The sequence below is a fragment of the Heterodontus francisci genome, chromosome 5, assembly GCF_036365525.1.
Source record: "Heterodontus francisci isolate sHetFra1 chromosome 5, sHetFra1.hap1, whole genome shotgun sequence".
NCBI classification, from domain to species: Eukaryota; Metazoa; Chordata; class Chondrichthyes; order Heterodontiformes; family Heterodontidae; genus Heterodontus; species Heterodontus francisci.
This window is the reverse complement of record NC_090375.1, coordinates 197,267,649-197,411,827: the sequence shown is the minus strand read 5'-3', so window position 1 is coordinate 197,411,827 and position 144,179 is coordinate 197,267,649. Positions and strand designations below refer to the sequence as shown.

General features: G+C 44.9%; 1 protein-coding gene across 2 annotated transcripts; it reads right to left on the bottom strand.

Moving 5' to 3' along the window:
- Positions 1-40,849: 40,849 nt before the first annotated feature.
- herpud2 (HERPUD family member 2) lies at positions 40,850-97,824 on the bottom strand. Of its 2 annotated transcripts, none has more exons than XM_068032592.1 (8): positions 97,384-97,824; positions 70,440-70,517; positions 65,806-65,916; positions 65,004-65,164; positions 59,334-59,459; positions 50,572-50,895; positions 43,293-43,410; positions 40,850-42,155 (listed from the first exon to the last, which is right to left on the bottom strand). In XM_068032592.1, the coding sequence occupies exons 1-8, from the start codon at positions 97,528-97,530 to the stop codon at positions 41,967-41,969; spliced, it is 1,254 nt and encodes a 417-aa protein (XP_067888693.1). In that variant the 5' UTR covers positions 97,531-97,824; the 3' UTR covers positions 40,850-41,966. The 2 variants fall into 2 exon arrangements, with proteins under 2 accessions (XP_067888693.1, XP_067888694.1); XM_068032593.1 differs by having other exon boundaries at positions 97,623-97,824.
- Between the last annotated feature and the right edge of the window lie 46,355 nt (positions 97,825-144,179).

Genomic DNA, 144,179 nt, shown 5'->3' with positions numbered 1-144,179 from the left:
TGGGGTGATTGGGGTGGGGTGATTGGGGTGGAGTGTTTGGGGTGGGGTGTTTGGGGTGATTGGGGTGGGGTGTTTGGGGTGGGGTGTTTGGGGTGATTGGGGTGGGGTGTTTGGGGTGGGGTGATTGGGGTGGGGTGATTGGGGTGGGGTGTTTGGGGTGATTGGGGTGGGGTGATTGGGGTGGGGTGATTGGGGCGGGGTGTTTGGGGTGGGGTGTTTGGGGTGATTGGGGTGGGGTGTTTGGGTGATTGGGGTGGGGTGATTGGGGTGGGGTGTTTGGGGTGATTGGGGTGGGGTGTTTGGGGTGGGGTGTTTTGGGTGATTGGGGTGGGGTGTTTGGGGTGGGGTGTTTGGGGTGATTGGGGTGGGGTGTTTGGGGTGGGGTGATTGGGGTGGGGTGATTGGGGTGGGGTGTTTGGGGTGATTGGGGTGGGGTGTTTGGGGTGGGGTGATTGGGGTGGGGTGTTTGGGGTGGGGTGTTTGGGGTGATTGAGGTCGGGTGTTTGGGGTGATTGGGGTGGGGTGATTGGGGTGGGGTGTTTGGGGTGATTGGGGTGGGGTGTTTGGGGTGGGGTGTTTGGGGTGATTGGGGTGGGGTGTTTGGGGTGGGGTGTTTGGGGTGATTGGGGTGGGGTGTTTGGGGTGGGGTGATTGGGGTGGGGTGATTGGGGTGGGGTGTTTGGGGTGATTGGGGTGGGGTGATTGGGGTGGGGTGATTGGGGCGGGGTGTTTGGGGTGGGGTGTTTGGGGTGATTGGGGTGGGGTGTTTGGGTGATTGGGGTGGGGTGATTGGGGTGGGGTGTTTGGGGTGATTGGGGTGGGGTGTTTGGGGTGGGGTGTTTTGGGTGATTGGGGTGGGGTGTTTGGGGTGGGGTGTTTGGGGTGATTGGGGTGGGGTGTTTGGGGTGGGGTGATTGGGGTGGGGTGATTGGGGTGGGGTGTTTGGGGTGATTGGGGTGGGGTGTTTGGGGTGGGGTGATTGGGGTGGGGTGTTTGGGGTGGGGTGTTTGGGGTGATTGAGGTCGGGTGTTTGGGGTGATTGGGGTGGGGTGATTGGGGTGGGGTGTTTGGGGTGATTGGGGTGGGGTGTTTGGGGTGGGGTGTTTGGGGTGATTGGGGTGGGGTGTTTGGGGTGGGGTGTTTGGGGTGATTGGGGTGGGGTGTTTGGGGTGGGGTGATTGGGGTGGGGTGATTGGGGTGGGGTGTTTGGGGTGATTGGGGTGGGGTGTTTGGGGTGGGGTGATTGGGGTGGGGTGATTGGGGTGGGGTGTTTGGGGTGATTGGGGTGGGGTGTTTGGGGTGGGGTGATTGGGGTGGGGTGATTGGGGTGGGGTGTTTGGGGTGATTGGGGTGGGGTGTTTGGGGTGGGGTGTTTGGGGTGATTGGGGTGGGGTGTTTGGGGTGATTGGGGTGGGGTGATTGGGGTGGGGTGATTGGGGTGGGGTGTTTGGGGTGATTGGGGTGGGGTGTTTGGGGTGATTGGGGTGGGGTGCGGTGATTGGGTTGGGTGTTTGGGGTGTTTGGGGTGATTGGGGTGGGGTGATTGGGGTGGGGTGTTTGGGGTGTTCGGGGTGGGGTGGGGTGATTGGGGTGCGGCGTTTGGGGTGGGGTGGTGTGATTGGGGTGGGGTGTTTGAGGTGGGGTGATTGGGGTGGGGTAATTGGGGTGGGGTGATTGGGGTGTTTGGGGTGGGGTGGGGTGATTGGGTTGGGTGTTTGGGGTGGGGTGGGGTGATTGGGGTGGGGTGATTGGGGTGGGGTGTTTGGGGTGGTGTGGGGTGATTGGTGTGGGGTGATTGGGGTGGGGTGTTTGGGGTGATCGGGGTGAGGTGTTTGGGGTGATTGGGGTGTGGTGTTTGGGGTGATTGGGGTGGGGTGTTTGGGGTGGGGTGATTGGGGTGATTGGGGTGATTGGGGTGGGGAGTTTGGGGTGATTGGGGTGGGGTGATTGGGGTAGGGTGATTGGTGTGGGGTGATTGGGAGGGGGTGTTTGGGGTGATTGAGGTTGGGGTGATTGGGGTGGTGTGATTGGGGTGGGGTGTTTGGGGTGGGGTGATTGGGGTGGGGTGTTTGGGGTGGGGTGATTGGGGTGGGGTGTTTGGGGTGATTGGGGTGGGGTGATTGGGGTAGGGTGATTGGGGTGGGGTGATTGGGGTGGGGTGTTTGGGGTGGGGTGATTGGGGTGGGGTGTTTGGGGTGATTGGGGTGGGCTGATTGGGGTGGGGTGTTTGGGGTGATTGGGGTGGGGTGTTTGGGGTGGGGTGTTTGGGGTGGGGTGATTGGGGTGGGGTGATTGGGGTGGGGTGTTTGGGGTGATTGGGGTGGGGTGTTTGGGGTGATTGGGGTGGGGAGTTTGGGGTGATTGGGGTGGGGTGATTGGGGTAGGGTGATTGGGGTGGGGTGATTGGTGTGGGGTGTTTGGGGTGGGGTGATTGGGGTGGGGAGTTTGGGGTGATTGGGGTGGGGTGATTGGGGTAGGGTGATTGGGGTGGGGTGATTGGGGTGGGGTGTTTGGGGTGGGGTGATTGGGGTGGGGTGTTTGGGGTGATTGGGGTGGGGTGATTGGGGTGGGGTGTTTGGGGTGGGGTGTTTGGGGTGTTTGGGGTGGGGTGATTGGGGTGGGGTGTTTGGGGTGGGGTGTTTGGGGTGATTGGGGTGGGGTGTTTGGGGTGATTGGGGTGGGGTGATTGGGGTGGGGTGTTTGGGGTGATTGGGGTGGGGTGATTGGGGTAGGGTGATTGGTGTGGGGTGATTGGGAGGGGGTGTTTGGGGTGATTGAGGTTGGGGTGATTGGGGTGGTGTGATTGGGGTGGGGTGTTTGGGGTGGGGTGATTGGGGTGGGGTGTTTGGGGTGGGGTGATTGGGGTGGGGTGTTTGGGGTGATTGGGGTGGGGTGATTGGGGTAGGGTGATTGGGGTGGGGTGATTGGGGTGGGGTGTTTGGGGTGGGGTGATTGGGGTGGGGTGTTTGGGGTGATTGGGGTGGGCTGATTGGGGTGGGGTGTTTGGGGTGATTGGGGTGGGGTGTTTGGGGTGGGGTGTTTGGGGTGGGGTGATTGGGGTGGGGTGATTGGGGTGGGGTGTTTGGGGTGATTGGGGTGGGGTGTTTGGGGTGATTGGGGTGGGGAGTTTGGGGTGATTGGGGTGGGGTGATTGGGGTAGGGTGATTGGGGTGGGGTGATTGGTGTGGGGTGTTTGGGGTGGGGTGATTGGGGTGGGGAGTTTGGGGTGATTGGGGTGGGGTGATTGGGGTAGGGTGATTGGGGTGGGGTGATTGGGGTGGGATGTTTGGGGTGGGGTGATTGGGGTGGGGTGTTTGGGGTGATTGGGGTGGGGTGATTGGGGTGGGGTGTTTGGGGTGGGGTGTTTGGGGTGTTTGGGGTGGGGTGATTGGGGTGGGGTGTTTGGGGTGGGGTGTTTGGGGTGATTGGGGTGGGGTGTTTGGGGTGATTGGGGTGGGGTGATTGGGGTGGGGTGTTTGGGGTGATTGGGGTGGGGTGTTTGGGGTGGGGTGTTTGGGGTGATTGTGGTGGGGTGTTTGGGGTGGGGTGTTTGGGGTGATTGGGGTGGGGTGTTTGGGGTGGGGTGATTGGGGTGGGGTGATTGGGGTGGGGTGTTTGGGGTGATTGGGGTGGGGTGTTTGGGGTGGGGTGATTGGGGTGGGGTGATTGGGGTGGGGTGTTTGGGGTGGGGTGTTTGGGGTGATTGGGGTGGGGTGTTTGGGGTGATTGGGGTGGGGTGATTGGGGTGGGGTGTTTGGGGTGATTGGGGTGGGGTGTTTGGGGTGGGGTGTTTGGGGTGATTGGGGTGGGGTGTTTGGGGTGGGGTGTTTGGGGTGATTGGGGTGGGGTGTTTGGGGTGGGGTGATTGGGGTGGGGTGATTGGGGTGGGGTGTTTGGGGTGATTGGGGTGGGGTGTTAGGGGTGGGGTGATTGGGGTGGGGTGATTGGGGTGGGGTGTTTGGGGTGATTGGGGTGGGGTGTTTGGGGTGGGGTGTTTGGGGTGGGGTGATTGGGGTGGGGTGTTTGGGGTGATTGGGGTGGGGTGTTTGGGGTGATTGGGGTGGGGTGTTTGGGGTGGGGTGATTGGGGTGGGGTGATTGGGGTGGGGTGTTTGGGGTGATTGGGGTGGGGTGTTTGGGGTGGGGTGTTTGGGGTGATTGGGGTGGGGTGATTGGGGTGGGGTGATTGGGGTGGGGTGTTTGGGGTGATTGGGGTGGGGTGTTTGGGGTGATTGGGGTGGGGTGTTTGGGGTGGGGTGTTTGGGGTGATTGGGGTGGGGTGTTTGGGGTGGGGTGTTTGGGGTGGGGTGATTGGGGTGGGGTGTTTGGGGTGGGGTGATTGGGGAGGGGTGTTTGGGGTGATTGGGGAGGGGTGATTGGGGTAGGGTGATTGGGGTGGGGTGATTGGGGTGGGGTGTTTGGGGTGGGGTGATTGGCGTGGGGTGTTTGGGGTGGGGTGATTGGGGTGGGGTGTTTGGGGTGATTGGGGTGGGCTGATTGGGGTGGGGTGTTTGGGGTGATTGGGGTGGGGTGTTTGGGGTGGGGTGTTTGGGGTGGGGTGATTGGGGTGGGGTGATTGGGTTGGGGTGTTTGGGGTGATTGGGGTGGGGTGTTTGGGGTGATTGGGGTGGGGAGTTTGGGGTGATTGGGGTGGGGTGATTGGGGTAGGGTGATTGGGGTGGGGTGATTGGTGTGGGGTGTTTGGGGTGGGGTGATTGGGGTGGGGGGTTTGGGGTGATTGGGGTGGGGTGATTGGGGTAGGGTGATTGGGGTGGGGTGATTGGGGTGGGGTGTTTGGGGTGGGGTGATTGGGGTGGGGTGTTTGGGGTGATTGGGGTGGGGTGATTGGGGTGGGGTGTTTGGGGTGGGGTGTTTGGGGTGATTGGGGTGGGGTGTTTGGGGTGGGGTGTTTGGGGTGATTGGGGTGGGGTGTTTGGGGTGGGGTGATTGGGGTGGGGTGATTGGGGTGGGGTGTTTGGGGTGATTGGGGTGGGGTGATTGGGGTGGGGTGTTTGGGGTGGGGTGTTGGGGGTGATTGGGGTGGGGTGTTTGGGGTGATTGGGGTGGGGTGATTGGGGTGATTGGGGTGGGGTGTTTGGGGTGGGGTGTTTGGGGTGATTGGGGTGGGGTGTTTGGGGTGGGGTGTTTGGGGTGATTGGGGTGGGGTGTTTGGGGTGGGGTGATTGGGGTGGGGTGATTGGGGTGGGGTGTTTGGGGTGGGGTGATTGGGGTGGGGTGATTGGGGTGGGGTGTTTGGGGTGGGGTGTTTGGGGTGATTGGGGTGGGGTGTTTGGGGTGATTGGGGTGGGGTGATTGGGGTGGGGTGTTTGGGGTGATTGGGGTGGGGTGTTTGGGGTGGGGTGTTTGGGGTGATTGGGGTGGGGTGTTTGGGATGATTGGGATGGGGTGTTTGGGGTGGGGTGATTGGGGTGGGGTGATTGGGGTGGGGTGTTTGGGGTGATTGGGGTGGGGTGTTTGGGGTGGGGTGATTGGGGTGGGGTGATTGGGGTGGGGTGTTTGGGGTGATTGGGGTGGGGTGTTTGGGGTGGGGTGTTTGGGGTGGGGTGATTGGGGTGGGGTGTTTGGGGTGATTGGGGTGGGGTGTTTGGGGTGATTGGGGTGGGGTGTTTGGGGTGGGGTGATTGGGGTGGGGTGATTGGGGTGGGGTGTTTGGGGTGATTGGGGTGGGGTGTTTGGGGTGATTGGGGTGGGGTGATTGGGGTGGGGTGATTGGGGTGGGGTGTTTGGGGTGATTGGGGTGGGGTGTTTGGGGTGGGGTGTTTGGGGTGATTGGGGTGGGGTGTTTGGGGTGATTGGGGTGGGGTGTTTGGGGTGGGGTGTTTGGGGTGATTGGGGTGGGGTGTTTGGGGTGATTGGGGTGGGGTGTTTGGGGTGGGGTGTTTGGGGTGATTGGGGTGGGGTGTTTGGGGTGGGGTGTTTGGGGTGATTGGGGTGGGGTGATAGGGGTGGGGTGTTTGGGGTGATTGGGGTGGGGTGTTTGGGGTGGGGTGTTTGGGGTGATTGGGGTGGGGTGATTGGGGTGGGGTGATAGGGGTGGGGTGTTTGGGGTGATTGGGGTGGGGTGTTTGGGGTGGGGTGTTTGGGGTGATTGGGGTGGGGTGTTTGGGGTGGGGTGATTGGGGTGGGGTGATTGGGGTCGGGTGATAGGGGTGGGGTGTTTGGGGTGATTGGGGTGGGGTGTTTGGGGTGGGGTGTTTGGGGTGATTGGGGTGGGGTGATAGGGGTGGGGTGTTTGGGGTGATTGGGGTGGGGTGTTTGGGGTGGGGTGTTTGGGGTGATTGGGGTGGGGTGTTTGGGGTGGGGTGATTGGGGTGGGGTGATTGGGGTCGGGTGATAGGGGTGGGGTGTTTGGGGTGATTGGGGTGGGGTGTTTGGGGTGGGGTGTTTGGGGTGATTGGGGTGGGGTGATAGGGGTGGGGTGTTTGGGGTGGGGTGTTTGGGGTGATTGGGGTGGGGTGATTGGGGTGGGGTGTTTGGGGTGATTGGGGTGGGGTGTTTGGGGTGATTGGGGTGGGGTGATAGGGGTGGGGTGTTTGGGGTGATTGGGGTGGGGTGTTTGGGGTGGGGTGTTTGGGGTGATTGGGGTGGGGTGTTTGGGGTGATTGGGGTGGGGTGTTTGGGGTGGGGTGTTTGGGGTGATTGGGGTGGGGTGTTTGGCGTGATTGGGGTGGGGTGTTTGGGGTGGGGTGTTTGGGGTGATTGGGGTGGGGTGTTTGGGGTGATTGGGGTGGGGTGTTTGGGGTGGGGTGGCAGTCCGCTCCCACTATTTAACTGAGCCGCTGCACATAATATTGCGGCCGCTCTTTGGCATGCGGTCTGTGCTGAGATCAGAGGCCAGCTCTTAAAATCCAGCCCAGTTGAGGCCAAAACAATGTTTTATGCAGGTTCTTTATAACATCCTAATGTCGAAATCTTCCTCAAAGAACAAACAAAGAACAAAGAACAGGACAGCACAGGAACAGGCAATTTGGCCCTCCAAGCCTGCGCCGATCTTGATGCCTGCCTAAACTAACACCTTCTGCACTTCCGGGGTCCGTATCCCTCTATTCCCTTCCTATTCATGTATTTGTCAAGGTGTCTCTTCAACGTTGCTATCGTACCTGCTTCCACCACCTCCCCTGGCAGCAAGTTCCAGGCACTCACCACCCTCTGTGTAAAGAACTTGCCTCACACATCCCCTCTAAACTTTGCCCCTCTCACCTTAAACCTATGTCCCCTAGTAACTGACTCTTCCACCCTGGGAAAAAGCTTCTGACTATCCACTCTGTCCATGCCACTCATAACTTTGTAAACCTCTATCATGTCACCCCTCCACCTCCGTCGTTCCAGTGAAAACAATCCGAGTTTATCCAACCTCTCCTCATAGCTAATGCCCTCCAGACCAGGCAACATCCTGGTAAACCTCTTCTGTACCCTCTCCAAAGCCTCCACGTCCTTCTGGTAGTGTGGCGACCAGAATTGCATGCAATATTCTAAGTGTGGCCTAACTAAAGTTCTGTACAGCTGCAGCATGACTTGCCTATTTTTATACTCTATGCCCCGACCGATGAAGGCAAGCATGCCATATGCCTTCTTGACTACCTTATCCACCTGCATTGCCACTTTCAGTGACCTGTGGACCTGTACGCCCAGATCTCTCTGCCTGTCAATACTCCTAAGGGGTCTACCATTTACTGTATACTTCCCACCTGCATTAGACCTTCCAAAATGCATTACCTCACATTTGTCCGGATTAAACTCCATCTGCCATTTCTCCTCCCAAGTCTCCAACCGATCAATATCCTGCTGTATCCTCAGACAATCCTCATCATTATCCGCAACTCCACCAACCTTTGTGTCGTCCACAAACTTACTAATCAGACCAGCTACATTTTCCTCCAAATCATTTATATATACTCCAAAGAGCGAAGGTCCCAGCACTGATCCCTGTGGAACAACACTAGTCACAGCCCTCCATTGAGAAAAGCACCCTTCCACTGCTACCCTCTGTGTTCTATGACTGAGCCAGTTCTGTATCCATCTTGCCAGCTCCCCGCTGATCCCGTGTGACTTCACCTTTTGTACCAGTCTGCCATGAGGGACCTTGTCAAAGGCTTTACTGAAGTCCATATAGATAACATCCACTGCCCTTCCTTCATCAATCATCTTTGTCACTTCCTCAAAAAACTCAATCAAATTAGTGAGACACGACCTCCCCTTCACAAAACCATACTGCCTCTCGCTAATAATTCCATTTGTTTCCAAATGGGAGTAAATCCTGTCCCAAAGAATCCTCTCTAATAGTTTCCCTACCACTGACATAAGACTCACCGGCCTATAATTTCCTGGATTATCCTTGCTACCCTTCTTAAACAAAGGAACAACATTGGCTATTCTCCTGTCCTCTGGGACCTCACCTGTAGCTAATGAGGATGCAAAGATTTCTGTCAAGGCCCCAGCAATTTCTTCCCTTGCCTCCTTCAGTATTCTGGGATAGATCCCATCAGGCCCTGGCGACTTATTTACCTTAATGCTTTGCAAGACACCCAACACCTCCTCTTTTTTGATAATGAGATGACTGAGACTATCTACACTCCCTTCCCTAGGCTCATCATCCACCAAGTCCTTCTCTTTGGTGAATACTGATGCAAAGTACTCATTTAGTACCTCACCCATTTCCTCTGGCTCCACACATAGATTCCCTTCTCTGTCCTTGAGTGGGCCAACCCTTACCCTGGTTACCCTCTTGCTCTTTATATACGTATAAAAAGCCTTGGGATCTTCCTTAATCCTGTTTGCCAATGACTTCTCATAACCCCTTTTAGCCCTCCTGACTCCTTGCTTAAGTTCCTTCCTACTGTCTTTATATTCCTCAAGGGATTCGTCTGTTCCTAGCCTTCCAGCCCTTATGAATGCTTCCTTTCTCTTTTTGACTAGGCTCACAATATCCCGCGTTATCCAAGGTTCCCGAAACTTGCCAACCTTATCCTTCTCCCTCACAGGAACATGCTGGTCCTGGATTCTAATCAACTGACGTTTGAAAGACTCCCACATGTCAGATTTTGATTTACCCTCAAACCAGCCGCCCCAATCTAAATTCTTCAGTTCCTGCCTAATATTGTTATAATTAGCCTTCCCCCAATTTAGCACCTTCACCCGAGGACTACTCTTATCCTTATCCACAAGTACCTTAAGACTTATGGAATTATGGTCACTGTTCCCGAAATGCTCCCCTACTGAAACTTCGACCACCTGGCCGGGCTCCTTCCCCAATACCAGGTCCAGTACGGCCCCATCCCTAGTTGGACTATCTACGTATTGTTTCAAGAAGCCCTCCTGGATGCTCCTTACTAATTCTGCCCCATCCAAGCCCCTAGCACTAAGTGAGTCCCAGTCAATATAGGGGAAGTTAAAATCACCCACCACTACAACCCTGTTACCTTTACATCTTTCCAAAATCTGTCTACATATCTGCTCCTCTACCTCCTGCTGGCTGTTGGAAGGCCTGTAGTAAACCCCCAACATCGTGACTGCACCCTTCCTATTCCTGAGCTCCACCCATATTGCCTCGCTGCATGACCCCTCTGAGGTGTCCCCCCGCAGTACAGCTGTGATATTCTCATTAACCAGTAATGCAACTCCCCCACCCCTTTTACATCCCCCTCTATCCCGCCTGAAGCTTCTAAATCCTGGAACATTTAGCTGCCAATCCTGTCCTTCCCTCAACCAAGTCTCTGTAATAGCAACAACATCATAGTTCCAAGTACTAATCCAAGCTCTAAGTTCATCTGCCTTACCTGTTATACTTCTTGCATTGAAACAAATGCACTTCAGACCACCAGTCCCGCTGTGCTCAGCAACATCTCCCTGCCTGCTCTTCCTCTTAGTCCTACTGGCCTTATTTACTAGTTCCCCCTCATTTAGTTCACTTGCTGTCCTCCTGCTCTGGTTCCCACCCCCCTGCCACACTAATTTAAACCCTCCCGAGTGATGCTAGCGAACCTTGCAGCCAGGATATTAGTGCCCTTCCAGTTTAGATGCAACCCGTCCTTCTTATACAGGTCCCATCTGTCCCTGAAGAGATCCCAATGGTCCAGATATCTGAAACCCTCCCTTCTACACCAGCTGTTCAGCTGCACTATCTTCCTATTTCTAGCCTCACTGGCATGTGGCACAGGGAGTAATCCCGAGATTACAACTCTAGAGGTCCTGTCTTTTAACTTTCTACCTAACTCCCTAAACTGCCCCTGCAGGACCTCATCACTCTTCCTGCCTATGTCGTTGGTACCGATGTGTACCACAACCTCTGGCTGTTCACCCAGTGTTAGCTATCCCTCTCAGTCTGGTGTCACCTGCAAATTTTGATATTGAGTTACTTGTTCTTAAGACCAAACCATTAGTGTAAATTCTGAATATCAGTGGTCCCAGTACAGATCCCTTTGGAACATCGTTTCTCCAATCTGAGTAACTACCTTTAACTCCTACTCTCCACTTTCTAACTTTAAGCTTATGCTAGGGAAGGGGTCTGTCTCTAACTAAGCTTCAGGAGTCCGACTATTTAATTTTCGCAAAAGAGACACCAAGGCGTATCTGTTCACACATGCCCACGCCTTTGTATTTGTGTCGGAGAACACAGTTGCTGGGCTGTCTGTGGGTCAGGACCAAACATGGGGGCGGGGAGGGGGTGAAAATGCATCAGCCTTTCCTCCCCGCATTGGAACCCCCTCTTTTCCTTTGCAAGGTCAGGACCACCACTGACAGGCCACTGGCAGCTAATGCTGAGCACTGTGGTTGTCCTCGAGGCTGGATACTGGAGCAGCAGGAACACTGCGGCTGTAGAGCTGCAGAGAAAGAGTCCTGCGTTACCAAAAAAACAAACAGAAAAGGAAAAAGAAGTTACAGACCTAGGAAGCAGAGAAAGAGAAATGTGCAAGTTTGGAATTCCAAAGGGACTGGATAATGTAGAGCATGACTCGCTGTTTCACCGTGTACAGAACAGCAGAACCAGGGGCTGCGGCTTGTGCTTGAAGAGGGTAAATTCAAATCTGTGGAAACAATATTCCAGTGAGTGAGTGAGTGGTCAATCTGTGGAACATGATCCCTAGGAGATGGTGGAAGCAGTTAGTATTGATTTATTGAAATGCAAATTAAAGAGATTTCTTTCAGTAATACCATTTTTTATTACAGTATCTGAGTAATTTAAGACATGATGGGCTGGATCTTGTTCTCAACCCGATGGTGGGTTTCATGGCGAGGGCGGGGTGCCAGAGAATCGGGGCACAATCGCCTGCCGTGGAATCTGATGCCGGGATTCCCGGTTCCGATTCTCCCAGGGGCGGGATAGGCCTACACGGCCTCCCTGCCCAGAGGCCAATTGAGGCCCTTAAGTGGCCTATTAAGGGCCTCTTCCCACCACTGCTGGGATCTTACCAGTGGTGGCGGGGGTGGGGTTCCTCTGTCACACGGGGAGGACGCTTTGAAAACGAGGTGCCCTCCCTGTGGGCTTGCAGGGGGGTCCCTCCTTCATGGGCAATTTGTGCTCATGGAAGACCCCCACCAGGAACCAATTCACTCCCCGGTACCCCCTTCCCCCTGGACCAAATGCTCACCCCCACCCCCCCTTGCCAGGGCCTTCCAGACTGGCCCTGGTGACCCCGTCTTATCTACCTCTTGTCCGGGGTTCCAGTGCTGGGCCTGGGTCCGAGGCCTCTGATGTACTGGCAGTAGCCACCACTCCTGGTGGCGCTGCTGAGCCGCTGGCCCTGTGATTGGCCCTGCCTTTTCGGCTCGGCGCCGGGAGCCCACCTCCTGCACAAAATCCAGCCCGACATGTGGTAAGTGGAGTGTGCTCAGGAGGAACTGGTGACTTTGGATCTATGGTTCCCAAAGCTCTCCACCACTGGGGGATTTTCCTCACCTCATGTCTGGGTGTGTTGTGAACTCATTGATACAGATTGATCGCTGTGATTGGTCAATAACTCCATTATCATTGTATCATGTGACCAGCAGGATGGGAGAGGTGAACTCGATGGACCCTGGTCTTTTATTATTCAGCTATTTCTATGTTGTTATTACAGCGAGCTGGAAACACAACTATTCGAAAAAATTGTCAATCCAGCTTTGAGAGGAACTTTTTTGTCAATCACAGTGACCACTTCTGCTCCTGTTTTAAATGGACCAACCAATGAACACAGAGATTTTATTGTAGATCACTGCCGAACCAAAGGTCAAACTCCACCTGCTGTATTAACCAAAGAACATTGTTTCCAAAGCAGACTTTTCTAGAATTCCTTTCTTTGGGAATTCTCTCCTGCCACCCAGCATTTCAACAAATTAATCTTTTATTTGTTCTGCTTGAGGAGCCTCTCATAGACTTTGGCAATGCATTAAATGCCCATCAGGAGCTCTTTGCTGTTGAATGTTTGTGTCTGTGTTACCTCCAATGAATAAAACACTCAGAAGTTAAAGAAGACCCACATTTGGTTCCCACCCTCACCTCAGTGAGTTACCTCTGAGCTACAAAAACATTCTTTAAGCAGCGCTAAGCAGGATTTTGAGGCATATAAATATTTAACTAGGAGCTTTGTTATAGTTGAAGCACTGTTGCCTTTGAGAGAGACGGTTGGTGGATCAAATTCCACTCCAGAACCTTGAGCACACCATCTCGGCTCAAGATGTTGTCTTTCGGATGAGACTTTAAACTGAAGCTCTATCTGCCCTCTCAGGTGGATGTGAAAGATCCCACCGCCACTATTTCAAAAAGCAGCAGCAGAGTTCTCCCCAGGGGCCTGGTCAACATTTATCTCTCAACCAGCAGTAACTGATTATCTCATTGCTGTTCGTGGGATCTTGTTGTGCACAAATTGGCTGCTGTGTTACCCCAAATTACAATAGTGATTACACTTCAAAAAGTACTTCATTGGCTATAAAGCACTTTAGGACATCCTCAGGATCTGAAAGGCGCTATAGAAATGCAAGTTCTTTCTCTTTACAGACAACATGTGCAACCAGTTCATATTAGGCAGAATGGAAAGTTACAAAGGGGTTTCTGTGACTACAATAGGTTTATCCTTTGCCTGAATTGTACTATTTTTGGGCACACTTTTTACAGCATGTCTTAACAAACTAAAGACTTCTGACAACACTTACATATTAATCCAATTTTCTAAGTTACTTACTGGCCCTAAAACAAAATGAAAGCCTATTGATGTTGCTGCCATGAATAATTAATTAGGTATGTAATGCAAAGGATCTATCCTCATTAGATTAGAGCATCTCTGGACTCTGAAGTTCATTATGGGCCTTTTAACATGCTCTCTGTCTCTCATGTTTCCTGATTTATCCTAGTTAGTATACAGGGAAAAAAACATTTCTAATCCCTTGTGGCAGCTGTTCCACAAAGGCTTTGTGGACCTGGTCAAAGTGACATAATAGATCATTCGTAACGTTCCTTAGTCATCTTTTACCATATTCTGGCATTGGCTGAGAGGACGATGAAGTATAGTTAAAGCACAGATAATTCTATGTGATTAACAACTTCCACTTTGTTTTCAGGTGGGCAAGTTTCACAACAGGAAAGGCGAGGGGCTGTGGTTGGGGGGATGGGGGTGGGTGGGGAGGAGAAAGGAACCCTAGTAATATTTGAAGTCTAGTGTTATCTGAATCAATACACGGAATAAGCAACGATTCCAGTAACACAGTGTGAGGCAGCAGATGGTGGAGCACCAACATTGCCAGCTCTTGTGAGTCGTGTGTTGGGGACACCAACAGGGTCCAAATTCCGGCAAAATATCATGGTTGCCCTCTAACCAGTAAGCAAACAAAGCCACAGATATCTTCAAATCTTCCTCTACCAGGCTCAGCTTTTCCAGCTGTGCGGAATTATTTTTGTTCAGAACATCCTGGTCAGGCCAGAAGCCCAGTGAATCATTCTGCACTCAGCAAATTTGCAGTAATTCACAAGAACGGGAAGACAGACTCTACTGAATTGGCCCAAAATTCTAAACCTTTAACCGCGTCGCTCAACTGCTGCTTGGTGCTCCTACGTCATGCTTTAGGGCTGCTGGTTAGTGAGAGGCTTTGTGCACATCTCCCATCCTTATCTCATTTCATGAACATCTGCTCCAGTGGCACTGTGATTGCAGACATTTAGAAATGAGTCACTCTGCACCTTTCACATCCTCAGGAAGAATTTCCCAGTCGATGAATTGCTTCTAAAGTTCACCGCTGTTATCATGCAGCTAAGTGTAGTGGTAGAGTTGTGCACAACAAGATCCCATTAACAGCAATGAGGTAGATGACTGGTCAAACTGTTTTCTGTATTGTTAGTTGAGGGAAGGCCTTAGGCCAGGACATCTGGATAATGCCTTCCTCTTGCTTGAAGACAAAAATACATCATGCCCTGATCAGAGAACTCCTCTACACTGATGATGTGAACTAGTCACTCACATGGAAACTCGATTACAAAGACTCATGGACTGTCTCTCCCGTGCCTGTAACTTGTTCTCCCTGACTGTAAGCATGAAGAAAATCATGGTCGTGGGACAAGGTGTTGCATCTCTGCCCCCGATCACACTAAATAACACCCCACTGGAAGTGGTCAGCAAATTCTGCTACCCTGGGTCCACAGTGACAATCTGTCCCTTGATGCAGAGCTCGATCCATGAATAGGGAACACATCTACCACCTTTGGCCAACTTGCAAAATGCGCATGGGATAATGCCAAGCTGACCTTCAGGACCAAGTGGATGGTTTATAAAGCCTGTGTTCTGAGCACCTTGCTGTATGGCTGTGAAACATGGGCGACTTACAACTATCAGGAAAAGAAGCTCAATAATTTCCATCTTCACTCTCTGCGGTGCATTATGGGTATATGCTGGCAGAACAAAATCACAAATGTGGCAGTCCTCTCAAAGGCAGAGCTCCCAAGTGTGTTGGCTTCGGTGGATCATCCACAGGATGGAAGACAGTCAAATACCCAAGGACTTTCTGCACGGTGAGGTAGCCAGGGCCAGACGGCCACAGGGGTACCCAAAGCTCCACTTCAAGGATGCTTACAAGTGTGACATGAAGGCCCTAAATGTCGACTATTGCATCTGGGAGTCACTAACTAGTGAAAGAGGGAAATGGTGACACATCTTGTGGACTGGTGTGCACTATCACCATGATCAGTTGCTACAGCAACTGAAACAGGCCACTCGGCCCAACCAGTCCATGCCGGCATTTATGCTTCATGAGCCTCCTCCCATCTTTCCTCATCTCAATCTATCATAGTAACCCTCTATTCCCATCTCCCTCATATGCCTGTCTAGCTTCCCATTAAATGTGAGATGCAGAGGGATCTGGGTGTCCTGGTGCAGGAATCGCAAAAGGTTAGTATGCAGGTACAGCACGTAATTAGGAAAGCTGATAGAATGTTATTGTTTATCGCAAGGGGAATTTAATACAGAAGTAGGGAAGTTATGCTTCAGCTATACAGGGCATTGGTGAGACCACATCTGGAGTACTGTGTATAGTATTGGTCTCCTTATTTAAGGAAGGATGTAAATGCATTGGAAGCTGTTCAGAGAATGTTTACTTGACTGATACTGGGAATGGGCGGGATAGCTTACGTGGAAAGATTGGACAGGCTAGGCTTGTATCCACTGGAATTTAGAAGAGTAAGAGGTGACTTGATTGAAACATATAAGATCCTGAGGGATCTTAACAGGGTGGTTGTGGAAAGGATGTTTCCCCTTGTGGGAGAATCACGAACCAGGGGTCACTGTTTAAAAATAAGGGGTCACCTATTTAAGACAGAGATGAGGAGACATTTTTTTCTCTCAGAGGGTCGTGAGTCTTTGGAATTCTCTTCCTCAAAAGGCAGTGGAAGCAGAGAATTTAAATATTTTTAAGGCAGAGGTAGATAAATTCTTAATAAGCAAGGGGGTGAAAGGTTATCAGGGGTAGGTGGGAATGTGGAGTAATCAGTTCAGCCATGAACTTATTGAATGGGGGAGCAGGCTCGAAGGGCCGAGTGGCCTACTCCTGCTCCTAATTCGTATGTTTGTATGTACCTATATTATTCACTTCAACCTTCAACCACTCCCTGTGGTAGCGAGTTCCACATTCTCACCACTCTCTGGGTAAAGAAGTTTCTCCTGAATTCCCTATTGGATTTCTTGATATTATATTGATGGCCTCTAGTTTTGTTGTTCCCCACACTGGAAACATTCTCTCTGTATTCACTCTATCAAAACCTTCCATAATTTTAAAGATCTCTATTAGGTTACCCCTCAGCCTTCTTTTTTCAAGGGAAAAGACACCCAGCCTGTTCATCCTTTCTGGTATCATCCTTGTAAATCTTCCCTGCACCTTCTCCAGTGCCTCTATATCCTATTTATAATATATTGACCAGAACTGTATGCCATACTCTTAAGTGTGGTCTAACCCAGGTTTGATACAGGTTTAGCATAATCACCTACAGATTTAATGAGATCAATAAATTGATTAAAATCATTACCTTTACCTCTCTCTCTCTCAATTACTTGTGTCTATGCATGGAGAAAGAAAAACTTGCATTTATATCGCACCTTTCATGACCTCAGGACATCCCAAAGCTCTATATAACCAAAGCTGCTGCTGCTGTAATGTAGGAAATGCAGCAGCCAATTTGCGCACAGCAAGCTCCCACAAACAGTAATATGATAATAACCAGATAGTTTGGGTTTTTTGTTTGTTGTTGATAGAGGGATAAATATTGGCCTCAGGACACTGGAGAGAACTCCCCTGCTCTTCTTCCAATAATATTGTGGCATATTTTACATCCACAGTGGCGCAGTGGTTAGCACCGCAGCCTCACAGCTCCAGCGACCCGGGTTCAATTCTGGGTACTGCCTGTGTGGAGTTTGCAAGTTCTCCCTGTGTTCTCCGGGTGCTCCGGTTTCCTCCCACATGCCAAAAGACTTGCAGGTCGGTAGGTAAATTGGCCATTATAAATTGTCCCTAGTATAGGTAGGTGGTAGGGAAATATAGGGACAGGTGGGGATGTGGTAGAAATATGGATTTAGTGCAGGATTAGTATAAATGGGTGGTTGATGGTCGGCACAGACTCGGCCGAAGGACCTGTTTCAGTGCTGTATCTCTAAAACTAAAACTAAACTAAAAACCTGAGGGGGCAGACAGGAGCTCAGTTTAACATCTTCTCCAAAAAGGGAGCATCTCTGACACCTTCAGTACTGCACACTGACACGGATTTTGAAGTGGTAATGAAAGCAAAGCTGTCAGCGCTCACCCTCGCTACTCCACTGAAACTGACAGCAAATTCTGGAGTCCGCACATGCTCAGAATAATCCAGAAATCCACAAGTTACTGTCAGTGATTCTAAACCTCTCCTCAGGGGGCACTGCTGAGCACCTCCCCCCCCCCCCCCACCCCCACCAACCCGCCAGACTGCAACCCATGGGAAATCAAACAAATTGACGAGAACTTCCAATCTTACATTGTTGCTTTAACTGTAAAAACCCTGGAAAAAGTTACACCTTGTTAAATGAGGTGGAACTGGATTTTTTACTGTGTCCTAACTTCATAATTCTTCATAACTGAGTTATCCCTGATCTAAGCAATAATAAGAGTTTGATGTTTTTAGCGCCTTTAACATAATAAAGCTTCCCAAAGGCGCTTCACAGGAGCATTGTCAAACAAAATAAGCCATCAAGCCACATAAGGAGATAGGTGACCAAAAGCTTAGTCAAAGTGGTAGGTTTTAAGGAGCGTCTTAAAGGAGGAGACAGAGGTGGAGAGGTTTAGGGTGGGAATTTCAGAGTGCTGGGCCGAGGCAGCTGAAAGCATGGCCGCCAATGGTGGAGCAATTAAAATTGGGATGCTCAAGCAATTAAAAGGATAAACTCCTCCATTGAGTTATCCCAATTATCTTTATTCATGGTTACAGCATCAAGGGAGTCTCCATAAGCAGCTCCATACCTCATATGAATTGATAATTAAATATATTTCATATAAAGGGTTGCCATGCTGTAAAATTAATATCCATTTCTCAAGTTTTCAGCTATATGGTCAACTGTACTCTCCAGGTCACTCTGATACATAGCGAAATGCCACACAGGCTGACCATATATTACAGGCTAAACAATAAAATAAATGTTTGGTAGATACATTTATACAGAAGCGAAACTAAAGAAGCTGGTAAACAGCCATAGAACACTTAACTGTCACCAGTACTTGAAATAGTTTTCTTAGAGAAAAATAATTAGGACCTGATATTCTGGGGGCCCCGCTCCGAATGGAACAAGAATAGAGCAGATCTCCAGATTTCTAATCCACACATCTTGCCTCTTCCTCTACAGGGATGTGCTCTGAGGATAGTGAAGGGATGCAGCTATATGGGGCTCTAAGGAGGAGGTTCAATTCTAGCCAAAATCCATACAGCCTGTGCTCTGACTGGTCCATTTCCTATGTGAGGTAGGCAGATACTTTAAGAAAACACTCCTCTTGAAGCAGTATGTTGCTGAATTTCCAGTCCTGTGATTTCAGTGATCCCAATATTGGAGTTTCCCAAATTACAGCCACGTTTCTGCAGCATGTTCTCTCACATTAATACAGTGCAGGCGATGAGAATTTATCCCGAACAAACCCTCAAGATATAATATCCAGTGTGTGCCTTGTCTAGTGTTTGTGTGTGGCTATGTCAGCTGCTCTTAATGCATCAATGATCCCAGTTCCTTCTTAATTACCCGGACTGTGCACATATAGAGGACATTGCTGAATGGGACTAATCCAAAATATAATGGAATTGCTTTGAGCAAAAAGCATGTTTTTAAAACCCGATCTGGCCTAAGTAACCTGGCCATAAATCCAACTCGGGTTAGAGATATAGAACCTCAAGTTATTTGTTCCTTCCTCTTCATAACTATCAGTCATAACCATGAAATGAGCTTTGAGTCTCAATCTCACCTTGAATCCAATCCATAGCTCTGCCCTCTGTGAGGACCGATCAACACTCCTTTATACCCTGAGCAAAGGGCGTCTTACTGACTTGAACTTGGAAGCTGCATGGTTTTAACCACCAGTTATGTAGCCTTTCTTTTTTTGGAATACTGAGAACAACATGTACACACGAGAGACCCCCAAGCTCAACAAACCACTAGCAAGTGTTTTTTGTCAGTTGTGGCTCAGTGGGTAGCACTCTCACCTCTGAGTCAGACAGTTGTGGGTTCAAACCCCACTCCAGAGACTTGAGCAAAAAAATAGCAAGGCTCCCAGTCCTGTACTGAGGGAGTGCTACACTGTTGGAGGTGCTATCCTTTTGGATGAGATGTTAAACCTGTTCTCTCAGGCGGATGTAAAAGATCCCATGGCACTATTTTGAAGAAGAGCAGGGGAGTTCTCCCCAGTGTCCTGGCCAATATTTATCCCTCAACCAACATCATGAAAAACAGATTATCTGGTCATTATCACATTGCTGTGTGCAAATTGGCTGTTGTGTTTCTGACAGTACAACAGTGACTACACTTCAAAAGTATTTCATTGACTGTAAAATACTTTGGGACATCCCGAAATCACGAAAGTCACGATTATAAATCAACTCTTGCTTCTTTTATTCCCTCCAACCCCTGCAGACTCTGACATTGTGTAGATAAGTCTCATGCTGGAGACTTCATTCATCCAGTGTAGGCTCTGTTCTGATACTTTCCTCATCATCCACTCTTATAACTTGGCCCACTCATCCTGGCAGCAACTAATCTATCAGAGGTGCATTCCAACTCCATATTTTAGTCTGGATAATTTGGTCAGAATCCGAGTTCTCTCTCCTTTTGTCCTGTTCCATTCCAACATTATTTTAATATTTGGAACATTAGATCAGATAAACAGTGTTGATGAATTCTTGTCCTCTTTCCCCCTCCACTCCTGTCCACCTTACCCCAGCCCTCACCACCCCATCCTTTCCTTGGCTGAGCAGCTATTTATTTTACATTCACCTCTCCTTTTCTTGGCCATGTCTACAGGCCTCAGACGTGTGGCTACATTTTCCATCTTCTTTCAGATGTAGAGTTGACCAAGATCTACATCTTGTTGTGGAGATGCTCAGATGGAAAAGGAAGACAAGGTAAAGAAAGGGGATAAAGGCACAGCAATTATTTCAAAATTCCCCTAAATCCTAAGGGTCTCAGAGGATACAGTGAAGGTCACTCATTAATTACTGTTTACATCTAATCTAGATGCTCAATTGGTTCAGTATCATTGGATCTCCCCCATAAGCAATCCTGTGTTCCTTATGATCAGGAGATTACGGTTACTGCTCAATAGCAGGGTCTTCACAATGAAAGCCCCCACGTTCTATCAAGTGGATCCTACTATCTCTTATTTACATTTCTCCAGTCTTCCCAAAGACAAATTCATTAACACTTTAGAGAAACAAAGCCACTTCGACTCATCAAAGTTGCTGCATTTCAGTCAGTAGGTGAATGCACAGAGTAACAGGCATAAAAAAGTTTACAAGAGAAAAATACTGTGCAAACCTGAAATAAAAACAGAAAACACTGGAAATACTCAGCAGGTCAGGCAGCATCTGTGGAGAGAGAAACAGAGTTAATGTTTCAGGATGATGAGCCTATCAATCTCAGTTTTGAAATTTTCAATTAACCTCCAGCCTCAAAAAGCTTTTTGGGGGGAGAGAGTTTGAGATTTCCACTCCCCTTTGTGTGAAGAAATGCTTCCTGACATCACTCCTGAACAGCCCAGCACTAATTTTAAGGTCTGCCCCCTTGTTCTGTCATACCCATTCTGTCATACCCACTCCATTATATCCACTCCCTTATACCCACTCTGTCATACCCACTCTGTCATACCCATTCTGTCATACCCACTCCACAGAGTGGATATAATGGAGTGGGTATGACAGAGTGGGTATGACAGAGTGGGTATAATGGAGTGGCTATGTCAGAGTGGGTATGGTGGAGTGGGTATAATGGAGTGGGTATGTTGGAGTGGGTATAACAGATGGGTATGACAGAGTGGGTATTGTGGAGTGGGTACAACAGATGGGTATGACAGAGTGGGTATGGTGGAGTGGGTATAACAGATGGGTATGACAGAGTGGGTTTGTGGAGTGGGTATAGTGGAGTGGATATGGTGGAGTGGGTATAACAGATGGGTATGACAGAGTGGGTATTGTGGAGTGGGTACAACAGATGGGTATGACAGAGTGGGTATGGTGGAGTGGGTATAACAGATGGGTATGACAGAGTGGGTATTGTGGAGTGGGTATAGTGGAGTGGATATGGTGGAGTGGGTATAACAGATGGGTATGACAGAGTGGGTATTGTGGAGTGGCTATAACAGATGGGTATGACAGAGTGGGTATGGTGGAGTGGGTATAACAGATGGGTATGACAGAGTGGGTATTGTGGAGTGGGTATAACAGATGGGTATGACAGAGTGGGTATGGTGGAGTGGGTATGGTGGAGTGGGTATAACAGATGGGTATGACAGAGTGGGTATAGTGGAGTGGATATGGTGGAGTGGGTATGACAAAGTGGGTATAATGGAGAGGGTATAACGGAATGGGTATGGTGGCGTGTGTATGACAGAGTAGATATAATGGAGTGGGTATAATGGTGTGGATATAATGGAGTGGGTATGACAGAATGGGTATGACAGAGTGGATATAATGGAGTGGGTATAACGGAGTGGGTATGACAGAGTGGATATAATGGAATGGGCATAACGGAGGGGAAATAATGGAGTAGGTATGACAGAATGGGTATGACAGTGTGGATATAATGGAGTGGGTATGACAGAATGGGTATGACAGTGTGGATATAATGGAATGGGCATAACGGAGGGGAAATAATGGAGTAGGTATGACAGAATGGGTATGACAGTGTGGATATAATGGAGTGGGTATGACAGAATGGGTATGACAGTGTGGATATAATGGAGTGGGTATGACAGAATGGGTATGACAGAGTGGATATAATGGAGTGGGTATGACAGAATGGGTATGACAGTGTGGATATAATGGAGTGGGTATGACAGAATGGGTATGACAGAGTGGATATAATGGAGTGGGTATGACAGAATGGGTATGACAGTGTGGATATAATGGAATGGGCATAACGGAGGGGAAATAATGGAGTAGGTATGACAGAATGGGTATGACAGTGTGGATATAATGGAGTGGGTATGACAGAATGGGTATGACAGAGTGGATATAATGGAGTGGGTATGACAGAATGGGTATGACAGAGTGGATATAATGGAGTGGGTATGACAGAATGGGTATGACAGTGTGGATATAATGGAGTGGGTATGACAGAATGGGTATGACAGAGTGGATATAATGGAGTGGGTATGACAGAATGGGTATGACAGTGTGGATATAATGGAATGGGCATAACGGAGGGGATATAATGGAGTAGGTATGACAGAATGGGTATGACAGTGTGGCTATAATGGAGTGGGTATGACAGAATGGGTATGACAGAGTGGATATAATGGATTGGGTATGACAGAATGGGTATGACAGTGTGGATATAATGGAGTGGGTATGACAGAATGGGTATGACAGAGTGGATATAATGGAGTGGGTATGACAGAATGGGTATGACAGTGTGGATATAATGGAATGGGCATAACGGAGGGGAAATAATGGAGTAGGTATGACAGAATGGGTATGACAGTGTGGATATAATGGAGTGGGTATGACAGAATGGGTATGACAGTGTGGATATAATGGAATGGGCATAACGGAGGGGATATAATGGAGTAGGTATGACAGAATGGGTATGACAGTGTGGCTATAATGGAGTGGGTATGACAGAATGGGTATGACAGAGTGGATATAATTGAGTGGGTATGACAGAATGGGTATGACAGAGTGGATATAATGCAGTAGGTATGACAGAATGGGTATGACAGAGTGGATATAATGGAGTGGGTATGACAGAATGGGTATAACGGAGTGGATATAATGGAGTGGGTATAACGGAGTGGGTATGACAGAATGGGTATGACAGAGTGGATATAATGGAGTGGGTATAACGGAGTGGATATAATGGAGTGGGTATAATGGAGTGGGTATGACAGAATGGGTATGACAGTGTGGATATAATGGAGTGGGTATGACAGAGTGGATATAATGGAGTGGGTATGACAGAATGGGTATGACAGAGTGGATATAATGGAGTGGGTATGACAGAATGGGTATGACAGAGTAGATATAATGGAGTGGGTATAACGGAGTGGGTATGACAGAATGGGTATGACAGAGTGGATATAATGGAGTGGGTATGACAGAATGGGTATGACAGAGTGGATATAATGGAGTGGGTATAACGGAGTGGGTATGACAGAATGGGTATGACAGAGTGGATATAATGGAGTGGGTATGACAGAGTGGATATAATGGAGTGGGTATGACAGAATGGGTATGACAGAGTGGATATAATGGAGTGGGTATGACAGAATGGGTATGACAGAATGGATATAATGGAGTGGGTATGACAGAATGGGTATGACAGAATGGGTATGACAGAGTGGATATAATGGAGTGGGTATGACAGAATGGGTATGACAGAGTGGATATAATGGAGTGGGTATGACAGAATGGGTATGACAGAGTGGATATAATGGAGTAGGTATGACAGAATGGGTATGACAGAGTGGATATAATGGAGTGGGTATGACAGAATGGGTATGACAGTGTGGATATAATGGAGTGGGTATGACAGAATGGGTATGACAGAGTGGATATAATTGAGTGGGTATGACAGAATGGGTATGACAGAGTGGATATAATGGAGTAGGTATGACAGAATGGGTATGACAGAGTGGATATAATGGAGTGGGTATGACAGAATGGGTATAACGGAGTGGATATAATGGAGTGGGTATGACAGAATGGGTATGACAGTGTGGATATAATGGAGTGGGTATAACGGAGTGGATATAATGGAGTGGGTATAATGGAGTGGGTATGACAGAATGGGTATGACAGTGTGGATATAATGGAGTGGGTATGACAGAGTGGATATAATGGAGTGGGTATGACAGAGTGGATATAATGGAGTGGGTATGACAGAATGGGTATGACAGAGTGGATATAATGGAGTGGGTATAACGGAGTGGGTATGACAGAATGGGTATGACAGAATGGATATAATGGAGTGGGTATGACAGAGTGGATATAATGGAGTGGGTATGACAGAATGGGTATGACAGAGTGGATATAATGGAGTGGGTATGACAGAATGGGTATGACAGAATGGATATAATGGAGTGGGTATGACAGAATGGGTATGACAGTGTGGATATAATGGAGTGGGTATGACAGAATGGGTATGACAGAGTGGATATAATGGAGTGGGTATGACAGAATGGGTATGACAGAGTGGATATAATGGAGTGGGTATAACAGAGTGGATATAATGGAGTGGGTATAACGGAGTGGATATAATGGAGTGGGTATGACAGAATGGGTATGACAGAGTGGATATAATGGAGTGGGTATAACGGAGTGGATATAATGGAGTGGGTATAATGGAGTGGGTATGACAGAATGGGTATGACAGTGTGGATATAATGGAGTGGGTATGACAGAGTGGATATAATGGAGTGGGTATGACAGAGTGGATATAATGGAGTGGGTATGACAGAATGGGTATGACAGAGTGGATATAATGGAGTGGGTATAACGGAGTGGGTATGACAGAATGGGTATGACAGAATGGATATAATGGAGTGGGTATGACAGAGTGGATATAATGGAGTGGGTATGACAGAATGGGTATGACAGAGTGGATATAATGGAGTGGGTATGACAGAATGGGTATGACAGAATGGATATAATGGAGTGGGTATGACAGAATGGGTATGACAGTGTGGATATAATGGAGTGGGTATGACAGAATGGGTATGACAGAGTGGATATAATGGAGTGGGTATGACAGAATGGGTATGACAGAGTGGATATAATGGAGTGGGTATAACAGAGTGGATATAATGGAGTGGGTATAACGGAGTGGATATAATGGAGTGGGTATGACAGAATGGGTATGACAGAGTGGATATAATGGAGTGGGTATAACGGAGTGGATATAATGGAGTGGCTATGACAGAATGGGTATGACAGAATGGATATAATGGAGTGGGTATGACAGAATGGGTATGACAGAGTGGATATAATGGAGTGGGTATGACAGAATGGGTATGACAGAGTGGATATAATGGAGTGGGTATGACAGAGTGGATATAATGGAGTGGGTATAACGGAGTGGATATAATGGAGTGGCTATGACAGAATGGGTATGACAGAGTGGATATAATGGAGTGGGTATGACAGAATGGGTATGACAGAGTGGATATAATGGAGTGGGTATAACGGAGTGGATATAATGGATTGGGTATGACAGAATGGGTATGACAGAGTGGATATAATGGAGTGGGTATGACAGAATGGGTATGACAGTGTGGATATAATGGAGTGGGTATGACAGAATGGGTATGACAGAGTGGATATAATGGAGTGGGTATGACAGAATGGGTATGACAGAGTGGATATAATGGAGTGGGTATAACGGAGTGGGTATGACAGAATGGGTATGACAGAGTGGATATAATGGAGTGGGTATGACAGAATGGGTATGACAGAGTGGATATAATGGAGTGGGTATGACAGAATGGGTATGACAGAGTGGATATAATGGAGTGGGTATAACAGAGTGGATATAATGGAGTGGGTATGACAGAATGGGTATGACAGAGTGGATATAATGGAGTGGGTATGACAGAATGGGTATGACAGAGTGGATATAATGGAGTGGGTATAACGGAGTGGATATAATGGAGTGGGTATGACAGAATGGGTATGACAGAGTGGATATAATGGAGTGGGTATAACAAAGTGGATATAATGGAGTGGGTATGACAGAATGGGTATGACAGAGTGGATATAATGGAGTGGGTATAACAGAGTGGATATAATGGAGTGGGTATGACAGAATGGGTATGACAGAGTGGATATAATGGAGTGGGTATGACAGAATGGGTATGACAGAGTGGATATAATGGAGTGGGTATAACAGAGTGGATATAATGGAGTGGGTATGACAGAATGGGTATGACATAGTGGATATAATGGAGTGGGTATAACGGAGTGGATATAATGGAGTGGGTATAATGGAGTGGGTATAATGGAGTGGATATAATGGAGTGGGTATAACGGAGTGGGTATGACAGAATGGGTATGACAGAGTGGGTATGCCAGAGTGGATATAATGGAGTGGGTATAACGGAGTGGGTATAATGGAGTGGGTATAATGGAGTGGATATAATGGAGTGGGTATAACGGAGTGGGTATGACAGAATGGGTATGCCAGAGTGGATATAATGGAGTGGGTATAACGGAGTGGGTATGACAGAGTGGGTATGACAGAGTGGATATAATGGAGTGGGTATGACAGAATGGGTATGACATAGTGGATATAATGGAGTGGGTATAACGGAGTGGATATAATGGAGTGGGTATAATGGAGTGGGTATGACAGAATGGGTATGACAGAATGGGTATGACAGAGTGGATATAATGGAGTGGGTATAATGGAGTGGGTATGACAGAATGGGTATGACAGAGTGGATATAATGGAGTGGGTATGACAGAATGGGTATGACAGAGTGGATATAATGGAGTGGGTATAACGGAGTGGATATAATGGAGTGGGTATGACAGAATGGGTATGACAGAGTGGATATAATGGAGTGGGTATAACGGAGTGGGTATGACAGAGTGGATATAATGGAGTGGGTATGACAGAATGGGTATGACAGAGTGGATAAAACGGAGTGGGTATAATGGTGTGGATATAATGGAGTGGGTATGTCAGAATGGGTATGACAGAGTGGATATAATGGAGTGGGTATGACAGAATGGGTATGACAGAGTGGATATAATGGAGTGGGTATAACGGAGTGGGTATGACAGAGTGGATATAATGGAGTGGGTATAACGGAGTGGGTATAATGGTGTGGATATAATGGAGTGGGTATGTCAGAATGGGTATGACAGAGTGGATATAATGGAGTGGGTATGACAGAATGGGTATGACAGAGTGGATATAATGGAGTGGGTATGACAGAATGGGTATGACAGAGTGGATATAATGGAGTGGGTGTGACAAAATGGGTATGACAGAGTGGATAAAACGGAGTGGGTATAATGGTGTGGATATAATGGAGTGGGTATGTCAGAATGGGTATGACAGAGTGGATATAATGGAGTGGGTATGACAGAATGGGTATGACAGAGTGGATATAATGGAGTGCGTATAAGGGAGTGGATATAATGGAGTGGGTATGACAGAATGGGTATGACAGTGTGGATATAACGGAGTGGGTATAAGGGAGTGGATATAATGGAGTGGGTATGTCAGAATGGGTATGACAGAGTGGATATAATGGAGTGGGTATGACAGAATGGGTATGACAGTGTGGATATAACGGAGTGGGTATAACGGAATGGATATAATGGAGTGGGTGTGACAGAATGGGTATGACAGAGTGGATATAATGGAGTGGATATGTCAGAGTGGGTATGGTAGAGTGGGTATAACAGATGGGTATGACAGAGCGGGTATTGTGGAGTGGGTATAACAGATGGGTATGACAGAGTGGGTATAGTGGAGTGGGTATAGTGGAGTGGATATAGTGGAGTGGGTATAACAGATGGGTATGACAGAGTGGGTATTGTGGAGTGGGTACAACAGATGGGTATGACAGAGTTGGTATTGTGGAGTGGGTATAGTGGAGTGGATATAGTGGAGTGGGTATAACAGATGGGTATGACAGAGTTGGTATTGTGGAGTGGGTATAGTGGAGTGGGTATAACGAAGTGGGTATTGTAGAGTGGGTATGGTGGAGTGGGTATAACGGAGTGGGTTTGACAGAGAGGGGCGTTTGGTGTGAAATGGACCTCCGGATTCCTATGACACAGCAGGTGGACAATGATTCAAGTGAGCTAATGGGGAACTTACAATATAATACATGAGATGTGCCTGTCAGCTGCAGCTCAGTGGGTAGCATCCTAGCCTCTGGGTCAGAAGCTAGTGGGTTCCACTACAGAGACAAAATCTAGCTTGACATGCAAAGTCAGTACTGAGGGGGTGCTGTCTTTCAGATGAGATGTTAAACTGAGCCCATGCCTGCCCTCAGGTGGATGTAAAAGATCCCATTGCACTATTTCAAAGAAAAGCAAGGGAGTTCTCCCCGGTGTCCTGGCCAATATTTATCCCTCAACCAACGTCACTGAAAACAGATTATCTGTTCATTATCACATTGCTGTTTGTGGGATCTTGCTGTGCATAAATTGGCTGCCGTGTTTCCTACACCAGAACGGTAACTCCACTTCAAAAGTATTTCATTGGCTAATGCACTGTGGGATGTCCTGCGGATGTCATAAAAGACGCTTTAGAAATGCAAGTCTTTGTTGTGGAGTCAGAGGAAGCTCCAATCACATGAAGGCACTGTATAAGAAAAGGGCAATTACAGGCATGGGAACACTCATCCGTGCCTTTGTTACCTCTAGACTTCACGATTCCAATGCATTCCTCGCTGGTCTCCCTCAGTCTACCTTCTGCAAACTTGAGATCATCCAAAACTCTGCTGCCCCCGTCTTAACACACATCAAGTCCAGTTCACCTGTCACCCCTCTACTCTGACCTACATTGGTTCCCGGTTAAACAACGCCTCGATTTAAAAATTTTCATCTTTGTTTTCAAATCCCTCCATGGTCTCTCCCCTCCCTATCTCTGTAATCTCCTCCAGCCCCACAACCCTCCGAGATCTCTGCACTCATCGAATTCTGGCCTCTTGCACATCCCTGATTTTAATCGCTCCACCATTGGCGGCTGTGCCTTCAGCTGCCTGGGCCCGAAGCTCTGGAATTCCCTCCCTAAACCTCTTCACCTCTCTCTCCTCCTTTAAGATGCATCTTAAAACCTATCTCTTTGACCAAGCTTTTTGATCACCTGTCCTAACATCTCCTTATGTGACTCGGTGTCAAATTTTGCTTTATAACACTCCTATGAAGTGCCTTGCAATGTTGTACTGTGTTAAAGCCACTATATAATTGCAAGTTGTTGTTGTTGTTTAAGAGAAGGGCACAGGGAAAAAATGCCCCACTTCAGTTATCAGGAAACAGGCCCAGGAGAAACACGGAGTCTGAATGTTGTCTCCATGAATAGGAGCACTTGATGGGACACCCAGGAAAGGGTTAATGTGGTCCAGAAGACAAGTAAAGATAATGAGGTAGAATTTCTGCAGTGCTTTTCCCGACCTCCCACTTTGATGGAGAGCTGAAGTTTACGTTGTTTTTGCCATTGGAATTACGAAGGAAGACGGTTAAAACTCCCTTGGAATATCTACCCCCATGGGTAGGGTTGCCAACCCTCCAGGATTGCCCTAGAGTTTAGAGGAATTAAAGTTTACTCTCCAGGGCACTGTCCAGGAGAAAATCCATTTGGGCAATTGTGTATTTTTCACTTTCTGTGACCACTTCTGTTTATTCGTCGTAAATATATTGCAGAGGGAAAAAAACAAGGCTGTTTGATTAGGTGGTGCAGTTGGCTGATGGAAGGTCATGCGATAAAAGCTCCAGTTATACCTTCAACCAGAGTTGACAACCCTACCTATGGGGGTAATTTTCTGAGTAGCTGCAGAACCTCATCCACTGGAGCCTCCTGATGTTCCTGGGTGAGGATTCCCATTGCCACAGGCACCAAGGAAATAACCCCTAATATTCAACTGGCACCCAGAGAGGCCCACACTGACTCCAAGAGGTTGCAGAGCTCAAGGATCTGTAACCAGATTGTTGGCCTTCGCCAGTCTGGAGGTTGTAACAGAAGCTGACATGGGATTAACTGCTCCTGAATCCAGGAAACATTTTCCCTGTTATCACACCTTAACTACTAAGAGATTCAGTGTGCAATTATTCTTGCAAAACATGAGTGACCACTGTGATTTAGATGGAACATTATCTGCTTTCACCACTTGCACAGGAAACTGTACTCTTGGCTATAGAATTAAAGGAGCATGCTGCCCGGCTAATATATAACACTTCACGACAAGCAGAATCCGAGTGGGTTGACAGGTACAAAAGAGCAGGTCACTTACCCGCTCTTCAATCTTTCACACCGTACCCAATGTTAACCTGCTGGGCCCTGCAGACAGACTGCCTAAAGCATGCAGGGTCTAATTTATGCAAATCAGGGTCCCATTGCATTAATGGTGTCCTGATGGTATTTGACCTGGCGTCTGGAACAGGAATTTCTGCCAGCCTGAATCTGGTCTGCAGACAGAACAGGTCTCCGAGTTGGGTGTTAAGCTTCCCTTTCTAGGGTCCGGAGAGGCTTTCAGAGTTGCAACATTAGAACTCAAACCAACATTGTAACCTCTGACACCTGTAGCTTCAGTGAGCTTCTCACAGCAGCTGTTGGAGGCTTCACACTCTCCGGGACTCACCCATTGGTGACCCCAGCACCACTCCTGCTCACCAGGTCTCAGCCCACTTCTGAATGAACCACTGTTCACCAGTGACCATGACACCAACAGAAAACTGCTACCTTCGTCATTTTCGGCTGAGGAGATTTACCGGAATGGTCCCGGGGGTGAGGGGCTTAAGTTACCATGGAAAGACTGGAGAAGCTGAGAGTGTTCTCCTTAAAACAGAGTTAAGGGGAGATTTAATAGAGGTGTTCCAAACTATGAAGTGTTTTGATAGAGTAAATAAGGAGAAACTGTTTCCACACACCAGAGAGTGGTGAGAATGTGGAACGCACTACCACAGGGAGTGGTTGAGGCAAACAATATAGATACATTTAAGGGGGAGCTGGATAAGTGCATGAGGGGGAAAGGAATGGAAGGATATGCTGATCGAGTTTGATGAAGAAGGGTGGGAGGCCTGGAGCTGCTGGGCCAATTGGCCTGATTGTGTGTTATAAATTTGATGTATTTCAATGTACAATTCGCTCAAATACCCAATTGGGTCAACACAAAGATATCAAAAACCAGTTCTCCATACTGGACACATAGGAAGCTCTCAAACAGCAGTGAGCAGCCACACAGCAAAGCTATTCGATATTTTCTTCAAACCAAGCAATCTAAAACCAATAACTACCAACAACAAGTTCTTCAAAATAATTTAACTCCATTTTTTGGCTGCCTTTATCTTTCTTTGCTCACTTCAATGTAACCAATAAAACTCAATGTTAAAAAAAAGACAAACATTAAGAAAAAAAGCACCAAATTTATTCATAAGGATTGTTCTCCTTAGAGCAGAAATAATTAAGGGAAGAGTTGATAGAGGTGTTAAAAATTATGAAGGGTTTTGGTAGAGAGAAACTTTTTCCACTGGCAGGAGGTTCGGTGACTAGAGGACACAGATTTAAGATAATTGGTAAAAGGGCCAGAGGGGGAATGAGAATTTTTTTTACCGAGCGGGTTGTTGTGATCTGGAAAGCACTGCCTGAAAGCTTGGTAGAAGCAGATTCAATAATAACTTTCAAAAGCGAATTGGATAAATACTTGAAGGGGAAAGATTTGCAGGGCTCTGGGGAAAGAGCAGGGCGGAGTGGGACTAATTGGATAGATCGTTCAGAGAGCTATCACAGGCACGATGGGCAAAATGGCCTCCTTCTGTGCTATGTGATTCTATAAAATTGGTGATTTAATGTTAAAATTGGCCACTATGAACTTTTGGGTTGTTGCTGAGAGGATTATTTGTTACACTCAGTCCAGAGGAGGACATTTGATGCAATCATATGCTGAAATACACTTGGGATTGGAGGATCTTCTAAAAGCATGTGAACAACTGAGAATAAAGAAGGGAAGGTTGCAGAGGACGGAGGGGTTAACGTGCAGCATGTTTGCAGTTTAAACAAACATTCTATGTCCAGACTACTGACAATAAGCATTTTAAAATATAAATATACTGGGACCAAGAGATTGTGACAAGGGATAAAGTGGCTTGCATCTTAAGCAGGTTTTGTAAAGTGGTAGATAAATAATTACATAAAAATGGTGTCTCAATTTTTCAGTATCAGTGAGCTGTGTAATATCTTTAACCTCGGTGACAGTCCTGTGACATTTTGCTTTAGTAAATTTTCTATATCACAGCTACATTAAACAGGGAAGCGGTGGCGTAGTGGTAATGTCACTGGACTAGTAATCCAGAGCCCAGGATAATGCTCTGGGGACATGGGTTCAAATCCCACCACGGCAGATGGTGAAATCTGAATTCAATTAATAAATCTGGAATTAAAAGCTAGTCTAATGGTCGATTGTTGTAAAAACCCATTTGGTTCACTAATTCCCTTTCGGGAAGGTCTTACCTGGTCTGGCCTACATGTGACTCCAGACCCACAGCAATGTGGTTGACTCTTAAATGCCCTCTGAAATAGTCTAGTAAGTCACTCAGTTCAAGGGCAATTAGGGATGGGCAATAAATGCTGACCTAGTCAGTGACGCCCACATCCCACTAACAAATAAAAAAAAAGCTGTCATGTTTAGATTGTGTGAACTGCAGTAAACATGAGAACTAAAATCCAGGCCCCAGCCTATCTGTGGGGTCAGTTAATTCTCGTGTATGCATATACAATCATTGGCTGGAATTCTACGTTGGGTGGAAAGTCGGGGGCGAGCCCGCCTCTGCCGGGGCTGGAGTACCACGTTGGGATTTTTTTGCTTAATTGGCCTTGAGGCAGGAAGGTCCACCTAATGGAGCTGCTGGCCAGTCAGCAGGCTGGCAGCTCTTAGTCCCGACAGCGCCACTGGGAGTGGTGGCTATTGCTGGGACTACACCCAGCCATTCGCAAGCAAGGCAGGGACAATCGGCCGGGTCCCGACGAAGCAAGGGGGTCGATTGGGAAGGAGGGGGTGGGAGTGTTGTGTGGTGGGGGCGGTTGGGGCTGGCCCTCCGTGAGGCACAGGGTGCCCGATCAGGGGGGCGCCCACAGCTCGCAAGAAGGCCACCAGGTTTGACAGCCCCAATCGCCTCCCACTCAATTTTACACCCCCCCTGCTGCCACCAGCTCGCTTGTTACGGGGCAGTAAAATTCCGGGCATTATTTAACAGAATTATCATTTGGTTTCCAATTTATACACATAAACTGGAAGACATTCAATTACCCACAAGATAAAAGGAACTGTTGCTTTTTTATTAACAATGGTCTCCCACTCTGGACAAGCAACCTTCCAACTAACTTGTACCCATGACACCAGTGTGGAGTTTCACTTTCCCAATGCAACACTGATCTAACCTTTTACTACTGATGTGATTTCTTAGGCATTTCAATAAAGAAATGTTTATGATTTTCAACATTCACAGCTTAATTTGTGTAGTCTGTGCTTTAGGAAATTAAGTGGAGTTTTCAGATAGTTCAACTGGTCAACTATAATTTATCCAAGGAATTACAAATGGATGATTGTATGATGCACACTGTATTAATGCATTGAAAACATCCATAAAAATCTTTGAAAATACTCCATTCATCACCCTAAGGCTCAAATATTAAAATATTACCTTCATTCTCGGTAGCAGAACACCTCCACCTATTTGTGGGCCTTGAAAAGAGCCAATATATTCTCTACAAATGATTCTGTAAATTAATTTCTTGCCATGTACTGTACTATCTGGGGAAATACCAGTGAGGTGGCCAGAGGCAAATAATATCTACATAAAAGAAGCTAGCATTAGCAAACCCATAATTTGCATTTATATAACACCTTTAACACAGTTGTTTAACTGGGAACCAATGTAAGTCAGTGAGCACAGAGGTGATGGGTGAACAAACAAAGAACAGAGAACAGTACAGCACAGGAACAGGCCATTCGGCCCTCCAAGCCTGCGCCGATCTTGATGCCTGCCTAAACTAACACCTTCTGCACTTCCGGGGCCCATATCCCTCAATTTCTTTCCTATTCATATATTTGTCAAGGTGTCTCTTAAACGTCGCTATCGTATCTGCTTCCACCACCTCCCCTGGCAGCAAGTTCCAGGCACTCACCACCCTCTGTGTAAAAAACTTGCCTCGCACATCCCCTCTAAACTTTGCCCCTCTCACCTTAAACCTATGTCCCCTAGTAACTGACTCTTCCACCCTGGGAAAAAACTTCTGACTATCCACTCTGTCCATGCCGCTCATAACTTTGTAAACCTCTATCATGTCGCCTCTCCACCTCCGTCGTTCCAGTGAAAACAATCCGAGTTTTTCCAACCTCTCCTCATAGCTAATGCCCTCCAGACCAGGCAACATCCTGGTAAACCTCCTCTGTACCCTCTCCAAAGCCTCCACGTCCTTCTGGTAGTGTGGCGACCAGAATTGCACGCAATATTCTAAGTGTGGCCTAACTAAGGTTCTGTACAGCTGCAACATGACTTGCCAATTTTTATACTCTATGCCCCGACCGATGAAGGCAAGCATGCCGTATGCCTTCTTGACTACTTTATCCTCCTGCGTTTCCATTTTCAGTGACTTGTGGACCTGTACGCCCAGATCTCTCTGCCTGTCAATACTCCTAAGGGTTCTGTCATTTACTGTATACCTCCCACCTGCATTAGACCTTCCAAAATGCATTACCTCACATTTGTCCGGATTAAACTCCATCTGCCATTTCTCCGCCCAAGTCTCCAACCAATCTATATCCATCTGTATCCTCTGACAATCCTCATCATTAGGAACGGAACTTGGTGTAGACACAGGCAGTAGAGCTTTGGATGCTAGAACTGCATCCATTTGATATTATCTAAAGAAATGTTGAGTCATGTTAAAGGACTGTGGCAGTTCTAAGGCAGCTTTTCTTTCAAGAAGGTTCGCACCTAATAGGATTATTGCTGAAAATAGAGACATTTGTCAAAGCTTTTCGTCTTGCACTCATCAGGACATTCCGCAAGAATAACCAATGTAAGGGAAAACAACAACTTACACTGCATGAGAAGAGACTGCTGATTGGTTGGCAAGTAAACTCTGATTGGTACAGGCATTGCCATGGAGAATGCACCAGTTTACGGTGACGGACAATTAACTGCCAAGCTTTTGTTTGAAATTTAAACTAGGCAGCTTGACTCTGGTCAAGGCATTGCCCTGAGGAATGAACCAGCGAATGGCTGTCACATATTTTGTTCAGCTGAAACAGGCACAATGTTTGTACATATTCTGTCTGCAAAGAACAGTATTAATATACGTAAATGCACCACACTGCAAGCCTGACTGACAACCTTAAATTGATTGTCAGTGTAATTGTTAGCACACTGAGGATTATTTGTCCAATCGCGGAATCACATCTAATGTTGGACACTGTGCTTTGAGTTTTGCAAGCACTGGCTAGCTGGGTACGGCCTGTACCTTGCCCATTGCAACAGCAGAAGGCCATGTTGTTTGATACGATCTGCCAGTCTTTGGGACGTACGGCCCATATACCTAGAATCACACTGGCACTGAAATTCATATAACACATTACTCATTTGTGTGATAGGCAGGACGTCTTTTTGGCTTGACGGCAGCATCCATTCCCTGGCTCATTCCTCAAGGCAATGCCTTGACCAGAGTCAAATTGCCTAGTTTAAATTTCAAACAAAAGCTTGACAGTTAACTCAGTCATCGTAAACTGGTGCATTTTCCACGCAACACCTCTACCAATCAGAGTTTACTTGTCAACCAATCAGCACTCTCTTCTCATGCAGTATAAGTTGTAGTTTTCCCTTACATTGGTTATTCTTGCGGAATGTCTGAATGAGTGCAAGATGAAAAGCTTCGACAACCTGTCTCTATTTTCAGCAACACTCAAGTTCTGTACTACTAAATGACTATTTAATAGGATTATGGTGAGAGGAACTTTGAAACAAAATTCCTTAGTTATAACCATAGCTTCTGGTGAAGATTTGGGGGAAAAGGTTGTTACAATTTATCTTTTTTAACCTACTGTCGTGATTTATTTATATTCCACAGCTATGTTAGTCTAATGGTGTTGTATTGTTGTAACTTGTACTTTTTTCACTAAAAGCAACTAGCACAGCTATAGTTCAGTGAACTGGATCATTCAAAAAGATTTGAGATCATGCAAGACAAGTGAATCATGAAATGAAGGAGTTATACAATGTGCCAATTCTGATGAAGAAACCACTTCTAAATCAGATATCGTTTATTTGATGGATGATACCACTTTCTGATTGTCCCGATTTCCACCACTTAATTTCCTCTCTTGCACAGATCCCAAATAATAGCCGACTCCAAATGTTGGGAAGGGACGCGAAGCCAGCTTCAAATAGAGAAATGAGGGACCAGGTGTTTCACATCAATGCCTAATCCAAGTACAGACGTCATTGCTAGATGCTGGAGATAATCTTTAATCTACGTTAAAGCAGAGGGATGCTAGCCAGGCTCCACAGTTGCATCTCTAACAAAGAAACAATTTACTCACAAATTAACTCTTGAAGAAAATCTTGTTAATTTCTGCCTGTGTTTTCCTTCTCCATGTTGACTCACAGAGAGGATGATTTGTGGCCCACTGGGAAGGGGGGGGGGGGGGGGGTGGTTGGGGTGAATTTCAGCTCTCGTGGGGAATTCCAATGCGGTGCGATGTGAAGGCCTGGTTAACCACGATGGGGTATTCTTCAGAACAAACAAACTTGCATTTATATAGTGCTTTTATACTCTCAGTATGTTCCAAGTGCTTCTCAATTTGCACACAACAAGCTCTCACAAACAGCAATGTGACAATGACCAGATAATCTGTTTTTAACATAATATAAAAACAAGAAATGCTGGAACCACTCAGCAGGTCTGACAGCATCTGTGGAAAGAGCAGAGTTAACGTTTCGGGTCAGTGACCCTTCTTCTCCGAAACGTTAACTCTGCTTCTCTTTCCACAGATGCTGCCAGACCTGCTGAGCGGTTCCAGCATTTCTTGTTTTTATTTCATATTTCCAGCATCCGCAGTATTTTGCTTTTATTAATCTGTTTTTAATGATGTTGGTTGGGGGTAAATATTGGCCAGGACACCACACCTCAGTTTAATAGCTCAGTTGAAAGATGGCACCTCTGACAGTACAGCACTCCCTCAGTATATTAAGTAACCCATGCACGCTGAACAAAGGTAAATACATTCTTGAATTCTTCTCATTCATGTGACAAGTATACTGGGATGTTCAGAGATTATGAAAGGTGCAATATAAATTCACGTCACTCTTCATTATACATTCTGGGATCCCCCATGGTTGCACGTGAATCGTTAACACAGTCCAAGTAATGGTCATGTTTAATTGACTTTTAGTCAACTGTTTCTTATTAATATATGTAAAACATAATTAGTACCACATGAAAACTGCAAGCTTCAAATGGCTTCTATTAAACACACAGAACATTCCTCTGGTGTCTACTCCAAGCATCGATTTATCTTTCCATCTACAACAGGAAAATAACTTTCAAATTGAATGTTTTAAACTGAGAGTCTGTGAGCAGCTTTAATTCACCAGATGATCCTGCCAGGCACCTCACTACCTCTAGAAGTTAATTACAACTCGCAGCAGACTAACTGGCCTCTAGTTCATTGGCTAATCCCCTTTCTGGCACAGGACTGTATTCTCTAGTACTTTACCACCATTCCCATTTCAAAAGATTTTTTGAAAACTATGGTCAATGCCACCAGTTTGCTCCCCAACTTTATTCTGTACTCCTCACCTACTTATCCATTCATTCATCTGACTCTTGTTTTTCTCTACCTCTCCCTCAGTCCCACTTCACCTCTCAGCCTCTCTTAATCCAACTCTTGCTGTCAGTCCAACACATTCCAGGCCCCCTCTCCCGTTCATCCCCATTTCTCATCCTCCTATTCACTCTCAGCCTCACCAATTTTCTCCTTCGTCGAGCCTTCTGAATCTGATGAAAACTGGACAATGTTTTCTCAATATCCTTTGTCATATACATTTCTCTGAGGCATTCTCTTGCTGTCAAGTCTCCATTATTACTATAATAAAAGCAAAATACTGCGGATGCTGGAAATCTGAAATAAAAACAAGAAATGTTGGAACCACTCAGCAGGTCTGGCAGCATCTGTGGAAAGAGAAGCAGAGTTAACGTTTCGGGTCAGTGATCCTTCTTCGGAACTGACAAATATTAGAAAAGTCACAGGTTATAAGCAAGTGAGGTGGGGGTGGGGCAAGAGATAACAAAGGAGGTCTAAATTGGACCAGGCCACATAGCTGACCAAAAGGTCACGCAGCAAAGGCAAACAATATGTTAATGGTGTGTTGAAAGACAAAGCATTAGTACAGATTAGGTGTTATTACACTGAATATTGAACAGCAGCAAGTGCAAACCTGAAAAAAAAACAGCGGGTAAGCAAACTGAACAAAGTTGAAATGAAATAAATGCAAAAAAAAATTGTAAAAAAGAAGAAAAAATAACTAAAAATGAAAGTAAAATGGGGGGGCTGTCATGCTCTGAAATTATGAATAACTCCATTATTACTATTTAGTAATCTCCAGTATTATTGTAGGTTTAATTCAGGCCTTATCCTCGTCCCTTATAGTTCAGTAACTTGGCTTTTTTTTAAAACTGATCTTGGTATTTCATCACAGTCATTGAAAACTATTGGGATCTTCAGGGGAAACTGATTCTTGTGGCCATGATGCCCTCTGCTGGTAAAGGTATCAATGCTTACAGATATTTCACACTGTGGCAGCAGCATGTTAATTGTCCCCTGCTCAGTTCACTGCCATGTAGGAAATTTCCCAGCCGGAGCTGCAACTTGGATATCTATGCAGCATATTTGTAAACACAGGTCCCCAACAGTCTGAACAAAGAACCAATGAGCCAAACTTCCTTCCCCAACCCCAAGCATCAGGGATTGTCGACAGCAGCTGTGTAATGGAAAACTGTCAACTTTTACATTCCCATTGCTACCATATTTACAGTAAAGACAAAAGCAGATAGATATGTACATTCTACCATTTAGTAACACGCTCACCTGAGGCAGAGGTCATAGGTTCAAATTCCACTCCAGAGACTGGACAGCATAATCTAGGCTGATACTTGTTTCCACCTTTCACACCACCCTTCTGTGCCCCTGCCTCAGTTCATCGGCCGCTGAAACCCTTAACCGTGCCTTTGTTACCTCTACACTTGATTATTCCACTATTCTCCTCTCCAGTCTCCCATGAAAACTCTGCTGAGCATACCCTAATGGTACCAAGCCCTATTCACCCATCACCATCTGTGCTTGCTGACCTACATTGGTTCCCATTCCAGCAATGCCTTGATTTTAAAATTATCATTCTCAAATCCCTCCATAGCCTCACCCCTCCTTATCTCTATAACCTGCTGCAGCCCTACAACCCTCAAATTTTGGCTTTCTGCACATCCCAACTTTTCATTGGTCCACCATTAGCAGTTATGCCTTCAGCTGCCTGGGGCCTATGCTCTGGAATTCCTTCTCTATACCTCTCCATCTCTCTTTTTTCCTTTAAAACATTCCTTAACACCTAAGTCTTTAAACAAGCCTTTGGCTACCTGCCTCAATACCTCCATATGTGACTTGTGTCAAATTTTGTTTGGGAATTTCGTAAAGGATCTTGAGACTATATAAATGCACATTGCTGACAGTTTCATATTTATGGAAGGACTGCTGGCCAATACGTACCCTCAATCAATATGTAAAACAGATTACCTCCTTGTTTTTTTCATTGCTGTTTGTGGCACTTGGTATGCAGAAATTAGCTGCCCCGCTTCCTACATTACAACATTGACTACACTTCAAAAGTACTTAATTGGCTGTGAAGCGCTTTGGGATGCCCCAAGGTTGTGAAAGTTGCGAGTTAAAGGCAAACCACTCCTCTTCAATATTGAGACTTGCATTAATATAGCACCTCAGGCCATCCAAAAGCACTTTACAGCCACTTTTGAAGTGTAGTCACAGCTGTAATGAAGGGAAATATTTAAAATGACATGCATATACTATCCCTGCATAAAATCATTCCTTCACCATAGCAGAGGTTAATGCATTAATGCCAAAGACCACATCAGGTCCAAGGCTTATAATCTAACATAGGGAACAAAATGATTTTGGTTTTCTTTCAACACTTCCAGTTTCCAATAAAGTGTCGCTGCCAAAAGCAGAGTGACATCTATGAATTAGAAATTATACCCCCACATATTGCATTAATGGAATAGCATGGTACGAAATTTAAAATTTAGTACAGTATAAAAACAAACCGTCGAATGCCCATCGTTCCCATTGCCAAAACAATACAGGTAAAATTAAGTCAAATTTATTTACAATTACAATAATCACCAGAAGCAAAAGAAATATAGCAAGCTCCTGATTATTGTTTAAGTAATTTTACAAAGATGGAGTCTGCCCATGGGGGCTTTAATATGTCTTTGTGCATTCCAATAATCAAACACATGGAAAGAAACCAGAAACTTCTGCCCACCACACATCAATTATAGAAACTGAAATGGACTCTGAACTTTGACATTGAGCAATAGTTGAGACAAGACCTTATCACCAAAAAATTGCCTATTACATCACAAGTGTTAATGGTGAACATTAGCTATCTTTCTTTCAAAGAGGATATCTGATATGTCAGATTAGAGACAATGAGAATTTTTTTGAGTCAGTTATGCCCTGTGTGCCATTTCACAGGGTAAGATATCCTACAACATGGAGCACGAGGAGGAGGCTCTGACATTTTGGCTAAGTGGCTTGTCTTGGCACAGAAGCTAACCATGTCACTTATAAAAATTTATTTCAACTCAGTCATCCATGTAGCCCCTGTATGTCACATATTAAACGCACAAGTTTATGGCAATGTTTATTCAAATAAATCATTATTTGTTTTATTTTTTCTAACAATCAGCAATACATTGTGACAGTATTTTAACGTGAAGTATGTTAGCATGCTGCAGGCACTGACTTTATGCAGTCCTTCTCTTCTGTAAAGTACCAAACAGTGCTGCTTTCTTTATACATAGCATTTATTGCTATTCAGGCTGGTAACGTTCTCAGATAGAGCACGTTATTTACAACACTATGCTCTCACACTTCTACTGTATCAGTAACATATGCCACTTAACACGTCACACTTTCATTCCCAAATGAAAACTGGCAATCAACTGATAAATGATCCTCAAATTTATGTCTTCAAGCTCTGAACGCCCTTGATAAAGACAAGGTGGTAAAATATATAATTCTAAAATGAGTTTTTAAATGTAAAAGTTATTTAAAATGTATATAACAAGTAGGAATTAAATCTGTTTATTTCAGTTCTCAGCCTTTCGAGTCCCAAACCACTGCTCAGAAGTGTTACTAATGTCATGAATGCTCCAGAATGTGTGAGTAGCTGAAGAACAAGACAACTCTGAGTGTTGCATTCTATACCTCCAATTGGTATCGAGTTCAAGTTAAATACTGGTGGTTTTCAGCACCAGGTGGCAGTGTTTATTTAAAACGGAGACTAGGCTGGCAGCTGTGGGGGAAATAAAGAGCAGCAATTTGGTGTGTGACCGTGGGACATCCAATAAAGCAGATCTTGCTTATAGTAATTTTGTGTTATGAGAAAATAGTTTTAAAGCGAATGAATTCCTCACTTCTCCAGGTGTAGACAAACAAGGCTAGTAGTGGCAATAACAAAATCATGGAAGACGAGTAACTTTTATTACATTTTATCTTTGCTAATGTAAAGCAATGAAAACTAAACCGAGGAAAGCACGCATTTTCCATTTGGTGCTCTCCAAAATTTGGGTGCAAGAGGTGAAACTAAATGTATGTCATGATCAGGAGAAAGACTTGCAGCACCGTGGAAAATCGCAGAGACAATGGCAACGCAATAAAGGGATAAGTACACTCCCACACTTCAGTTTTTTTTAGTAAATGCCACTCAAATATACAGCTGTAGAGAGCAGTATGAAAAGTCCACTGCTTCTCCTAGTTGCCAACTTGAGGAGGGCCTTCAGGGATGAGTGAGGTAAAGAAAGTGGTGATGAATGACCATGCAGAAGCCATGAAACCAGGTGGCTCTGTCCCTGCTGTGCTTTCCGTGGTATCGTCTCCACTGTCGCCACTTTCACCGCTCTCTCCGCTGTCGTCGTCCAGACCTTCGTCCATTAGCCGTTCCTAAAAATACAAATTGTAGCCCATTACAATCAGTGGAGTTTTGCATTTACTTCAACACTGCAGACCTGCCATACCAGTCAGTCTTGGGGCACTCAGCAAAACATCTGTACACCCCTTGCATCACTCCAGGCAAAACCGCTGTTAGAAATGGGTTAATAGCACTAGTTTGTGGGGATTAATAGGATATTCTGTCAATCTGGATATCTACCTATTCTTTGAAAGTTTAATAGAAGTAATCAAATTAGAGAGAGCACAGCCTGCTATAGAGCTAGCATCGAGAGACTTCTTTCCCTACTTTAAATATTGGGGGCTGATCTCTGCATTCATTCTGGATTATTTGGTGCCTTTCTGCTTTACCAACTTTATTTTTAAAAAACAGCCTTGTATAGACCCTATGAAATGCATGGTGATTTCTTTTTCTCCTTCCAACTTTTCAATCAAGCAGTCAAAGGCCAAGACCAGCTTCTCCTCCTCCCATCTCTGTGCCATGAGGTGGCAGTTTGGGTTCAGAGGCCTGAGCCCAGAATTTAGATATTAACAACTGCCTGAAGTAGTTTAGATTTCTAAGGCATTTTTAAATCCTTACTGAGATCCCTCCATTAAGCAGCAGATCACAAAAGTCCAAATTTATCCATCAGAGTGTTTCCGCTCATCATTATGTGGTAGTAAAACAGTTTGAGGTGAAGGCAGAGCAATGATCTATAACACATGAAGGATACTTCTGTGGAATTTTGTACACCAAAGCTTATGGACCCATCTGCCCTGTACAGAGCTCTGGTTAAACATGCAGAGGAATATTCTCTGTAGTGTTTTGCAAGTGTTGGTGCGGCTGCACACAAACCTGAACACACGAGTGTGGTTAAGAGCTCACAGTTCATCAACACAGTGCTCTGGCTCTGCCAATCCTTTTGTAAGAATAATTTAGGTCAGGAAGATGAAACATTCGGCTTGGGTGGGGGAGGGTTCCATGGTAACCAGTGTCTTTACGATACTTAGAAACTAGCCTCCTGCATGCAAGGTTAAAAAGTTGGTAAAATGGTTAACCTGAGTACACTGCAAATTACATGAAATGTTAGGGCTCCATCACTTGCCGCACTGAAACACAGGAGACGACATTTGGAGCCAGTTCAAACTCACCATTTCATGCACTTCAAGGGCATTATCCTCCTGTCCTTCCTGGTTGAACTCCACAGGTTGATTTGCTGGCCGCCGATTCTGTGCATCTTGTCTGAATGGGAACCATCCAGCTTGATGCCTAGGATTTTTCAATGAACACAGCTGGTATCAGTAGCCACACTAAGCTACATGTTTTTAATAAACAAATGAAGAACGGATTGAGGAATTTCCTGCTCCTGCAATAGTTAAAGTGCCTTTTTACACTATTGGTAGCAACTGATTAGTCAATACTCAATTAAATTTGAGCCAATACTCAAATCTGACAGAACGCACTGACAGTTTTTAAGTTGTTCATGGCTGACCAACTGAATATGGGTACCTAAGAAAGGAACTAAAATTCTATGCAAATCAGTGGACGGTCGATGGTCTTGTGTCTGAAAAGACTGATGACAGTCTGTTCTTCATTGACACAGGAGATGAAATGACAGATCTGCTCCATAATACAAGGAAAATTGAAACCTCTGCAGATTGATCCAATTCTAGTGGTGAAAGAGTGCTGGCACTGGAACATCTGAAGCAGCAGACAGCCTGTCCTACCCCAACTTAAACACTTTAAACGGCTCTAGCAAAGAACATTAATCTGGATCGGATCGCCATTTCTCAAACAGGCAAGTGAAGGAGCACTATACAGTAACAGGTGCATTCTTGGTGGGAAAAGGGGAGGCTTGCATTAAGTATGAACACCAAAAAGGAAGCTCACATTGCTTTTTTGAGAAAGTATAATTGACGTGTATGAAACTGCAGCCTACTGGATTTAAAGTAACTGTTCCAAATATACCAAATGTTGCTATTATGTCTGTAATATTCACAAGTAGAATTTCTCCCAATGTTCTCCCTCTTGATCTGTCACAGCTATTCCCCTGCCTCCTCCCACAGCAGTGCGCTTAATGCATTCCAAAATGCAACAGCAGAGTGTACATGCAGCAGGACAAGCTAGATCTATTTTCTTTTGTACTGTAAAGGAGAGCTCCAAAAAATGCCCTTTATTGCGACATAAAACCCAGATGCTCCAATGGATTCAAAGTTACTTTCACAACTCAGTCACAGCACTGAATACTTTGGTGTCTTAGCTGTTCAACTTTGTAATACAACATCAAATCCACTGCTGAGAAGGTACACCAGGAATAGGGATATGCTCAATTCATTCCACAACTGAAGAAAGCTTCCATCGACTCACACTTCAATTTAGAAAGCTTCCTCACTCATTGAATACTACTGGTACTTTGCCACCCAGTTATGTAAAGCAAATTTGGAGCCATGTAAGATTGTTAGCTGTTACCTACCAGATGTATGGACTTCAGCCTCCACACCGAAAGGATATGATCCAAAGGTTGGGGTGGAGGAGGGGATAACAATAGGAGACTGTGAATTTGTCACATTTACTTTATTTACCATATTGAAGTATACATTAGTTATTTTAAAAAGAGACAAGAGCATAGAAACAGATTAAAGTGAGGATTTAAATGGGTACCGCTAAGAAGCTCCAAGTGAAGGAAGACTTAATAAAGGCAAACCAAGGTCAAGCAGGGTAATAACTTGGGAGTTGGGAGCTGAAAAGCATGTAAAAAGTGAAGGCCTACTGCACAGCTGCCACTAGGATTTCACTGAAGTATAATAGTGAAATCTCCACAGTTTCTTGCTCCAGTGCCAAGTGTATCTGCACCGCCACATGACAAATTAATTGCCTCAAAGCAATACAGAGCCCAAGAAGAAATCTTATGAATTATTGTTGCAGCAACAGTGTTCATTGACTTCAGTTGTGAAATGAAGATCGTAGCATTTTAGGAACAGATACAAATTATTCTGTGTTCTGAGATTGTGGAGAGAAAAACTGTATCTTGGTCCATGATGTACTAAGGTGAGTTTCAATTTTATCCAGTGAATGATGATTGGATAAAGTAGGAGAGCAAACTTATATCCAGCTTTACAATTTCACTGGCTGTGTTAAAATGCAAAGAATGATTCTCACTACAGTCAACACATATTCTGTACATGGGCAGCCTGGTTTCCAAAACTAGCACAAAAAGACAACTCTGAATGTTAGACCTTTCAAATTCAGTGAGCATTGTTCAAAAGTGTTGGACATTGTCTTGTTCATCAAAACTGCTTTGCTGCCAAAAAGAATTTAACATTATGAGCCACTACAACGACGTGACCAGACAGAGCAGCTACATGAAGAAAAGCATATTTCATTAAAGGAAGACACTTTGTTTCAGCAAAATTTCATTCACATCACAAAAAGTTACAGATTGAGTTGTAAAATTTAGCCTAGTGCCATCACAGGCATCTAAGCAGTTCACAAAGGCACAATAGTGAAGGACTGCAGGCTCAAAGGAGCAGAATATCGTATGTCCTGATAAAATAAACCATTCTATTGCATCCCTATCAAGAAATGCAACAGCTCGAGACTAAAAGACCTATAACAATCTGTATTTGAATGGCCAAAGGCGATACTAAAACTGCATTCTTTGGCTCTTGCTGAGACCAGACATTTAACACTGCGCAATCAGCCATTTTCATTCATGCTGCATACAGGCTTTGCAATCACCTAGGAACAGCTTCAAACTATACCATTGTACAGCATTACAATTGGTAAGGTCATTTACAAACAATGTGTAAAGTCCAGAGTTATCAGCTTATTCTGATAGCAGGTCATCTATCTCCATTATACATGGCACATTGAGACTGATTGAACACAGCAAAGATTATGAAACAGAAAATGAAAGATGAGCTCCTTCTGTGCCATCGGAACAGAAGTAGGCAATTCAAGTTGATTGAGCTATTCAATAAGATCATGTCCATACAACTCCATTTACCCATCTTTGCTCCATATCCCTTGACACCCTTACGCAACAAAAAATTCATCATCTCAGTTTCAAAAATTTCAATTCACCCCCAGTGTCCTCAGCATTTTGGGTGAGAGTTCCAGATTTTACTACCCAATGTGTGGGAAGATCGATGAGGAGGATTAGGAAAGTTGAGGATACTGCTCTTAAGGGGGCAGCAACAAATACCTCAATAATAAAAATAATGTTTAAAAACTCACCCTTTACCCTCTGCCCTTCCTTTCAATCTACGACTCATCTCCAAGTTCCCTTTCCTCTCCAAAAATCCTCAAATGTGTGGTCACCTCTGGAGGTTCTTACCCATTTCTCTTGTGACTACACTTGAATCCCTGCTAATCTGAAGTATAGTCTTGGTTCAGCAACCATTTCCTTCAGCTAAATACTGAGAAGACCGAAGCCACAGTCTTTAGCCACCACCACAAACTCTGCAGCCTTGCCACTGGCTCCTGGACAACTGCCTCAGATTGAATTAGTCTATTCACAACCTTAAATCAAAGACAGCCTATTTCCACCTGCATAAAATCACTCACTTCCGTCCATACCTCAGCTGAAATTCTATGTGCCCATCACCTCTGGATTCAGCTATTGCAATGCTTTCCTGGTTAGCGTCACATTGTCCACCCTGCATAAAATCTTCACCTCATTCAAAACTCTGCTGCACATATCCAATCATGTACAGAGACCTGCTTGCCTATTTTGCTAACTGCTCTGACCTAGACTGGTAGCCTAGCCTAACTACTGGTGCCCCAGTGTAGAGGTGTGCAAAGGAAACCCAACCCAAGTCCGAATGCTGGACCCGGAAGCCCGACCCGAACCCGACACATGCCGTCAGATCCCATCGGGTTCAGGTCGGGTAGCAGGCCTTTACCCATGTACTGATGTAAAGGCCTGCCAACCGAGTCCCAACGACATGTGTCGTGTCGGGTTTCCTTTGCACACCTCTACCCTAGTGCCTCAGATTTAAAATTCTACATCTCAGACTCTGGCCTCTCGTGTTGCTCTCCCACCCTGACCTCTCTCCTCTCGTGCTTTAACTCCTTCCTGAAAACCCACTTCTATGGAGATCTCTCCTAATATCTCCTTTGCAACTATTTTTTTCTTCACCAACTGGGTGACAAGTCTTTCAGGGAAGGGAACCTGCCACCTCTGCATGGTCTATCCACCATGCAACTCTAATCCCAAACTACATGTTTGACTCTTAATGCCCCCACAACTAATGCTGCCTTGCTGGTATCACCCACATCGCAAAAGTGAATGAAAATAAAATCAATGCTTGTACTAAAAAACAAATACTTGTGTATTTATAGTACCTGATCCCATCCTCAGAAAATCCCAAAGGGCTTCACAAACCAAATTAATTGCTTTTGAAGTGCAGATACTATTCTGCAGGCAAACTTATTGCAGAACAGGTTGTGGGTCTCAGGCAAAGTAAATGTATCGGACGCTGAGAAGTACCTAATGCAAGCAGTAAAGAAAATGAAAAAGAGACGCAGCAACTAAGTAGAGTTGGAGCTGTGACTGTGATAACAGAAGCTGACTCAGGCTGTGATCAATAACTTGAATCCAAAAAAAAATGCATGAGTACAAATGTCACTGAACATCCACAAAAAAAAAGCAGTGATCTTTACAAAAACAAATTATAAAAAAGATGCATATGAACATTAATTAATACACAAAACAAACAATAAAAGCACTGATTTTTTCTACTTGACAAAAAGGACCAACTGCTGCCAGAAGAAAACTGAGGTACACTTCCAGAACAAGAGCTTTCTTTGGCCTCCTTGTCTCGAGCGACAATGGGTAAACGCCTGGAGGTGGTCAGTGGTTTGTGAAGCAGCGCCTGGAGTGGCTATAAAGGCCAATTCTAGAGTGACAGGCTCTTCCACAGGCGCTGCAGATAAAATTGGTTGTCGGGGCTGTTACACAGTTGGCTCTCTCCTTGCGCTTGTCTTTTTTCCTGCCAACTGTTAAGTCTCTTCGACTCGCCACTCTTTAGCCCCGCCTTTATGGTTGTCCACCAGCTCTGGCGATCACTGACAACTGACTCCCACAACTTGTGGTCAATGTCACAGGATTTCATGTCGCATTTGCAGATGTCTTTAAATCGGAGACATGGACGACCAGTGGGTCTGATACCAGTGACGAGCTCGCTGTACAACATGTCCTCGGGGATCCTGCCAGCTTCCATGCAGCTCACATGGCCAAGCCATCTTAGGCGCCGCTGGCTCAGTAGGGTGCATATGCTGGGGATGCTGGTCGCCTCGAGGACTTCTGCGTTGGAGATACGGTCCTGCCACCTGATGCCAAGGATCCTCTGGAGGCAGCGAAGATGCAATGAGTTGTGACGTCGCTCTTGGCTGACATCCAAGCCTCGCTGCCATAGAGCAAGGTACTGAGGACACAGGCTTGAAACACTCAGACTTTTGTGTTCCGTGTCAGTGCGCCATTTTCCCCCACCCTCTTGGCCAGTCTGGACATAGCAGCGGACATCTTTCCCATGCGCTTGTTGACAGGTTACTGGTGATAGTTGAGCCGAGGTAGGTGAATTCTTGAACCACTTCCAGAGCGTGGTCACCAATATTGATGGATGGAGCATTTCTGACGTCCTGTCCCATGATGTTCATTTTCGAGGCTGATGGTTAGGCCAAATTCGTTGCAGCCAGCCACAATCCTGTCGATGTTAATGCAGCATTGTCAGCAAACAGGAGTTCCCTGATGAGGACCTTCCGTACTTTGGTCTTTGCTCCAAGATGGGCAAGGTTGAACAATCTGCCGTCTGATCTTGTGTGGAGGAAAATTCCTTCTTCTGAAGACTTGAATGCATGTGAGAGCAGCAGTGAGAAGATGATCCCAAACAGTGTAGGTGTGAGAACACAGCCCTGTTTCACAACACTCAGGATAGGAAAGGGGTCGGATGAGGCACCGCTATGCTGAATTGTGCCTTTCATATTGTCATGGAATGAGGTGATGCTTAGTAGCTTTGGTGGACATCCAACCTTTGCCAGTAGTCTGAAGAGACCACGTCTGCTGACGAGGTCAAAGGCTTTGGTGAGATCTATGAAAGCAACATAGAAGGGCATATGTTGTTCGTGGCATTCCTCCTATAGCTGGCGAAGGGAGAACAACACGTCAATGGTGGATCTCTCTGCTCAAAAGCCGCACTGTGCCTCAGGGTAGACATGCTCAGCCAGCTTCTGGAGTCTGTTTAAAACGACTCGAGCGAAGACTTTCCCCACTATGCTGAGCAGGGAAATTCCACGGTAGTTGTTGCAGTCACCACGGTCACCCTTGTTCTTATAGTGGGTGATGATATTGGCATCGCGCATGTCCTGTGGTACTGCTCCCTCAACCCAGCACAGGCAAAGCAGTTCATGGAGTGCTGAGAGTATAGCAGGCTTGGCACTCTTGATTATTTCAGGGGTAATGCCGTCCTTCCCAGGGGCTTTTCCACTGGCTAGAGAATCAATGGCATCACTGAGTTCCGATTTTGTTGGCTGTTCGTCCAGCTCATCCACGACTGGCAGAGACTGGGCTGCACTGAGGGCAGTATCAGTGACAACATTTTCCCTGGAGTACAGTTCTAGGTAGTGCTCCACCCAGCGGTCCATTTGATTGCGTTGGTCAGTGATCGTTTCCCCTGATTTAGACTTGGGGGGAGGGGGGACCGATCTTCTTGATGTTGGCCCAAATGCTCTCTTAATGCATTCAAACATTTCTCTGATGTTTCCGGTGTCAGAGGCCAGCTGGATACGACTGCATAGGTGTTGCCAGTAGTCATTTGCACAGCGCCTGACTGTTCTTTGTGCAGCGCTTCTGGCTACTTTAAGTGCTACGGATGTGAACTCGCTGGGGGCTTTCTTGTAGTTCAACAGTATAGTGCGCTTAGTGGCTATGACAGGTTCCAGCTCTTCAAAGTGAGATTGAAACCAGTCTGCATTCTGCTTCTCACGCTTGCCAAAGGTGGTCATTGCTGAGTCATAGACGGCTGGTACCCAACCTAGTCACAACTTAGACAGTGGGTTGTGGACAGAATTTTAGCACCAGTATTGGATCAGAGAGTTTTACAAACTCCTTCTACATCACACTCTAGTTAATTCCACCTGTCAAGATACTTAAATCTTACTGCATGACTGAACAACATTTAAAATAAATACTCAGGGAGATGATTGTGATCCCATTTTCGTGAAAAACTGATCCTGTTTTGAAAATATTACTGGGTGTGCGATCGCCAATATAAAACAGTTGCTAAAGATTTCTATCCCTACCTGCATTCTGCATCTAGGTTTAATTGAAAAAGGAAGAAACCTTATCGAAATGGGAGATTATTTTTCAGGCACAGCTTTGAATTCAATTGCAAATTTAAAACTGAAAAAGAAAATTGTACCATTACTTACAAGTAAACCAGCAAAATAGCTCCCATCACCATCACAAAGCGGCTGAAAGATGAGTAGAAATACACGATACTAAGCAGGATGCCTGCTCGGGAGACTGTGTACATCCAGTCCAACCAATCACGATTCAAGTCCTCTTCGTTTAGCACTGGGCCCCCCTGTGCATTCATCTGAATATTCTGGTTCATGGGTCTGTTCTCTGGGATAGCTGCAATGGGGGCAGCTGGGGCCTCATCTGGGCGATTAGGCTCAGGGTTCACAGGCTCAGAGGCTGCTGGACTGGAGGGCTGTGTGTTGGCTGATCCTGAGAGTCTGGCTGCAGCTTGACTGGAAGCAGGAGAAAAAGAAACAAGTTGTGAAGCTTTGTGATCAAGAAGACAGATATCAGACCAGACAATGGGGAATGAAGAATTGCCACCTTTTAACAGCATTTAACACCTCTAGCTCAAAGAGAATACTGGCCAAGCAGAAATCAAACCTTCCTTTACTCTACCCAAACTCAGAAGACCCCAGTGGAGTATTTGTTCCCAGACTAGTGAGAATCTGTGCTAAATTAGAGGCAGCTTTGTAATGTGGAACCAATCGGACTAGCTATTTCAGATTGATAAATCCGCTCAGCCAATCTCCCAATAAAACCATCAATGGTCACTGTTTAAAGTGTGCATTTTAAAACCAAAATGTTAGAAGTGTTGAAATTCTTTTGGGACCGAGTGGCCAGTGAGTCAGACACTGTTTTTTTGAGCCCAAGAAGTTGGATAACGAATCCATCAACTGTAAGGATTGCATGTTAATCATGTTAGAATAAATGAGATCCAGTTCGTGCTGACCACAAGGCCAAGGAATAAATACCCATTGTCTAGAAAATACAACATGCCAAATGAGGGATTATTAATTCATCGGTTGGAAGCTTACATTAAACTTTTAATGGAAAAAATCCTGCAGTTAACTTTTAAACAACTAGCAGCCAAGATGCCCTCAGCAATTTGCATCTGAAACACCTATTCACATTCCAAAGACCCACCTGAAGATAGAGGTCTGAGCAGCCTGGACCCAGAACAATGGCTTGCTCTAAGTAATTGAATTACCTCAGATTGTTTCATTAGCACGGCATTCAAGGTAATCCTAACACCGTGACTTTGAAAGAGCAAACCCCTCCAAGAGTAAATATTGGTATCTAAGGGCTTGGGGAGCCAATTTCAAATCCTGAATATTAGAAGGTTACAGTGAATACACTAAGGCCGTCATGTGACCGTCTGTCCATCTCAAAGAAAGCTAAACATTTCCTTGAACAAAGACAGAAGGGCAGTAATTCAGGCTGTGCAGTAGGAGAAAGGCTATGCACCTCCCTCCCTCTCTCTGTATAACACAAGTTTGAACTCTGTCTGTCACTGTGGACCCTTCAAACCTACAGATTGCTACAGGCAGAGACCAGGGGAAGAGAGCCATCTATAAGACTGCCTCCAAGAAAGCCTTGAGCCAGGAGGGCCAGCCACAAAGTGCACTTTGACCAGTCAAGAGCTTCAAGATACAACTTCAGCTCGAAGACCACCAAACTATCCAACTTCACAGACTGTGTATTTAATTCCCATTTATTTTGGACTCTAATCCAACCACAAAATCTACTTTTCCCTCTGTAATCTATTTGTGCATGTGAGAGTCTCACGTGAATGTGTGCGCAAATTTATTTTTTCTAGATCGGTTTTAGATTAAGGCAATAGATAATTTAGATTATAATAAATTCACCTCTTGCTTAAATTCAAGAAAACCTGTCTGATTAGTTCTTTCACGAATGTATTAAAGGTAAAAGATAAAACACTCACTGAGGTGGTAAGCACACCCAATGTTTTTAAAAGGAATAAACCATGTTGCGTTCAGATAAGAGGAAGGACAAGAGGGGAGCCTGAGACCCATTTCTCACCCGACCGTAACACCATTACTAATGCTTGATAAGCATAGCTGTTATCAGAAATGGAAGAGTCACACTGGTTAGGTTGAGGGAATTTGACTTGAGCTCAGGTTAAGATGTATTAAGACAAAGTGGACAGAACGTAACTAGGATCTCGCCAATGCTTTATCAATCTAGCGCCCTCAATACTGACACGCTCCAAGAAATAGAAAAATATTCCACTCTCCAGCACTGACAAAAAAGCAGCTTCAATCAGAAAGTAAAGGTACCCCAGCAATGGGCTTTCTAGGAGAGAGAAATTGAAGGGCTTCTTGAGCTCAGGCTGTTCTGGATCAACTTCTAGGCCAATCTAAAGTGCTGCCTCCCATTATAAAATAGATGGAGCGCAGCCAATAGGCAAAACAATACTTCTCATTGTGATGAGTATTACAAACAAAAGGCTCAGATTTGATTCCCAGTCTAAACTGTTAGTAAGAGTTTCGGTGCTACACTAATGGCCAGAGCAGGAGGGGAATAAGAACCGTCAGCAAAGGATTCTACTGCCGGCTGCTATCCAGTGACCTCTGGAACAAAGTGCTCATGTTTGGACACCAGGTGAGAATGAGATTGGATTCAAAAGTAATGGCCTCCACCTTTGAATAGCTGATATGACGTTCATAACAAAGCACAGTCATTTGGAAAAAACACTGGATGACTGCCAATGTCCTTGAAACCGTACCCCATTAGCAATCATTAGCCTTAAGCAGAGGAAAGGAGACAAATAGCAATAAAAAAGGTAAATAGAGTCATTCCGTTAACATGATGTGCTTGAATTACCAGAAATCTAAATTATCTGAACAGTTCAAAGGGAAGCAGAAATGTAAACTGTTGCCTCCACAGTATAAAAAGAGGGACATTTGGAAACCAGCAAAATATTTAATCTATCTTGCACTGTGTATGAATTTCCAACTCACAAATTATACACCCCACTGTCATGATTTTTGTTTAGACTTTGCTGCTCACATTTACCATTGTAAACTTTGCTATGTCAAACACAACAATGTAATTGCAGGCTCCGGGCACCAGGTGGCTACAAAGAGCCAGTCTGTCGACTCCACTGCTCCTGTGTATACAACAAAATCTGCAGCCAACACCATGGGTAATTTTGCTCTTATACAGTATTGCTGGGGGGGGGGGGGGGGGGGAAATCCAGTGTAAAACAAATATTTGCTTCACTGGACTAGTAACCCAGAGACCCAGGGTATTGCTCTGGGGACATGGGTTCAAATCCCACCACGGCAGAAGGTTGAATTTGAATTAAATTAATAAATCTGGAATTAAACAAAAGCTAGTCTAATGACGGCCATGAAACCATTGTCGAATTTTCTAACAGCCCATCTGGTTCACTAATGTCCTTTAGGGAAGGAAATCTGCTGTCCTTACCTGGTCTGGCCTACACAGGCGGCACAGCGACACAGTGGTTAGCACCGCAGCCTCACAGCTCCAGGGACCCCGGTTCAATTCTGGGTACTGCCTGTGCGGAGTTTGCAAGTTCTCCCTGTGACCGCTTGGGTTTTTGCCGGGTGCTCCGGTTTCCTCCCATTGCCAAAGACTTGCAGGTGATAGGTAAATTGCCCATTGTAAATTGCCCCTAGTGTAGGTAGGTGGTAGGGAACATGGGATTACTGTAGGGTTAGTATAAATGGGTGGTTCTTGGTCGGCACAGACTCAGTGGGCCGAAGGGCCTGTTTCAGTGCTGCATCTCTAAATAAATAAATACATGTAACTCCAGACCCACAGCAATGCGGTTGACACTTAAATGCCCTCTGAAATGGCCTAGCAAGCCTCTCAGTTGTATCTAACTGCTACGAAGTCAATAAGGAATGAAACTGGACAGACCACCTGGTATCAACTGAAGCACCAGAAATGACAATGGCAAACCCAGCCCTATCGACCCTGCAAAGTCCTCCTTACTAATATCTGAGGGCTTGTGCCAAAATTGGGAGAGGTGTCCCACAGACTAGTCAAGCAACAGCCTGACATAGTCATACTCGCGGAATCATACCTTATAGACAATGTCCCAGACATTGCCATCAGTATGTCCTGTCCCACCGGCAGGACAGACCCACCAGAGGTGGCGGCACAGTGGTATACAGTCAAGAGGGAGCTGCCCTGGGAGTCCTCAACGTTGACTCCAGACCCCATGAAGTCTCATGCATCAGGTCAAGTATGGGCAAGGAAACCTCCTGCTGATCACTACCTACCGCCCTCCCTCAGCTGATGACTCAGTACCCCTCCATGTTGAACACCACTTGGAGGAAGCACTGAAATGGCAAGGGTGCAGAATGTACTCTGGGTGGGGGACTTCAATGTCCATCACCAAGAGTGGCTCGGTAGCACCACTACGGACCGAGCTGGCCGCATCCTAAAGGATATAGCTGCCAGACTGGGTATGCGGCAGGTGGTAAGGTACCCAAAAAGAGAGAAAAATATACTTGACCCCGCCCTCACCAATCTGCCTACCGTATTGGTAGGAGTGACCACCGCACAGTCCTGGTTGAGACAAAGTCCTGTCTTCACATTGAGGATAACCTCCAGCGTGTTGTGTGGCACTACCACAGTGCTAAATGGGATATATTTTGAACAGATCGAGCAATGCAAAACTGGGCATCCATGGGGCACTGTGGGCCATCAGCAGCAGCAGAACTGTATTCAACCACAATCTGTAACCTCATGGCCCAGCATATCCCCCACTCTACCATTACCATCAAGGTGGGGGACCAACTCTGATTCAATGAGCATGCAGGAGGGCATGCCAGGAGCAGCACCAGGCATACCTCAAAATGAGGTGTCAACCTGGTGAAGCTACAACCCAGGACTACATGCATGCCAAACTGCATAAGTAGCATGCGATAGACAGAGTTAAGCAATCCCATAACCAACGGATCAGATCTAAACTCTGCAGTCCTGCCACATCCAGTCGTGAATTGTGGTGGACAATTAAACAACTAACTAGAGGAATAAAAACAAAATACTGCGGATGCTGGAAATCTGAAATAAAAACAAGAAATGCTGGAACCACTCAGCAGGTCTGGCAGCATCTGTGGAAAGAGAAGCAGAGTTAACGTTTCGGGTCAGTGACCCTTCTTCGGAACTGACAAATATTAGAAAAGTCACAGGTTATAAGCAAGTGAGGTGGGGGTGGGGCAAGAGATAACAAAGGAGGTCTAGATTGGACCAGGCCACATAGCTGACCAAAAGGTCACAGAGCAAAGGCAAACAATATGTTAATGGTGTGTTGAAAGACAAAGCATTAGTACAGATTAGCTGTTAATACACTGAATATTGAACAACAGCAAGTGCAAACCTGAAAAAAAAACAGTGGGTAAGCAAACTGAACAAACTATGAAATGAAAAAAATACAAAAAAAATTGTAAAAAATGTAAAAAAAAGAATGTTTAAAAAAAAAAGAAAAAATAATTAAAAATGAAAGTAAAATGGGGGGCTGTCATGCTCTGAAATTATTGAACTCAATGTTCAGTCCGGCAGGCTGTAGTGTGCCTAATCGGTAGACTAACTAGAGGAGGTGGCTCCACAAATATCCCCATCCTCAATGATGAGGGAGCCCAGCACATCAGTACAAAAGACAAGGCTGAAGCATCTGCAACAATCTTCAGCCAGAAGTGCCGAGTTGATGATCCATCTCTGCCTCTTCCTGAGGTCCCCAGCATCACAGACGCCAGACTTCAGCCAATTCTATTTACTCCGCGTGATATCAAGAAACGACTGAAGGCACTGGATACTGCAAAGGTTGTCGGCCCTGACAACATTTGGCAATAGTACTGAAGACCTGTGCTCCAGAACTTGCTGTGCCCCGAGCCAAGCTGTTCCAGTACCGCTACAACACTGGCATCTACCTGGCAATGTGGAAAACTGCCCAGATATGTCCTGTACACAAAAAGCAGGACAAGTCCAACCGGGGCAATTATGGCCCCAGTCTACTCTCTATCATCAGTAGAGTGATGGAAGGTGCCGTCGACAGTGCTATCAAGTGGCACTTGCTGAGCAACAACCTGCTCAGTGATGCTCAGTTTGGGTTCCGTAAGGGCTGTTCAGCTCCTGACCTCATTACAGCCTTTGTTCAAACATGGACAAAAGAGCTGAACTCCAGAGGTGAAGTGCGAATGACTACCTTTGACATCAAGGCAGCATTTGACAGAGTATGGCATCAAGGAGCCCAAGCAAAACTGGAATCAATGGGAATCGGGGGAAAACCCTCCACTGGCTGGAGTCATACCTAGTGCAAAGGAAGATGGTTGTGGTTGTTGGAAGTCAATCATCTCAGTCCCAGGACATCACTGCAGGATTTCCTCAGGGTAGTGTCCTAGGCCCAACCATCTTCAGCTGCTTCATCAATGACCTTCCTTCAATCAAAAGGTCAGAAGTGGGTATGTTCGCTGATGATTGCACAATATTCAGCACCATTTGTGACTCCTCAGATACTGAAGTAGTCAGTGTAGAAATGCAGCAAGATCTGGACAATATCCAGGCTTGGGCTGATAAGTGGGAAGTAACATCCATGCCACACAAGTGCCAGGCAATGATCATCTCAAACAAGAGAGAATCTAACCATCTCCCCTTGACATTCACTGGCATTACCATCGCTGAATCTGTCACTATCATCCTGGGGGTTACCACTGACCAGAAACTGAACTGGAGTAGCCATATAAATACCGTGGCTACAAGAGCAGGTCAGAACTAGGAATCCTGCGGTGAGTAGCTCACCTCCTGTCTCCCCAAAGCTTGTCCACCATCCACAAGGCATATGTCAGAAGCGTGATGAAATACTCTCCATTTGCCTGGATGAGTGCAGCTCCCACACTCAAGAAGCTCGACATTATCCAGGACAAAGCAGCCCGTTTGATTGGCACTTCATCCACAAACATTCACTCCCTCCACAACCGATGCACAGTGGCAGCAGTTTGCACCATCTACAAGATGCACTGCAGCAACGCACCAAGGCTCCTTAGACAGCACCTTCCAAACCTGTGACCTCTACCAACAAGAAGGACAAGGGCAGCAGATGCATGGAAACACCACCACCTGCAATTTCCCCTCCAAGCCAAACACCATCCTGACTTGGAACTATATCATTTCTTCACTGTCACTGGGTCAAAATCCTGGAACTCTCTTCCTAACAGCACTGTTTGTGTACCTACTCCACATGGACTGCAGTGGTTCAAGAAGGCAGCTCACCACCAACTCCTCAAGGGCAATTAGGGATGGGCAATAAATGCTGGCCTGGCCAGCGACGCCCACATCCCATAAACAAATAGGAAAAAAAGGCGATACCAGTAGTTCATAATTTTGTCAGTAATTTAGGATGCACTCACCACTGTAGAAAATTTATTTAGTGATCTTTGTTCATCAACCAGAATTTTTTTCACTTTTTTCAAAAAATTGAATTTAGTTACCCTGCAGGAATGTTTCAACCTTTCACGCCAACCATCTTTAATGATCCACTCACACTAGTCACAAGTTTAATGTCAGATTGGTGTAGACCTATGTTGTGGGCTCATACCTAATAAAAACTGGTTGAGAACACTGTCAATCTTGTCAACACACAGACTGGACCTGCATGCTGTCTGCTGGATCCAGTTAAATCTCAAAATTAGAAAAACGGTATAGTACAAAATAGAATTTCACAACAATTTTGTGCAGAAGAATCTTCAGCAAAAACAGCTATGCTGGAAGAAAAAGTGATCTCATGAAAGGATTTCTCCATGACACATCAGCAACACGACACACCATATTAGTTGGTACTTAGCATGGTGGTTATGTTACTGGACTATTCGTCCAGATGTCTGGATTAATGGTCTAGCGAGTTCAAATCCCACCATAGCAGCTGGGGAATTAAAATTCAGTTAAGTAAAGCTGGAAAATAAAAGCAAGCTTCAGTAATGGTATCTATGAAACTACCGGATTCTCGTAAAAACCCATCTGGTTTACTAATGTCCTTGAAGAAAAGAAATCTGCTGTCCTTACCCACTCTGGCCAATATGTGACTCCAAACCCAAAGCAATGCGGTTGACTATTAATGCCTTCTGCAAATGGCCTAGCAAGCCACTCAGTTCTCTCAAGGAAAATTAGAGATGGGCAATGAATTCTGGCCTTGGCATTGACGCCCACATCCCATGAATGGATAAAAATAATTAGGTTTATGGAACAATTATTTCAAGTTTACCTGTCTTCCTATACCTGTATCTCAGTACAGAGTGCAATAAGGAAGAAGGAGGAAGAGTGGTGCAAACTTTTCCCTATTTTCATGAACAGATGATTGCTATATTATGTTTATAAAATATTTACAACGGATTACACACAAGCAGGATAACAAATTACACAAACTAATTTTAAAATGCAAATCAGACCTGTTCAGAAGCTAAGACTTCCCTACGAGAACCTCTTGTGAGGATTAAAAGGCAATTTAATTTATGTTAAAAGAAAAAAAGTGAAACAGAAATTAGCTAACCAAAGTTAACTACACATCCTAACTGTATGAATTTGAAAACAAAACTGACTTTCCTGTCGAACTCAGAACAGTGATGGCTGGGTAAAGTTGCAGGTTTATGATCTATAGTGAATATAATGCAACTGTATCAGCCCTGTAAATGAGATCAGAGGGCTAAAATGCAGCACATTGTTTTATTACTTTCCTCCACACCCAACAACTTTTCCTTCCACAAAAATAAAACTTGGAGCTGGGAAATGGCAGGTAAAGTACAAGTGCGTGGTGCATTATTATTTCCTGGCTACACTTTTATACATATCCATTCAGAATTGAGTAATACGTTTTCTCAGGTCTGAGCAACTGAGTACTTACTACTGCATGTAGTACTGGCGGGCATACATCTGCTGCCACCAGAGGACATGCTGTGGACTGTACATGGAATATACTGGAAAGCCACCTGGAATTCCTGGCTGCATAGGAACCTGGCCAACTCCATGTCTGAAAGAAAACACACACCACAGTTTAACAGAGGGGAAGAGAGCAAAAAAATGTCAAAACACGCTTCACAATTGATGCGATCTCCTGAAAATGAGCAAAGTCAAATATCTAAGTAGGGCCAAATACCTGCGGGATTTTGCTACTCAGACACATTACTTATATTGTCTCTTGCAGCCATGCCCACTGGACAACCTCATTTAGCATTCCACCCAAAAGCATTGCTACACTTCAGATTTTAACAAACTGCTCTGTATAAAATTTTTTAACTCTAGGCCCAACCTAAGACTATCCAGTAACCAGCTAAAACATAGCACCTCATAACTTTCTTCCAACAGCGTTAGACACTCAGATCCAGCTTGCTGAAGCTCAGATTGGGTTCTGCCAGACCCATTCAGCACCAAACCTAGTCAAAGCATTGATCCAGAAATGGATGCAAGCTGTAAATGCCAAAGGAGAGATAAGCGGAGACGGTGTAATGGTAATGTCACTGAACTAGTAATCCAGAGGCCCAGGCTAAGGCCCTGGGGGCATGGGTTCAAATACCACCATGGCAGCTGGTGGAATATAAGTTCAATTACTTAATAAATTCAATTGAATAATAAAAAAAATCTGGAATTGAAAGCCAGTCTCAGTAATGGTACCATGAAACTATCGATTGTCGTTAAAACCCATCTGGTTCACTAATCTCCTTTAGGGAAGGTACAACAGCTTCCACTACAGCGCTTGATGTCCTCCTTTTTCCTCAACCGAGAATTTCTCCCCCCCCCCCCACACTGTGGTTAACAGGGCCTTCAACCTTGTCCAATCCATTTCCTGCACTTCTGCCCTCACCCTTTTCCCTCCCTCCAGTTCCCTTTGTCCTCACTTTCCACCCCACCAGGCTTCACATCCAAACGATCAATCTCTGCCACCTACAGCGTGAAGCCACCACCAAACGCATCTTCCACTGCCCAGTCGGCATTCCAAAGGGATCGTTCCCTCCACGACACCCCGGTCCACTCCTCCATTACCAGCACGTCGTCCCTTTCCCAAGGCACCTACTCATGCAATCACAGGAAGTGTAATTCCTGCCTTTTTACCTCCTCTCTCCTCACCATCCAAGGCCCCAAACACTCCTTTCAGGTGAAGCAGCGATTTACTTGTACTTCTTTCAATTTAGTTTACTGTATTCACTGCTCACAATGCGATCTCCTCTACAGTGGGGAGACCAAACGCTGATTGGGTGACTGCTTTGAGGAACACCTCCGCTCAGTCCGCAAGCAAGACTCCGAGCTTCCGGTTGCTGGCCATTTCAATTCACCACCCTGCTCCCATGCCCAGATTTCTGACCTTGGCCTGCTGCAGTGTTCCAGTGAACATCAACACAAGCTTGAGGAACAGCACCTCATTTTCCAATTAGGCACTCTACAGCCTTCTGGACTGAGCATTGAGTTCAATAATTATAGAGCATGACGGGCCCTTTTTTTTTTATTATATTATGTTGTTTTATCTTTTTTTTTTAAACCATGTGCCTGCCTTAAAATTGGTTTTTCATGTTTGCGCTTTTGGACAGAGCTGTTCATCATTCTGTCACTAACACGCTCTCTGCATTAATGCTTTGTCTTTCACCACAACATTAGCACACTCCCTTTGCCCCATGACCTCCTTGTCAGCTAATCTCTCTGGCCCTCTCGCCAATCACACACCTTCCCTTTTGTTCTCTTCCCCCCCAACCCTTGCTTCACTTGCTTAAAACCTATTATATTTCTATCTTTTGTTTGTTCTGATGATAGGTCACAGACCTGAAACGTTAGCTCTGTTTCCCTCTCCACAGATACTGCCAGACCTGCTGAGTATTTCCAGCACTTTCTGTTTTTACTTGCAATGTTGCAACTTAGGTGGCCATCCTAAGCTGCTAGCAACGTCTTTTTTTTTATTTGTTCTTTAAATTTCTTGAATTTGCACACAGCAAAATCCAACAAACAGCAATGTGATAATGAAATGATAATCTGTCTATGGATAAAAATTGGTCAGGACACCGAGGAGAACTCCCCTGCTCTTTGTAGTGCCACCTGAGAGCGCAGACGGGGCCTCGGTTTAATGTCTCATCCAAAAGACGGCATCTCCGACAATGTAGCACTCCCTCAGGAGTGTTAGTCCTGATTTTTGTGCTTAATTCCTGAAGTGGAACTTGAACCCACAACCTGCTGACTCAGATGAGTGTACAAAGGGCTGTTAGGGATGGAATTCCAGAAAGTGGGATCAAGGCAGCTGAAGGCATAGTCACTGTGGAGGGAGGAGGGGCGGGGGTTGTTGTGGATGTGCCGAGGGAAGAGAGGGTATAGAAGAGGCCAGAGGTCAGATAAATTGAGATCTCGGGGAAGATTGCAGCAGTGGAAGAAATTTTGAAAGACAGGACGGGCGAGGTTACTGGGAGATTTAAACACAAGATGAGAATTCTACATTTCAGGATTGGGTAACCAGGAGCCAATGCAGATCAGCAAAGACAGGGCAATGGACAAATGACACCATCTAAGATCAGGTGTAGGCAGCAGCAATTTAGATGGGCTGGTTTGTGGAAGGAGGAGGAAGAGCAGCTGGTCAGGAGCACATTTAAATTTACAAGTCTGGGTGGTGACAGGCAAGTATGAGGGTTTCAGCAGCAGATGAGCAGAAGCAGGGACAGAGGTGGGGTTACGAAAGTGAAAGTAATCAAAGCTCTTCACATGGAGTGGATATGGGGTTAGAAACTCAATTCATGCAGGGGACGGATGCCTGCTGGACAGATCATTGACTTTTTCGATCAGTGATGAACATCGACCTAGCACCAAGACATGGCAAGTCCCAAAAGTCCAACAGGAAGATCATCAATGTCTCAGCCCTAAAGCAGCCCGACCGAAAAGAGGAGTTCCAAGTGCAGCTCACAACCAATCGGGAAAATCTACATGCATCCAACAATTTCAGAACAGCGGGAACAAGTAGCTGTACTCGACTCCTGTGTCCAAGACCACTGGGTTTGAGCATTGTCGTCACCAGGACTGGTGCGACAAAACTATGCTGAAATATGTGACCTCCTACAACAAAAACGAGCAGCCTTCATTGCCTGGCAGAACAACCCAAGGTCGCATGTCAAGAAGGCGGCATTCCAACAGCTCAAGGCTGACACCCAAAGAAAAATACAGAAGATAAATGACAAGTGGTGGGAAGAGAAAGCCCAAAAGATCCAATAATATGCTGACCATCATTAACGTGCAATGCTGTTTTTGAAGCTACAGGGCCATCTATAGACCAAGGTCAAATGGACAAAATCCCCTTCACTCACAGGATGGCGTCTCCCTTCTTAGAGATGACCATGCCATTCGTCAACGTTAGAAAGAACATTTTCAACTCCTCAACCGTGAATCCACAGTGGCAGCTGATACTCTTCAGGCTATTCCCCAATATGTTGTGACAGAATCCATGGATGACCTACCCTCGATGGGAGAACTGCATCAAGCAATCAAAGAGATGAAAAACAATAAAGCCTGCGGCCCCAATGGTATTTCAACTGAGGTCTTCAAAGCTGGTGGGCTTTTGCTCACATCAAGACTCCATACACTCATCCTACAGATTTGGGAGGAAAAAGAACCCCCCCCACCCTGACTTCAGGTATATGACAACTGTAACTATCTTCACGAAAGATGATAAATCACACTCTGGAAATAAGTTATTTCCCTCTTGTCCACAGCAAGGAAAATCCTGAATCGCCTACTTCCTGTGGCTGAGGAATCCTCCCAGAGGCACAGTATGGCTTTAAACCTTCCAGTTGAACCTCTGGCATGCAGTTGGCAGACAAATCCAAGAAAAATGTCGAGAACACCACCAGGAACAGTTCTGATGAAAGGTCACTGACATGAAACATTAGCTCTTCTTCTTCTCTCCACAGATGCTGCCAGACCTGCTGCGTATTTACAGCACTTTCTGTTTTTATACCAGAAATTCTTCATTGGATTCATCAACTTGACCAAAGCATTTGACTCAGTAAATCATGAGGCTCTGGGATTGTGCCCCAAAGATTTGGATGTCCAAGAAACTTCTTCACAATCCTGCAATTGCTCCATGATGATATAACTGCAACTGTCTTGAGTGGGAGATCTGAAAGAGATGCCTTCAAAATCCAGACCGGGGTCAAGCAAGGCTGTCTGATAGACCCCATACTATTTACAATCTACCTGACAGTGGCTATTCACTTCTTCACTTTTTCATGATCAACTGCCCTCTGATGTGAGTATTAAATACCGCCTGGATGAAAAACTCTAACCTCAGTCATCGCCGTGTCAAAACTAAATTGACCACCATAGACATACATGATCTACAGTTTGTGTCATTGCCCGCTCTGCACCAGATTTGCAAGCCGCTCTCGATCTCTTCAATTCTGCATATAAGAGACACAGTCTGTCCTTGAATGTTGCCAGAACAAAACTCACATCAATCCACACCTGGTCAGCCAAATATTCTACCTCCCATATATGTTGAAGGAGACACTCTGGAATATGTTGTGCACTTCCCATACCTTGGCAGCCACCTCTCTCAAAAGGCCATCATTGACAAGAAGATCCAACACTCGATCATCTGTGCCAGTTCAGCCTTCTACAAACTACGGCAGCGAGCATTTGACAACAAAGACTTCCGCTAGTCAACAAAAGTTCTAGAGCACAGAGCAGTTGTTGTCACCACACTCCTATACTGCAGTGAGACCTGGACTGTGCATCAGTGACACACAAGAGGGCTAGAGAAACTTCATCAGCAATGCCTCCGATGCATTCTCTATATTCAATGAGAGGACCGTCGAACAAACGCTAGTCTCCTTCTTGAAGCCAGCTCCACAAGCATTCGGACAAAATTCCTGCAAAATCAAATTCGAGTGCACACCGTGTCCGGATGGCCGAAAACTGACACCCCCACCAGGTCCTGTTTCCTCAACACTCAAATGGCCAGCATTCCAGGGAAGACAAAGAAAACATTTCAAAGACACTCTGAAACTCTCTTTGAAGCGCGGCAGCATTGACATCGATGACTGGGAGGACCTCGCTACCAATTGTTAAAAATAGCGACAACTTATGCATCAAGCTACATCATACTTTGAGTCCAAATGCCTCAATGATGAGGCACAGTGGCAGCAGAGAAGGAAAGAAAAGGAAGCAAATCCTGCACTCCAGATCCGACTACCTCATGGGACGCCCTGCCTCACGTGCCCAAAGATCTGCGGGTCAAGAATCAGCCTGTTCAGTCACATGAAGACCCAGGCAGAGACCTGTGACCCTGAGTAGACCCATCAAGGGACAGCCAACAAGAAACTCAGCTCAGGCTCAAACAAGAGCTAAGGTTGTGAAGAGTATGGTTGAGCTGGAGACATCACCTACAAGTTCCCACCCAAGTCACCATCATCCTGACTTGGAAATGTACTGCTACTCCATCATCACTGGGTCAAAGTCCTGAAATTCCTTCCCTAACACCACTAAGGGAGTGTCATCAATACAGGTAATACAGGTTCAAAATAAATCAACACCAATTTAATCTACTCACCCTTGCATTATGTGTTGGAATCCATGGCTCTGTGCATGGTTTAAAGGAACCTGAGAAAAGTTACGATGTCTGATACCAGCTGAATTGGAAGCAGTGGATCCAATTATAGTTTCTTGGCTTGGAGATGGTGAGGGTGTTGTGGTACTTGAATTTTCAGAACTCTGAAAAGATTAAAGTTCATAGTAAATATTTTCATTGTGACTAGAAACTTTAAAAAAACACAGGAATTATCCTGTCTATTGGAATGAACACATCCCATAAAATGACAGGTCATTGCCTTGAAATAATGACTCTTACCCTCTCCACAGATATTGCTTGAACCTGCAGCTGAGTGTTTTCTAGAATTTTTTTGTTTATTTCCCAGTCTTTATCCTTCAGCCAAAAATAGTTAAGTCTGGGCTAAAAATTTATTTTTGGACATTGACACTGACCACTTTGCAACTGGCAAACATGTCACAGTCCCAACCGACAAGAAATAATAAAGCTTGAAGAACTTGTCCTAAAAGCAGTGAAATAATCTGAAGAAACCAAGTGTGCACATATAAAAACATTAATTAAGACACCCAATTTTTAAAATATTAGCAGTATCTTTAACTTACAATATGGTACATTTGAAACAGTAATTTTAAAAGGCTTTTTATTTTCTTCTTGAAACCATGGTAACCCACAGTTCCATTGCTGAAACCAAGAGATCAACCCAGCTCGAGAGAGTTGAGCATTCTCAGCTGAAGGGGAAGTAGCACTGATGGATGCATACTTTTAAAACAATGGCTACAGTTACTTTAAATGGAAAGTACTTTACCGTGGTGCCACTGCTGGTTGCCGCAGTTCCATTGTTCCTATAATTGGGTTTGGGTGATCCTGGAGGAGTCCTTGAAGAGCAGACTAGGTGAACCATGTGATACTCGTCTTGCTGTGTCACAAATGTGGATGGAGAGGGAGAAAGAGATGATAGCAAAAGCAAATGAATTAGGAATTCATTTTAGCTGTCAAATTTCACAGCCCCTGTTGAGCGCTACAAGAAGTAAAGCTACAACTAAGGAATTTCAATTACAACCCAATCTCTACTGTCTTTGCTCACTTTACACATCAAACAAAAGATGCTGGGGGAAAAAAGATTAGTTTCATACAGGCTGTTTAGTTTCTAAAAAGGCAAATTATAAAATTAAATCAAGGAAGTATTGGTCTGTAAACACTTCGCATAAAAGCAATTAAGAATTTGTGCCTTTCAAATCATGCATCAATGAAGAATGAACAATACTGGTGCACAGGTCTGTAGGGAAGTACAACAGTTTTAACATGTGGCTATGTCCCAAAAGCATGCATCATAAAGTTGTTTGAATAAGCAGCATGCCATTCTAAGATCGCACCGGATTGAAGGGTAGGGTGCAGGTTCACACCCAGCCTAAAAAGTGCCTCCCAGACTTAGACTTAGCTGTGCTACCAAAAGGAAGGGGAGGAGAAAGAGGCTAAGCACTTCATGACCCGGAAGAGACAGAGGCAGGAATGCCTCTTTTTAAAAGAGACCAAGTCAACACAGCAATTTTCTCACCTCCAAGTAACTTAGTGGACTAAAAATTCCAGAGGTCTATCTGTTGGATGATAGTGTGGTGTAAGGGGGCTGGCAGAAGGGGACGAAAGAAAACTTGTCTAAGTTACTTCAACAATACCTCCCAGACCGCCTTCTCTCCACCATTCCCTGGAAAAGGACAAGCTGCAATGTCATGGGAACACCTACAGCTCCATCTTCCTGTCCACATTGCACATCATCCTGACTTGCACAAGTAACACCAATCCTCCTTCACTGCTGGGCCAGTATTCTGGAATTCCCTACCTAACGCCATCATGGGAGCACTATTGCTATGGGTTGCAGCAGCTCAAGGAGAAGACTTATCACGACCATCTCAGGGCAATTAAGGATGGGCAATAAATCTTGCCAGCATTTTTCACATCTCAAATAAAAATCAATATACAATGAAGCCAAGCATTTGGCCCATCTCCAGCAGCTTTCTCCATGATTCTGATAATTGCCTGTATTAATTTTATTCAACCTTTCTCATTGGTTTAGTTTCAGTGCTGTTGTCCAGACCAATCTATACATTTTAATCATAATTTCACTGCAGGTCCAAGTTTACACCATCCCATTTTCTGCTGCTCAAGAAAGCTGTGAACACATAGGTGTCAATTATTCATAACCTGTACAGTACAAGAGTAAAAGCTTCTGAAAACAAGCAGCTCACGATAGTCTTGGCTTAAAAGATAAAGTCTGTATTTCTTCTAGATTCCAGCATTTTTACAGATGCACAACAGCCTAATTGCAGAACTCACTGTCACACTGCAACACTTGCAACAAACAGGTATGAAATCCTGTGTACTAGTTTAACATAATCAGTAACTCATGTACAGTAAACTGGTTAACAAATGCAAATAAAAACAAGAAATTTCAAACAAACTACTGGGTTCCTTAAAAATATCACCCAGTCTAATTCCAAACCTTACATTGGGTATAAAAGACATTACAACTTTATGACTGCTATAGAACATCAACATAAAGTGAGGGAAGGTTGAACATGCATCAGTAAAAGAGGTAGCGGCAGATCCTATTTTGGTGGCACAGTATGTTAAGTCTAATTCAAAAACTATTAACTACGGAATTCAAAGACTTCTACTGCTTTGACAGATGGGTAAGGCAGCCTTCATGAAACCTGACATGAGAATTTATAGTCAAGGTGACTAGCCCATTAGCAGGTGGAGTTGAATTACAAAACATGGACAAGGACCATGTTTGTTAAATTTGGATTCAGGCAGACTGAGTTGGGAGCTAAAACTGGGAGATAAACGGAGAAGAACTCGTGAAGTAGTGACCAGTGGAGTTTCACAAATGTCCAGCTCAAGGTTTCTGCAGTTCATAAATGAAATGAACAGGATACATTGTGCAGCTTTATGGCAAGTTCAAAGAATCATAGTGACAGAAATCTATGGAACAGGAGGCGGCCTTCAGCCCATCATGCCTGTGCCAACCAAAAAATGAGTTACCGAGCCTAATCCAACTTTCGAGATCTTGGCCTGTAACCTTGTGCGTTATATACTTCACGCATACATCCAAGTACCTTTTAAATGCAATGAGGGTTTCTGCCTCTACTACCTTTTCAGACAGTGAGTTCCAGACTGCGACCACCCTCTGCGTATAAAGATTTCTCACTCTCCTCTAATCCTTCTACCAATTACCTCAATAATTAAGTTTAAAGGAGATTGATAGCATTTAAAAGAATATATAAATCAAAGGCTAAAGAATGACAGATGAATTTTTAATGCAAATAAACACTGGGAAAAGGCGATCATTCAAATACAATGTCTAATTCGTCAGTCAAGGTGCCGATCAATGACAACTTCAAAAAGGACCAAACATCTGACTACATCCTGACAGACTGCACCTGTGGTACTAGCTTTGTGTAGGAGTTGCAAGCCTTGTGAAATCTAAACCTGAGAGATTGTATGCTCTTGCCAATCTCACATACAGACATGGATTGTAAAGAACAAAGAACAGTACAGCACAGGAACAGGCCATTCGGCCCTCCAAGCCTGCGCCGATCTTGATGCCTGCCTAAACTAACACCTTCTGCACTTCCGGGGCCCATATCCCTTCCTATTCATATATTTGTCAAGATGTCTCTTAAACGTCGCTATCGTATCTGCTTCCACCACCTCCCCTGGCAGCAAGTTCCAGGCACTCATCACCCTCTGTGTAAAAAACTTGCCTCGCACATCCCCTCTAAACTTTGCCCCTCGCACCTTAAACCTATGTCCCATAGTAACTGACTCTTCCACCCTGGGAAAAAGCATCTGACTATCCACTCTGTCCATGCCTCTCATAACTTTGTAAACCTCGATCATGTCGCCCCTCCACCTCCGTCGTTCCAGTGAAAACAATCCGAGTTTTTCCAACCTCTCCTCATAGCTAATGCCCTCCAGACCAGGCAACATCCTGGTAAACCTCCTCTGTACCCTCTCCAAAGCCTCCACGTCCTTCTGGTAGTGCGGCGACCAGAATTGCACGCAATATTCTAAGTGTGGCCTAACTGAGGTTCTGTACAGCTGCAACATGATTTGCCAATTTTTATACTCTATGCCCCGACCGATGAAGGCAAGCATGCAGTATGCCTTCTTGACTACCTTATCCACCTGCGTTGCCACTTTCAGTGACCTGTGGACCTGTACGCCCAGATCTCTCTGCCTGTCAATACTCCTAAGGGTTCTGCCATTTACTGTATACCTCCCACCTGCATTAGACCTTCCAAAATGCATTACCTCACATTTGTCCGGATTAAACTCCATCTGCCATTTCTCCGCCCAAGTCCCCAACCGATCTATATCCTGCTGTATCCTCTGACAATCCTCATCACTATCCGCAACTCCACCAACCTTTGTGTTGTCCGCAAACTTACTAATCAGACCAGCTACATTTTCCTCCAAATCATTTATATATACTACAAACAGCAAAGGTCCCAGCACTGATCCCTGTGGAACACCACTAGTCACATCCCTCCATTCAGAAAAACACCCATCCACTGATACCCTCTGTCTTCTATGACCGAGCCAGTTCTGTATCCATCTTGCCAGCTCACCTCTGATCCCATGTGACTTCACCTTTTGTACCAGTCTGCCATGTGGGACCTTGTCAAAGGCTTTACTAAAGTCCATATAGATAACATCCACTGCCCTCCCTTCATCAATCATCTTTGTCACTTCCTCAAAAAACTCAATCAAATTAGTAAGACACGACCTCCCCTTCACAAAACCATGCTGTCTCTCGCTAATAAGTTCCTTTGTTTCTAAATGGAAATTTTCAAAACAAGGTGAAGCAGCTGGTAATCTTTAAGGTTGGAGCAAAGTTGAGAGAGTTTTATTTGCACCTGACTCTGTTAAACCATACCTGTAGTTACTGATGCTTGCCCGGGTACTCAAAACTGTTGGGTGGGAATTGAGTTCCATTACCCAACAAAAAATACCTCTCTTAGCTTGATAAAGACCAAGCCCCTTCTGTTACAATACAAGAGCCTGACCAACCCATCCCACGCTGACTGGAACTCAGAAAACATGCCCCCTTCTCCAACTCATCTTGGTGACCACTGCCATATGTTTATGACATTCCCATCCTTGCATAATGCTGCTAAAATATGCACAGTAGTCCATCTACCTCCCTTATAGTATTCACAAGTACCTACATGTCAAGCATATTAGCCATTGTAATATGCAAGCTCAATTTAAAACATATTGCAGCCATCAGAAGAGTTGGTGCTGGAACACATTTAAAACAGCACAGAAACCAAGATGGAGTTCCAAACCTGTTTTATTTCAATCTGGTTGCTATCTATTAACCCACATTCACTTATTAACCAAACACAAGGCCATCAAGAGGAAAACGTTTTAAATTACCTTTCTGAAAATGTCCTTCAGCTGCAAGTGATCAGGGAGAAGTTTGCCAGAATATACAAGCCTCTGATCCTTGGTGGACTGTGGAGAAAAAGGTCAATTTATTTCCAGGCAGTTGCTTCACAAATCGTAAAAAGGAAGAACTTGCATTTATATAAAGTTTTTCCCATCCTCGCAGCACTCCAAACTACATCATAGCAATGAAGCACTTTTTGAAGTGTAGTCACTGTTGAGGTGCAAGTAAATACAGCAGCTATAATAAAAGCAAAATACTGCAGATGCTGAAAATCTGAAATAAAAACAGAAAGTGCTGGAACCTCTGATGAAGGGTCACTGACCTGAAACGTTAACTCTGCTTCTATCTCCACAGATGCTGCCAGACCTGCTGAGCTTTTCCAGCACTTTCTGTTTTTATTTTAAATACAGTAACTAGTTTGTGCACAAGGTACCACAAACAGCAAATGAGGAAATCACCAGCTGGTTGAGAGATAGATGATGACCAGGACACCATGCAAGCTCCCCTTCTCCTTGAATAACAAAACGGGATCCTTGACATTTGTCACAACAGGCAGACGAAGCCTCAGTTTATTTAATGTCTCACCTAAAGGTCAGAACTTCTAACAATGCTGCATCACATCAGTAATGCACTAAAGTATCAATATTGATTATCTGCTCAAGTTCTGGAGTTAATCAAAGGCCAAGGAATGACAACTGAATTTTAATGTAAATAAACACTGGGAAAAGGCGATCATTCAAACACAACGTGTAATTGGTCAGTCAAGGTGCTTGAGGGAGATTTGGCATGCTAGGGAAGTGTAAACTCGAAGTATCTTAAATAAATATAGAAAGACCATTTTTCTTCCAACATACAGAGACTCCTGATCAATGATAACTTCAAAAAGAACCAAACATTTGGCTACATCCTCACAGACTGCACCTGTGATACTAGCTTTCTGTAGTTGCTGAAAACTTTGAGAAATCTAGACTTGAGAGCTAGAACGCTTGTTACCTTCATGACCTTCTAACTCAGGAACGAGTGTGTTAGGGTCTGATTCATTGGATGTTAATGAACTGGTAGTTGAAGGCAATAGAGTGAACAGGTGTTGGGTATTGATTAGTTAATTGTACTCAAATATGTATATATAAAGAGCCACCCAGCACTGGCTGGGGTGGTGTTAGGAGTGGAGAAGTAAGCTCTGTGGCAAGCAACAAACAGTCTCTACCCAAGCATCCTAGTCTCAGTGCTCCGTGTCTTCTTCACAAACAGGTTTGGAAGTTTCTCTAACAGAGTGCTGCCAACAGAACCAAACCAACACCTGCAAAATCATCTACTTTTAACATCTGCATTGGTTTCCTATAATAGAACAATATTTTTTGGTCTCTAAGCTTGATATCAGATGGATGGGAAAGGCAAAAGTTAGAAATAAAACACCAATCGAACATAGTCCATGCACACTCAGTGCCTGTGAATTAAGTTTTCTTCTTTCAACAGGCACAGGATTGCACCCCTATTACTGGTGAAACACTAGATATCAGATTATGAAAACCAGTTGGAAATTCATAGAGGAATCAGATATGGTACCATGCTATAGCCAAGGTGAGGCTTGTACAAAAAGTTCTCTTTTCTCCTCCCACCTCTTCCCCACACCAAGCAGGATTATGCTTGTAGCCCTGTGACTTGAGCAATGAAACATTGTCAACAAAAGTGATAAATAACTGCAATCAAACTGCACAAATCAAAAGAATAGGAAACAGTGAAAAGTAACACTCAGTGAATCATTTCACATTTTTCCCCTCATTCAAAAATATGTTTCTACAAAGACTTCATGATCTAGGCTGCTGACTTCCTGTGAACAAAGCTCCATTGGCCCAGGGACATGTTTTTGTAGTGGCAAACAAACAAACCCTAGCTTTCCAATTCCAGAAACTAGAAAATCGTTCAAGCGTGGGTGGGGAAGAAGCCCAACACAAAGTAAACAAACATATGTATGTCTACATGTGCGTGCTCACTCAACATTCATTATACATCATCTTTAATGCAAGACATCATAAGGCATTTCAAAAATAAGTTTGAGAACAGATACCAAAACAGAAGCGAGAATTCATGAAATGAAAGCTTGTTCAAAAAGATGGATATTGAGGAGGATTTTTAAGTTGACAAGAGTCTTAAAGGTTTAGACAGAGAATTCCAAAAAGCAAGAATGAAGCAACTAAACACTGTCACCAATGGTGGAATAAAGGGTGGGGAGACACAGAAGGCTGAAGTCAGAGTAACACTGGTCTAGAGATTGCAAAGGTAGAGAGAAGTAAGGCCATGGAGGGATTTTAAATGTGATAGGTTATAGGACTTGGAGTCAGGGTAGGTTAGTGAGAATGGGAGAGTGGGTATTGGCGAGAGAGAAAGAGGACACAGGCTGAAACGTTATGGACATGCTGCAGATTATCAAAGATGAGCTGAGGCCAGATAATATGCAAGTACTGAAGTAGAGTCCAGAGATACTCTTCCCCCACCCCCCTTCCTTGTCCGTCACCCTCTCCGCCGCCCCCCACTGTGCGTCCCCATCTCCCCGTCCGTCACCCTCTCTGCCGTCCCACCCTCCCCTCCCCCCGTGTCGGCCTCCCCACTCCGTATCCACCCCCTTGTCCCTGCCCCTCACCCTCTCCCCGGCCTCCCCGCGCCTTGTCCCTGCCCGTCATCCTCTCCCCGGCCTCCCCGCTCCGTGTCCACCCCCTTGTCCCTGCCCGTCACCCTCTCCCCGTCCTCCCCACTCCGTGTCCACCCCCTTGTCCCTGCCAGTCACCCTCTCCCCCGCCCCCCCTCCTTGTCCACCCCCTTGTCCCTGCCCGTCACCCTCTCCCCCGCCCCCCCTCCTTGTCCACCCCCTTGTCCCTGCCCGTCACCCTCTCCCCCGCCCCTCCCCATGTCCCTACTCGTCACCCTCTCCGCTGCCCCCGAGACCCCTTCCCCACCCTCTCGTCCGTGCCCATCCCCCGGCCCTATGCCCACCCCTCCGTGTCCATCCCCCGCCCCGTGTCCGTACCCCGCCGGCTCCCCGCCCATCCGTGTCCTTCCCCCGCCCCTCCGTGTCCCCCTCTCTGCCCCTCCCTGTCCATCCCCCGCCCCTCCCTGCCCGTCCCTCGTGTCCATACCCCGCCCCTCCGTCCCCCTCCCTGTCCATCCCCCGCCCCTCCCTCGTGTCCATACCCTTCCCCCAGCCCCTTCCCGCCCGTCCCTGCCCCTCCCTCCGCCCCCGCGTCCCCGACCCTCTCTCTGCCCCCCCCCCCACCACCCCGCCCGTCACCCCCTCCCCGCCCACCCCATTCTCTACGGCCCCCTGCATCCATTACCCTCCCCATCTCCCCTCCCCGTCCATTCCCCTCCTGTGTCCGTTCCCCCCCCTCCCGCAGTGTGTCCATACCCCTCTCCTGTTCCCTGGGTCAGTGCCTGTTTAAAGGGCAGCCTGATTCTCAGTGTGCTCCCTCAGCGCCGCACCACTGGCTGTGTGCTGGCCTGGTTTCTGCTCTCCCCTCGGCCTCTCTCTCCCTTTGCCCCACAGCAGCCATTCCCGCTCACTCCCTGAGCCGCGCGAAAACAGCAGGGGCGGCTGATCCCAGCGTGCTTGTGCTGTGAACTGCCAATCAGCGCTTATCCCGTCCAGCCAGCCCGCTATCAGTCACAGGCAGTGACCAATCACAGACAGGCATCCACCATCTGTCAGACACAGGTCCCACCTCAGCCTGACACACAATTTAATAGGACAGCTGTCAATCAATGCTGAATCACGGGCAGCCCACTGTCAGTCAAAGAATTAGAGTCAGAGTTGTACAGCACAGGAACAGGCCCTTCGGCCAACCATGTCGGCCATCAAGCCTATCTATTCTAATCCCATTTTCCAGCACTTATATGCTATAGCGTTTCAAGTGCTCATCTAAGTATTTAAATGTTGAGGGTTCCTGCCTCTACCACCTCTTCAGGCAGTGTGTTCCAGATTCCAACCATCCTCTGGGTGAAAATTTTTTTCCTCAAATCCCCTCTAAATCTCCTGCCCCTTACCTTAAATCTATGCCTCCTGGTTATTGACCCCTCCGCTAAGGGAAAAAGTTTCTTCCTATCTATGCCCCTCATAATTTTGTATACCTGAATCAGATCCCCCTTCAGCCTTCTCTGCTCTAAGGAAAATAACCTAGCCTATCCAGTCTCTCTTCAAAGCTGAAATGCTCCAGTCCAGGCAACATTCTGGTGAATCTCCTCTGCACCCTCTCCAGTGCAATCACATCTTTCCTATGGTGTGGCAACCAGAGTATCAGAGTACCCCAGCTGTGGCCTAACTAGTATTTTGTACAGCGCCATCACAACTTCCCTGCTCTTATATTCTGTGCCTCGGCTAATAAAGGCAAGTATCCCATAAGTCTTCCTAACCACCTTATCTACCTGTGCTGCTGCCTTCAGTGATCGATGGACAAGTACACCAAGGTCCCTCTGTACTTCCTATGGTCCTACCATCCATTGTATATTCCCTTGATTTGTTCCAAATTGCATCACCTAACACTTCTCAGGATTAAACTCCATTTGCCACTGCTCTGCCCATCTTACCAGCCCATCTATATCGCCCTGTAATCTAAGGCTTTCCTCCTCACTATTTACGACACCACCAATTTTCGTGCTGTCTGCGAACTTACTGATCATACCTATTTTCTCGTCTAAATCATTAATGTACACTACAAACAGCAAGGGTCCCAGCACCGATCCCTGCGGTCACAGGCTTCCAATCGCAAAAACAATCCTCGACCGTCACTCTCTGCCTCCTTCCACTGAGCCAATTTTGGATCCAATTTGCCAAATTGCCCTGGATCCCATGGGCTCTTACCTTCTTAACCAATCTCCCATGCGGGACCTTATCAAAAGCGTTAGTGAAGTCCATGTAGACTACATCAACTGCTTTACCCTCATCTACACACAGAGTCACCTCCTCAAAAAATTCAATCAAGTTTGTTAGGCATTATCCCCCCCCTGACAAAGCCATGCTGACTATTCTTGATTAATCCCTGCCTCTCCAAGTGGAAATTAATCCTGTCCCTCGTAATTTTTCCCAATAGTTTCCCTACCACTGATGTTAGACTCACTGGCCTGTAATTACCTGGTTTATCCCTGCTACCCTTCTTGAATAATGGTATCACATTCGCTGTCCTCCAGTCCTGTGACCAGACAGGATTCGAAAATTTGTGTCAGAGCCCTTACTATCTCCTTCCTTGCCGCTCATAAGAAAAATACGCAAATATACCAATTTCTTCCATCACCCCACCCTCCCCAAAAAAAAAAACCCTAGGCTGAAGCTCCCTAAATGTCAAATCAATCCTTACACCTCTCTCTGACATCATAAAGTTTAAATGTTTAATTTCTCTTTAGTACGATCATTCTCTTGATTAGGTCATAGCATGTTGTTGTTGCAGGACAGGGAATGCAAAGTTACATAGGCAGTAAGAGCACACGGTGGAGCTTGTTAAATGCAGCACCACACTCCAATGCAAGTGGAACCTGTCCTGCAGTGCTGGGTGACCTGACCAAAATAAGCTGCAGTGCCCAAATCATACCATCCTCCTGAAAGACAAGTGGCAGTGCCAGATGCAGGAAAGAGAAAAATAAAAACCAGTGATAAGAGCCAAGTTGCAAAGTGAGTTGTGATTAATTTCATTAAGTCAATTATTTTGCAAGTGATGATACTGAAATTAGATAGTCTGTTGTCATGGGCTTACATTAAGTCATAAAAATTTTGCTTATAACATTTTCCCTGTGGCAGATTTGCAAATGGCTTACAGTAGCGTTGTCAATTATACCTACATCTGCATTCTAAAAAAGATTGGGCTGCAGGGGCTATTGTTTTAAAAAGAAACAGTACTGCACACGGAACTAGAAGAAAGTACATCAAATTATTCTAAACACAAGAAAAATAGGACAGCGTCACAGCTCAAAACCTAAAAAGACCTTTTTGTCGTTCCACTTTAGAACCAGCAGCTGATCTTTGAGGTTGAGAGCTTTACATGTGGGCAGAGAGTAAAACAGTGCATTAAGGCTCAATGCAAAATTATGGAAAAATTACTACTGCACTTCCAATTAACTATCAGTGAAAAAAACAAAGTACCATGGCCATTTGGAATTCTTCTGTTATGTTGTAATTGAGTCCAAGACTGCTCTTCAAACAGTTTTAGAAATATTGTAGTTGCACACCTCTCCACCACACCCCCCCAACCCGCCGCCCACCTCTTAATTCAAGCTCAAGACACCTGTAGCTTTGGAAGCGGGTGTATTTTATTTCCGTGCTCCACAAATGAGATAGGTGGGCAAGCAGTGTTTATACTGATACACATATCACGTGCAACCATTACTGTTTATTACTCAGATTTAAGCTAGACTAACAGAAGGGTGCTACTTGAAGGTCTCAAAGTCACTTCACTGTGGTACATGCAATGCATTCAAGTGCCTGCATGTATTGCAGCCAAGTGTTTATATACCCCCTCTAACCCAAGTGGGTATTGCAGAATTATTAGTCAACACTACTGTTCTATGCTCCTAGATTAAAGAGATGTCAACCTGGAAACCCTGTCAATACATCAACAGTGTTCACAAGATTCCTGGGAGTGGTTATTTATGAGAAGTAATTAGCTGCCTGCCCCTGCCTGGGAAACAAAATTGCAGCATCTTCACATCACAAGATCCAAAGTCAATTTGAACCCTCGGGTGGTTAAGCTATAAAGCAGAGCGTTCTTACAGAATACATATATCTTGTGGAGTGGTGGGGTATTCTGAACAGTCTACGCTTCCTGTGAGCAACTGCTGGGACTTTGCACTTTGCAAAGAAGTGTAAGACGGCCGAGTGGATTGAAAATTACGTAAATGAGACAACACAAAAATGCCCACAAAGCCCACCGCTAAACAATTCCATCCTTCCCTGCAGAGCGTTCCGCAACCTCTCAGCTTCACATTTAAACTGCTGCAGGGGAGGGGGGAAAAAGTCAAAAGTAGGACCATGTCACCTACCCTCACATTATGTCACAGCCACAACAGTACATGCACCCATAAAGAACACTTGAAAGTTACTATAAAAACATCTCATTAAATACCAGATCATATGCTACATGCATTTGATGAAAAACAGAATACACTCCAGGGACATCAGGTCCTTACGTCACAGCCGTCCAAGTTCACTCACACCCTTCAGTTGTTTAATCTCTGCGAGGCACTGATTTGACGTACAACCTGTATACAGAGTATTTTAGTAGGGCAATAAAGGAGGACTTGGGAGAGCTGTGCTAGTTTTGTTTTGACTTCGTAATCTATGAAATTTATAAAATATAATAGCTTCAAGGTTACTAGGACAGCAAGATCAACTTAATTAATGCAACAATCTATTTTACTATGAGTTAACAACTTTAAGTATTCAGAACTTAAGCACTTTACTTCTCTAATCTTACTCGATTCATCCCCATTTGTTACTGTCATTTTACTTCTACGTAAATTCTAATTATTTTTTTTTTAACCATCACCTGAAGTTGGGGAATTATTTAGAGGCTTGATATTTTTTAAAAGAACGGTTGTGATTTTTATATTTTTTATCTTTTTTTGCAGTAACTTATATGAGCAAACCAGATTTAATTAGATCAAATCAGCTCAGAGTTAGAGCATGAGCAATATATTTATCAGCCCTGGTATTCTAACAGCTTTTAACAGTGGATTATGTAGAATGGAAGACACAAATAGGCCATTCCACCCAACTAGTCAATTCCAGTGTTTAAGCTCCATATGAGTCTCCTCCCACGGCTCGTTAACTAAAACCGTCACATTAGATTGGAAGTGCCTTGAACGCAGTTAAGTGAAATACTCTAAAACCTGTGTCAACTGTATTAGGCATCGAATGGTACAATTTTAAAAAGTAAAATAAGAGGGATGGAAAGATTAGACAAGATGGCTATTGTGGAAGAAACTTTAGCACTGACATGATGGGCCACAGGAGCAGTTTCTGTGCAGCAGCATCCAATGACCAGACTCCAACTGTCTGAATTAACCAACTTCTCACATGCTCTCAATTAATGTGGCTTTTACGATACACCAACCTCGGCTGTAGTGTCACACCAGAAGAGTCATGTTTTGTTTGATTTTTCTTTTGGGACACTTGAGGAATAAAGCAACATTTAGGAGAAAAGAATGAAAGCTCAGAAAAGCCACAATTGCCACCTGAACATGGAGATTCAATTACACCCCTGGAGCCTGCTCCTTTTTAAAATGATAGTTGTAGTGTGTGTGTGTGTGTGTGTGTGTGTGTGTGTGTGTGTGTGTGTGTGTGTGTGTGAGAGATGTACTCACGATCAGTTGATTTTTATGCTGGCACCAACCGATTGCCTATCCCCCAATGCAGTGTGTGTCAATGTCATTCACACCGCAGAATTAACCATTGTGACATCATTACTACAAGCTTAGAGAGAAATAATTCAGTCCATTTCTTGGAGATTCTGTGGCCAGAGAAGATAAAAAAAAAATGAGTTCATCTCCTGGGGCATTGTATCTGGATCAATGTTGCAGAAAAAAGTCTCTTACTGTGTCTGCTCATCTCCCACTCCCCATCTTCATCCCTGTCTTGGTCTCCCTCTTTCTGCATGGCTTGCTTTATCTCCATGGCACAGGAGTTACCCGAGAGCCTTTATTTGGCTCTGTCTCTCTGCCAGAAAAATAGGTAGATGCTCTCTTTTCAATAAGTCTACATGACCTCACTGTGATCTGGTCAGTAGTTACTATTGGCAAAAGTTATAAGCATTGCTTATATAGAATTACACAGAATATACAGCACAGAAACAGGTCATTCAGCCCAACCAGTGCGCGTTGACGTTTATGATCCACTCAAGGCTCCTCCCAACCTTCCTCATCTATCAGCAAAACCCTCTACTCCCTTTGCCCTCATATGCATATCTAACTTCCCCTTAAATGCAACTTTACTACTCACATCAACTACTCCCCATGAAATTATAGAATCATGCGATGGCTACAGCACAGAGGGACGCCATTCAGCTCATCACGTCTGTGCCTGCTTTTTCACCAGTCTCTGGGTAAAGAAGTTTCTTTTGGCTTCCCTATTTGATTTCTTGGTGACTATCTTGTATTGATGGCCTAGAGTTTTGCTCTTACCCTATCAGAACCTGTCATAATTTTAATGACCTCTAATAGGTCACACCTCAACTTTCTCTTTTCAAGAGAAAAGAGACCCAACCTATTCATCCTTTCCTGATCTTGCAGTTCTGGTATCATCCTTGTACATCCTTTTTGCACTCCTGTACCTCTGTATCCTTCATATGAAGACCAGAACTGTATATAGTACTCCAAGTTCTCTGACCAAGATTTTATATAACTTCTCTACTTCTCAATTCTATCCCTCTAAAACAAACCCGAGTGCTTGGTTTGCTTTTGTCATAGCCTTCTTGACCCGCAGCACAATTTTTACTGACTTGTATGTTTGTACTCCCAGGTTCCTTTGTTCCTCTAGCCCATTTCGATTCTTATTTTCCTAGTAATATGTACCTTTTTTTTTAAACCAAATGCAATATATCACACTTTTGTGTTGAAATTCATTTACCTATTATATGCCCTTTCTGCAAGCTTACTGTCTTCTTGTAATTTGTTGCGGTTCTCAGTGTTGACTAGCCCTCTCCAATTTGGTGTCATGCACAAATTTAGAAATTGTGTTTTTGACTCCAAGGTCCACATTGTTAATATATATTGTGAACAGTGGTCCCACCCAGCACTGATTCTTGTGGGACACCATTTCCCACCTTCTGCCACTCTTTACCCCTATTCTCTGCTTTCTGTCTTTCAGCCAGCCAGCTATCCATTCTGCTACTTGTCCCTTGACTTCGCATACTCTGACCCTGTTCATTAGTCTATTATGTGGAAACTTACCGAAAGCCTTTTGGAAATCTACATAGATTACATCTACTACATCACTCTGTCTACTCTCTGTTACCTCTTAAATGAATTCAATGAAGTTGATTTCCTTTGGACTATTCATGACTATATTGCTCCAGGATTTCTTTTGGCAAACTGCACAAAGGCTATTTGACACCTCTCATGCCTGGAAATTTCCCTTCCAGTCACACAGTGAAGTTTGCTACTAATGATGCCATCAGGACAACTCCTAATTTTCTTAGTTCTGGGAAAGAAATATCTTGTAGCTTGAACTAATGATCTGCACTTGCTCATGTTTCCAACAGAAAGCCTGTCTCTATCATCGCTGTCTCCCCCATCTTTGATCACTTGTCAGGAGTATTACCCAGGCCAGTAACATGTTTTCTGATTGCGCTTTCCATGTCCCACTTTAGATCAAAACACTTCAACTATTTCAAATGACCACAACATAAAATACCTCTCCCTCTGAACTTGCTCCTCTATTCAGAATGCCGCTGTAGTGTCAGAATAGAAGATTGGACAACGAAAGTGAGAAATCCTGCTAAACCATGTCCAATAATACTGTTAGAGATGTACAAACTAACTGGAAACAGTGACAGACTTCCTAGGCTTATTAGAGGCATGTTCACCCAAGTCAGAAGGGTGTGGCTTCAAGCCTTACTCCAGGACTTAAGCACATAGTGTACGATAACATTTCAGTACCAAGGGAGTATTGCACTGAGGTGCTGTGTTTTGAATGAGATACTTAGTCTAGTCTGTCTGTTAAGGTGGGCATCACTGCGTCCTGGCCAAAAGTTATTCTTCAACTATCAACTAAAACTGATTATCTGGCCATTTATCACAATGCAGTCTGCAAGACACTGCTTTGCACAAATTGGCTACTGTATTTTCCTACAAAACAGTGACTACACTTCAAAAGCTACTCATTGGCAGTGAATTGCTTTAGGATGTCCTGGACAAATGAAAGATGCTACATATTATTGTCCTGGTACATCAAACTGATTAATTCAATTACATTTTATGCGGACCTATCTTTACAAACAACATTTGTCGTAAATCTTACTCATGAAAACAAGTGAAAACCGATCACAATCCACGGCTAAATCATTGTTGATCGCAAAGCCAATGGACCAAGAAAATTGCTCAAGAATGAGAGCGTGTGTTTTTAACACAACCTCCTGAGAGAGCACACACGGAGTCAAAACTAAAAGCTAAGTATAGTGTTCAGGGGCAGCAGAGATAGAGGCTGGGGAAATCATCAGGGCAGGGCACACAGTCGCAATTCAGTCACACTTTTTAAGTCATACTCTTCCCTTATTTTGTATTTCCATTATGTTCTGATTTATAATAGAAACTGCCTATGTTAACTTGTCACACTGTAATTACGCCTATGTCATACTAATTACAGTTGTCTTTTCATGTATAACCTGTGCTCAGTGACCTACATTGGTTCCCAGTCAAGCAATGTCTAGATTTTAAGATTCTCATCCTTATTTTCAAATTCCTCCATGGCCTCGCCCCTCCCTCTCTCTGTAATCTCCTCCTGCCCTACAACCCTCCGGGATCTCTGCACTCCTCCAATTCTGTAGCCTCTTCAGCATCCCTGATTTTAATCAGCCCATCATTACTGGCCGTGCCTTAAGCTGCCTGGGCCCCAAGCTCTGTAATACCCTCTCTGCATTTCACCACCTTGCGTTCCTCCTTTAAGACTCTCCTTAAAACCTACCTCTGACCAAATATCTCATGTGGCTCTGAGTCATATTTGGCGTTTTATTACCTTAAAGGTGCTTCACAAATATAAGCTGTTGTTTATCAGACGTTGCATATTAGGTATAGATTTTCAAATCATTGAATTAACAAAGTTTAGATGCATTGGACTGAGTGTAGAACATGGTTTAGCACCAAGTACAGACCACAACTGGCAAAGCTTCATTGCTTTCTCCATACAAACAGCAGTGTTTACTGAGCAAAGCCTAGAAGTGGTTTGAAATTTTATTTTCACAAGCCCTGCAAGTCAGAGAACTCAAGTAGCTTCTTCCATATTCTTTGAAAGCTGTTTTTAAATTTTAAAACAAATAGTTAAAAGTTGGTGCAAGACTAATAAATTCTGTGTCAGAAAATTATTTTTGTTTCGTAGAATCAAAAGTACATACTGTTATTAAAAAATTAAAGGAAAAATGTCCAAGTGACTTGTAGAAACTAAAGCAAAGTACAAAATTATTACTAAATAGAGAAGACTGAGACAAGGATCTGATAGAAATCATGGGTCTATAAAAAAAAAAATTAGTCCAATAGCAGCCAAACTCAATGTACAAATTGCGGGTTACACAAATGCAGAGATATTTGCTGGAGACAATTTGTTAGAAATAAATGGCACATTATGCTTATCGTGTATTATACCCTATTGCAACAAGCTGTATGGACAATGGAACTCAGGCACAGAGACACTGCTGCTGGCTTGCTGCCAGATATACTGACTGATCTCTTTCCAACATAGCAGTTTCAAACCATGAACTACAACATGAAAAACAAACTGTTGGTCTGCAAAGGAAAGCATACGGTTTGCAGCGGGTTATGCTATGAGGAGTTGTGGAATTCCGTCCCTAAATATGTCTCCCCTCTCCTCCTTTAAGACGCTCCTCAACACCTACCTCTTTGACCAGCTTTTGGTCACCTTTGCTAATATCTCCTTGCGTGGCTCGGTGTCAAATTTTGTTTGACAATGCTCATGAAATGCCTTGGGATGTTTTTACTATGTTAAAGGCGCTATATAAATGCAATTTGTTGCTGATGCCACTTCCCCAAGGAAAGTAGTATTAAAATTCGCCAACCTGGGCCACACTTATTGATGCCTAATAGGTGGGTAGGTAGTGAGGTTGGTAGGGGAAGAAATAAAAGCAGGCCCATTGACATGAAAAGTAATTATAATTTTCAAAAGTAAATATATTTGATTCAAAGTAATTCAGAGCTGCAAACAAAAATGAAGGGGAGCAGCAAAAGGAGGGCCTTTAAATATAAAATGCAATCCTGAAAAACAACTATGACAAGAATAAATATTTATTTAAGCAATCATGAAGACTTATTGCAATTTGAATGTCAAGTGCCTCGGCAGGGTTACACTGCAGAGATTTAGGCTCATATTTTTACCAACAGCTGGAAGAAATGTTCAGGAAAAATGAGACAAAGTAAAGGGCGGGGGACTTAACACTGGAAGGAATTTCCACCACACACACATTAGGGTCCTTCTAGAAATTCAGTTTTTATACTGCTCCTCATTAAACTCAAGTGAACCTGTTATGTTGACAACCCACTTATTAAAAAGTCACTGTCACTAAGAATATTACAGGACAAAGCAAGAGGCTGGGGTCAAGGGGACAGCGGAGAACAAGTGAAGAAAGGTATAAGCTCATTGACTCCCACAGTTACCATGATTACATTGCCTCCCACCCCGCTTCCTGGAAGGACTCTGTTCCATTCTCCCAGTTTGTGTTCTTCGTATCTGTTCTGATAACGCCACAGTCCAAACCAGTGCTTCCAATATATCTTCCTTTACCTCAACTGAATATTCCCCTCCATCCTTGTTCTCATCAAGGTGGCCTACTCCTACTCCCAAGTCATATGTTCGTATCAGCTGTGGCTCACTCGCGCCTGAGTCACAAGGTTCTGGGTTCAAGATCCAAACCAGAGCTTCAGCACAAAAATCAAGGCTGACCTTCCAGTGCAGTACTGGGAGACAGGGGGGGTGGCGGGGAAGAGACCGGGGGTGGGGGGTGGGGGGGGGGGGGGGCAGGGGGTTTCCCCCTTGATGCATTGGAATGTGTGGGATTTTGGTGAAAACTTCTGTGGCCGTGTTAGCTGCTAGCTTTTTAAAAAAAATTGAATGCAGGTTTCCAATCATGAATTTAAAAAATTTGCCGAACACGTCTTCGTATCATTACACTTCAAAAAGTACTTCATTGGCTTTAAAGGGTTTTGAGATGCCCGGTGGTTGCAAAAGGAGCTATATAAATGCAAGTCTTGTTTTCCAACGTGGTTGACAGGGCCCTTGACCATGCTCGCCTTGTTTTCCACACCTGCACCCATCACTTCCCCTCCCTCCCAGAAGCATGATCGGGTTCTCAATGTCCTCACCTTCCACCCACCAGCCTCCACATTCATCAGATCATTTTCCGCGATGCACACCACCTCCAACAAAATGCCACCACCAACCACATCTGCCCTCCCCTCCCCTTTCAGCATTCCAAAGGGACCATTTCCTCCACAAAACACGGATCCACTCCTTAATCACCCCCCCACATCTGCTCCTATTTGCACAGCACCTTACCATGCAAGTGTAAGAGATGCAACACCTGCCCTTTTACCTCCTTCCTTTCCACCGTCCAGGGTCCCAAACACTCCTTCCAAATGAAACATTGATTGACTTGCACGTCTTTCAATTTAGTATACTGTTAGACACAATGTGGTTTCCTCCACTTTGGGGAGACCAAACAGAGATGGGATGATTGCTTTGAACACCTCTGTTCAATCAGCATGACTTTGAGCTTCGAGTCACTTGTCATTTTAATTTTCTGTCCCATTTCCGCTCTGACCTCGGCCTACTGCATTGTTCCAATAAAATGCAATGTAAGCTCGAGGAACAGCACCTCATTCAATTCGTTATTTAACAACCTTTTGGACTCAACATTTTGTCCACAAGTTCAGATTATAACCTCTGCCCTCACTTTTTCACCCAAGAGCATCTGTTGGTGATGATTCTGCTGTTACAATTTCCATCTTCTCTCGAGTCATCTTGTGTTTCTTTACTTATCCCATTACCACCCACTTCTGCCTTGCACCACCATCCCTTTTGTCCTTTAACATCTGCCTTCCACCCTATGACAGACCTTCCTTTTGTTCTTTTCCTGCCTCTGTACTTGCTTAAAAACTATTACATCTCTAACATTTTCCAGTACTGATAAAAGGTCACTGACCTGATACATCATCTATTTCTCTCTCCACAGCCTGACCAGCTGAGTGTTTCCAGCATTTTGTTTTTATTTTATTAAATAAAATGCCATTCGTTCTATTTACTATAGTGGAGCAGGAATTCCTATTGAGTCAACTGTCATAAAATATGCTTACTCACCTCACTTGGTCCACCACTAGCAGTGGCAGACTACCATTGCTTTATATTTTTGTGACAGAACTAAAAACAATCCTTTCATGCATCTAACCCAGTTACTAAGTGCAAAATCTAGTATTGTACTGGCGAGTGAATCAAAGTTCTCTCACATACTCACAATTCTGTTTTACTGAAATCCAAGTAAGTGCAATGAGAACAGAATACATTCACAAACTTCTGCTCATAGTCTCTGCAACTAGTCACAAGGAAGTATGCAAATGCCGGCCTTTCATCAATGAAGTGACTAGCTCTGCCCCATTGGACAACCTGGCCAAAGTCAGGAAATCAATTATTGGTAAACACAAAGCCATGCAGTAGCATTCCAGGGTAAAGTACATTAGTACAGCTAACAATTACTTAGTACACTGCAATATAAAGGCATTGCACAGAACACTATTTTTAGATTTTAGTCCTTCTTTGGACAGCCAGCTGTCTTGACAGATGCACAACCCTATCAACATGTTTACAAGTTTCCAAATCTAACGACTGAGAAATGTAAATCCACCTGTAGGCTGTTTGGTAAACAGGAAGTCTCCCTGCGGAACAAAGACCTGAAACGCAGGTTGCCAAGTGTACTCCTGGAGTTTAACCAGATAAAATCTGACAGTTTATTGGCACAGAGCACTGAAAATGTTTCCACCCTTGTTGTGTTAGGTCCACCTTATCTGCTGGGGCATTGGCTTGTATGTTTAGTAGGGTGAGAAAAATATCAGTCTTCCCCTACAGCCACTGTCACACCACTCCCCCCACCCCCCCACCCCCCCCCACCAACACGATAGTCTTACCTTTTCAGATTCAATTAGTGAGCCAGGCTGACTCGTTAGTATCTTGTTTACTCAGCAGAGTAAAGATTAAGATCAGCACAACAAATACCATGAACTCTAGAGTGAGGATTGGTTCTTTGAGGCTGAGCTTTACGAAAAAATGTTATTCAAATGGTAGCATTTTCAGAAATAACAATTTAACAGAACCTGATTTCATAGAAAATTGGCAAAACATATAAATTCCAGACTACCCTCACATTGGGCAGTGGATTCAGACAGTTCTACTTTAACATGCTAGACCAGACAGAGTAAATAAAACGATCTTCAATTTTGAACTTGTCAGCATTCAGCAACATATGACTGCAAAGCAATTTGGATTCCACATCATGTGCTCCATATTATCATGTTATATAACCTACCTTATAATGTCATGTCTTCTGCTGAGACTTAACTTTCAATATCAACATAGCCAGCCAAAAAGTACAAAATCAACTTCCCTGCAGCTAAGCACAAGTTAACTTTCTTTCCTCCTCCTCAAAGAAAACATCTTGTTTCTTAAACTTATATAAAGCTGATACATTGATTTACATCACAGAAACAGGCCATTTGACGAATCAGATCAACAACTTCCCCTTATATAGCATCTTTAACATAGTAAAATATCACAAGGCATTTCACAGGTGCATAATCAGACAACAATTCGCACTGAGCCACCTGAACAGATATTGGGACACGTGACCAAAGGCTTGGTCAAAGAGGTCAGTTTTAAGGAGCATCTTAAAGGAGGAGAGAGAGGCTGAGGGGTTTAGGGAGGGTTTCCGTATGTCTTCATCCACCTGCCCAATCCAATTCTGAATGCCTCAGCCACCAAGTCTGAATGTGAACTCCACAGCCTCACAACTCTGAAGAAATTTCCCTTGCCCTCTGTTCTAAGTCTTTAATCTATGGCCCCTTGATCTTGGCTCCTCAGGTACTGGAAACAATCTGCTTCTATCTACCCTGTCTCATCCTTTCATAATTTGAAACACTGTCATAACATCACATAATCTGCGTTCTTCTAATGAAAACAGACCCAATTCCTCACTTCTATTTTTCCATTTCCTCAAACCAGGCTGCATCTTGGTGATTCAGCATTGTACTCCTTCTACAACCTCAATATCCTTCCTATGTAATGTGGAGTCGAGAAGGATGAGAATTTAAAATTTGAGGTGTTAGGGGATCTGGGAGCCAACATACGTCAGCGAAGATAGGGGTAAATGGGTGAGGGGTTTAGCTGCAGGTGGGTTGAGGTAGGGGATGGAAGAAGCAGGATATATTATGAATATAAAAGTATGTGGTCTTTGTGATGGACAAGATTTGGGGATCGAAGCTTAGCCAGGGGTCACAAATACTGAGGTTGTGAGCAGTCTGGTTCAGCCCGAGAGACTAGCCAAAGAGGCAGACAGAATCGGTAGCAAGGGTACACAGACTCTGTCGAAGACAAGGACTTCATTCCTCCCAATGTTTAGTTGGAGGAAATTACAGCACATCAAAGATCGGATTTTGGGTGCTGGTTAAATGTGCCAAAAGTTGCTAATAAATCAGACAAGTCACCTCCTCCCTCCTCTTCTCCCAAAACAAACTGCTCCTGAATCATGGCAATGAAGAAATTAATTCTCTCAATTGTCCAATGATAATGGGCCAACATATGGCTTAAAAGTACAAAACTTGATACAGTCGTACTCTGAGGTACTGACCATGTTCACAAATGGGGCTGCCATGGAAGCATCAGCTGGTGCCTGGAAAAAGTTGAGTCAAAAAGAGTGGGTGATCTGTGCTCAGGTATAAATACTTAAAATGCATATAGATCTAGAAATGATGTTGATAAACCTTTGATGAAATGACTCCAATTATAACTTTGGTTGGAAAGAAAATTGTCCAATAAGAATTGCTAACAGATGAGAAGTGCGAACCATCACCAATAACAGACTTTTAACCATGCAAGTCAAAGATAGTCTTAGAATTCGAGGACAAACTAAAATTTTAAAGCTTATTGAGCAGGATCTTTCTAACTGTCTGGAAAAACTGCCCCCAATTTTGAATCCAATATTCTAATGAAGAAATATGTGCTGAGACACTGCTCAATATTGAACACCTAACTCCTTTTACATGTTCACTCGTCTGTGACTAGTTTTTGTGACAATAGTTAACCTTCGGGGCATGAAATCATTCAGGGTCATACTACGTGATTCAGATCCAGAACAAAATCAAGGGGATATCAAAAGAATCATTACAGAGGTCAACTGCTAAAATATATCGAAGCTTTTCTAGATAGCAAGCTGCTGAGAACTTGGAATGCCAAGGTCATCAATTGCACCTTCTTCAGTTGACTACTGTTTGTGTGCATTATATCAGAACAAAACATATGCATGTTTAGCAACATCAGAAAAATCCATCAGGTATCTGCAAAGGTGCTAGGTACTGAATGCTGGCAGACAACTTCAGGTTTCAGGGATTAAGTTATGTGTCCATATATAAGTGAATTCTGATAAAGAGCAGAGTATGAGAGAATATTCAATGGCTCAATGAAGAGTGCAGGAAAGCATGCCAGGAGCAGCACCAGGCACACCTCAAAATGAGGTGTCAACCTGGTGAAGCTAAAACAAAGGACTACTTGCCTGCCAAACAACAGAAGCAGCATGCAACAGACAGAGCTAAGCTATCCCACAACCAAGAGATTAGTTCCAAGTTCTGCAGTTCTGCCACATTCAGTCGTGAGTGGTGGTGGACAATTAACTAACAAGAGGAGGCAGTTCCAAAAATATTCCCATCCTTAGCGATGGGGGAGCCCAGCACATCAGTGCAAAAGACAAGGCTGAAGCATCTGCATCCATTTTCAGCCAGAAGTGCCGACTGGATGATCCATCTTGGCCTCCTCGAGGTGCCCAGCATCACAGATGCCAGTCTACAGACAATCCGATTCACTCCACGCAATAGCAAAAAATGGCTGAAGGCACTGGATATTGCAACAGCTATGGGCACTGACAACATTCCTGCAATAGTACGGAGGACTTCTGCTCCAGAACTAGCCATGCCCCTGGCCAAGCTATTCAAGTACAGCTATGACACTGGCATCTACCCAGCAATGTGGAAAATCACTCAAGTATATCCTGTGCACAAAAATCAGGACAAGTCCAACCCAGCAAATTACCATCCTATCAGTCTACTCTCGATCATCAGCAAAGTGATGGAAGTGGTCGTTGACAGAACACAAGAAATAGGAGAAGTAGACCATATGGCCCATTGAGCCTGCTCTGCCAATCAATACGATTATGTCTGATCTTGGGCTTCAATTACACTTTCCTGCCCTCTCCCCATATCCCTTGATTCCCTGCGAGACCAAAAATTTAACTATCCCGGCCTTAAATGTATTTAATGATGGAGCATCCACAACCCTCTGTGGTAGAGAATTCCAAAGATTCACAACCCGTTGAGTGAAGTAATTTCTCCTCATCTCAGTCCTGAATGATCATCTCCTTATCCTGAGACTGTGTCCTCTGTTCTAGATTCCCTGAGCAGTGGGAACAATCTCTCAGCTTCTACCCTAACAAGCCCTTTCAGAATCTTCTATGTCTCAATTAGATTGCCTCTCATTCTTCTAAACTCCAGAGAATATAGGCCCAATTTACTCAGCCTCTCATCATAGGACAACCCCCTCATCCCAGGGACCAAATTAGTAAATCTTAATTGCACCACCTCCAGTGCAATAGGTGCAGTCTCACCAAAGTCCTGAACAATTCTAGTAAGACTTTTTTATTCCTGTACCCCAATCCCCTTGCACCTGCATGTTAACTTTGTGCATTCCTTGTATGCGAACCCTCAAGTTTCTCTGAACATCAACCCTTAAGCGTGTCACACCTTTTAAAAAATATACTGCTTTTCTATTTTTACAACCAAAGTGAACAACTTCACACTTGCTTACATTATACTCCATTTGCCATCTTGTTGCCCATTCACTTGACTTGTCTATATCTCTTTGCAGCCTCTGTTTCCTCCCCGCAGCTTACCTTTCATGGGATGTGGATGTCGCTGGCCAGGACAGAGTTTATTGCCCAACCCCAATTGCTATTGAGGTGGTGGTGGTGAGCTGCCTTCTTGAACCGCTGCAGTCCATGTGGGGTAGGTACACCCACAGTGCAGTTAGGAATGGAGTTCCAGGATTTTGACCCAGCAACAGTGAAGGAACGGCGACATAGTTACAAGTCAGGATGGTGTGTGGCTTGGATGGGAACTTGCAGGTGGTAGTGCTCCCATGCATCTGCTGCTCTTGTCCTTCGAGGTGGGAGAGGTCGAGGGTTTGGAAAGTGCTGTCAAAGGAGCCTTGGTGCATTGCTGCAGTGCATCTTGTAGATGACACACACTGCTGGCACTGTCAGTGGTGAAGGGAGTGAATGTTGAAGGTGGGGTGCCAATCAAGTGTGCTCTGCTTTGTCCTGGATCGTACCTACCTTTGTATTATCAGCAAATGTAGATACATTACTCTCTGTCTCTTCATCCAATTCATTAATATAGAGTGTAAGTAGCTGAGGCCACAGTACAGATCAATGGGGCATCCCACTATTCACTGCCTACCAACTTGAAAATGCCCCATTTATGCCTACTCTCTGCTTTCTGTCTGTTAAACAATCCTCTAGCCACAGCATCTTCCCAATGACTGATGTTGGGCTAACTGGCCTGTAGTTCCCTGTTTTCTCACAACCTCCTTTCTTGAAAAGTGGTGTAACATTAGCCAACTTCCAACTGACGGAACCATTCCTGAATCTAAGGAATTCTGGAAAATCATAGCCACGCATCCACTATCTCTGCAGCTATCTCTTTTAGAACCCGAGGGTGTAGGCCATGTCATCCGGGGACTTGTCAGATTTTAGTCCTTCAAGTTTCTCCAATACTTTTTCTCAGCTGATATCAATTTCCTCACTCTTTTTTTAGCTCCTGGTTACTGCCTATTTCTGGCATAGAACTTGTGTCTTCTACTGTGAAAACAGATATAAAATATTTCTTCAATGCTTCTGCCATTTCCTCATTCCGCATGATTTCTCCTGTCTCTGCCTCTAAGGGACCAAGGTTTACTTTAGCTACTCTCTTCCTTTTTATGTACATATAAAATCTCTTACAGTCTGGTTTATATTGCTGGCTAGTTTAGTCTGATTCTACTTTTTCCTTTTTTATCAACTTTTTGGTGGCCTTTTGCCCGTGTCTAAAACACTCCCAATCCTCAGACTTGGCCCTATTTTTTGCAACACTGTAAGCCTCTTTTAGTCGAATACTCTCCTTAACTTCCTGAATGAGCCACGGATGGGTCTTTCTGGACAAGTTTTTGTTTTTGAGAGGAACGTCCTTTTGTTGAACCCTTTGAATTGTTTCTTTAAAAGTTTCCCACTGTTCATTTACCGGCATACCTTTTAGTCTATTTACCCACTTAATCTTAGCCAGTTCTCCCCACATACCTTCAAGATTGGCTTTGTTTAAGTTTAAGATTCTTGTTTGTGATTGAAAAGTGTCACTTTCAAACGTAACATGAAATTCAATGGTATTATGATCATTATTTCCCAGAGGATCTTTTACTACGACATTGCTAATTAAACCTGTTCCATTAGACAATACGAGGTCTAAGATAGCTTTATCCCTAGTCAGTTCTACAATGTATTGCTCCAAGAAGCAGTTATGAAAACTTTCTACAAATTCATCTTCTAGACCACTGTTGCCAATTTGATTGTCCCAATCTATATGCAGATTAAAGTCCCCCACAATTAATACATTGCCATTTTGCACACTCCAATAATTTCCTGTTTAATGTTCTGTCCAATACGATAACTACTGTTAGGGGGGCCTGTAAAGTACTCCCACTGTGCTATCAAGCAGCACTTGCTCAGCAATAACCTGCTCACTGATGCTCAGTTTGGGTTCTGCCAGGGCCACTCAGCTCCTGACTTCATTACAGCCTTGATCCAAACATGGACAAAAGAGCTGAACTCAAGAGGTCAGTTAAGAGTTACTGCCCTTGACATCAAGGCAGCAGTTGACCAAGTATGGAATCAAGGAGACCGAGCAAGACTGGAGTCAATGGGAATCAGGCGAAAAACTCTCCGTTGGTTGGAGTCATATCTAGCACAAAGAAAGATGGTTGCGGTTGTTGGAGGTCAATCATCTCAGTCCCAGGACATCACTGCAGGTGTTCCTCAGGGTAGTGTCCTAGGCCCAAACATCTTCAGCTCTTCATCAATGATCGTCCCTCCATCAGAAGAAAGTGGGGAAGTTCGCTGATGATTGCACAATGTTCTGCACCATTCGCGACTCCTCAGATACTGAAGTAGTCTGTGCAGAAATGCAGCAAGACCTGGACGACATCCAGGTTTGGACTAATAAGTGGCAAGTAACATTCGCACCACACAAGTGCCAGGTATTCTGGGGGTCACCATTGACCAGACATGGAACTGGATCAGCCACATAAATACTGTGGCGACAACAGGAGGTCAGAGGCTGGGAATTCTGCAGTGTGTAACTGAGCTCCTGTCTCCCCAATGCTTGTCAACCATCCACAACAAGTCAAGAGTGTGATGGAATACTCTCCACTTGCCTGGATGGGTGCAGCTCCAACAACACTCAAGAAGCTTGACACCATCCAGGATAAAGCAGCCTGCTTGACCGGCACCCCATCCACCACCTTCAACATTCACTCCCTGCACCACTGACACACAGTGGCAGCAGCGTGCACCATATACAAGATGCACTGCAGCAACTCACCAAGGCTCCTTCGACGGCACCTTCCAAACCCTCGAACTCTACCACCTAGAAGGACAAGAGCAGCAGATGCATGGGAACACCACCACCTGCAGGTTCCCCTCCAAGCCACACATCATCCTGACTTGTTACTATATCGCCATTCCTTCACAGTTGCTGGGTCAAAATCCTGGTACTCCCAACCTAACAGCACTATTGGTGTACATGCACCTCAAGGACTGCAGTGGTTCAAGAAGGCAGCTCACCACCACCTCCTCAATGGCAATTAGGGATGGGCAATAAATTCTGCGCTAGCCAGCGACGCCGATCTCCCCCAAACAAATAAACAAAAATTCCAAGTGTTCATAGTGCTCGTCAGCAAAAAACATGCAGAGGAAAAATCAACACCCTGTCACTTCAGCAGCCCCAACAGGAAAATGGAAAGAACTAGAGAGCTTCACTGCTTTAGTGCAAACACACTGTTGTCTATCTCTGATAATTCAGTAAGTTTTGCACGAAAAATAAATTGGATTAAGCACTGTAAATCTAAGAAAAGTGTGAATCTAGTACTCAACAAAATTGAAGTGTCAGATTATCTGAATTGAACCAATTTGAATTAAGAAAAACAAATTGTAAGAGAAATCTGCACATCAGGTTTTGGGATGGATACAGAATTACTCCAGATAGGTGCAACACTTGATAAGAAGAGTTGGTTGAGAAGAATACTGGGACTATGCAAAGAATCAAGAATGATTTAATAAGAACATTGCTTGGACACAAATCTATACTTATACAAAAGATTTAAGACATTTATGGTTGTTTGGACACATTCCCAGAATGGGGAGAGACAGAATATTTTACCTGGGCCAGCCCAGGTACTTGAGGAAGAAGTTAAGGAAGTGTTGATGGACAATGTCAAGAGTGACTTGACACAGAAAGGGACACAAGTGACTGAAGCAGCCAGGTTAGTTCAAAATCAATAATATTGAGTTGATGGATGGGAATTATAGCCACAGTGATAGAAACAACACTAGCAATGATGAAACTGCAAATATGTCTTCAGCTGGAAAACGTGTCATTGCTAACAAAACATTCCGGTTAACAATTCTTTGTAATCACATGCAGAGGCCTTGAAAAGCTCAAGATGGTCACGACTACAAAGAATCAGCTCATGGTATTGGCTTAATTAAACCTGTAACAGCATGATCATAAATCAGGTTTCCTGAGAGCCAGAACTGAGATACTTGGCTAATAGTTTGATAAGGAGTTCAGTAAAGTGCTGAACAAGTTGTGCAAAGACAACTATGGGTGCGATAAATATCATGCGAATCAGCCAGCAAACATTGTCCATGATGGTATCGATGAAGTGTTCTTAAAATAAGCTGTGAATGATCCATCAGTACTTTACTGAAAATTCTCAGAATCATGATACTTCAAGGACTGAACATCAAACATTAACCCTGGTATTGGCCAGACTACTGTAACAATATCTCAACTCTCATATAGCATCAACCATATCAGAGGTAAAAAAATTCAAACAAAGGAACACCAATGCTGAATGTGAACATTCTGTGTCAATATTTACTAGTGTTTGTGCAATAGTACAAGGGAATCTTGTGGACACACTTCCACTTCTGCCTGTTCTCCATGGGGTAGAGTTTGTGGTAGTTTCATTGGTGCAATTAGAGTGAAATTGGCTGAACCAGCTCAAAAGATCAGGGAATTTTAAATATGTTATGTTAAGTGTAAATCAAGTTTCCACGATCTTAATGCTGGTTTAAAAATCCAGGCCAGATACAATAAGTTGAGAGGGGAGGTGAAGAGGAAAATAAGACTGGCCAAGAGAGAATATGAGAATAGAATGGTAGTTAACATAAAAGGGAACCCAAAAATCTTCCACTGGCATGTAAATAGCTAGGGAGGGAGGGCCAGGAAGAGAGCGTTGACAATAAGAAGGGGAGTTTTGGAGGAGGAATGGGAAGGGTACAGGGTGTATGTTTATTTGGGGGGGAGAAAAGAGGGTGTGTGTTTGTGGGGGGGGGGGGGAGAAGAGGGTGTGTGTTTGTGGGGGGGGGGGGAGAAGAGGGTGTGTGTTTGTGGGGGTGGGGAGAAGAGGGTGTGTGTTTGTGGGGGGGGGGGAGAAGAGGGTGTGTGTTTGTGGGGGGGGGGAGAAGAGGGTGTGTGTTTGTGGGGGGGGGGGAGAAGAGGGTGTGTGTTTGTGGGGGGGGGGGAGAAGAGGGTGTGTGTTTGTGGGGGGGGGGAGAAGAGGGTGTGTGTTTGTGGGGGGGGGAGAAGAGGGTGTGTGTTTGTGGGGGGGGGGGAGAAGAGGGTGTGTGTTTGTGGGGGGGGGGGAGAAGAGGGTGTGTGTTTGTGGGGGGGGGGGAGAAGAGGGTGTGTGTTTGTGGGGGGGGGGGGAGAAGAGGGTGTGTGTTTGTGGGGGGGGGGGAGAAGAGGGTGTGTGTTTGTGGGGGGGGGGAGAAGAGGGTGTGTGTTTGTGGGGGGGGGGAGAAGAGGGTGTGTGTTTGTGGGGGGGGGGGAAGAGGGTGTGTGTTTGTGGGGGGGGGAGAAGAGGGTGTGTGTTTGTGGGGGGGGGGGGAGAAGAGGGTGTGTGTTTGTGGGGGGGGAGAAGAGGGTGTGTGTTTGTGGGGGGGGGGGGGAGAAGAGGGTGTGTGTTTGTGGGGGGGGGGGGAGAAGAGGGTGTGTGTTTGTGGTGGGGGGGGAGAAGAGGGTGTGTGTTTGTGGTGGGGGGGGAGAAGAGGGTGTGTGTTTGTGGGGGGGGAGAAGAGGGTGTGTGTTTGTGGGGGGGGGGAGAAGAGGGTGTGTGTTTGTGGGGGGGGGGGGGGAGAAGAGGGTGTGTGTTTGTGGGGGGGGGGGAGAAGAGGGTGTGTGTTTGTGGGGGGGGGGGGGAGAAGAGGGTGTGTGTTTGTGGGGGGGGGGGGGAGAAGAGGGTGTGTGTTTGTGGGGGGGGGAGAAGAGGGTGTGTGTTTGTGGGGGGGGGGAGAAGAGGGTGTGTGTTTGTGGGGGGGGGGAGAAGAGGGTGTGTGTTTGTGGGGGGGGGGAGAAGAGGGTGTGTGTTTGTGGGGGGGGGGAGAAGAGGGTGTGTGTTTGTGGGGGGGGGGAGAAGAGGGTGTGTGTTTGTGGGGGGGGGGAGAAGAGGGTGTGTGTTTGTGGGGGGGGGAGAAGAGGGTGTGTGTTTGTGGGGGGGGGAGAAGAGGGTGTGTGTTTGTGGGGGGGGGAGAAGAGGGTGTGTGTTTGTGGGGGGGGGAGAAGAGGGTGTGTGTTTGTGGGGGGGGGAGAAGAGGGTGTGTGTTTGTGGGGGGGGGAGAAGAGGGTGTGTGTTTGTGGGGGGGGGAGAAGAGGGTGTGTGTTTGTGGGGGGGGGAGAAGAGGGTGTGTGTTTGTGGGGGGGGGAGAAGAGGGTGTGTGTTTGTGGGGGGGGGGAGAAGAGGGTGTGTGTTTGTGGGGGGGGGGAGAAGAGGGTGTGTGTTTGTGGGGGGGGGAGAAGAGGGTGTGTGTTTGTGGGGGGGGGAAGAGGGTGTGTGTTTGTGGGGGGGGGGGAGAAGAGGGTGTGTGTTTGTGGGGGGGGGGGAGAAGAGGGTGTGTGTTTGTGGGGGGGGGGAGAAGAGGGTGTGTGTTTGTGGGGGGGGAGAAGAGGGTGTGTGTTTGTGGGGGGGGAGAAGAGGGTGTGTGTTTGTGGGGGGGGGGGGGAGAAGAGGGTGTGTGTTTGTGGGGGGGGGGAGAAGAGGGTGTGTGTTTGTGGGGGGGGGGAGAAGAGGGTGTGTGTTTGTGGGGGGGGGGGAGAAGAGGGTGTGTGTTTGTGGGGGGGGGGAGAAGAGGGTGTGTGTTTGTGGGGGGGGGGAGAAGAGGGTGTGTGTTTGTGGGGGGGGGGAGAAGAGGGTGTGTGTTTGTGGGGGGGGGGAGAAGAGGGTGTGTGTTTGTGGGGGGGGGAGAAGAGGGTGTGTGTTTGTGGGGGGGGGGGAGAAGAGGGTGTGTGTTTGGGGGGGGGGGGGGAAGAGGGTGTGTGTTTGTGGGGGGGGGAGAAGAGGGTGTGTGTTTGTGGGGGGGGGGAGAAGAGGGTGTGTGTTTGTGGGGGGGGGGAGAAGAGGGTGTGTGTTTGTGGGGGGGGGAGAAGAGGGTGTGTGTTTGTGGGGGGGGGGGAGAAGAGGGTGTGTGTTTGGGGGGGGGGGGGGGGGAAGAGGGTGTGTGTTTGTGGGGGGGGGGGGGGGGGAAGAGGGTGTTTAATATTGGGGTGAGGGTTTCCCCGCCGAGGTCCCCCAGGCCGGCCTACCCCACCCCCACAAAGGACTACACTTACCGGCCGGCTCGGGTAGACCCGGGACAAGTGACTCTTGAGCTTCTCCACAGTCCAATTGAGGAAGCAGCTAACGGTCTGATCGTCGTATTTCTGGTTCGGTGCTTTGATGACCAGAGTGACTGAGCTGTCGGCGGCTCCCGGCTCCATGGCGCATACTCTGTACGGCTATTCCCCAGCGCACAAGCCCCGGCCCCCCACACTCATTCACAGGCCCGCCGCATCGCCGCCCTCTCACTCACTTCCTCCCTCAGTCAGTCAGTCCCCCTGCGGCCTGCACCTTTCCCCAACACCGGCTCACATCCCCCGGGGCCTGTGGTGTCTCAGTTTCCCCCGATCCCCGGGCTGGAGTTACTGGACCAGCCCAGCAATCTCTCCGCCGCCACTCCCGTCTCCACGGTGACGATGGCTCGGTACGGGCTCGCGCACGCAGTGTGGAAGGAGCGCGCGCAACGTCACAATTCGCCATCAGCTGACCCATCCCGTGACGTCATCGCGCATCGTCGAATGAGCACGTGCCGTTGACGCTGGCAATCCTCGTGACGTCACTGCAGAACAGTGGGGATTCCCCCTGGCTGCTCAATGGAATCAGAATTGTTGCAGCATAGGAGGAGCGCATTCGGACTGTCATGGCGGTGCTGGCTCTCTGAAGGAGCGGTTTACCTAGTGCTACTCCCTGTAACCCTGCACGTCCTTTCTTTTCAGAAAGAAGTGTAATTCCCTCTTGAAAGCAAAATACTGCAGCTGCTGGAAATCTGTAACAGAAACAGAAAGAACTGAAATTATTCAGCTGGTCTGGCAGCATCTGTGGAGAGAAAAACACAGTTAATGTTTCAGGTCTGAGTCCTTCATCAGAACGGTCCCTCTTGAATGCCTCGATTAAATCTGCCATCACCACACCCTCAGACCGTGTATTCCAGATCCTAACTATTCACTGTGCGAAAAAGTTTTTCTCCTCATGTCACTATTGCTTCCTTTGCCAATTAACTTAAATCTGTGTGCTCTGGTTCTCGTTCCCTCCACCACTGGGAACAGTTTCTCCCTATCTACCCTGTCCAGACCCCTCATGACTTTAGACATCTCTATCAAATCTCCTCTCAGCCTTCTCTTTAAAGAAAACAGTCCCAACTTCTCCAACCTATCCACGTAACTGAAGTTCCTCATCCCTGGAACCATTCTCATGAATGTTTTCTGTACTCCAATCCCTTCACATCTTTCCTAAAGTGTGGCACCCAGAACTGGGCACAATACTCCAGTTGAGGCCAAACCAGTGTTCCATACAAGTTTAACATAACTTCCTTGCTTTTGGTTCTATTCCCCATTAATGAAGCCTATGATGCTGTATCCTCTTAACCGTGCTCTCAACCTGTTCTGCCAACTTCAATGATTTATGCACATATACACCTAGGTTCTTCTGCTCCTGCACCCCCTTTAGAATTGCACTCACTCAGCACTGTACTGACGTGTCAACCTTGATTTTTGTGCTCAAGCCCTGTAGTCGGACTTAAGTCCAAAACCTTGTGACTCAGAGGCAAGAGTGCTACCAACTCAGCCACAGCTGACCCAGTAATACAGAAATAATGTTTCCTCTTGTGGGGAAGAACATAACTAGAGGCCATCAATATAAGATAGTCACCAAAAATCCAATAGGGAATTTAGAAGAAACTTCTTTACCCAAAGAGTGGTGAGAATGTGGAACTCACTACCACATTGAGTGGTTGAAGTGAATAGTATAGATGCATTTAAGGGGAAACTAGACAAGCATATGAAGTAGAAGAGAATAGAGAGTTACAACGATAGATTTAGATGAGGAAAGATAGGAGGAGGTTCATGAAGTATAAATGCCAGCATGAATTGGTTGAACCGAATGGCCTGTTTCAGTGCCATATATACTAAAACATACGAACATACGAATTAGGAGTAGAAATAGGCCATTCGGTCCCTCGAGCCTGCTCCATCACTCAATAAGATCATGGCTTTGTGTTTCAAATTTCACACTCCCATCTACCCCTGATAACATTTGATTCCCTTGCCTAACAAGAATCTATCGACCTCCGCCTTAAAAATATTCAATGATCCCGCCTCCACCACCTTCTGAGGTAGAGAATTCCAAAGCCGCACAATCTTCTGAGAGAAAAAAAATTCTCCTCATCTCTGTTTTAAAAGGGCGATCCCTAATTTTAAAACAGTGACCCCCTAGTTCTGGTCTCACCCACAAGAGGAATCATCCCCTCCACATCCACCTTGTCTAGACCGTTCAGGTTCTTATAAACTTCAATCAAGTCTCCCCTCACTCTTCTAAACTCCAGTGAAAACAAGCCCAGTCTGTCTAACCTTTCCTCATAAGACAACCCACTCATTCCAGGTATCAATCTCGCAAACCTCCTCTGAACCACCTCCAATGCATTTACATCCTTCCTTAAATAAGGAATAATAATAATCCCATGTAATCCTATGTATGTAATAGCTCTTTCAAAGCCAGCGCAGACGTGATGGGCCGAATCACCACCTTCTGTGCTGTGTGATTTGGTGATTCTCTGACTTCTTCAGATGCATCTCTTAAAAATAAACAAATATTTAATGGGTTTGCAGGCAGTCTCACTCTTATCTAAAATCTCAGTCCCAACAGGTCCTTGATTAGGCGCCATAAATATGATGGTCAAATCATACATCCAGTAGGAAATTCAGGAGAAAATTCTTTACCCAGAGAGTGGTATGAATGTGGAACCCACTGCCAAAGGGAGTGATTGAGGTGAATAATATAGATGCATTTAAGGGGAAGCTGGATGAACACATGAGGAAGAAAGGAATAGAAGGTTATGCTGATAGGATAAGATGGGAGGAGGCTCATGTGGAACATAGACCAGTTGGGCCGAATGGCCTATTTGTGTTGGAAATTCTATGTAATTGATCTCAATAGGAAGAGGAATCATAGAATCCTACAGCACAGAAGGAGGCCATTTGGCCATCATGCCAGCTCTTTGAAAGAACTATTGAATTAGTCCAACTCCCACTGCTCTTTCCCCATAACCTTGCAAATTTTTCCTTTTCAAGTGTTTATTCAATTCCCTTTTGAAAGTTATGACTGAATCTTCTTCTATCTCGTCAGGCAGGGCATTTCAGATCACAACAACTTGCTGCGGAAAAAATTCTTTTCATCACCCTTCTGGTTTCTTAGCTGGTTATCTTAACTGTGGATTTAGCAGTTGTGCAGCATTCATATCCAAGCTGAATTTTAAACAGTCATAGAGTTTTACAGCACAGAAACAGGCCCTTCGGCCCAACGCGCCTGCGCCAACCATCAAGCACCCGTCCTAACTAATCCCATTTCCCAGCACTTGGCCCGTAGCCTTGTATGCTATGGCGTTTCAAGTGCTCATCTAAATACTTCTTAAATGTTATGAGGGTTCCTGCCTCTACCACCCCCTCAGACAGTGTGTTCCAGATTCCAACCACCCACTGGGTGAAAAAATTCCTCCTCAACTCCCCTCTAAATCTCCTGCTCCTTACCTTACATCTATGCCCCCTAGTTATTGACCTCTCCGCGAAGGGAAACTGTTTCTTCCTATCTATGCTATCAATGCCCCTCATAATTTTGTATACCTCAATCAGGTCCCCCCTCAGCCTTCTCCATCCCAAGGAAAACAACCCCAGCCTATCTAGTCTGTCTTCGTAACTGAAATGCTCCAGCCAAGGTAACATCCTGGTGAATCTCCTCTGCAACCTCTCCAGTGCAATCACATCCTTCCTATAGTTGGGTGCCCAGAACTGTACACAGTACTCCAACTGTGGCCCAAACAGCGTTTTATACAGCTCCATCATAACCTCCCTGCTCTTATATTCTATGCCTTGGCTAATAAAGGCAAGTATCCCATATGCCTTCCTAACCACCTTATCTACCTGTGCTGCTGCCTTCAGTGATCTATGGACAAGTACACCAAGGTCCCTCTGACCCTCTGCACTCCCTAGGGTCCTACTACCCATTGAATATTCCCTTGCCTTGTTAGTCCTCCCAAAGTGCATCACCTCACACTTCTCAGGATTAAACTCCATTTGCCACTGCTCCGCCCATCTTACCAGCCCATCTATATCATCCTGTAGTCTAAGGCTTTCTTCCTCACTATTTACGACACCACCAATTATCGTGTTGTCTGCAAACTTACTGATCATACCTCCCATATTCACGTCTAAATCATTCATGTACACTACAAACAGTAAGGGTCCCAGCACCGATCCCTGCGGTAAACCATTGGTCACAGGCCTCCATTCGCAAAAACAACCCTCGACCGTCACCCTCTGCCTCCTTCCACTAAGCCAATTTTGAATCCAATTTGCCAAATTACTCTGGATCCCATGGGCTTTTACTTTCTTAACCAATCTCCCATGCAGGACCTTGTCAAAAGCCTTACTGAAGTCCATGTAGACTACATCAACTGCTCTACCCTCATCTACACATCTAGTCACCTCCTCAAAAAATTCAATCAAATTTGTTGGACACAAACTCCCCTTGACAAAGCCATGCTGATTATCCCTGATTAATCTCTGCCTCTCCAAGTGGAGATTAATCCTGTCTCTCAATTTTTTCCAATAACTTCCCTACCACTGATGTTAGACTCACCGGCCTGTAATTACCTGGTTTATCCCTGCTACCCTTCTTGAATAATGGTACCACATTCGCTGTCCTCCAATCCTCTGGTACCTCTCCTGTGGCCAGAGAGGATTTGAAAATTTGTGTCAGAGCCCCCGCTATCTCCTCGCTTGCCTCACATAACAGCCTGGGATACATCTCATCTGGGCCTGGGAATTTATCCACCTTTAGGCCTGCTAATACAGCTAATACTTCCCCCTTTACAATGCTAATTTGATCAAGTATATCACAATCCCCTTCTCTGATCACTACACCTATATTGTTCCTCTCCATAGTGAACACAGATGAAAAATAATCATTCAAAACCTCACCTATGTCCTCCGGCTCCACACACAGATTGCCACTTTGATCCCTAATGGGCCCCACTTTTTCCATGGTTATCCTCTTGCCCCTAACATACTTATAAAATGCCTTGGGATTTTCCTTTATCTTGCCCACCAGTGATTTTTCATGCCCCCTCTTTGCTCTGCTAATTATTTGTTTAAGTACTCCCCTGCACTTTCTATACTCCTCTAGGGCCTCCGCTGTTTTCAGCGCTCTGAATCTGCCATAAGCCTCCTTTTTTTCCTGATCCAATCCTCTATATCCCTTGACATCCGGGGTTCCCTTGACCTGTTGGTCCTACTCTTCACCTTTACAGGAACATGCTGCACCTGAACACTCACAATTTCCCTTCTAAATGACTCCCACTGGTCTGATGTAGACTTTCCTATAAGAAGCTGCTCCCAGTTCACTTTGGCCAGATCCTGTTTTATCATATTGAAATCAGCCTTCCCCCAATTCGGTACTCTTATTTCCGGTCCCTCTATGTTCTTTTCCATAACAACCTTAAATCTTACAGAGTTATGGTCACTATCCCCGAAATGCTCCCCCACTGCCACTTCTACCACTTGTCCGGCTTCATTCCCTAGGATTAGGTCCAGTACTGCCCCTCCTCTTGTAGGACTCTCTATGTGCTGGCTCAAAAAGCTCTCCTGAATACACTTGAAGAATTCTGTCCCCTTTAAGCTTTTTGCACTAATACTATCCCCTCTAATATAGGAGAAGTTGAAATCCCCTATTATTACCCTATTATTACTGCACCTCTCTGAGATTTGCCTGCATATCTGCTCCTCTATCTCTCCCTGACTGTTTGGAGGTCTGTAGTACACTCCCAGCCAAGTAATAGCCCCCTTTTTGTTTTTAAGTTCTACCCATATGGCCTCATTAGAGGAACCTTCTAAGATATCATCCCTCCTTACTGCAGTAATTGTCTCTTTAATCAACAGTGCAATGCCACCTCCTCTTTTACCCCCTCCCCTATCACGTCTGAAGATTCTGTACCCCGGAATATTAAGCTGCCAGTCCTGCCCTTCCCTCAACCATGTCTCAGTAATAGCAATAATATCATATTCCCATGTGTTAATGAACGCCCTCAATTCATCTGCCTTACTAGTAAGACTCCTTGCATTAAAATAGATACAATCCAGCCTTGCATTATTTGCCTGAGCCTTAACAGGTCTACATTTACTCTGTCCTCCGCACTGACTTAGCTTCACATTTATATTTGATTGTACATCACCCCCTACTGTGCTTCCACTCTGTATCCCACCCCCCTGCCAAATTAGTTTAAACCCCCCCAACAGCACTAGCAAACCTCCCAGCAAGGATGCTGGTCCCCATCCATCTTATACAGATCCCACCTTCGCCAGAAACAGGCCCAGTGATCCAAGAATCTAAAGCCCTCCCTCCTGCACCATCTCCCCAACTATGCATTCATCTGCTCTAACCTCCTATTCATATACTCACTAGCCCGTGACACCGGAAGAAACCCAGAGATTACAACCTTTGAAGTTCTACTTTTTAATCTACTGCCTAGCTCCCTAAATTCTTTTTGCAGGACCTCATCCCTCTTTCTACCTATGTCATTGGTACCAACGTGGACCACGACCTCCGGCTGTGCACCCTCACCCTCCAGAATACTTTGTAGCCGTTCAGTGATATCCAAGACCCTTGCACCAGGGAGACAACATACCATCCTGGAATCATGCCTGCGACCACAGAAACGCCTATCTGTTCCTCTAACCATAGAATCCCCGACCACTATTGCCCTCTTGTCCCTTTTTCTTCATTCCAACACAGCTGAGTCAGCCATGACATTCCGGTCATGACTCTCAGTGCATTCTCCAGAGGAACCCTCTCCCCCATCGGTACTCAGAACTGAATACCGGTTAAAAAGTGGGGTGTCCTCTGGGGACTCCTGCACTACCTGCCCTGACTTCTTTGTCCGTCCGGCATCCACCAAGTCACCCCCCCAACTGTGTTCGCCTAGGCACCGGCTTGACAACCTCCTGAAATGTGCCATCCACGTAGTCCTCCACCTCGCGGTGTAGTTTGAAATACATTTCAGAATTCTGTGGGAAGAGTATATTGATCACCCAGCTATTATGGGAATGACTCACTACTCATTAGAACTGTTTTTATAAGAAACACTGCCTATTTTCATGCAAACTATGCTTAAAAATAAGCACTGCTCCAGTTGTAGTCTCAGTTTATGCTTCTGCAATTTAAATCTCACTGCCCTAACATTTCTTCACGTTGACAGTCCTGATGAGATGACTCATTTCATCAAGACAGGCCACCTGTGATGTAATTCACAGCTGTTTATAAGAGAAGGGTTATATCGTGTAATACATAACATTGCCAAGGTGGCACTGTGGCACTTTAAGGTCACAAGGTGGAATAAGCGCAGCATAGGGTCATTCAGAGTTGAATTGTTTGATAAGGGAAATTTGCAGATTGAAAAGGGCTTGTCAATTTCAGTATACAGGTCAGAAACACTAAATGAGGCACTCATTTTTCATCCTTTAAAAAGACTGATTTGTGTCTGTAAAGAGCTGCAACAGCAGAAGTGGAATGGCAACGTGGCAGATGCAAGATTACATACAGGGTGTTTACAAAATTCTTGTGAAACTTTAAACTTTAGTAACTTATGATAGAAATAAACTGTAAACAGTGTATGAAAACATAATTCATAATTTTTTTTATGTGAATGTTAAGTTTTATTTTAGATGTTGAAATTGATTGAAAATGGCAAGCCGCAGAAAAGGTGATCTGTGTGTTATGGTTAGCAGAACCGGCGTCCATAACAACATTCACATTAAAAAACTTTATAAAGACAGCTTTCATGTCATTCGAAGTTTGCTTCTATATCTACACATCTAAAGTTATTAATGTTTAAATCTGCACAGGACTTTATTAACACCCTGTATAAATAAAATACTTACGATGAAAATCAGTTTATTCAGTCATCTTTCCATTTAAGTATCCCATGGTAGCAGTGTCTATGAAATTTCAAATATCTGGTGATTGGATTTGATTTCCGTTGACGTCAATGAAATGGTAAATTAGGTGGAGTGTCTAATGTACAGCCAATTCAATATTGGCCATTTTACACAGTCACTCATAGTTAGAGTTAACCCCAATGGTGTTCCAGGCATTGATAGGTCTTGAGTGACTCCTGTGGAAAGTGTTTGTGTGTGGATGTCAGAAGTGAGAACATGATTTAGCCCTCATCAGTGATTTATCTCACCGCCACTCACCCTGGGCTCACACCAGAAGAGTTGTCACTTAGGTGAAATGCTGGAGAGCAAGCAGCACCTGTTGAACTGCACCTGACCAGTAGTCAAGGCTTTCAGGAAAGGAGGGAAGGTATTAAGGGAGAAAACAGATACTGAAAAGCTTGTTCAGGTATCACGTCAATAATCCCATCTCAGTGTTCAGCTCACAAACTAATGTTTGAGCTTCTTTCTTGTAGTTTTTGTTATTTCAACCCCTTGAATGGATTCCTGCTTCATGTACCATACAGACAAAAGGAGGCCATTTGGCCTGTCATATCTGTACTCCTCTCGACAAGAGCAACTCACCTAGTCCCACTCCCCTGTCCTTTCCCTTCAGAATTGCACCATTTATTTTATATTGCCTCTCCTTGTTCTTCCTGCGAAAATGTATCACTTTACACTTCTCTGCATCAAATTTCATCCACCCATTTCACCAACCTGTCTTTCTCCTCTTGATGTCTATCACAATCCTTCTCACAGTTCACAATACTTCCAAGTTTTGTGTCACCTGCAAATTTTGAAATAGCACCCAAGTCTAGGTCATTAAAATATACCAAGAAAAGCAATGGTTCTAGTACTGACCCCAGGGGAACCCCACTGTAGACCATCCTCCAGTCCTAACAACTGTTCACTCTGTTTCCTATCACTTGGCCAATTTTGTATCCATGCTGCCACTGTCCCTTTTATTCCATGGGCTTCAACTTTGCTAACAAGCCTATTGTGTGGCACTTTATCAACTGCATTACCCTCACCAATCCTTTCTGTTAACTGATCACACAACTCAAACAAGTTAGTTAAACATGATTTGCCCTTAACAAATCAGTGCTGGCTTTCCTGAATTTATCCACACTTATCCAAATAACTGTTTAGCTTGTCCTGTATTGTCATTTCTAAAAGCATTCCCACTACCAAGGTTAAACTGACTGACTTGTAATTGCTGGGTTTATTCTTACACCCTTTTTTGAACAAGGATGTAACATCTGCAATTCTCCAGTCCTGTGGTACCACCCTGTATCTAAGGAGGATTGGAAGATGTTGGCCAGTGCCTCTGCAATTTTCTAGCTTACTTCCCCCAATATCCTTGGATGTACCCCATTTGGTCCTACTGACTTATCAATACGTACGGCCAGCCTTTCTAATACCTCCTCTTTTTCAATTTTTAGCCCATTCAGTATCTCAACTACCTCCTCTCTCACTGTTACTTAAGCAGCACCTTCTTCCTTAGTAAAGACAGATGCAAAGTATTCATTTAGTACCTCAGCCATGACCTCTGCCTCCATGTGTAAATCCCCTTTTTGCTTCAGAATTGGCCTCACTGCTCCTCTTATGACCCTCTTACTATTTATATGCCTATAGAAGACTTCTTTATTCCCTTTTAAAATTTTTAAAAATAACTTAAGTAAAACGTTCACAAAGAAAAGGTTGACAGAACTATTTAACTGGTTTGCACAGTGCACTCAACACAATGTGGTGATGTCATTAACATGCTCTGATGTCACAGCTAGTGACAGATACATTGACATAATGTTTCCTGATTATGATGTCATGTGTTTTGTGAGCTGCCTAGCAACAAAACATTTCAGTGTTCAGAGTTTACCGGAGAGGAGCTTGAAAATGCAGGTTCACATCCCACTCTCGTTGAACTGTGCCTTCCTGAGACCTCCTTCACAGCCAGCTTGGTGTAGGGTTGGAAAAGAAATACTTTCAGAGGATCTAGCTGTGATGAGCTTTAACTCTGTCCATCGGTGATGACTGCCAGCTCCCTCAGCACAGGGTGCTTTGGAAACTTTGACCAGACAGGCACAGATCCAGGATTTTCTTTTGAGAGGTTTAAGGTTTGTGTAACTGGCCCATTGTTTACTGCTTCTCAAGAGAATGATAGTCAATGTTGTTACTGTGACTAATCTTAATTTAAGGACCACACCAAGAAACTCTTGTGGAACACTTTAATCTTCTGCTAACCATTGTCCAGAATGTCAGCAGGGATCCAAGTGTTAAATTATGAGGAGAGACATACATTAACTGGGTTTGTACTTCCTGGAACAGTGAAGGTCAAGGGGTAATTTGATTGAGGTTTTTAGGATTTGAAAGTTGTTGATTGGGTTGATAGAAACTTTTTCCACTTGGGGACATAACCCTAAAATCAGAGCCAGACTATTCAGGAAAGAAGTTAAGAAACACTTCTTCATTTCCCAAGTGACAGGGCTGGCCTAGCCAGCAACACCCACATCCCATGAACAAATAAAAAAAAACGTGTGGAACTCTCTCCTGCCAAAAAGCAGTAGTTACTAGCTCAATTGATAATTTTAAATTGGAGATTGATAGATTTTTGCCAGCCAAGGGATATGGAGCCAAGTCGGGGAAATGGAATTGGGATACAGATCAGCCATAATCTAATTGAATGGCAGAGCAGTCTCGAAGGGCTGAATGGCCTTCCTCCTATTCCTATCTACCTTCCTATATTCTTATGTTCTACTCAAAAAAGTGAAATGCATCACAGTCACAACAATTCCAGCTTGCTTAAAACTAATCTTTTCCCTCCTTTCCTGAGGGCATTAGATCAGCTGGGCTGCAGTTCGAGAGGCACCGGACAACATTCACTATGCATTTTGAGATTAGGTACTGGAAGTCTACCTCACCATGCAAAGCAATAAATCCAGGCTTACTATTTTCCATCCTTGACATCTACCCATGTGCACTTTCCAGCAGGAATGACTGGATCGTAATCAGGAACATAGGAGCAGGAGCAGGCCATTCAGCCCATTGAGCCTGCCCCGCCATTAAACAGAATCATGGCTGATCATCCACTTCAATGCCTTTTTCCCCCACAGTATCCCCATATCCCCTTATAACATTGGTATTTAGAAATCTGTCAATCTCTGCTTTAAACATACTCAATGACTGAGCTTCCACAGCCCTCTGGGGTAGAGAATTCCAAAGATTCACAACCCTCTGAGTAAAGAAATTTCTCCTCATCTCTGTCCTAAGTGGCTTCCTCCTTATTTTGAAATTGTGTCCCCTGGTTCTAGACTCCCCAACCAGGGGAAACATCTTACCTGCATCTACCCTGCCTATCCCTTTAACTATTTTGTTGGTTTCAATGAGATCATCTCTCATTCTTCAAAACTCTAGAGAATACAGGCCCACTTTCCCCATTCTCTTTTCATAGGACAGTCCCACCATCCCGGGAACAAGTCTGGTTAACCTTCATTGCACTTCTTCGATAGCAATAATATCCTTCCTAAGGTACAGGGACCAGAACTGCACACAGTACTCCAGGTGCGGTCTAACCAAAGTTCTATACAATTGAAGCAAGGTTTCACTACTCCTGTACTCAAATCCTCTTGTGATAAAGGCTAACATACCACAAACCCTTGCTGATTTTTGTACTTTTATGTCAATGGAGTGCAGAGAATTATGCAGCCCCACCTCAACAGGAATCAGGTAACTCGACAGTCAACCTCGAACCTTTTGCAATGTATGACTCAGTACAACCCCACCATTCAGTCCATTTATACACTGAGCCATCTGGAGAGGTGGCAAATACAAACATACAAAATTCAGTCAGGAAAAGGCCAGTTCATCCATCAAGCCTGCCCCACACCGTGGTGTTTGGAGCATCATGGCTAAGTCTCACTTTGAAGGCTTAAGTCACCTGGGGGCACAGCACATCGATATAATACTGCCACACACCAAAGTGCCACACACGCAACCCTGGTGGATGGTGAGTTCATTCTCTGTCAACGTAGGGCTGCTGAGTCATGGGAATTGAACAAACATGGGAATTGCTAGATGAAAAAAGGCCAAGGTCCATCATGTTCATCGTCTGCCATCCTGGTAATCGTATGACACAGCAAAAGCACGATTGCACACTTAGGTTCACAGCACTTCCTTTGTCCCAGGATTGTCCAACATATGGCCTGTGGGCCAGGATCCAGCCAGCCAAAAATTTCCATCTGGCCCGCAGATGTATTTCAGAGATGAGAAATTTCCCATTGGCTTCTTCTTCCAGACCGTCTTTTTGAAAACATCACAAGTCAGTTTCACAGCTGACAGCTGCTGACATTGGGAACAGCAGTTTCCCAACTTTGGACAGATACGGGGTTTTCCGGCGGCTTCCGACTTTTTTTTTTAAAAAGGCTGCTGGAAAAGCACCCCCCCCCCCACCCAACAACTTGGCTGCACCAGTTGAGTTCTGCAGTCGAGCTCCAATATCTCTCCCCTTCCGATCAGTGAGCTGCTCCAAAAGAGAAAAGAGTTCAACGTCAAAATGCAAATGAGGTTCGACCATGAATGTGGCTCAGGTCTCCGAGCACGTCCTTTGGGTAGACAGGGCGATCGCCTCACTTGAACTACACACGATGACACCCAGCTCTACCTCTCCACTGCCTCCAGACTGCTTGTCCGTCATCCAGTCTTGGATAAGCCACAACCTCTGATTCCATTCCCTCTCTGGCCACTGTTTCAGGTCAAACCAGACAGATTGCTGGAGTGACATGGGCAGAAAGCCAGTGAAGGGAATAGACCTATACATGGGAATGAGGGCAGGGGCTGGTATGCCACTGAATGCCACTTCTCTTACCCGGAAAATGCAGACAAGTGCCACAAAAAAATTAATGATATAACAACAGCGGCACAGTGGCGCAGCTCCAGCGACCCTGGTTCAATTCTGGGTACTGCCTGTGTGGAGTTTGCAAGTTCTCCCTGTGCCTGCGTGGGTTTCCTCCGGGTGCTCCGGTTTCCTCCCACATGCCGAAGACTTGCAGGTTGTTAGGTAAATTGGCCATTAGCAATTGCCCCTAGTATAGGTAGGTGGTAGGGAAATATAGGGACAGGTGGCGATGTGGTAGAAATATAGAATTAGTGTAGGATTTGTATAAATGGGTGGTTGATGGTCGGCACAGACTCGGTGGGCCGAAGGGCCTGTTTCAGTGCTGTATCTCTAAATAAATAAATAAACAGCAGGCAGGGTAAGAGAATTACCACCTGCCTCTTTTCACTTTGGTACTATGCAATGCTCTCCCTTCTTAAATGGAATGACAAGTCATCCTCTATACCATGGTTCAATGGCAGTCTAATTCTTCCAACTGGAACATGCTTCACAAGCCCTTCTTGCATGCGGCCCCTTACAACTCCAACCTCTCACGCCAAAGAGTCTTTCCAACACTTGTCCTCTCCATTACACCAGCTGTCTGCTGCCACCTGGAAGATATTCTCAGATCTTTTACCATTTCCTACTGTTGTTAATCTTTTTCCAGGAGAAACTGGCACACAATACCCAGGTGAGGCAGGCCACCAGTGAGACGTTTCTCTCCCATCACTTGCTGGTGAGGCACTCTGTTTGTTGTCCAGGACAAGGTCAGCCCGTGCCAGGTGGAGGTGAGTGTGATGTGTAACTTTTATTATGAATCAACCTATGTATTCCCCTGGCAACTGGGATGGTAGCCTCCTCAAAGTCAAGATCGTCCTGATGTTGGGTTTCTGGTTCATCAGCCTCCACAGCAGCAGCTGGGTCTTCCTCCTCCAGGGATGGCACTTCCAGTCCTTTCTGAATATCAAAGTTGTGCAGGGTACAGCAAGCGACCACAATGTGTGGTACCCATTCAGCAGTGTACTGTGGCTCCCTTTTTGATTGATCAAAGCACCAAAACCTTCCTTTCAGGACTTAAACAGTCCTCTCAGAAAGCACTCTGGTTGGTGAATGGGCCTCATTGTAGTAATGTTCAGCTGGTCAGGATGGCATTCAAAATCAGGAGCCCTGGAAGCAAGGAGGTGCACCTTGTCATTCAGATAGTATGCTGACATTTATACAAAAGCAAAATACTACAGATACTGCATAGAAATCTGAAATGAAAACAGAAAATGCTGGAAATACCCAGCAGGCCAGGCAGCATCTATGGAGAGAGAAAAACAGTAAATGGGCTGAATTTTTCAGGGGACTGTGAAGTTCCACCGCCCGGCCCAAAAGTGGGAGGTGACCCCACTCTGGTGGGCAGCAGGACCCTTGGGTGGCTTCTTGCCAGCGGTGGCCAATTAAGAGGCCGCCGTCCAATTGATCAGGCTGGCAGGCACGGGTAACTGGTGGGGGGGGGAGGGGTTAGTATTGTGGTGCACTTGCGGCATTGCCGTGGGGGCAGCCACTGCCGCTGGAGGGGCCCCTCCGTGGGCCATGGAAGACCCATCATAAAGAACCCCAACTAACCTGGGATCCTTCTGGGAGGCTGCCAGGGTTTACCTGTCGGTCTCCCCACGCAGCGGTAGGCCTTCCCGCCACAGCAAAATTCCCACAAGGGCAAGAAATGCCCTTAATTGGCCACTTAAGTGGCTCAATTGGCTGCTTGGTGGTGGGAAGACATCAGGCTCACCTCGTGATGCCTTCCCCCACCATATTGCCAGCCTTCCTAACTCCCAGCCCATCTCTAATGGACCGGGAAAATTCAGCCCAATGTTTCAGGTCTGTGACCTATCATCAGAACTGGGAGAAGTTAGAAATGTAACAGTTTTGAGCCAGTGAAAAGGACGAGGATGGGAAAAGAACAAAAGGAGGGGTCTGTGATAGGATGGAGGGCAGGAGAGATTAAATGGCAAAAGGTTACACGTTGCAAGACTGAAGGGAGTGGTAATGGGACAAGTACAGTAACAAAAGATGTGTCTAGAGGAGGTGTGAATGGCAGGATGGCACTTCTGCTCTCACTCCTTCCCCTTCCTCCCCAAACCGTGATAGGATTCCCCTTGTCCTCCTCACCTTCCACCCCACCAGCCTCCCTATTCAATGTATCATCCTCTGTCACCTCCGCCACCTCCAGCATCATGCCACCACAAAATGCATCTTCCACTCCCCTCCCTTTCCAGCATTCTGAAGGAACCATTCCTACAGCACCTTCCCATGCAAGCACAGATGTAACATCTGCCCTTTTACTTACTGTCTTCTCACCGTCCAAGGCCCTGAACATTCCTTCCAAGTGGGTTTACTTTGACTTCTTTCCATTTAGCATACTGTATTCACTGCTCACAATGTGGTTTCCTCTACATTGAGGAGACCAAACCCATACTGGCTGACTAATTTGCAGAAAATAAAAAACAGGAACAGGATAGGCCATTTGGCCCCTCAAGCCTCCTCTGCCATTAAATGAGATCAGGCTGAACTGATCGTGGCCTTAATTCTACCGTCCTGCCAGCCCTCCACAACCCTTTATTCTGTTGTAGATCAAAAATCTGTCTAGCTCAGCTTTGAATATATTCAATGTCCCAGCCTCTACTGCTCTCTGGGGTTGAGAATTCCAAAGATTAATGACTCTCAGAGAAGAAATTCCTTCTCATCTCCATCATAAATGGGAGATGCTTATTTTGAAATTGTGCCCCCAGTTCTAGATTCCCCCATGAGGGGAAACATCCTCTCAGTATCTACCATGTAAAGCTCCCTCAGAATCTTATGTACTTCACTAAGATCACCTCTCATCCTTTCAAGCTCCAAATACAATATAGGCACAACCTGCTCAATCTTTCCTCATAAGGCAACCCCTTCATCCCAGGAATCAACTTCGTGAACTGCCTCCAATGCAAGCATATCCTTCCTTAAATAAGGTGACCAAAACTGCATGCAGTACTCTAGGTGCGGTCTCACCCACGCCCTGTACAGTTGTAGCAAGACTTCCCTACTTTTTTTTTGAATAGGCTAGGGTTGTTTTCCTTAGAACAGAGGAGGCTGAAGGGGGACTTAATTGAGGTGTACAAAATTATGAGGGGCCTAGATAGAGTAGACAGGAAGGACCTGTTTCCCCTAGCGGAGAAGTCAATTACCAGGGGGCACAGATTTAAGGTGATTGGCAGAAGGATTGGAGGGGACGTGAGGAAAAAATTTTCACCCAGTGGGTGGTGGGTGTCTGGAATTCACTGCACGGATCGGTGGTGGAGGCAGAAACCCTTAACTCATTTAAAAAGGTACCTGGACCTGCAAGGCTATAGACCAGCTGCTGGAAGGTGGGATTAGATTGGGCAGCTAGTTTTTTCAGCCGGAGCGGACACGGTGGGCTGAATGGCCTTTCTGTGCCGTAACATTTTTATAGTTCTATCCCCCTTGCAATAAAGGGCAACATTCCATTTGCCTTGTTTATTTACATGCTCTAGCTGCATACTAACTTTTTGTGATTCATGTACAAGGATACCCAGATCCCTCTGTACCACAGCATTCTGCCGTCTCTTTCCATGCAAATAACATTCAGCTTTTCTATTCTTCCCACCAAAGTGAACAACCTCACACTTTCCAACATTATATTCCATTTGCTAAGTTTTTGCCCATTCATTTAATCTATTTATGAAACTTTGCAGACACTTTGTGTCTTCCTCACTACTTGCTTTCCTACCTATCTTTATATTGCCAGCAAATTTGGCTACAATACACTCGTTCCATTCATCCAAGTAATTAATATAGATTGTAAATAGTTGAGGTCTCAGCACTGATCCCTGTGGCACCACACTCGTTACAGTTTTTTAAAAATTTGTTCATCGGATTTGGGAATCGCTGGCTAGGAAAGCATTTATTGCCCATCCCTAATTTCCCTTGAGAAGGTGGTGGTGAGCTGCCTTCTTGAACTGCTGCAGTCCATGTGGGGTAGGTACACCTAGAGCACTGCTAGGAAAGGAGTTCCAGGATTTTGATCCAGCTGCAGTGAAGGAACAGCGATATAGTTCCAAGTCAGGATAGTGTACGGCTTAGAGGGAAACTTGCAGGTGGTGGTGTTCCCATGCAACTGCTGCCCTTATCCTTCTATGTTGTAGAGGTCTTGGGTTTGGAAGGTGCTGTCCCAGGAGCCTTGGTGCGTTTCTGCAGTGCATCTTGTACATGGTACACAATGCTGCCACTGTGCATTGGCGGTGGAGGGAGTGAATGTTTGTGAATGGGGTGCCGATCAAGCGGACTGCTTTGTCCTGGATGGTGTTGAGCTTCTTGAGTGTTGTTGGAGCTGCATCCATCCAGGCAAGTGGAGAGTATTCCATCAAACTCCTGACTTGTGCCTTGTAGATGGTGGACAGGCTTTGGGGAGTCAAGACGTGAGTTACTCACTGCAGGATTCCTAGTCTCTGATCTGCCAACCTGAAAATGCCCCATTTATCCCGACTCTCTGTTTCCTGTTACAAACTTATGAATTAGGAGCAGGAGTAGGCCACTCGGCCCCACGAGCCTGCTCCACCATTCAATAAGATCATGGTTGATCTGATTGTAACTTCAACTCCACATTCACACCTACCCTCGATAACCTTTCAGCCCCTTGCTTATCATGAATCTAATTAACGCTGCCTTAAAAATATTCAAAGACTCTGCTTCCACCGTCTTTTGAGGAAAAGAGTTCTAAAGACTCACAACCCTCTGAGAGAGAAAATTTCTCCTCGTCTCTGTCTTATATGGTTGGCCCCTTATTTTTAAACAGTGACCCCTAGTTCTAGATACTCCTACAAGAGGAAACATCCTTTCCACATCCACCCTGTCAAGACCCCTCAGGATCTTATATGTTTCAATCAAGTTGCCTCTTAATTTTCTAAACTCCAGCGCATACAAGCCTAGCCTATCCAATCTTTCCTCGTAAGACAACCCACCCATTCCAGGTATTAGTAGAGTAAACATTCTCTGAATTGCTTCCAATGCATTTACATCCTTCCTTAAATAAGGAGACCAATACTATACACAGTACTCCAGATGTGGTCTCATCAATGCCCAGTATAACTGTAGCATAACCTCCCTACTTTTGTATTCAATTCCCCTCACAATAAACGATAACATTCTGTTAGCTTTCCTAATTACTTGCAAAACCTGCATACTAACTTTTGTGATTCATGTACAAGGACACTGAGATCCCTTTGCATCTCAGAGCTCTACAATCTCTCACCATTTAGATAATATGCTTCTTTTTTTATTCATCCTGCCAAAATGGACTATCATACATTTTCCCACATTATACTCCATTTACCAGATCTTTGCCCACTCACTTAACCTATGTCTATCCTAAAGAATTACTGAAAATAGAGATATGTTGTTGAAGCTTTTCATCTTTCATTCATCAGGACAATACACAAGAATAATCAATGTAAGTGGAAACAAGAAGTTAAGTTGTTTTTCCTTACATTAGTTATTGCGTATTGTCCTGATGAGTACAAGACGAAAAGCTTCGACAACATGTCTCTATTTTCAGCAATTCTCAAGTTCTGTACTATCAAACAACTATCTATCTATATCCCTTTGTAACCTCCTTATGTCCTCACGACTTACTTTCCGACCTATTTTTTGTGTGATCAGCAAATTTAGCAACCATATCTTCGGTCCCTTCATCCAAGTCATTCATATAAATTGTAAAAGGTTGTGGCCCCAGCACTGATCCCTGTGACACACCACCTGTTGCATTTGCCAACCAGAAAATGACCCATTTATGCTGTTACAACCAGGTGAGAAAGGTGTCTCGGGGCCTTTTACTATCCTCACCTGGTCTTATTGTAACAGAGTTTAATTTTAAACACACTGTGTTTTGAGCTCTCCCTCTGTGAATCTTTGTTCACAGCTTTCCAATTATAAGGCAAAGAAATGAGGACACCAGGTTTTCTTAGGTTTAAAGAAGAAAAATGAAATTTATTAAACCTTAAACTCTAATTCGGTTAATGCCTACGGATACACGCCATGTCCCACACTAGCATGCCACACGTGATACACGCATGCACATTGAGACTGAAAAGAGAAGAAAAAATAAAATGGAGAGGTTTGAGGCGATCTCTGAAGAGGGTTTTTTTTTTAAACTGTACTTCGAGCTCGCTGTAGGGTCCTTGATTGTAGGTAGTCTTGCTTTTTGTTGGGGCCCAGTATTCTTCTTCAACCTTTTTCCCTGTAGGAGACTTTTCTCTCTTGGGGTTCATATGTCTTCAATGGCTTCTGAAGCTGGTGAGAGTGAGATGAGAGAGGACTTTTCCAGTCCAGGAGCAAACAGCTTTCTCTGTTCAAAATTCTGTGGCCAGTTCAAATTCAAAAAACCAACAGCCAGCCAGTCATGTGACTAAACTGGTCTGACCACTTCTTCTGTGTATTTGGGAAGCAAGGACTGGGTCCCTTGTTCCAACATTGTTTTCTAGCAAGCAAATGTCTTTCCAGTCAGGGGCCTGGCAATTCCTTGTGCTAGGCCCTCTTTTCTTCCCAGCCACAATTTTAAGTTTTAATCTTCATGTGGTGAAATAACGTGTGCCTCAGTCTTGGCAGGTGGTGGTGGGGGGGCTTGCCTGACAATGCCTACTGTCTGTTTCCTGTTAGCAAGCCAATCTTCTATGCATGCCAATATGTTACCCCCTACACCATGAGCTTTTATTTTCCGCAATAACCTTTGATATGGCACAATATCAAATGCCTTCTGGAAATTTAACTACAGTACATCCACCAGTTCCCCTTTATCCACAGCACATGTTACTTCTTCAAAGAACGCCAATAAATTGGTTAAACATGATTTCCTTTTCACAATACCATGTTGATTCTGCCTGATTACCTCGATTTTTTCTAAATGCCCTGCTATAACATGTTTAATAATAGCTTCTAATGTTTTCCTAACAGATGTTAAGCTAACTGATCTGTAGTTTCCTGCTTTCTGTTTCTCTCCCTTTTTGAATAAAGGAGTTACACTGGCTATTTTCCAATCTAATGGAACCTTCCCCAAATCTGGGGAATTTTGGAAAATTAAGACCAACACATCAACTATCTCACTAACCCCACTTTTAAGACCCTAGGATTCAGGCCATCAGGTGCAGGGGACTAGTCAGCCTTTAGTTAGCCAATCCTCTAGCTATGCTAACATATTACCCCCAGCACCATGAGCTCTTATCTTGTGTGGTAACCTTTTATGTGGCACTTTATTGAATGTTTTTTGGAAATCCAAATACACTACATTGACTGGCTTCCCTTTATCCACCCTGCTTATCACATCCTCAAAGAACTCTAATAAATTTGTCAAACATTGTTTCCCTTTCATAAAACCATGTTGACTCTGCCTGAATCCATTATGTTTTTCTAAATGTCCTGCTGCTACTTCCTTAATAATTGATTCTAGCATTTTCCCAATGACAGATGTTAGGCGAACTGGTCTATAGTTCTCTGCTTTCAGCCTCCCTCCCTTTCTTGAATAGAGGTGTTATATTTGCAATTTCCCAATCCACTGAGGCCTTTCTAGAATCTAGGGAATTTTGGAAGATTACATCCAATGTGTCCACTATCACTGCAGCCACTTTTTTTTTAAGACCCTGAGATGCAGACCATCAGGTCCAGCGGACTTGTCAGCCTTTAGTCCCATTACTTTCCTAGTACTTTTTCTTCAGTGTTAGTGATTGTTTTAAGTTCCTCCCTCCCTTTTGCCTCTTGATTTTCTACTATTCTTGGGATGCTTTTTGTGTCTTCTACTGTGAAGACAGATACAAAATACTTGTTCAAAGTCTCTGCCACTTTCTTGTTTCCCATTATTAATTCCCAGTCTCATTCTCCAAGAGACCGATCCTTACTTCAGCTACTTTTTTCCCCTTTTATATACTTGTACAAGCTTTTAGTTTCAGTTTTTATATTTCTTGCTAGTTTATTCATACTCTAATTTCTCCCTCTATATTTTTTAGCCATCCTTTGCTGATTTCTAAAATGTTTCCAATCTTCTGTCCTACCACTAATCATTGCAGCATTGTATGTCTTTTCTTTCAATTTAATGCTATCTAACTTCCTTAGTTAGCCACGGATGGTGCATCCTTCTCATAGAGTCTTTCTTTCTCAATGGAATATATCTTTGTTGAGAGTTGTGAAATATCTCCTTAAATATCTGCCACTGCTTCTCTACCGTCTTACCTTTTAAACTATTTTCCCCAGTCCACTTTAGCCAACTCTGTCTTCATACCCTTGTAATTGCCTTTATTTATATTTAAGACACTAGTTTCAGCCCCGAATTTCTCACCCTCAACATGATAGAATTTCACATTCAGTTTATGATCACTCTTGTCTAGAGGATCCTTTACTATGAGGCCACTAATTAATCCTGTCTCATTGCACATTACCAGGTCTAAAATAGCCTGTTCCCTCGTTGGTGCCAGAATGCATTGTTCTAAGAAACTGTCCCTAATACACTCTATGTACTCAAGCTGCACGCTACCTTTGTCAATTTGATTCGTCCGATCGATATGAAGATTAAAATCACCCATGATTATTGCAGTACCTTTCTTACAAGCCCCCATTATTTCTTGATTTATACTCTGTCCTACAGTGTAGCTACTGTTAGGGGGCCTAAGAACTACTTCCGCCAGTGACTTCTTTCCTTAGCTGTTTCTTATCTCCACATAAACTGATTCTACATCTTGATCTTCCAAGCCAAGATCATTTCTCACGACTGTACTGATCTCATCCTTTATTAACAGAGCTACCACATCTCCTTTTCCTCTCTTCCTAATCCTTCCAAAATGTCAAATACCCTTGAATATTCAGTTCCCAGCCTTGGTCACCTTGCAACCATGTCTCAGTAATGACCATCATTTCAGACTAATTTATTTCTATTTGTGCCATCAATTCATCCATCTTGTTCTGAATGTTGCATGCATTCAGACAAAAAGCCTTTCATTTTGTTTTTTCACTTTTTCCCCAATTCTGACCTTATTTGCTAGTGCACTTTTATCTGGCTCTCTGGCCCGTCCTGTCGCACTTTGGTTAGCAATATCTATATCACTGCCCTGCGCGATTGCCTTGTCCTTTCTTGTTAACTTTTCAAATCTCCCCTCACATGAACCCTCCCACCTGCCACTGTTTAGTTTAAAGCCCTCTCTACAGTCCTAGTCATATAATTCGCCAGGATACTGCTCCCACCTCTGTTAGTCCACATGGATGACCCTGATCCTGAAGTCAAGGCGAGCATCCAATCAAAAAACTAAAGCAGACAAAGCGGAGAAAACTAGTGGTAGGCCAGAGGATTGGGAATTTTTTTTTTAGGAACCAGCAGCGGATGACTAAAAAGTTAATAAAGAGGGAGAAAATTGATTATGAAAGTAAATTAGCAAGAAATATAAAAACAAACAGCAAGACCTTCTACGGGTATTTAAAAAGAGAGTAGCTAAAGTGAACGTGGAACCCTTGGAAGATGCGACTGGAAAATTGTGATCGGGGAACAGGGAAAAGACAGATAATTTAAACCAATATTTTGCATCGGTCTTCACGGTGGAGGACACTATAAACATCCCACAGCTATCAAATAAGCAAGGAGCTAATGGGAGGAAAGATCTTGTAACAGTCTCCATCACGAGGGACAAAGTATTTTACAAACTAATGGGACTAAAGGCAGACAAGTCGCCAGGACCTGATGGCCTACATCCAAGGGTTTTAAAGGAAGTGGCTGCAGAGATAGTGGAGGCATTGGTCGAAATATTCCAGAACTCACTGGATTCCGGAAGAGTCACAGCAGATTGGAAAACCGCTAATGTGACGACCCTGTTCAAGAAGGGAGGGAGACAAAAAGCAGGAAACTATAGGCCAGTCAGCCTAACATTGGTCGTTGGGAAAATGCTGGAGTCCATTATTAAGGAAGAAATAGCAAGACATTTAGAAAAGCTTAACGCAATCAAACAGAATCAACATGGTTTTGTGAAAGGGAAATCATATTTGACAAACCTGCTAGAGTTCTTTGAGGATATAACAAGCAGAGTTGATAAAGGGGAACCAGCAGACGTAGTGTATTTGGAATTCCAGAAGGCATTCGATAATGTGCCACATAAAAGATTATTGCACAAGATAGGAGCTCATGGTATTGGGGGTAATGTATTAACATGGATTGAGGATTGGTTAACTCACAGAAGACAGAGTCGGGATTAATGGGTCTTTTTCAGGTTGGAAAGACGTAACAAGTGGAGTACCACAAGGATCAGTCCTAGGGTCTCAATTATTTACTATCTATATTAATAACTTGGAGGAGGGGGTAGAGTGTAATAGATCCAAATTTGCTGACGAGACAAAAATAGGTGGGAGGGAATGTTGTGATGACAACATAAGGAATCTGCAAGGGGATATGGATAGGTTGAGTGAGTGGGCAAAAACTTGGTAGATGGAGTTTAATGTAGGAAAGTGTGAGGTCATGCACTTTGGTAGGAAAAATCAAAAGGCAGACTATTATTTAAATGGAGAGAGACTTCAAAAAAGTGCAGCACAGAGGGATCTGGGTGTTCTTGAGCATGAAACAGAAAAAGTTAGCTTGCAGGTGCAGCAAGTAACTAAAGCGGCAAATGGAATTTTGGCCTTTATTGGCGGGGGTTGGAGTTTAAAAATAGGGAGGTCTTGTTACAACTGTACACGGAGGCCGCACCTGGAGTACTGTGTACAGTTTTTGTCCCTGTATTTAAGAAAGGATATACTAGCATTGGATGCAGTTCAAAAGAGATTCACTAGGCTGATTCCTGGGATGAAGGGGTTGACTTATCAAGAACGGCTAAACAGGTTAGGCCTTTATTCATTAGAGTTTAGAAGAATGAGGGGTGATCTTTTAAAAAGTAAGAGATTCTGAGGGGGCTTGACAGGGCAGATGTTGAGAAAATGTTTGCACTAATGGGGGAATCTCAAACTAGGGGACATAGTTACAGAATAAGGGGACACTCATTTAAAACTGCAATGCCAAGGAATTTCTTCTCTCAGAGGGTAGTGAATGTCTGGAATTCTCTACCCTAGAGAGTTGTGGAGGCTAGATCACTGAAAGTATTTAAAGAGGATGTAGATAGATTTTTGAAATAATCAGGGAGTTGAGGGCTATGAGGAGCTGGCACGAAAGGAGTTGCGGTCTGGGGCAGATCAGCCATGATCTTAATGACTAGCGGGGCAGGCTTGAGGGGCTGAATGGGCTATTTCTGTTCCTATTTTCTTATGTTCTCCCAGTTGCCTGTCATTTTAATTCTCCACCTTGTTCCCACTCTGACCTTTCTGCCCTTGGCCTGCTGCAGTGTTCAAATGAAGCTCAACCCAAGCTCGAGGAACAGCACCTGATCTTTTGACTGGGCATTTTACAGCCTTCCATTTTGTTTCAGGTCTCTTTGCTCTCGTTTCCTTCACCTTGGGTGGAATTTTATGATTGTTGCGGCATTCCCGATGGCGAGATCAGAAGTCGTCGTAACCTCCACTTCAATTCCCGTTTCACTCGCGCTTTTGTATGTAAATGAGTCGTGTGGTGAGGGATGCGTAAGATCAAGCGGCGGGGTCAGCCTTTCAGTAGTGGAACCCGCCGTCACTGCCCCTCGCACCGCGATCACCACAGCCACAAAGATCAGCAGCCTTCCTTTCATGGACGTATCTTCAGACTAACTTAAATTGAAACTTGTACTTAATCACAATGTTTTTGCCTCCCTTATTTTGTGAAAGTCACCACCCACTTTATATCATTTATTTTCCCTGCAGCCAATGTGAATCACATGTCAGGCAGCATCCCAACCTATGGTTCAGGAATGCCTGTCAAATTCCAGAAAGCTTGTTATGGAAAGATGATGCTGAAACTTATATTTACTCAGTTTCACATTTATTGTGAATAAAAAAGGATTACAAACATGTAGCTCCTCACTCAAAACCTCCCCCAGTCCCACTGAGGGTCTGCTTGTAAGTGCTCAACTAAAAACCCAATTAACACCCTTAACCTGCATATACTCAAACCTTTGTCGCACAATTAACAGATTCCGTTCTTTCCTTTACAATACAGTTTAGATTAACACGCTCGAACATTTCCAAATAAATTCCATAATTATGCACAAAGTATTAACATTGTTATGACCAGGTGAGAAGGGGGTCTAGGGTTCCCTCTCAGCCTTCACCTAGTCTTACCATAACAGGGTTTTATTTTAAACACTTTTTTTTAAGCTCCCTTTGTTCACTAACTTCCAATTATAAGGCAAAGAAACTAGCCAAACAGGTTTTCTTAGGTTTAAAGAAAAAAGGTTGAACTTCATTAAACTTAAACTCTAATTCGGTTACGCCTACAGATACATGACTCACCCATGCGAGCATGCATACACGATTCACACGTGCAGATAGAGACAATAGCAGAAGTAGTAAAGTGAAAAAGTTTGAGGCAATATCCAAAGAGGGTTTTGGTTACTGTTCTTCCAGCTCACTGTAGAGTCCTTGATTGTAGGGAGGTCTTGCTTTTCGTTGGAGTCCAGTATTCTTCTTAAACCTTGTTCGAAGTAGGAGACGTTTCTCTCTTCAGGCTCATATGTCTTCAGTGGGTTTAGAGGCTTCTGAGAAGATGATGGGAGCAGACTGGAGAGGTTCAGGACTCAGGTCTCAGTCCAGGAGCAAGCAGTCTTTTTTTCCTCTCAAACTCTTTGTATAATGCAAAAAAACTCAGGTTGCCCAGCAGGTTAGTCACGTGACTAGCTGGTTTGACCACGTCTGTTTGTGGATTCAGCCATCGTAGCAGTCATCCTGGAATGTGAACTTCCTCACCTTCAATGTCCGGTGATCAAAGTCCACTGTGGGTTGAATGTGTCAGGGAATGGTCCTCTGTCTTCACAAGCACTGTCTGTTAGTAGGTAAATCTTTTTTTCCAGCTGATCTGTTTAATAAGTAATTTCCTCGCTCCAGCAACAGTTTAAAATCAATGTGCATATGACAAAATTAATATTCCCCATTCTTGGCAGGTGGGGGCCTGCATGACAACATGCTCAAAGAATATTTCAGAATAAATTAAAATAAATTCCATATTGGGTACAAAGTTTTTGTTTAAACATTGTGAGATGCCCCTCCTCTTGCATGTCTAACACTTTCTTTGTACTCGCATTTCTTTTTGTGTAACAGATAGCTGCTGACTTGCATCTACCCATTTAAGTTTAGAGATTTCCTTTCTCTCCAGCATTTGTTTCAATCCAGCAAGGTCAATACGTCATCTTTTCTCACTCACTTTTTGTAGTGTGTACATTGTCTCACAAAGAACGATTATCCACATAACATTCAATGGGTGTCTTATCTTCAGGATGTCCCTTGTTCAGAATTTCACCCAAAATATTTGACAAATTGAACCCCACATCCACTGCCTCCACAAGACCCAGTGTTTCCGCAGCTAAAGTGCTTTTAACAACCAACCAGTTTTATTTTCTTAGCCTCCCAAGCTCAAGGACAACATTTCCCATTTTCACCCATCAGAAATATTATGAAACCAGCTGCACTCGAATACCCATCAGCAAGATTAGCATGTGAAACATCACTAAAATTTATTAGCTTCATGTCCTTTGGGTCATCTAACGATGGGAACTTCAGTACACATTCTTACAAATTTAGTTTTTTCAACATTTTATTTGCCCTTAAAACACTCAACTTTTGAATGTTTCATCATGATTAACTCCAGCACATTAAAACTAGCATCAGGCCTAGTCTGAGAGCACAACCAGTTTAATTGACCTACCAGGCTTTGCAATTGCTCAGTCTCTGCTTTAGATAGATCATGATCTTTCTGTGATGACTGAACACAATTAACTGGGATGGGAGAAACACTCCATAAATAGGATTGTTGATTTAAAGTTATTCCAAATTTATCTGCTTAATATCTAAACCAATATATTTAAAAGGCCCCACACGCCTGACTCCCAATCTTAAATTCTGCCCTAATCCTATCAATAACATTTCTCAAAATCCGCAGTCCCACCCCATAAGAAATCATCAAGGTGCATCATGAAGATACCTGAAACTTTCCCTTTATGATACCAATAAAACATTACAGGATCTGCTTTTAGTTGAACACAGCCAATTTTCAACTAGACAGAGCTCACCGAGAAATACCACACCCTGGAAGCATCATTAAAGCCCTAGACGTATTTGTTCAGTTTCCATAATTTTGGGTAGGCGGTGGCGTAGTGGTATTATCACTGGACTAGTAACCCAGAGACCCAGGGTATTTCTCTGGGGACTGGGTACGAATCCCACCACAGCAGAAGGTGGAATTGAATTTAATTAATAAATCTGGAATTAAAAGCTAGTCTAATGATGGCCATGAAACCATTGTCGATTGTTGTAAAAACCCATCTGGTTCACTAATGTCCTTTAGGGAAGGAAATCTGCTGTCCTTACCTGGTCTGGCCTACATGTGACTCTAGACCCACAGCAATGTGGTTAACTCTTACATGTCCTCTGAAATGGCCAAGCAAGCCACTCAGTTGTACCTAACTGCTACAAAGTCAATAAAAAGGAATTAAACTGGACGAACCACCCGGCATCGACCTAGGCACTGGAAACGACAACGGCAAACCCAGCCCTCTTGACCCTGCAAAGTCCTCCTTATTAACATCTGGGGGCTTGTGCCAAAGTTGGGAGAGCTGTCCCACAGACTAGTCAAGCAACAACCTGACATAGTCAACTCACGGAATCATACCTTACAGACAATGTCCCTGAAACTGCCATCACCATCCCCGGGTATATCCTCTACCACTGGCAGGACAGACCCACCAGAGGTGGCGGGACAGTGGCCTACAGTAGGGAGGAAGTTGCCCTGGGAGTCCTCAACATCGACTCCGGACCCCATGAAGTCTCATGGCATCAGGTCAAACATGGGCAAGGTAACCTCCTACTGATTACCACCTACCGCCCTCCCTCAGCTGATGACTCAGTACTCCACCATGTTGAACACCATTTGGAGGAAGTACTGAGGGTGGCAAGGGCATAAAACGTACTCTAGGTGGGGGACTTCAATGTCCATCACCAAGAGTGGCTCGGCAGCACCACTACTGACTGAGCCCTAAAGGACATGGCTGCTAGACTGGGAATGCAGCAGGTGGTGGGGGAAACAACATGAGGAAAAAACATACTTGACCTCGTCCTCACCAATCTGCCTGCTGCAGATGCTTCTGTCCATGACTGTATTGGTAGGAGTGGCCACCGTATCGTCCTTGTGGAGACAAAGACCCGCCTTCACATTGAGGATACCGTCACTCGTGTTTTGTAGCACTATCACTGTGCTAAATGGGATAGATTTCAAACATATCTAGCAATGCAAAACTGGGCATCCATGAGGCGCTGTAGGCCATCAGCAGCAGCAGAATTGTACTCAACCACAAACTGTAACCTCAAGGCCCGGCATATCCCCCACTCTACCATTACCATTAAGCCAGGAGACCAACCCTGGTTCAATGAAGAGTGCAGGAGGGCATGCCAGGAGCAGCACCAGGCATACCTCAAAATGAGGTGTCAACCTGATGAAGCTACAACACAGGACTAGCTGTGTGCCAAACTGCGTAAGCAGCATGCGATAGACAGAGCTAAGTGATCCCATAACCAACGGATCAGCTCTAAGCTTTTCAGTTCTGCCACATCCAGCCGTGAATGGTGGTGGACAATTAAACAACTAACTGGAGGAGGTAGCTCCACAAATATCCCCATCCTCAATCATGGGGGAGCCCAGCACATCAGTGCGAAAGATAAGACTGAAGCATTTGCAACAATCTTCAGCCAGAAGTGCCGAGTTGATGATCCATCTCGGCCTCCTCCTGAAGTCCCCAGCGTCACAGATGCCAGACTTCAGCCAATTCGATTCACTCTGCGTGATATGAAGAAACGACTGAAGGCAATGGATACTGCAAAAGCTATGGGCCCTAACAATATTCCGGTAATAGTACTGAAGACCTGTGCTCCAGGACTTGCCACGCCCCTAGCCAAGCTGTTCCAGTACAGCTACAACACTAACATCTACCCTGCAATGTGGAAAATTGCCCAGGTATGTCCTGTACACAAAAAGCAGGACAAGTCCAACCCGGCCAATTACCGCCCCATCAGCCTACTCTCGATCATCAGTAAAGTGATGGAAGGGGTCATCAACAGTTCCAACAAGCGGTACTTGCTTAGCAATAACCTGCTCAGTGACGCTCAGTTTGGGATCTGCCAGGGCCACTCAGCTCCTGACCTCAATACAGCCTTGGTTCAAACATGGACAAAAGAGCTGAACTCCAGAGGTGAGGTGAGAGTGACTGCCCTTGACATCAAGGCAGCATTTGACCGAGTACGGCATCAAGGAGCCCGAGCAAAACTGCAGTCAATGGGAATCGCGGAAAACTCTCCTCTGGTTGGAGTCATACCCAGCGCAAAGGAAGATGGTTGTGGTTGTTGGAGGTCAATCATCTGAGCTCCAGGACATCACTGCAGGAGTTCCTCAGGGTGTGTCCGAGGCCCAACCATCTTCAGCTGCTTCATCAATGACCTTCCTTCAATCATAAGGTCAGAAGTGGGGATGTTCGCTGATGATTGCAGAACATTCAGCACCATTCATGACTCCTCAGATACTGAAGCAGTCCGTGTAGAAATGCAGCAAGACTTGGACAATATCCAGGCTTGGGCTGATAAGTGGCAAGTAACATTCATATCACACAAGTGCCAGGCAATGGCCATCTCCCCTTGACATTCAACAGCATTACGATTGCTGAAACCCCCACTATCAACATCCTAAGGGCTACCATTGACCAGAAACTGAACTAGAGTAGCCATATAAATACCTTGGCTACAAGAGCAGGTCAGAGGCTAGGAATCCTGATGTAAGTAACACACCTCCTGACTCCCCAAAGCCTGTCCACCATCTACAAGGCACAAGTCAGGAGTGTGATGGAATACTCTCCACTTGCCTGGATGGGTGCAGCTCCAACAACACTCAGGAAGCTCAACATATTGCAGGACAAAGCAGCCCGCTTGATTGGCACCCATCTACAAACATTCACTCCCTCCAACACCGACGCACAGTGGCAGCAGTGTGTACCATCTACAAGATGCACTGCAGCAATGCACCAAGGCTCCTCAGACAGCACCTTCCAAACCCGTGACCTCTACCAACAAGAAGGACAAGGGCAGCAAATACATGGGAACACCACCACCTGCAAGATCCCGTCCAAGTCACACACCATCCTGACTTGGAACTATATCGCCGTTCCTTCACTGTTGCTGGGTCAAAATCCTGGAACTCCCTTCCTAACAGCACTGTGGTGTACCTACACGACATGGACTGCAGCGGTTCAACAAGGCAGCTCACCACCACCTTCTCAAGGGCAATTAGGGATGGGCAATAAATGCTGGCCTGGACAATGATGCCCACATCCCATGAATGAATTTTAAAAAAATTTCCTTCTGCATCTGCTGCCTCTTTAGGTGGTTTCAGATACTTTTCAGAGAGAATTGCATCACCTTACAGAAATGCAGCTTTTATGTCAATGGATCTACACTCCCATGAATATGTTGCCAAAAGAGCTAAAAAGATTTTCAAGATTACTTTTCTAGCTGCAGGAGACTCCACTCTAACATCCAGTATCGCCCAGTCACTCTTCAAAACCCCTCGCAACCAGCCTCGCTTTAGCCTTCTAAGTTCAATCAGGAAGGACATTTTCAGTACAAATCCATTTCTGTGACCAGGCTGGCTCCCCTATCTGGTACCTCAGAATAGACTCCAAACTCTGACTCCTTATGTTTTGCTTCCCTTATTACTTTATCCTCAAGTTTATCGGCAGCCACTAAAATTGCATGATGAGTATTTCTGCTTCTATTGCTCTCAAGGCTTTGTTTCATTGTGGAATCTGCTCATACTACAGCCTCTATTAGCACAATCATGTCTTTCGGGACTACTGCTAGAAGATCTCCCTCGCACTTTATCAGAGGCTCTTTCTCTAGTATGTGATCACTTGCTTACACAAGAGTCACTTCCTGAACCACTTTTAGAATTTGCACTGCACTTTCTTACCCACCACTCTTTCACCCCATTCTGCCATTCCATGGCTCTGGCTTCTTGGCCATCATCTTGAACGTTTAACCAATATTTAAACTTGCCTGTAGATTTTCCCACACAATTGTCAAATGCCTCCATTTACCAGACCCTTCTGGAATACATGTCACCCAAGTACCAACTCTGGGCAATTGGCCTTTTGATGTGATAGCTCTTTCCTGAGTATCATGATCAGTTACATTACTATCCAACTCTTGATTTACCTGTGCCTCAGGACCTTCATCACAAAACACGTGAGTATTTGAGATACAAGGTGCCTCTGTTCCCTCTATCAGCTGCTTAGATTCCAAGACTAATTGTGAAGAATGAACCTTAAACAGTTTGATTTCCATGCTTGATAACTACTGTCTTAGCATCCCGACCTTACCAGGGACCTTCCATTCCCTATGACCCTCTCTTTCATAATAGACCAAATCTCCCGAACTAAATTCCACCTCAGATGACCTTATACGATGCCTCAGAGCTCTGCGAATTTTCTCAGAGACCTCAGCCTTGATGAAATCCCATCTCCCTGCATGTAAAGCATTCAAATGTGTGGAAATAAATGGAACTAATTGTAGTACCTTCCAGAGCAGGAGGACTGTCGCACAGTACAGAAGGCAATTTGGGATTCCGCCTCTAGACCAATTGATAGCGACTATATCCTTCAACCATCTGAAACATAGAAAATAGGAGGAGGAGTAGGCCATTCGGCCCTGCGAGCCTGCTCCGCCATTCATTATGATCATGGCTTATCATCCAACTCAGTAACCTGTTGCCGCTTTCCCTCTCCCCCCCCACCCCCCGTATCCTTTGATTCCTTTCGCCCCAAGAGCTATATCTAACTCCTTCTTGAAAACATACAATGTTTTGGCCTCAACTGCTTTCTGTAGTAGCAAATTCCACAGGCTCACCACTCTCTGGGTGAAGAAATTTCTCCTCATCTCAGTCCTGAAAGGGTTACCCCGTATCTTTAGACTATGACCCCTGGTTCTGGACTCCCCCACTATCGAGAACATCTTTCCTGCATCTACCCTGTCAAGTCCTGTTAGAATTTTACAGGTTTCTATGAAATCCCCCCCTCACTCTTCTGAGCTCCAGCGAATATAATTCTAACCGACTCAATCTCTCCTCATGTCAGTCCCGCCATCCCAGGAATCAGTCTGGTAAACCTTCGCTGCACTCCCTCTATAGCAAGAACATCCTTCCTCAGATAAGGAGACCAAAACTGCATACAATATTCCAGGTGTGGCCTCACCAAGGCCCTGTATAATTGCAGCAAGACATCCCCGATCCTGTACTTGAATCCTCTCGCTATGAAGGCCAACATACAATTTGCCTTTTTTACTGCCTGTTGCACCTGCATGCTTACCTTCAGTGACTGGTGTACGAGAACGCCCAGGTCTCATTGCATATTCCCCCCTCAGTTTATAGCCGTTCAGATGATAATCTGCCTTCCTGTTTTTGCTACCAAAGTGGATAACCTCACATTTATCATTATACTGCATCTGCCATGCATTTGTCCTCTCATTCAACTTTCCAAATCATTCTGAAGCCTGTTTGCATCCTCCTCACAACTCACCCTCCCACCCAGTTTTGAGTCATCCGCAAAAGTGGAGATATTACATTTAGTTCCCTCATCTAAATCATTAATGTATATTGTGAATAGCTGGGGGCCTAGCAGAGATCCCTGCGGTACCCCACTAGTCACTGCCATTCGGAAAAGGACCCATTTATCCCTACCCTTTGTTTCCTGTCTACCAACCAATTTTCTATCCATCACAATACACTACCCCCAATCCCATGCGCTTTAATTTTACATGCTAATCTCTTATGTGGGACTTTGTCGAAAGCCTTCTGAAAGTCCAAATAAACCACATCCACTGGCTCCCCCTTATCAACTCTACTAGTTACATCCTCGAAGAATTCTAGTAGATTTGTCAAGCATGATTTCCTTTTCGTAAATCTATGCTGACTCTGTCCGTTTCTACCACTGTTCTCCAAGTGCTCTGCTATAAAATCTTTGATAATGGACTCTAGAATTTTCCCCAGTACTGACGTCAGGCTGACTGGTCTATAATTCCCTGCTTTCTCTCTACCTCCCTTTTTAAATAGTAGGGTTACATTAGCTACCCTCCAATCTGTAGGAACTGTTCCAGAGTCTATACAATCTTGGAAGATGACCACCAATGCATCCACTATTTCTGGGGCCATTTCCTTAAGTACTCTGGGATGTAGATTATCAGGCCCTGGGGATTGATCAGCCTTCAATCCCGTCAATTTCCCCAACACCATTTCTCTACTAATACTGATTTCCTTCAGTTCCTCTCTCTCACTAAGCCCTGTGTTCCCCAACATTTCTGGTATGATATTTGTGTCCTCCTTTGTGAAGACAGAACCAAAGTATGAATTTAGTTGGTCAGCCATTTCTTTGTTCCCCATAATAAATTCCCCTGTTTCTGACTGTAAGGGACCTACATTTGTCTTCACCAATCTTTTTCTCGCAAATTCTTCACATGCACTGTCTATGCCAGGGCAATTGTTAACTTGCAGTTTGGCTGGTCAGCTAAGATTTTATGCAGCATTTTATCAACCACTGCGTGATTCCTTTCACAGAGCCCATTGCTGAAAGGACTTTCAGCAGCTGTATTCATAACCATAATATTCATGTTTTCACACATCTCCCCGAACTTGTCATTGGCAAATTCCCCTCAATTATCAGTCAGAAACTTAGCTGGCACCCCAAGTCCAGTCCCCATACATTTCTCCATAATTTTGTCTATAAATCACCCTTTTGTCCTTACTACTTATTATTGTAGAAAGACTGAATCTAGTCACAAGGTCTATAAAATGTAGACTGAAAGTATTCTTGTCTTTGTCCCACACCTTTAAATCCATGGCAAGTACCTTGTTAAAGTCACATGCCAATGGAAGGCTGACAATAAGACATGATGGTGTCCTCCGATACTTTCAGATTTCACACTTTTCACTCATCTCTTCTATTATCCTCGTATATTCATCAATCACACATGCATCTTTTAGTAGGGTTTTTAATTGCTGACAAGAAGGGTGAGCAAATTGTCTGTGTAACTTGAAGACAATTTCCCTTTTATCTCGGATTCTTAACACCTGATACCATCAACACTTCTCTAACACTCCGACTAGAAATATCAGGTTTTGTTAAGGGTATACAATAATGACCTGATTGGGTCAATTGCAAATTCACTGGGTTCCCAAAAACAATTGCCTTATCATGCTCCATTTCAAGTTTCTTCTGTGCTTTTTTCATTGAAGGCTTACTCAACAGTAAAGGTATCTCACTGGAGACTACATCAGTATTGAAAAAGTGGCTTACCCCAGCTATTTTACATGGGATGACTACTCTCTACAGTGACTTCAATGTGTTGTCATCACCAAACATAAAGCTTGTAGTACTTTTATACTCCTTAACCTTGTGTCGATCCTCACTACGGAGTGAATCCAGATAACACTGTAACCAATCAGTTGCACATACTGTCGACGTACAAGTACTATCCAATACACCACAGTTGAATGAATCCGCATTCATCACAGGACTAAATCTCCTTGTGACTAGTAGAATTCAGATCCACCAGTATCTTCCTCTTCTGCGTCATGTGTTATTTCAAAGACTGCCCCTCCACTTAAAGTATCATTATGCAATGAATTGCCCTGAGTCACATCTGAAGCACCTACTAACTGTTCCTTGGGCATTCCTAGGATTCATTCACCTTTGATTGCTGTTCCAACCCTGTCTTCCACTGTAATATTCAGACCTGCTAAAGGTGCTTTCATCTTCATTCCTCCTGTCTTTAACTCTTCCATTGTACGTAGGCCTGCTTCCAATACCTGGATTATTTCTAAATCTTGTAAACATTGAGACCTCCATTCTTTGTGTCACCGCAGAATGTCCTGCTTGTTCTACCAGGCCTGCAGGAAATGACCGTTACCATAGGAATTTTTTTAAAGCTACAGACATTTCGTCCAGAGAGTCTTTATCCAGGAACCGAACCCCAATTAGAACTAGGAGCCTGTCCATATGTGACACCCTAGCACAATCTAGCATTTTAAAAGCTAGCACTGAACCAGGGATCTCCAAATTGAGTTTCCTCAATCTTTTATACAATCTGTTAAAGTCCATGATATATTCCTCCTTTGAATAACCATCTGTTTTCTGAAATCTATCAAAATCTGACCATGCCTCATACGCATTCAATAGGTCATCTTTCTTGTAAATTACATCCAAGAATTCTAACAGAAGGTCCAATCCTTCATCAGTATCCAACTGACAAGCATCCAGTTCACAAAACACTACTTCTGATTTTACTTTTCGTAGGAAGTGACGCCAAAGCCATACCTGGTTTCCTCTTTGGTAGAAATGTAACCCATGTCCACATATCCACTTCATTCTTCCACTGGTCATATGGTTCAGACTCCAAGAACACCAGAGGGTAATCATACCCTGATAATTTGCACTTGCTTTCTGCCATATCTTCCACAATAGCCCTAGAGATTTTACTTTTCTATCCCAAAATTTTTTTTTCCTGTTTTCCAACCTTCAGCTTAAGGCAGCCATCCTCTGCTACCACGTTAAATTCCAGAAAGCTTATTATGGAAGGATAACACTGGAGCCTATATTTACTCAGTTTCACATTTATTGTGCAGAGTAAAAAGGATTACAAGCATGTAGCTCCTCACTCAAAACCTCCACCAGTCTGAGTGTCTGTTTATAAGTCCTCAACTAAAACCCCAACTAAACACCCTTCACCTGCATGTAAATCAAACCCTTGACACACAACAATGCCTCCCTTCATGTTCTCCTCCAGGTCATCAGGGAAAGGCAAGAGGACCTCTTCCCTGCAGATGGAGTGCGAATTCCCTCCCGCCTCACCAAGGCAGCCAGGATGGAGGTAGCAAAGAAGGTCTCCAAATGTGGGGTCACTCGTAGAACATGGGCGTGGTGCCACATGTGCATCAATGACTTGCTCAGATCAGCGAGGGTAAGTTGTCTTGGTGAAGCAGCTCCATTGTTTTCCTTCCTTGCTCTATGTCTTTAAGGCAGAGAGTATGCAAGGAATGCATGAGCAGCCTTGGTGCCATTTACTGAATGATTTTGCACCAAGATGAAGATTGGGATTGTTTATGCGCTTGGATGTGTCGTGCGAAAGCCACTGCAGAATGAGTGATGTTGATGTATGCAATGGCTGAGGTGCGTCATTTGTCATGTCATTAAATCCACACGGTCTACTGCAGGAGCACAGTCAGTGTCCGCATGCTAGAATGGGAGGAGGTGTTCCTGACATAAGGCTGCTGACCACGGTTGAGGCGGAGGCAGGCAGGTTAAATGGAGATGACGTGACAGGAGCCACAAAGTGTAAAGATGAAGTGTCATCTCCACTCTTGCAGCCATATATGGAAGCTAAAGAAATTGTGTGAACTCATGCGAAGCGTATGCTTAAAGTGCCTCTGTTTGTGTCTCCACTGCAGGTGCCCACACTCGAGTCATGGAATGCCACGTGGTCCAAGACTCCTCCTCTGCAGTGGAAGTAGCCAATGCCCCAGAGGATGCACCATCACCTGCCTCTGCCAGTGCAGATACATCCACATGGTCCACCGGGGCTTTAAGATTAGAATCTGGGTCACAAGCTGGTGGTCACGATACAGATATCAATGACTTGCTCAGATCGGCGAGGGTAGGTGGTCCTGGCGAAGATGTTCCATTGTTTTTCTCCCTGGCTCTGTCTCTTTAAGACGGAGGGCGGAAAAGGCATGCAGTGGAATGTGTGAGCAGCCTTGGTGCCGTACACTTACTGATTGGCATTGTTTGTGTGCTTGGATGTGTCATGCGAAAGCAATTCCGAAATGAGTGATGTCAATGCATATATACAGTTGTTGTGATTCATCTTTTGACATGTCATTAAATCTGCACTGTCTCCTGCAGGATAAATGCACCCACAACCAGCTCGAGCATGCTAAGACAAGTGGAGATGCTGACATCGGCTAAGGAGGAGGTGTCAGAAACGAGAGGAGGGAGGCAGGGCAATCACAGATAGCAAGGCAGGATTCTCAAGGCATTAGGATGAAGTGTCTTCTTCAGTCTTGCAGCAATAGATGCAAACCAAAGGAAAGTGTGAGAACTCATTCAGATGATGCTGAAAGTGTCTGTGTCTCCACTATGGAAGATGCCTACACTCGAGTGTTTGAACACGTGAGGCCCAAGACTCCTCCTCTGGGGAGTAAGAGAAGGACAATGCCCCAGAGGGTGCACCATCGCCTACCTCTTCCACCTCCACCAGCACAGATATATCCACACAGTCCACCAGCGGTTTAAGATTAGAATCTGGGTCACAAGTTGGTGGTCATGACAGTCACATCCCAGCAGCTGAAGGAGCATGTACGAGCTAGGGGCCCCTGACAATCAGAAGACTGTTGAGTACCAGGCCCCTACTTAGCCTCACACTCAATAAGATCCTCTGTTTGTAGTGATGGGAAGTCTGCTGGATAGGCAGCAAAGCTATGTGAAAAATATGTTGTAGGCCTGTGATCATGCGTGACTTTGCATGTGCCATGGAGGAGTCCATGCAAGCCATGATGTCGGTCATGTCCCAGGCATTTGAACATATGATTTCCTCAGTCCAGAGTTTGGCAAGCTCCATGGTGAGTCTGACGGAGCACTCGAGCCATATGAGATTTGCCCTGCACTCCACTAATGTTGCCGTGGGCTCCACTAAAACAGAGTCTAAGCAAGAGGGGGACGAGGAACTTGGACCTCCCTCCAGGTGCTCCTTCCCCTCAGGGAGACAGGCAGGTGCCATTGTGCACACAGATAGAGGAGGAGTGCATGTCAGCTGCCCTGGGGCCTTCCTCTCAGGATACCCCCAGGGTAAGTGGTGCCTCGTCCTCCTCTTCCCCCCCCCCCCAACTTTGACCCCTTTACCTCCAGCAGGCAAGCACACGGGGGATACTCAAGTACTAGTACTGCAGACCTCATTGATTGGAAGAACAATCGGGTCATGTCTTACTGTTTTCTACGGTCATAACTTAATGCTGCTTGTAGTGGTGTGTAGTTGCATTCATTGCTATTTGAAATCATCTATGGGCTACAATCACATGAAAGTACAGCACCGCTTTGTTATGATTGCTGCAATGAATAAGACTTCATGCAAAAGTGAATTTCTATGAGGAATTATGTTTCTCCTCCCAATGTTTCATGATGTGACTTATTATTGGCTGAAATGTGCATAAATTAGGATCTGCCTGATGTCCCTTACCTGCCTCCCCAGGACCCTCATATCAACGATAACATTGTTGTCCTTCTCACCCTCTTCATAGTCATCCTCAGATGAGGATGATGAGTGTTCCTCCACCTGCAGAATGTTGCCACATCTAATTGCAAGGTTGTGCAAGGCACAGCAGACAATGATTATCCGTGGCACCTTCTGTGGCGTATACTGAAGAGCCCCTCCAGACCGGTCAAAGCAAAGGAAATCGCATTTTCAGCATGCGAATGGTGTCCAATGATGGCTCTGGTGAATACATGTGTAGCATTGTACCTCTCTTCAGCAGTGCTTTGGAGGATGACGTACTGGTGCCAATGTACAAAGTTGGTAACCTTTGTCACCCAGGATCGATCCATCCACTTTGCCTTGTTCCTCAAAAACTGCTGGCAGCTGGGTGTGCCTCAAAATGTGTGAGTTGTGACAGCTCCCTGGGAAACATGTGCAAAACATGCATGATTCTTCTCCTGTGGTTGCAAACCAGTTGTACATTTAAAGAGTGGAAGCCTTTGCCATTGACAAAGACAGCAGGCTAGTCCCAGGGAGCTTCAATGGTCACATGATTACAGTCCATCAACCCGTGCACACTAGGGAACCAGGCGATGGTGCCGAAGACCACAGACCTTGCAGTCCTCATCTTACAGGTAAGCAGATGAAATCATTGGCTCGTTGAAAAAGGGCATTGGTCATTTCTTTGATGCACCTGTGGGTCGCAGACTGCAAGGTGTCACATATATCACCTGTGGATCCCTGGAAGGAGCCGCTAGCAAAAACATTGAGTTCAGCAGTCACCTTGAGGGAAACTGGCATGGGATTCCCTCCGAAGCTGAGTAGCTGCCGGTCATGCTGCAGGATCCTACAAATTTCTGTAACCATTTCACATCCTTCAATGGCCCTGGCATTGCCTCTGACATTTGAAGTTAATTTGTCCTTGTCCTGAGGATGTGATGTGCCTGTGCCTGTCTTCGATAAGGCTGTTCCTAGTTATCAGAGCATCCTCACCTTCCTGTACTGCCTGTTGCTGGCACTCAGGCATCATGAGTTGATGGAAAAGAGCCCTCCATTCGTCTCTCCCTTTGCTCTTCTTACTGTGGTACTAGACAAATTGGGTGTATGAAACCCCTGTCACTGCGGCTTTTCTGAATAAATAAGCAGAGCGTAGCAATTCAGCCCTCTGTTGCAAGTGAGCTGGAACATCAAGGCAATGAACAGCTCCCTTCTACCTGGCTGCAATTTGAAGGCAAATACAAGACACGCCCACTGTCATTGGCCTCCTCCCACACTCCTTCCTCTCCTTGAATGTCCATGTAATTTCCATTGTCATTGGAGAAAATGGTGCACGTGGAATTCAGGGCAAGTCTCCCCACCTTCCAACTGGAACCCATCACCATTGACCCACCCAATGTTACCATTTCCTCCGTAACCATTGCACCTCCCCCCCATTACTGAGCACAGTGTAATCAATTTATTCATGCCATCCCTCCCCCTTGTTCCCGTTCCTATTACTATTGACATGCCGACTCTTACCCTTAAACTTCCTCATATCAACCTGACCATTGTTGCCAGGTCCCATTCCCTCCACATGAAGTTGTTGATGTCTCACCCATTAGTCTTGATCTTCCCCCCTTACAAAATCCATTTACCCCATTGACTGTGGCAGTTTCCGCTGCTAGCCAGTACCCTCAATTGGCCCCATTGCTCCCTGATGTTGACAGCACTCATCCCTCTTTAGGCCCTTGCCAAATATTTTCACACTGTACTGCTATAATCCACCCACAAACCCCCAAACATGCATCTTCACATCAACAACACTGAACACCCCACTGCACCCTTCCCTGCTCCTCGCTGCACCTGATCAGCCCCAACCTTCCCTCCGAGTACCTTGCCCTGCTCCTCCATGTAGTCCCCAAATGACTTCGCTGATATCTCCTGAGAAGATTCACCCTTGCTGGTGCCAAGACTGGAGGCAAACATCCATTGCAATGCTGGTGTTAGTTTTGTGGATGAGTTAAAGAGAGAAGAGCACAAACTGGAGACTCAGCTGCACACCGTGAAACAGGAATATTGCTCGCCATTCTCTTAATCTGGCAGGTAGGACCAAATTGTAACTATGCATAGGGTAATGAGTGTTAAACAGGCAGATAGCCGTTCACCAAAGTGAGGAAGCCGATGACTGTCTCTGATCCACAACTATTATATTGTCAATTCATCGTTCAGTCCAAATGTCAGTTCCCACTCTTCCCTACTGGACTAACTGTCCAGAAGCAGCTCCCCCACTGGGCAAAAACCCAGCCCTTAAAATACAAAACTATGAGCATCACCTGCTCTCTATTAACACTGAAATGAGTCCTATTTATTTAAAAAGTGACCAACATTTAATATTGTCAGATTCCCTTTCAAGAAAAATTTACAGGCAAGTATATGAAAAAAATTCAGATTCTCAACTGTCACATCGTGAGATATTCTCCTTCTAGAACAGTGAACAACTTTTCAGTAGAGACATTCCTCTTGGGTGAAACAAACAGTCTGATAGTTGATGACTAGAATCCACCCATCTCAGCTTAGAGATTTCCTTCCTTTCCAACATTTGCTTCAAACTGGCTATGTTTATCCTCAGCCTTTTGTCAAATGTATATTATCCCAGAGATCGATTATCTATGCAACACCAATTTGTACTGTCTTTTCAGTCTCTCTTGTATACAACATTTCTTCCGAGATCTCGGACAGATAAACGCCATATCAACAGCATCCACGAGTGCAAGAGTTTCAGCGGCTAGTGTGCTCTTCACCACTCTTTTCTTGGCCTCCCATGCCAATGGGCAACTTTCCCCATTCTCTCCCACAAGGAATATCACAAACCCTCCTGCACTGGAAAATCCATCAGGGTCTGCATGTGAGGCATCACTAAAAACAATTAATTTCATATTTTTGGGATCACCCAAAAGCAGGGAACTTCAGCATACACTTCTCTATTTTTAATTTTTTTTTACATTTTGTTCGCCCTTAGGATGTCTTCAACCTGGAGATGTTTTACCACAAGACTAAGTTCTAGCACATCAAAACTTGCATCTGGTCTCGGACAGCTCAATTGGTTAGCCACACAGACAAGACTCCTCAACTGTTGCATTTCATCCTTGGACACAGCTGCATCTTTCTGTCCCGATCTGGTGCGACCAGTTGTGATGGGAGTGACATGTTCCAAGTAATAATGTTGATGTAAAACTACATCTGACTCATCCCGTTTTATCTCCAAACTCACATTTAAAAGCCCCAGAAGCTTAACAGCCAATTTTAAATTCTGCCATAATTCGACCAACATTCTTTTTGTACCACCCCACAAAAAAGTACTTGACATGCACCATAAAGGTACCCGAACGTTTTCCATTATAGTACCAATAAAACATTGCAGGGTCCGCCTTCAGTTGTGAGCACCCCAACTGTAAGAGAACAGCCCTCACCAAAAAATACCAGACCCGGGAAGCATCATTCAACCCATAAACACATCTATTCAACTTCCAGAGCTTCCCTTCTATGTCTGATGCTTCCTTCGGAGGCTGGAGAAACACTTCCCTCTGAAGCAGGTCACCCTAAAGGAAAGTCGCTTTGATATCAATGGACGTGCACCTCCAAGAATAGGTTGACAAAATGGCCAGAAAGACTCTCAATCACCTTTCCCGCTGTGGGAGAGTCTACCTTGATATCCTTGCTCTCCAAGCACTCCTCAAACCCGCTGACCACCAACTGAGCCTTAGCCTTATAGGTCCCATCTGGTGGGCCTTTTTCTGTACAGATCCATCTGTGAGATAGAGCAGGCTGGTCCCGATGCACAACCTCTGAATATACCCCAAATTCTCTCCAACTCTAACTCAATTTTGCCTCTCTCATCACCCTATCTAACTTATTAGCAGCTACAAACACTTCACGATCATGGGGATTCTGCTTCTGACCTTATCATAAAAGGGGTCTCCACTATCCAGGCTGCACTTGTGCCTGGTCAGGCTGCGGCCTCTCACGTTGATCTTTCTGGACTAGCCCTATCAAAATGTCTAGCGGTCCTGTCCACTGTAAGCCATATTTTCCTCCTCGCAGATGCATCTCCTGAATCATTACCTGAACTCGAGCTAAGTTTTCTCATTCTCCATTCTTGTACTCCTGTTTGCTAATCCATGGCCTTCACTTGTCCCTCTTCTTGGACATGTAACCAATTTTTGTATTTGCCTGTAGACTTCCCTGCTCGTCCAACTAACATAGCTTCTCTCCAGTTACTGGACCCTGCTGGCCGATACACCACCCAGGAACCTACTTTAGACAACTGATCCCTGGATGAGCTGGCTTCTTTACATCCTTCACGATCAGTACATGTATCGGTATCTATTTCTTGAGCTCTCATATCCTGCCCCTCCAGCTCAAAAAAAATCACAATGCATGGGGATGCGATGTACATGGTGCCTCATGATCATCACCTTCTCCCATGTTCTCGCTGTTCGAAAATTCATAACACATCCCTATTACCCGCGAACAATGTGCTTTTATGGTTCGATTCCCATTTTGTATTACTAGAATTTTCCCATCACATCCGATAATTTTTCCTGGACCTTTCCATTCCCTATGCCCTTCTCTCTTATAATAAAGAAGATCGCCAGAACTAAAGTCTTCCCCAGACCATCTTATGCGATGTCTTAATACTCCAAATTTTTTCCAAAGCTTCAGCTTGGATAAGCACTCTCCTGCCAGCATGTCGCGCATTTGGGTGAGCGGAGAAAGTAGAGCTAATAGTCGTTCCCTCCAGGGCCGGAGAATAGTCATAGTATGGAAGGCAATTTTGGATTATGGCCGTATACTGATTGATATGGGCTATACCCCCCAACCATTTGTAAAGAATTTGTTGCATGTACTGCCCATGCTAGAGCTGTTTGTAGTTTACAGTTCGGTTGATCCATCAGTATCTTGTGTAACATTTCATCAACTATCGCATGATTTCTTTCACACAAGCCATTATTGAATGGACTTTCTGCAGCAGTGTTCATAACTACAATATTTGAGTTCTCACACGTGTCCCTAAACTTGTTATTTGCAAATTCCCCTCTGTTATCTGTCAAATTTTGCCAGTGTGCCAAGACCTGTACCAACCCACTTTTCCATAACTTTATCCACTATTGTCCGTTTGTCCTCGTTTATTACCATAGGATATGCTGAACCTAGTTGCCATATCGACTAAATGCAACAGTAAAATACCTTAATCTCTGTCCCACACTTTCAGGTCCATAGCCACTACTTCATTAAATTCCCGAGCTAATGGGACACTCTCAACCGGACGTGGCAGAGTCTTCCGATATTTAATACATATGTCACATTGAGATGGGATTTGTTCAATAAGGGAGTCGTATTCTTTATCCACAACTCCAGCGTCCTTTAGTAGTAACTTTAACTTCTGCTATGAAGGATGGCAGATTGTCTGTGCAGTTTCTAGATGAAACCCGTCTTGTTAGCCAGACTCGTCTCCAGACGTCAATAATACTTCTTGAATTCCTTGGCGAGAAACACTTGGTTTCCTCAACAGGAAACAATAATGTCCTGATCCAGTGAATTGTAAATTTACCACTTTACCAAAGACAAACACTTCGTCATTCTCCATGTCCAATCTCATCTTTGCTTTTTTCAATGAAGATTTACTCAGCAATAGCAGTATGTCACTGAACCACATCAGTGCTGATGAAATTACACATTCCTGCTATTTCACATGGGAGGACCACTCTCTTTAAAAAGGTGTTAATATATCATCTCCAAACCTAAAGCAAGTAGCGCTTTCTAACTTCACTTCTATCTGCCTTGTCAAGGGATTCCAAGTAACAGTTCAGCCAATCAACGCCACACACTGTTGAGGTACAACCACTATCTAATATCATACAATTGAATGAATTGGCAACCAAAATGCTCATGGCCCAACTCAAGTTTTCGGCCACCAATATGATATTGTCATGTCATTCATTATCATATTCATCATCAGAACTGTCCATCTCGAGTTACTTCAAATACATGATTCCTGGTTCTAGGACAATTCCTTGCAGTAATACTTAGACTCACACCGAAAACACCTATAAACCATTCCCTGCGTATCTCTAGGATTCATTCACGTTGGGCTATCATCCCAATCTTGCCTTCTGTTTTGATCCATAAATCTATCAAAAGAGCAACCCACCTCAGAAGGTCCTTCAGCAACTCTTGGTACAAGCGTCTGTGACTAGGTCCCCGTCAGTTGAGAGTTAGTAACCATGGAGTCCTCCATTCTCTATCACCGCAGAATTTCCAATTTGTGAAATGAAGGTAGCTGGAAACGACTGTTTTCCCAAAAAATTCTTTTGATCAGCAGTCATTTGCTCAAAAGAGAATCTTGACCATGAAATTGAACCTCTGTCAAAACCAAAAGTCTATCTATGAGAGATTTGTGCACAATTTAACAATTTGAACACAAGCACAGACTCAGGAATTTCTAGATTGAATTTTTTTAGTCTCTTATATAACCTATCAAATTCTATGGCATATTCTTCCACAGACTGATGGTTGGTCTTCGTAAATTTATTAAAAATCAACCATGCCTCATAGGCTTCCAACAAATCATCTCTTGTAAATCTTGTCCATAAATTGTTTTAGAATTGGCAATCCCTCTTCAGTATCCAAGTCAGTAATGTTCAGTTGCAAAAATACTTTATTTCTAATCTTGCTTTTACCGGTAAAGACAAAGCCAAGCCCATACCTTGCTTCCTCTTGGTTAGGGAAGTGACCAGAGCCCACATTTCTACCTCATTCTTCCATTGTTCATATGGTTCCAATTCCAAAAAGACCGGTGGGTAATCATGGTTTGAGAACCTGCAGCATGACTCAGCCATTTCACCCTGAAAGCCATCGGGAGCCTTGCTTTGGTTGGAGAAAGAAATTATGTTTTTCCTTTATATTCCCACCTGAAGAGATCGAAGTTAATCATCTGCTACCATGTTAAACAGGCAGATGTCCATTCACCAAAATGAGGAAGCTGATGACAGTCTCTGATCCATAACTGTTATATTGGCAATTCATAGTTCAGTCCAAACATCAGTTCCCACTCTTGCCTTCTGGACTAACTCTGTCCAGAGGAAACTCCCCAGCTAGCCAAAAACCCAGCCCTTATATACAAAACTATAATGAGCATCACCTGCTCTATTAACACTGAAATGAGACCTGTTTAATTAAAAGGGACCAGCATTTTCAATATTGTCAATGAGTATTCATGTTATTTAAATGAACACAAAGCTGCAATCTGCCACCACACTGGCTAAGTCCAGAACACCGCTAACCACCAGAAACTTAATTCCTCCAACATTTCCTGCCACCAGGAATCCAAAAAAACACCTCCCGCCTAATGATATCACCTTGCATGCCAGCAAACTCATCGCGTCGGAGAGCATAAAATTCCCTTCAGACAGCCGCTATCCTGCCATTCACACCTCCTCTAGACACAGCTGTTGTTTCTTTACTTGTCCCATTACCACTTCCTTTGGCCTTGCACCATGAAACCTTTTGTCATTTCATCTTTCCTACCCTCCACCCCATCAGACCTTCTCTTTTGTTCTTCCTCCCACCCTCCCTCCTTTCACTTGCTCAAAACCACTACATTTCTAACTTCTCCCTGTTCTGATGAAAGGTCACAGACCTGAAATGTTAACGGTTTCTCTTCCACCAGATTTTGCCAGACCTGCTGAGAATTCCCAGCGTTTTCGGTTTTGATTCCATGTTGACATTTGTCTTTCCTGGATAGAGCTGGGAGGATGGACTGTCTCAGAACAAAATCATTTGCAACACCTCCCTGCAAACCTACATGAAGAATTCACTTCTGCAGGTCATAGAGAGGGAGTGGAATCTCCTGTTCAGAAAATTAATTGTCTCCAGCATGAGCCTGCAGTGCAGTATAGGTGCCGTCTTTTGTTTCATGCACTTTGGGAAAAAATCAGGATGTTAGAACTGAATGGTCCTTTTGCACTGCTGCCTTGAATTCCCCAGCTCTCCTGAAGATGTATCAGTGACTTGGTGAATGCAGGACTGGACAGAGTCCTGGGTTATATTGCATTTACAACCTGAAATGGAGACAATGCCATTTTGACAGCTGCTGGGCAAGCTGTTAGATAGAGCATTTGATGTGGGCCATATCTGAAGGATCAATTTTATGTTGGTGGATTTGCACAGGACAATGGTCTTTGTTTTGTCATGTCGAGATGATTAGTAAAGGGTTGTAAAGCATTATAAACATACTGGCCCTTTCAGGTTCCTCTCAGATGTAACGGCAGCTTAGCATCAATTGTGGCAGAACCCAATCATGCTAGTTTTCCATCCCTTTCTCAGGCCTCAGCATCATTCATATTTCAAACCTACGGTGGGAAGCACTAAGGATTATAGACCCTGGCCACCGCCAAACCTGTTCACTACTCCAGGAAACCTCCCATCATGTCAATCCACTTATTAGTGACCTGCTATCACAGAGCATGCC

Bases quoted from the DNA above. Each gene is read 5' to 3' on its own strand.
- herpud2 (XM_068032592.1), bottom strand. From the start codon at position 97,530: ATGGAGCCGGGAGCCGCCGACAGCTCAGTCACTCTGGTCATCAAAGCA. The intron at 65,917-70,439 runs GTAATTTAAAAC...TTTGTGACACAG, and splicing joins TGAAGGACATTTTCAGAAAG to CAAGACGAGTATCACATGGT. The intron at 42,156-43,292 runs GTGAGTTTGAAC...TTGTATTTTTAG, and splicing joins CCCTTGAAGTGCATGAAATG to GAACGGCTAATGGACGAAGG.